This window comes from Paroedura picta, chromosome 14, assembly GCF_049243985.1.
Source record: "Paroedura picta isolate Pp20150507F chromosome 14, Ppicta_v3.0, whole genome shotgun sequence".
Lineage (NCBI taxonomy): Eukaryota > Metazoa > Chordata > Lepidosauria > Squamata > Gekkonidae > Paroedura > Paroedura picta.
The window spans coordinates 27,124,214-27,268,392 of record NC_135382.1 but is presented as its reverse complement, the minus strand read 5'-3'; the positions used below and the strand labels follow the sequence as shown (position 1 = coordinate 27,268,392).

The window sequence follows — 144,179 nt, the reverse complement described above, 5'->3', positions numbered from 1 at the left end:
TACCAGAGTCAAATAGCGAGCGGGAAATCCAAGGTTTTTGCTTGGCCATGGAGCGATGGGGGCAAGGTAGAGCTTGGTCTCATCACTCCTATATCCACCCACTGAAGTGAGTTCAAATCAATCTGAATTCAGCAGGATCTGCAACAGAATAGAAGAAGAAGAAGAAGAAGAAGAAGAAGAAGAAGAAGAAGAAGAAGAAGAAGAAGAAGAAGAAGAAGAAGAAGAAGAAGAAGAAGAAGAAGAAGAAGAAGAAGAAGAAGAAGAAGAAGAGTTGGTTCTTATATGCCGCTTTTCCCTACCCGAAGGAGGCTCAAAGCGGCTTACAGTCGCCTTCCCATTCCTCTCCCCACAACAGAGACCCTGTGGGGTGGGTGAGGCTGAGAGAGCGCTGATATCACTGCTCAGTCAGAACAGTTTTATCAGTGCCGTGGCGAGCCCAAGGTCACCCAGTTGGCTGCATGTGGGGGAGCGCAGAATCGAACCCGGCATGCCAGATTAGAAGTCCGCACTCCTAACCACTACACCAAACTGGCTCTCCAAATAAACAAAGTCAGTGCAGAATCAGCCCAGGACAGTGAAATTTTGTTTCTGTGCTTTTACATAAACTCTTCCTTGAGAAGTTCCACAACAAAGGCATAACACTGGAATAGGAAAAGGGGGAGGCCGTTCAAGTCTCCACTTGTCCCCCTGTGTGATTCAATTTGTCACGTGAAAGCCCCAGGAACACTCTCCTCAGCTCCTAAAGGAAAACGTTTTTAATTGGGCAGTTCGTATTCATTCGTCTATACAACGCAGCGATTATTTTGACACAAAGTCCTAGATGCGGGTGTCTGACGAGACGCAGAAAAACAGCAGCAACGACAAACTCGCGTATGAATCAAGCCAGGAAAACATTAATTTTCCATTTCTAATTAAAGATGACATTGAAAGCTCAGGACAGAGAACATATGGGAAGCAGTGCATTTTCCCCTGCACAGAGTAAACCCAGAATTACATGAAGCAGGGCGGGGTGGTGCACACACAACACTTTCCAAGATTTTTTTTGAAGAAATAATTTGGACTGCTTTTGCTTCCGATACGCCAGGACAGGGAATCCGAACTGATTTCAGTGGAAGACAGAGGGATGCAGCCGCATCTTCTCACGGCAAAAAACAGAGTAAGACGTGAGACAACTCAAGCTGTTCGGAACAACTGGGGATTTACTGGAAGTCACCCACGACACAATTGTTTCTACCATCGGAGATGGCGAGGCAGATGGCGTGAATATGTTTAAATCCAGGGACAAACCTGATGTGACACTCCAGTTACTTTATTAAAACTAACAACTTATTCCCAGGAAGAAGAAGAAAAAGTTGAACTAAACTAGTTGGAGAAAAGTGGATCTCTCTGTAAAGCTATCAGCTTCCCAAATGCTCCAGGAAGAGCTTGGAATAACAAAGTAAGAGCCCCGCTGGTGTCTTTGTCCCAGTGGCAATGGACTGGATCCAGCAATGCAGGAACAGAACCACAAATTCAATGCTGTCCCATCTTTGCAAGCAAAAATACTGGATGTACTGTGATACAGACTGTGAGCATCCCTCTTCTGGGACTTTATCCTCCTCCTCTTCCCTGATCTCTGCACTAGTTCCTCTCAGCTCTCAGAGCTGATGGTTGGCAGGCTGCTGGCAGTGTACCACAGACCCTTCCTCTCCTCCCCTGGAGCAGCACTCAGCTTTGCTGCCTGGAATTGTGCTGCCTCCCTTTATTTCTCCTTTCTGGCTTTATCCTGCCTCCTCCACCCTCCACAAGCCAATCAGCCAACCTTTGCCGTTAACCCAATGGCAGCTGCTCCTGGGCCTGGCCTGGCTTGTTTCATTTGGCTAGATGACCTTTAATTAACTGCTGGCCAACTCCCAGAGATATTCTAAGACAGGGGTAGTCAACCTGTGGTCCTCCAGATGTCCATGGTCTACAATTCCCACGAACCCCTGCCAGCAAATGGACCAAGCAGACTTCATCCGTATCTTTGGAAATGGAAATACTCATAGGATTGAACCTCATGACTCATTTTTCCCAGAACAAAACTTCATCTTCCAGATCAAAACTGATCACTGATTAGAAGGGAGTCCTAAGATCTAACCCAAAGTTGTCCAGTCATCTAGCACAGGAGTAGTCAACCTGTGGTCCTCCAGATGTCAATGGACTACAATTCCCATGGGCCCCTGACAGCTAATGCTGGCAGGGGCTCATGGGAATTGTAGTCCATGGACATCTGGAGGACCACAGGTTGACTACCCCTGTTCTAGGCTACCTTTAGTAATCAGCTTATTTTTGCAGCCCTGGAGATTCCCTGGAATTAAAACTACAGAAAACAGTTCCCCTGGAGAAAATGGCTCCTTCCTCAAATCTCCAGGAGTTTTCCACCTACAGCTGGCAGCTCTCACTGGTGGTCATGGGGGGACCTGTGAACCCTATCATATCAGCAGCCAGGGTCAGAGAAAAAGCTTCCTTTAGCTGCTGCCTCAATGGATCTTCTTTTCATCATTCCAACAGCTGTGGACCAGGTAAATTTCCCAGCTCTGAGCCTTGGTGAGATTTCGCATGTAGTAAGGTTTAGCCTCATTAAGTCAGTCCAACATCTTCCCTGTTCCTTTGCACAATCTACAGACCCAGGGTTTCCCATCAGGTCTACTAACAACTTTTAACATCCCTCCCCTCATTTTGTTTTACCTAAGCCAGAAAAACAGTTCCGGTGAACATGCTTATAGCTTTGTGTTGTTTTGCTTGCTCTTAAGATATTACCCAAGCTTTGTTAATGGATTAGTCCTCAAATCACGGTCCACCTAAGCTATCTTCAAGACACTTCTCAATCAGATACTTCTGGACCAATCACAAGCAGATTAAAAAAAAATCTGCTATTCCCAGTGACTTGGTTCTGGTTTGGTTCTAGCACCCAGTTACTAGAAGGCAACATATATACAATATACTAGAAATCTACTCTATCAAAACATGGGGATTTCATTTTGAGGTGACATTTTAGTAGGCTTTCTCCTATGCTGGTACCCTCCCTGGATTCAGGAGGTATCTAAGGGACAGTCAGAATGGTGAAAACAGACTAGAACAATTGGCACAAGGCTGTGACTCAGTGACAGAGATCAATCAATCAAACTTTATCACAGTCGTTCAGACCAAGTTATATGAAGTCATTACATAAGAGACCAAGAGAATATGGTCATTTAATGTAATACAATTCAACACAGATCATAAAATAGGACTTAAAACTATGCTACTTTAGAGCAGTGGTCCCCAACCCCCGGTTCGGAGACTGGTACCAGTCTGTGGATCAGTCAGTACCAGGCCGCAGCTCCTTCTCGCCCTCCTCCCCAGCTGCTGCCTCGGGGGCTGCCCTGCTACTCTGCCGCCGGCTGACCTTTGGTGCTCTCCAGCGGCCACCATGGCTGGGGCTCCTTCTCGGCATGGCACTGGGTAGCTGCTGCTGGTAGCACTCCCAAGTGGGTGGCGGGAAGTCAGATTGGGGGGGGAAGCAAGCAGAGCAGGGGCTCATGCGGCGGCGGGGATGTCCCTCGGCAAAAGACTACCACCCCCACCCCCGGGCCTCAGTAAAATTGTCAAGCGTTGACTGGTCCCCGGTGATAAAAAGTTTGGGGACCACTGCTTTAGAGCATTGGATTTTTATGGTGGCGGCCCAAAACATAGCCAGCTGAGTTGTCACCTGGGATGACAGTGTCTTGGAGATAATGGAGGATGGATTCCCTGGCAATGAGTATCCCATTGAGGTCCCTGTCCTCCCCAGGCACCACCATCAAATCTCCATGAGTTCCCCATCTTGACCTGGCAAGCTTACCCACCTCCCACCGGTGGTTAGGGAGGCCCTGGCAACCCCATCTCAGGGTCCTTGTAAGAATAAAAGGGAATAGATCTCCATTCATGCTGGGATTTAAAAAATTTAAATAGTTCTGTGAAACCCATATTACAGCGAAGAAACTTTTCTTGGCATGTAAAATGACAAGGTCACAGATGCCTTCAGCAGGCCCGGTCTGTTATGTCTCGCTGAAAGGGTCTTAATAGCCTGGCATGCCAGCGAAAGCATTAGCAGCTTACGTCTCACTTTCTGGCTCAAGTTTTCAGCAATCCCAGGGTCATCTTTATGCAATCTGATGGGTGAATAAGCATCTGCAAATGAGCTTGACGTGTGTCATTTTCAGCCCGGCTGAAATCAATCTCCGTCAAGTCCCCTCGGCCAGCGTGAGCCGAAATTATTCGCTGAATCCAAACCCTGCTTTTTCTCTCTCTCTCTCTCTCTCTCACGAATGGGCTTCAAGGAATAAGAAGTGGGTATTTCTTTCCCCCCCCCTTCAAATTAAGGAAGGGAAAATGTGGTGAAAAGTAGCTGTGATTGCCCTGGAATTCAGAACTGCAAAAGCCTGATGGTGTCAGGTGTTCCTGTAAAGTGGCAGGTCTCTCAAAGTCTTCAGGTTAAAGCTTTGAAGATTTCAGAAGGCAAAAGAGAAGTCACTCCCTTCATAATGCGAAAGGGGGGGGTTAAACTAACCAGATGGATTCCAGATGAAGTCCCTGGATGCACATCAGCATGTTAATGTAATTACGACTCTAGAGGCATATGCAGGGGAAGTGTCAGATGTATTCGAAATCACCAGGAGAAAGGGAGAAGGGGTGCTGTTAACATTGCATTCTCCTTGTCTACATTACAGAACCGACAGGACAGGGTTTCATAGCTGGAGAAGTGCATGCTGACATCATTCTTCACGGTGTGTCCGGCACTGAGACAGACAGCATTGAACAAACATCAGGGGAGAAAAATACACAAACATCTTGCTGGAACCTGCTTATAAGTAAATATTTGACTTCCGAGTACTGTGGAAGACATGCAGATTGAAAGCATGATGCTTCTGCTGCTCTCTGCCCACCCCCACCCCCCAAAAAAATCAGGATATTAATCTTTCAATCATAGAATATGGAGGCTGCCTTACATGTTGCCAGTCCTTGGTCCTTCGAGGTTAGTATTTTCTACTCTGGCTGGCAGCAGCTCTCAGGTCTTTCTCATCACCTGAACATTTTAACTGCAGGTTGAACTTGGAACCTTCTGCATGAGAGCAGATGTTCTGCTAAGCCGTGGCTTTGCATCCTAGCATGGATCTTTACACTCAAAACAAACTGACAAGGGTTGCATTCCGATGGGTACTCTGAGTGAGATCCAGCACCAAATGTCTACTTGCACAAGTAGAAACACAGGGAAAAGACAATGGTAGCCACTTGTGCTGGGTCAAGTTATTGCACCCTCACTTATGCTTCCACTTGCACAAGATGTTGTGCAAAAAAACTCTCTGGACACAATAATATACAGAGAGGAAGGCATTGTGCAAGAATCATAGAATTGGAAGGGGTCCTAAAGGCCATGTAGTTCAACCCCCTGCGCAATGGAGGATCATCCTAAAAACAGCCATTATAAATATCTGTCCAGCCACTGCTCACCACCTCCTTATATAACCAGTTCCACTGCTGAACTACTCTGACTGTGAAAATTTGATTCCTGATATCTAGCCGATACCATTCTATACATAGTTTAAAGCCTTTACTGCACGTCCTATCCTCTGCTGCCAACAGGAACCACTCCCTGCTCTCCTCTAAGTAACGACCTCTCAAATACTTTCCCCTCTCAACCTTCTCTTCTCCCGACTGAACATTCCCAAGTTCCTCAGCCTTTTCTCATAGGGCTTGGTCCCCAGGCCCCAGATCATCCTCATCACTCTCCTCTGGACCTTCTCAATTTTGTCCATGTCCTTTCTGAAGTGAGGGCTCCAGAACTGCTCACAGTACTCCAGGTACAGTTCAAACCCAGGTCTGTCTGATTATAGCCCATCTCCTACATAACACTGGATTCTCTAATGTTGAAAAGGCATGATGGTATCCTTTAAGCTGAGAAATCAGTATTTCTTTTTTCTTCACACAGTTTCCATGGGTGACGGGGCATTGCAGAATGGAATTTCCACCCAGGAGAAAAGTTGCAAGTCCCTTGACACTGGACCAAACAAGATGCACCAATATCCCCAAGTCCACACTGCTACCATTTTAAAATAATTCAAAAAAGTTGCAAGGTTGTGGCATTCTTAAATCCCCTTGAAATAATACTGCCATCCATGAGCTGGGACTGTAGACTCATCTAGTTTGGCCCACGTTCTCTGGATTTGCTATTGATACCTGTCTAGCTCATGGTAGCAGAGAAGTTGAGGAAGAGAGAATGGATAGTCAGCCAGAATGGTAATCTGGTGGGATATTAAGATAGAAGATCACAAAACAATTCAGTGCCTGAGTCAGTGTTGGAGAAGGTAATAAGGTAACATAAAAAAAAAATCCTTACCAGGAGAATGTTCCTAAACAGAACCAGTGTATATCACAATATAGTATATATACTATATGGATATAGTAATTTCCAAAATGAGCTGGAAAAAAGGACATATATTGCAGAACATTTCTTTGCCCCTCCTTCTTATGCGTGCTTTATGTAAGCTAAGGAAACCTTTGTTTCTTTATGATCTGGCTTCCTGGCCTTTCATTACTATCTATCCAGCTAGCTATTAGTTGCATGTTTCAGAGACAGTGACAGATTGTCGATGGCCACAGTGTAAAGTTTTCCTATCTGTAGACTACTTAGCAATCACTATTGACAAATGAAACCCACAAGCTCTGACTGTGATTTCTGACCGATGGGAAAATATCAGTCAACATGAGAGAGGCTGCTGAATTTTGCCCCCTGCAGAATTCAAAGTGAAAGCAGAGACCTTGCCCGTTTTGGCAAAAAAAAGCAATGGCCTTTTGAAGAAAGCTAGAAATTCATATGTGAACACGAAATCATAGCATAGAGGGGAGACAAGAAGGAGACGAGGGGTTGTACATAAAACAGAAACTATTGTGCCCCAGCATCCCCTTCATTCTAATTTTTAAGGCATTATCTATAAAATACAACGGTCCTTACTTCTGTTGGGGTACTTCTATATCCAACCAAATTTCAAATTTTATAAGCTCAATTTCACAATCACAATCCCTACATATTCAATATTATCTATTTCACCCTTTCTACATCCTCGTCGTTACTTTTACTACATCAAAGGACAAAGGAAAATCTATTATATATCTCACAATAAGGAAATAAAAGATGCCTCTGCTCCAAATCCACTTCTTTATGCCTTTGGATTCAAAACTTGTTCTCATTCTGCTTCGGCATTGCAAGAAGCTAAAAGTTCTTAACATGCAAGAGAAATTTCATGAGCTCCTAAGGCACTAAAAAGATTCTAGCTTTACAAATGCAACAGCGAGGGAAAACAATGTCCCCCTTTTCCCCCCAGTGGTTTTTACAAGCATGTTTCAAATACCCTCTTCTAGAAACTTGCCCAATGCTTATTCGACTTTTAAGTAGCGAGGCAAAATGTTTCTTGGGACTATTTTGACTGTTTTTGCAACCTGCTTCTAGCCTGCAGACCATTGCAATGGTTCGTTTAACCTGTTAAATGTTTTATGCTCTTGGTTTTTATGCTGGTTTGCCTTCTGAGTTTTTAATGATGATCTGCTAATTTAAATAAGTTTATGTTAGGGTTTTATTTTGTTTTCTACCATGAGCTGCTTCAAGCAGCACTATGTAAAGGGAATGTGTAGATTTTTTTTTAAAATAAAGAAGTAATCTTCATAGGCCTCACTAATCTTCATACTCACTGCCTGTGAATACCCCTCTTAATGTTGCAGAAGGAAGGAAGGAAGGAAGGAAGGAAGGAAGGAAGGAAGGAAGGAACGAAGGAACGAAGGAACGAAGGAAAGAAGGAACGAAGGAACGAAGGATTCAATTACCTGATTTGAAATGAAATCATTTGCTGCAATTATAATCCTCAGGAAGTACACCTAAACAGAAAGGAATGTGACCATTACTTAATTATTTTGTTCGACAAAGTCAGCCTTCACTGTAATTCACACATGAATAGCATCCATTTGCATGTAAATCGAAAGCCTACATGCTTCTGTGGAGCTAAAAGCTTCATTTCAAGGTTTCAAGGTGGAATTAGGCAGGATGCCCATCTGGACATGATGGCTCAACTTTGTAGAGACATGCTGGCTAAACTCCCAGCAAATACTCCTCTCTCTCTTTCCATCTAGGATTATTTACTGACCTTAGTAGGGGAGACCTAGGGGTGAGTGCAGATGTACTTCTTTTTGATAAGACCCTGATGACATTGATGGACAATACAAATGTGTGGCTTTTGTAATTCTTGCTTTAGGGGAAAGTGGTATGGTATAGCCCAGTCTTGGAAGCTAAGCAAGGTCAGAACTTGGAAGAGAGACTTCCAAGGAAGACAGAGCAGGAGAAGGGAAGGGCAAGCTAACTGTGTTTCTCACTTGCCATGAAAAGTTCAGCAATGGTGAGTTATTTATTTCCTCCGTTTATACCTTGAATTTCTTCCAATGGGGACCCAAAGCAGCTTACATCATTCTAATCTCCTCGATGCTATTCTCATTCCAACCCTGCAAGGTAGGCTCAGCTGGCCCAAGGCCACCCGGAAAGCTTTCATGACAGAGTAAGAATGTGAACTTGAGTCTCCCGGGTCTAGTCTGACCCTCTAAAGAAAGAGTGTAAAGGGAATAAGTCCATCCACCAATAAAGATACACATGATAATCTCTGAGAAGGAAGGAACAAGCTTGAAATGGAGCTAGGCTGACTCAGGAAGCTTGAAAAACTGAAGGCCAAACTAGACATGAGGTCATCCACGAACGCATGGACACTGATGCCATAGGGTCCTGTCTCCACAGCATGGCAGGGCCCGGTTATCTTCTGCCCCCACCAGGACTCTTTTCTAATGCCAAAACAGCCCCTGTAGACCTGTGAATGCAAACAAGACAGATCCTCAGAGCAGTCCCGGTGGGGACGGGGGACATATGCAGCCTGCCAAGTTCCTTTTAGTTTTCTTTTCCAACATGATTTGAGTGTGGAAAGAGTTCTTGTGAAATGCACGTCAAAGAGTTATGAATAAATGATCCAGAGGAAATTCTGAACAAACACGTCCCCACTCCCAAATTCCTTGAGAGAAATTTAAAAGCGAACCGGGAAGCAACGGTGAAGAAATGTGACCCAACGCAGTCTTCAGGACATTAAGCAGCACATTTCAAGATGTCTTCTCCCCCCCCCACCTCCTTGAAGAGTCTTTCACCAGCCTCAAAAGACAGATTTAAAAAGAGTGCCTTATTGTTCCTGGGTTTTATCTCCTGTTCTTTTGCAAAGCAACAAATTTCCATCTGCTGCATTTAGAAATTAAAGTGTCCCAGAAATCTAGTAAATTACAAGCGCTCCTTCTAGATCTGTCGGGGTACCTATAAAACTCTGACTTTACATGCTTTCTGGACTTACGCGTGCTGTTTTATTCCAGTTCACCTAAACCACTAAGGCCTACTTCGTACTTCATCTGCCACCAAAACTAGAAGCTGTAAAAATGATACAAACATAGTATGGGGCAACTCTCTTGTTATCGGGCGCTGACTGCCAGGGATCAAGACTAAGGGTTGGATCAAGCTAGTTTTTTCTGCTGGTGAAAAAGGGGTGCCCTTGGATGACCTTGAATGGCTGTGGTCTGAATGGTGGGACCTGCATGGATAAAAACTACGTGAAAATGGGCTACAGTAAGGAGGTAAATGAAGGCTAGCTGGATCCAGCCCTAAGCGTAATCAAATTCCTGCAAGGTTCAATTTCACTTTCTTGTTTCCCTTCCCCACCCAATACCTCAAAAATGAATCTAGCTAATAGAACATCAGTGGGTGAGAAGTAACATGCTCTATGAATCCATGAAGAATCTATATTTGAAATGTAGGCTGGTACCTCCCAATAATGTATTTCATGGCCACTTGTACAGGTTCTGCAGAACCCTACACAGACTCTAATCTGGAGAAGCAGGTTTGGTTCCCCACTCCACCACATGCAGTCTCCTGGGTGACCTTGAGCTGGTCACTGTTCTCTTAGATCTGTTCTCACAGAGCAGTTGTTTTTGAGCTCTCTCAGCTGTCCCTGCCTCACAGGGCATCTGTTATGGGGAAAGGAAAGGAAAGGTGCTTGTAAGCTGCTTTGGGGCTCCTTCAGGTTGTGAAAAGCGGGTTGTTATAAACCAAATCTTCTCTCTGTTTATCGCATTTGCCTTGTCCACCATTCATTTTGTTAGAGTGGCCTCCAATAAAGGGAAAGCAGCATTAGTAACCGGACAAGGATTACTGTGGTGGAAAATTATTTCTAAAGAAATGGTCTGCAGTTGGACAATGACGTTATGGATTCTTCGAATGCATCCATTTCTGTACTTCGGCGGATGCCAAGAAAGAGATCCAATTCAATTAGAGTCTTTTCTCTATCTCCTTCTTTTTCCACGTGGCAAATGAAACATTGGCTGCAGTACTTGCAGCATGTTTTCTTATTTCGGTCATTTCCTTTGAATCATCTGTGATTTCATCCGTACTATGCCGTTTTATATGCACTTAGGTCCTGAGACTCCTGACCTCCCCCCGCCCTTCAAAAGCTAGACTTTTCCCAGTATGACAGTTTCTGTAAAGACACGTCAAAACATATTCCATCGAGAAATTCTGCTCCGGGCCACCGCCTGCAGAAGCATCAAGGCTAGGCAAGGTTCCAAAAGAGTTAGCAACAATCAGGACCAAGGCTAGCTCACTGTAAAGGAAACTGGAGCCGTAAAAAAGGAGAGAACATAAGAACAAAGGAAGCACCTTGCTAGATCAGAACAATAGTCCATCTAGTCCAGCATCCTGTCTCACACAGTGGGCAACCAGCTCCTTTGGACCAGAGGTAGTCAAACTGTGGACCTCCAGATGTCCATGGATTACAATTCTCATGAGCCCCTGCTAGCATTTGTGGTCCATAGACATTTGGAGGGCCACAGTTTGACTACCCCTGCTTTGGACAGACAAGAGGGCAGAGAGGCCAAAGTCTCCCCCTGATGTTGCCTCCTGGCTTTGAGATTAAGAGGTTTTGGGTGTCCAGACTGTTCATCCATCCCTAACCTGAAGCTAAAGAGGAGCTTCAATATCCCTATGCAAAGGTAGGGTCAAGCTAGCCAGGGTCAATCCATTGATGCTTGGATAGAAGACCACCAAGAAAGACTACAGTTGCTTCATGGAAGTGGGCTCACATCTTGCCTTCCTGGAGACAACTGGTCCTCCTTGTGTGTGATTGGCTGTACAAAGCTGCCAACACTGTCAGTCCATTGGTCCATCTAGCTGTGCATTGTCTACTTTGACAGGCTGTGCCTCCCCAGACTCCCAAGCAGAGAAAGCTCTTCCTACCAGAGATCTTTTACTTAGAGATACCTGAGGCTGAACCTGCCATCTTCTGCACACAAACACACACACAGCATGTGCATTTCTACACAGCTAGGGCCAGTCCATTTATTAGGAAGGGTGATCCAGCAGGATTGGAAAGCCTTTTACCATTGGGGGGTTCGGCGTGACAGTGGAGGAAGACTATCCTGTCCTGAAGAAGGCTGAGCTGGCATCCCAAAGTGGTGCTGTCCTTTGAGGTAAGAAAGACTTCCCTGTCTGTTGGGACATCTTGTTCCGAGTCCACTTTAGCAACCATATGCAAGTGGATTTTGCCATTTCAAGCAGTAAAATCCAGTTGCAATCCGGGTTGAAAGTGTGTTATTCAGCGTGTGTGGAAGTGCCCATCATCTCTCCTTTTCAAAGTTCCATTCTTCATACGAGCATTTCTCTTGGCAAGTGACACCCCCTCCATAATGTCCGCATCATCTCCAGCAAGCATAACCACATGAAACTGCCTTATTGAAACAGACCATCAAATCTTTAAGGTCAGATATCGAGGCTCCCTTCTGTATAGAAAGCAGAGCCTCAACCACTGGTCCATGGCTCTTTAAAGAAGATGCCTTATACTGAGTGAAACTATTGATCTGCTGTCAGTATTCTCTACTCTGATGAGCATCAGCTCTCCAGGAACTCAAGTGGAGATCTTTCACATCAGCAGCTGCCTAACCCTTTATGTCCACAATTGAACCATGTATCTTCTGCATGCAATACAGATGCTTGAACAATCAACCATGGCACCATCCCTAAACATCTTTATGTCCACCTTTTTCTCTCTACATTTAGATATTAGAAGTAATCATAAACATGCTTGGTTCGCCCAGGCTAGCTTGATTGCATCAGATCTCGGAAGCTAGCCAGGGTCAACCCATTGATGCTTGGATGGAAGACCACCAAGAAAGACTACAGTTGCTTCATGGAATTGGGCCATGACAAACCATCTCCATTCCTCTCTTGCCTTGAAAATCTACCAGGACACCAACATCAGATCCAAATTGATGGCTCTTTCCACCACCACTGCGCATATAGAGAAGAAAGTGAAATGTAACACAGGTATCTCAGACATTGCTATCGATAGGTTGGCCAGAAACCTGAAGAACTTTATCCTTGATTCTTCTGATGTCTATTTTCTACCTAAATGAAGGATTCTGACTTCTGGATGAGCAGCCGGTGAAACTAATTCTGTTTGGCTGTCCTCCTGGCAGTTCTTTGGAAACCAGGGGTGGGAGGTGGGAGAAACCCTTATTAACAGGTCTCTTGACAGGGAGCTACTGAGTTTCAGCATTAACAAAATCTCTGCACATACATCTATTGATGCAGCCTTTCAGGATCTCCCTGGCAGTCAACCTTCAAGGCCTCCCTTTCGTTTAAAACACATCACGCTATTGGGAAGCCTATTTTAACAATGCGAAGGGTTATGTCTTTATAGCAAATGTTACTAAAGAGGATTATAGATATGCTTTTGACTTCAGCCTGTAGCTGTTACTTTACAGGTTTCTGTTGCGGTTTCATTTTTTTTCCCCCTCCCCTTTGCTTTTAAACTCTTACGAGCAAAGACCTTCAATCACTTTGCTAAGAGCAAATCTTAATTCCTAGCCCTCTAAACAGACTCGAAAGGTCAGGGATGCATAAAAATATTGCCTTGATTTAAAATGCATTTCTTCTTCTTTCCAGAGAGTTCTCTTTGTATTCCCTCTCTCTGCCTCTTTTTGTTTTTTTTTTAAAGAAGGTATTTAAAATGTGAAACAAGCATCACAAAGATTAAAATGGTGTTCAAGAAACAGCAAACAGTGTGGGACAGTGTTGAGCCTGACAAGGAACTAGTTTTGCCCCCTTCTATAACCAGAAGATCTGGGGTGGGGGGGACACATACACTACCTGACCTAGCTCCTCCTGTGTATTTCTATAAGAAGAGCGACTGGCTATTGGTGCACAAAGCAATTAGCATCTCGCTGGATCAGAGCACTGCAGAAATGCCGTAAAGCTACCTGGGATTGAACCTAGGTCCTTCAGGGCATGTGCTCTGCCACTGAGCCATGGTTTCCTCTTCAGGTTGTAGTTGGTCACTGGTTGATCAGTTCATATTCAGAGCCATGCTGTTCGTCATCCAGCACTAGCAGCACAGGGAGGTGATGCTTGGCCAATACCAAGCTTGGTCTGTTTAGCCTGGAGAGAGGAGACAACTGAGAGGGGATCTGATAACCATCTTCAAGTATCTAAAAGGGTGCCATGTAGAGGTTGGAGCAGAGTTGTTCTCTCTTGCCCCAGAGGGACGGATCCGAACCAATGGGATGAAATTGATTCAAAAGAAATTCCGTCTAAACATCCGGAAGAAGTTCCTGACAGAGCAGTTCCTCAGAAGAACAGGCTTCCTCGGGAGGTGGTGGGTTCTCCATCTTTGGCAATTTTTAAACAGAGCCTGAATAGCCATCTGACGGAGAGGCGGATTCTGTGAAATCTCAAGTGGGTGGCAGGTGACAGTGGATGAGCAATAGGATTGTGAGTGTCCTGCATAGTGCAGGGGGTTGGACTAGATGACCCATGAGGTCCCTTCCAACTCTATGATTCTATGATTCTAAGTTTGTGTTCATGAGAGCCAGTGTGGTATAGTGGTTAAGAGAGTATGGGGGAGTCTTGGCTTCAAATCCTCATCCATGCATTGGAAGCTTGCGGGGTAACCTTGAGCCCGTCTCACTCTCTCAGAGTTGTTGTGAGAAGGAGTGGGTTAAGGATTTGCAGGGCCGGTAGCACTAGAGCCAGTTTAAGGATTTGCGAGGCCCTAGCAGAGTATGGTTGTGGCAGGAACAGTCAGACTGGGGGTAGAGGGGCTCCCCGCAGAGAGAAGGGGTGTCACCCCCAGTCTCCTTAAAGAGGGGGAAGGGGGAAGGAGAGAGACTACAGCCCTGATCCATTGGGGGGGGGGAGGCAGAATGTGAGAGCTCTGGAAGCTGACCCGTAGCAAATGCTGCATGTACTACATGGATAAACCAGCCCTGGCTGTGAGGTTTAATAGGAGGAAGGGAAACTGGTGTTAGTCACTTTGGGTCCCCATTAGGGAGGAAGGCAAGACTCAAAAGGTTGGATGGATGGCTATGTCTTCCTAAGGTGATTTATCTATACCTCTTTCTCCTAAGGATGTTGGGGAAACAGAGAGAGAAGGAGACTAGCCCCCATAACTGCATTTCCAGGCGGAAAACTCATTTATGCTTCTCTTCCATGAAAGGATCTCAGGAAGGTCAAGTTTCTGCCAGAGCTTGTATTAATAAGTCTTCCTGAATTGAGTGCCCCCCATAACTCTGTTTGCGTAAAGCTTCACACTGATTGTTTGGTAGCCATTAAGTGTCAAACGATTGTGTGCACTTAGTTTCCTTAATGTGTCGAGCAAGTGAAAAACAGCCTTGAGAAAAACCTATTAGCCCAGCCAACTATAAAAATGTAAATAAATAAAATATACAACAAGGTGGCAGGTAATACCGTTTTAATGGAGCCAACCAGGAACGCATGAAATAGAAAATCTGCCTCGTTAGTTAATGTACATGAAACACATAGGCCAAGGGCAATTATACACACACGCACAAAGACACACAGCATACACAAGAGCCAGTTTGGTGTAGTGGTTAGGAGTGTGGACTTCTAATTTGTTCTATTCTGAACTCCCCCACATGCAGCCAGCTGGGTGACCTTAGGCTCATCACAGCACTGATAAAGCTGTTCTGACCGAGCAGTGATATCAGGGCTCTCTCAGCCTCCCCTCCCTCACAGGGTGTCTGTTGTGGGGAGAGGAAAGGGAAGGTGACTGTAAGCTGCTTTGAGCCTCCTTCGGGTAGAGAAAAGCGGCATATAAATCTTCTTCTTCTTCTTCTACTACTACTACTACTATTACTACTACTACTACTACTGAATATTTGTATGCACTTACAATTTAATGTGAATTAAATTAAAAAGGAGCTTGAAACAATGAAAACTAAATTAGAAGAATAGTAGGTTTTAATATCTTGCTTTTTCTATGTTTAGGAGTCTCAAAGTGATTTACAATTGCCTATCCTTCCTCTCCCCACAACAGATACCCTCTGAAGTGGGGGGGGGGGGATGAGAAACCTCTGAGAGACCTGTGGATAGCCCAAGGTCACCCAGCAGGCTGCATGTAGAGGAGGAGTGGGGAATCAAACCCAGTTCTCCAGGCTGGAGTCCACGACTCTTAACAGCTGCACCATGCTTGCTCTCTGCCTCCAGACGAAAAGTGATTATTCTGGGTAATCTCAAAATCCCTTCCAGCTGCATAAAATGCCACCCAGGACTGGACAGGCTGCAGTCACCTTTCAGTACCCAGACTTTATCTGCTTTGTATGATGATGTTAGGGAGAGCACTTGTCCCTTACAATTAGAAAAAAAATGGAGTTAATTTGCCTATTAAGTGATTAATTTAATGGGGGAGGGAGTGTAGTCACTCATATTAGCTGATCAGGTGATTCCCATTAAATTGTCAGATAGGTAAACTGAAATGAGAAGCTGGAATGGAAATTAAAATGAAAGCAAACATTAGAAAGTGAGAAACAGCCAAGAAAAGAGTTTCATTGCATAGATGGGTTGGGAGAGCCCTCTAGTGGTTCTACAAACTTTCACTAGCAGCCAGGTTGCTGGTATAATAAATGGTGAATGATGCTAAGGGCTGGGTTTTAAATCAATGGTGGTTCGATACTTGCTTGTGTAGATCAGATCTGTGTGTAAAGATGTGTGAGAATGTCATGCTGCATATTTTAAATTTATAATCCTTAATGTATTATGGAAGCCGAGTTGTATGAACCCTTAGAGGGAGAGAAGGAAAATATTAGGCCATCCACTACCTAGTGCACAAAGCAAAAATAAAGATACTTACTATATAGAAGAAGAAGAGTTGGTTCTTATATGCCGCTTTTCTCTACCCGAAGGAGGCTCAAAGTGGCTTACAGTCGCCTTCCCTTTCCTCTCCTCACAACAGACACCCTGTGAGGGAGGAGAGGCTGAGAGAGCCCTGATATTACTGAAGATGAAGAAGAGTTGGTTCTTATATGCCGCTTTTCTCTATCCGAAGGAGTCTCAAAGCTGCTTCCAATCGCCTTCCCTTTCCTTTCCCCACAACAGACACCCTGTGAGGTGGGTGAGGCTGAGAGAGCCCTGCTATCACTGCTCGGTCAGAACAGTTTTATCAGTGCTATGGTGAGCCCAAGGTCACCCAGCTGGCTGCATGTGGGGGAGTGTGGAATTGAACCTGGCTCACCAGATTAAAAGTCTGCACTCCTAACCACTACACCAAAGTGACTCTTGAAGTCACACTACTTAATACATCACGGTTGAGTTCATCAACTGACCTATATAGGCTGCTAAAGAAAGATCCCCTTTTCAGAGAGGTTCTGTCCCTGTGCTTCTGACCATCTAGAAACAAACACCTTTTGCTACACTGTCCCATCTAGTCATAAGAACTCATCTCATCCAGTCAACTTCAGACCAATATCAGGGTCTCCTTTCGAAGGATAAAGAAACTTCCCATTGACGAAAAGCATCAAATAACTTTACACGCTGCAAAATTATGTGCTGCTGCCATGAAATTTCATGGTATTTATAAAAGCCATAAAGTTTCCTCTTTAATGGAATAACATATTAACTCAAAATTTAGCCAATGCTCTTTTGATGATGAGCTCTAACCCCAACATGTTTTATATTTTTTTTATTTTAAACACACACACCCCTTGTATTCAAATATCTGTTTTTGTATTCATTTGATATTTTAACGGTGCGTTTGAACTTTGATCCGAATGACCGTAAAAACATGTTGTTGTTGTTACTGAAACTGACCTATAACATAGCCATCAATGCCACCAGCGTGAATCTTTCATTCATTCACATTACTTAGAATTTCAGACTACTACCTGTGAGTCCCAGGTTCAAATCTCTACTCTGCCATGTTGCTCTCTGGAAGACACTCTCAGCTCAGCCTACCTTGCAGAATGGTCGTGAAGATAAAATGGAAGAGAAAACTTTGGAGTCCTCATTGGGAAGAAAGGTGAGATCTCCTGCATAGTGCAGGGGGGTCAGACTAAATAACTCATGATGTCCCTTCCAACTCTATGATTCTATGATTCTGTCTCTGTCTCTCTGTCTGTCTCTCTCTCTCTTTCTCATTGGATTCCAACAAAGCCCCAGCTATGGTTCTTATGTAAGGTTCCCAGCCCACGGTTGGGAAATACCTGCAGATCTGGGGGGTGGAGACTGAGGAGGGCAAGGTTTAGGAAAGGGAGAGACTTCAGTGGGGTATAATGTCATAGAGTCCACCGTCCAAAATGGCCATTTTCTCCAGGAAATTGATATCTGCTGCTGGGAGATCATTTGTAATCCCAGGAGATCTCCAGCCACCACCTGGAAGCTGGCCACTCTGTTCTTACAATCACATTGGGAGGATATTTGGAGTTCCAAAGCAAATAATTCAACCTTTGATAGCCTAGTGAGTTGACTCTGTAGGTGGCTTAACTTTACTGCATGACCCCAACAGTAATAGGAGGGACATTATGATGAGCCCTTGGGCGGGGGGAGTTTAGAGTGCAAAACAGCAACAAAATGCGAATGAAAAAGTGATTGATTGGCTAGTCTTCATGCCTTTCCTATTACCATTGGGGCAATGCAGTAAAGTTAATGAAGACACGAAGCTGCCCCATACCGAGTCAGCTCATGGGTCTCTCAAGGGTGGAAGTGTGTTCTCTGACTGGCCGCAGCTCTCGTTACTTTCTCGTTACTTCCTAGCTGATCATTTTAACTGGAGATGCAAAGAATCGAACCTGGGAATTTCCGTATGCAAAAAAGGTTACTGAGTCACAGCCCTCCCCGCTCATTAGGCATCATGTAAAGAAGTATTTAAGAGCCTCTTGTGGCACAGAGGCAGCCGTCTGAAAGCTTTGCCCATGAGGCTGGGAGTTCGATCCCAGCAGCCGGGTCAAGGTTGACTCAGCCTTCCATCCTTCCGAGGTCGGTAAAATGAGGAGCCAGCTTGCTGGGGGGTAAACGGTAATGACTGGGGAAGACACTGGCAAACCACCCCGTATTGAGTCTGCCATGAAAACGCTAGAGGGCGTCACCCCAAGGGTCAGACGTGACCCGGTGCTTGCACAGGGGATACCTTTACCTTTAAAGAAGTATTTAATTGCCTCTGTCTTACACCAGTTTCTCTGGGATCCAGTCAAACTTCAGTGGGATCAGGACAGACACTGGAGAAGCATCAGGAATAAAAGGTCTCTGAGAAAGCAACCACTAGGTAAACAGGAAGGCCAAGAACACACTGAATTCTTCTGGCTTCACCATTGCCTCCTCCTCTGACTGTGTATCTGTAATCCAGAGAGAAAGTGCATCTATGCTTCTGTCAGTATTGTTCAATCCAGGGAGAAGAGATCTGGCAACAGAACCCAAACTATGGGGTAGTTGAGTTCCGGGACTCTGTCAACATACTCCAGGTAACTGGATTCAGCAGAAGTATAGTCAGACTTAATCCTCAAGCTGTCTGGCCACTTTCCTCTCTGACGTACATTTTCTGATCTTTACGCCTATTGCTGTTAGAGCTGAGAGAAGAACAGTAAGAAATGTTACAATTGTTGGAAGGAGCTTTCCTCATAGGGTACTCTTGTGAGGTAACAATGCCACCTACAGCCCACCCGTGAAATAACTGCAGAAGAAGCCAACGCAGGTTCCTCCACTAGCCTCAATCAACAAAATCACAGGAATGTGATATTAGGACCCATTCAAATGGGTAGCCGTGTTGGCCTGAAGTAGCACAATAAAATCAGAGTCCAGTAGCACTTTTAGTCTGAGGGAGAGTGCTGTCACTCGAAAGCTCATGCCCTGAATAAATCTTTGTTGGTCTTAAAGGTGCTGCTGGACTCTGATCTTATATTAGGACCAAGCAAACTAAGCAAGTACAGGTATTCATATTGTATCAGAGATTCCTGGTATATAGCAGAAAAAAGACAGATGCTTCCTCTGTGGAATTATTTATGCAGACTAGAATCATAGAATCACAGAATCATAGAGTTGGAAGGGGCCATACAGGTCATCTAGTCCAACCCCCTGTTCAATGCAGGATCAGCCCTAAGCATCCTAAAGCATCCAAGAAAAGTGTACATCCAACCTTTGCTTGAAGACTGCCAGTGAGGGGGAGCTCACCACCTCCTTAGGCAGCCTATTCCACTGCTGAACTACTCTGACTGTGATTTTTTTCCCCTGATATCTAGCCTATATCGTTGTACTTGAAGTTTAAACCCATTACTGTGTGTCCTTTCCTCTGCAGCCAACGGGAACAGCATCCTGCCCTCCTCCAAGTGAGAACCTTTCAAATACTTAAAGAGGGCTATCATGTCCCCTCTCAACCTCCTTTTCTCCAGGCTGATGTAGTTCAGAACATACAAGTTTCTCACGAGGCAGGCATTAGAGGGAAGAGACAAGAATCCTCATATCCTCCACTCATATCAGCAAAGAGAATGACAACATTACACTAAGCTACAATTCAAGCTTTCTGTTACTGTTTGCAAACCAGGCAGGTAAAATGAAGAGACATTTTGAATCCACAGGTAGTAAGAGCTGGGGGTTTTAATGCCGAAGATGCAGGAGGAGACAATGCTGAGTTTGTTTGGACCCAATGAGCTTTTATAGAAGACAGTTTTCTATAGCGTTGGTTCTGAGAATCCATAATTAGCAACAGAATCAAACTGCCTTTCAAAGCTTTGAAAAACAAATATTCTGATGCGGAAGAGGCCCTCAGGCATTTGCACTGACAGGAAGAGGTTGTGCCACATGGGGACTTCACCGCAAAGCAGTCGTTCCCAAACCATGCAGTGGGCTGTAGCCTCAAAACCTTTCCAAGGACTTTGCTGAAGCCCCGAAAGACAAAGAAAGCACGCCAAGTTTGCTTTCGACGTCTAGATCAACTTCTGCTTAATAAATCGCGAGGCTCTGTGTCGAAACGCTGAACTCTGTGCTTTGGCTCCCTCATAATAAAGAAGCATTTGGGGGTCTTGAAAGATGTTGTTGTCTTCCAGTAATGAGATGCGTGCAGTTTCACGACCCTCCTGAGGTCCTCTTTGAGGACTCCTTGGAAACAGCTGCCGCTTTCTCACAGAGGAACTTGAAGCGTAACCCCACCAATTTCCTGAATTATTCATTAGATATGAGGAATAAATAAGAGTCTGGAAGTGAGCATATGAGAGAGAGAGAGAGAGAGAGAGAGAGAGAGAGAGAGAGAGAGAGAGAGAGAGAGAGAGAGAGAGAGAGAGAGAGAGAGAGAGAGAGAGAGAGTCTGTGTTTTCTTCTTGATAGGTTTACTTGTCCTCACATTTTCGTCCGGAGGGCTGATGCAATTTCCCTGTTTCTGCAACTCCCACTCGCAAAGGAAAGATGACTACAGTGGGTACTTCCCCAGAAAATGTTCTGTTCTTCTAAAATTGCATTTCAACATGACGTAAAACATGCCTTTGACAAGATACACGGAGTAAATAAAGATCAGGGAGAGAGAGAGAATAGAAATTATTTGCGTACCGGGGGAAAGAATGGCTGTGGGCGATGCTTCCACACATTGCTGCCCAAGTCAGGACTGTGATATGACAGTTCTAACTCTCCTGCCGACTGCCTTATAGACTCTAATGCATTACTTACTTCTTGTAAAAATAGCATTCCATTACGCCGCCTTCTTCTCCCGACGCTTCTTCTGAGTTCAAGGAGGAAAGATGCTGCTTGCCTTTGATTCCAGGCTTCCAGCTAGCTAATACTATGCTGTAGAGTAGTTATTAAGGAGGCTGTTACGTTGTCCTTATTTCATGCCTCATGCTATGTTTTAGAAAAGGCTGTATGTCTCCAGCTCTTGGGCTTCTGCTGTGTCCAAAAGCCATTATGATGTGTCTCCAAACTGACACATATGGCCTGTCTAATCTTGGGTTGAAATCAGGTTCCCAAGGGCAGTCTGGAGCACACAAACCAGAACATGAAAAGAGTCAACTTGGAAAAGACCACCTGCTCCACATTCCTGTTTCCCAAAGAGGTCAAACAAGTGCCCCAAAAGGACCATAGAAGGAATACAGGAGTCAATATAGTTGCTTCCCCTCTGGTGTTCAGTGTTAAAAAGGCTCTGAACATCAAATGCCTCATTTAGCTATCATGGCTAATAGCCATAGGTGGACTTGTCTTTTTCCTTAGATGATTTTAATCTAATTATCTATTAACCTTCATTGCATCCCATAGTAAGTGTTGCCTATTAATTATAATAGGGCTCCCAGTTCTGAGTTGGGAAATTCATGGAGATTTGGAGGATGGAGGATGGGGAGGAAAGGGTTTAGAGAGTGGATGGTCCTCAATGGGACATAATGACATACAGTCCAAAGCTGCTATTTTCTCCAGAGGAACCAATCTTTTTTACCTGAAGACCTGTTGGAATTCTGGGAGAACTCCAGCCACTACCTGGGGGGCAGCAACCCTGACTGGGTGGACACATTATTTAGATTGACAAAAAGGACAGTACATCTGATGACAATCCATAGCCCAAGTGACAACTAACAACAGGAGCTGTTTTTTTTTTTCTCAGTGAGACCTGTTTCTGGGCCATACCAATTCAGGCTGGAGAAAGGGGCTCACATGTCTGAATGTTTTCCATATAAAAGGATTCCCTTAACCTCAAGAACTAACAAGTGATGGAGAATTTGCAGGTGAAACCTTTCAACAGATCTCCCCTCATCCCCGGTTTCCCACAGTCAAAATCCTTCTACGATTTTGGAAATTGGAAAAAGTATCATAGCAACTTCATCCAATAGATGACACAAGGCCTTATTGTGTAGTTATTGTGGAAGTTCCGCAGTCTGGTATGAAGTGTGCTATTGGGGTGACTAGCAGTGATTTAATAAAGCTTGGGTCCTTAAGCAAATATCATATTACATTTCTGAAAGTCTTAGCCTCCAAGCTCAAACACAAGGAGATACAGTTCATTTCACTCTTTCTCGGGGCAAACTCTAATGACTTCATTATGGTTTGATGAATGGAAGTGTCATCTCATAGACTGCGTCTAAGTCACATCGCTATCACAGAAATAAGTTTGGTATGCATTCAGGAAGTTCCCAGCAATTTTTTAAAAAACTTATCCAGCAGTATAGCTATAACTGGGTGCCACTGAATGTCGCAGCCCGCTTGCTATTTTGACTAAACATTCCTTGTTTTATTTTTAGTTCTCCCTTGTGCAGATTGACCCTGTTTCTATTTGTGCATGACTTGCTGTTTTCTTCTGCTAAATTTTCCCCATTACATTTGCATATAATTTAAGAGTTATAGTTAGTCTTACCCCAGTATTACAAAGAAGCACATAACAAGAACAAATATCAAGAATGCAGGCATTCCTCTTATATATGGTTGGGCAGGGGTAGTCAAACTGCGGCCCTCCAGATGTCCATGGACTACAATTCCCAGGAGCCCCTGCCAGCATTTGCTGGCAGGGACTCCTGGGAATTGTAGTCCATGGACATCTGGAGGGCCGCAGTTTGACTACCCCTGCTGTATGGTGTTAAGCGGAACAACATGGACATTTACCGTGCATACACGGGCCTTCCCTGATGTTGGCTGACTGCACGGGTGTTTTCCCTTGCTTTCACCATGCATGTCTCTCAGGTTTTATTTTTCATTCTGCATTGATTTTCCTCCCTTCAGTGCACTTTCCAAGTCTCTATTTCCCCGAGTTTTCTGAGAGTGGTTTTGTGCTAATTTCCCCCTTTGTTTTGCTTCCAAGCTAAAGGTAATTCAAAAGGATACAGATTCACTTCGATCCTCCCACAATTTAATTCACGATTTCACAATTTAATCTCCCATTGAATACAGATGTACGTCTCCCATCTGTCATAATCTATTGCTTTTCAACTGCATTAAGGGCCCTAAATATAATACTATAGAGAAGAAGGAGAACAAGCTCTCTGTATCTACTTTATCTGTGGTACCAAACCCACATGGTTTTAAGGAAAGCTGTCATAGGAAAGGTGACTGATGAGACATGGATCTCAGCATGGTCCCCACTATTGCATGCATACTTGGCTCAATACTAAAATATAGTGATCTAGGATAACTGGTCATGTGACAACCAAAAAGCAAATGTATATACTCCAAATGCCAGCTGCAGCTATCACATGAATGACAGGCAATGCAAATTCAAGGCTTGAGTTTAAATAGCATGCTGAGTAGTTATAATGTCCTATAACCTGCCGATAACTTTAGTGTAATTTGCTATGTAAATGCTAACAACTGGAATCCCCTTTTATTTATTGCAAAGGCTAGCACATTCATCAACTTGCCTAATTAAAATTTACCAATTAATGAACAGGGGCGAAACACCACAACGAGGTCAGAAGCAACCTAAGCAAACCTATCATAAATGCCGAGCGCTTTAGAGTTTCTCAAAGTTCACTCTTTGCTTAATTAACAGATCTAATTATAGTCCTGGCACAACAGAATGCAGAATGCTCTCTTCAAAAGACAAGAAGCCAAAGGTTTAATAGCACAGATAACCTTCTTCTGCAGTATGCAGAGATGTAGCGGAGGATGATGGGCCGAGGGGGGAGGGGGAGGGAGTGCATTTTACCCAGCATTCTACAGAGTTAAGGCAATGGTTGTGACAGAAATTAAAGCTAAGCGATACACAGGAATCCCAAAGCAACAAAGGAATTGAGAAGGAATAAAAACTCTCATGCATCTTGGGATCTGAACTAACACCAAGTCAAGGCTTTTAATAATCTCGTTTCTTAGCAAGATGTCAGTTTTTATTCTACAGCTTTGTCCAGCTGCTTGCGAAATAATCCTTGCGCTCGACATAGAGAGCAAGTGTTGTAATTATTGACCGGAATGCAAAAATCAAAGGCGATTTCATTCTCTTTCTCTGTCTCTCTCCTTGCTGACTTGCAGGCTTTCAGGATCTCATACCAGAGGTGATTATAGAGTGCTCAGGATTTAACTGGAAAAGAGAGGTGAAAGCTGGCTGGTAACTTGAGGAATCAAGACTCTATCTTTCTACTGATAAACTATTAAATATTTCTAGGCAAAAAAACATAACCATGAACACAATGAAAAACAATGGTTACGTGCTGAGACTCATAGTCATAAGAAGCCAGGCTTACTCGGAAGCAAGTCCCATGTTACTCAAGCATACCCCCCCACCACCACCCAAAAAAACCACAAGTTGCAGCCAATTTGTGGTGACTCTGTAGGGCAGTGGTCCCCAACCCCTGTTCCGGGGACCGGGACCGGTCTGTGGATCAGTCAGTACCGAGCCGCGGCTCCTCCTCGTCCTCCTCCCCGGCTGCTGCCTCGGGGGCTGCCCTGCCACTCTGATGCTGGCTCACCTTTGGTGCTTTCAATTGGCTGCCATGGCTGGGGCTCCCCCTTGGCATGGAACTGCGCAGCTGCTGCTGGCAGTGCCCCCCAGTTTGTGGTGGGAAGTCCAGGGTGCCAGCAGGAAAGCAAGTGGAGTAGGGGCTCAGGTGGCGGTGGTGATGTCCCTCGGCAAAACCCCAACCCCCCCAGGCCTTATTAAAAGGTCCCCGGTGATAAAAAGGTTGGGGACCACTGCTGTAGGGTTTTCAAGGCAAGAGACAATCAATGGCAGTTTACCATTGCTTGCTTTTGTGTAACATTCTGGACGTCCTTGGTGGTCCCCCATCCACCCTGACCCTGCTTAGGTTCCAATATCCAGTTGAGGGCAGGACTGCCGTGCCGTCTTCAAATTGGAAAGCACCTTGTTGACCGTCCAGTCCATTCTGCCATTCAACACAGGAGATTCAAAGCTAAAGTGATGTCAACAGGTGTGATTAGCATGGTTAAGGCTTTAAAAAAAAGTCACACCAGTTGATGGATGTCATGGAATGTCTCCAAAGACACCTTGCAAATATCGGTTTAGAAGCCCAATCCAAAGTGGAATGGAATCTCTAAAGAAGTCCTTCGTGTTCTGGGGTTTCACATGCTGACATTTATCTATTTAGAGAATGCATATGCCATATCTCCAAAGACCACAAGATATAAAAACAAACCATAGAGTTTCCAAGTCAAGAAGCAACTTGCTGCTGCCTGTCTTCCTTGTTGATCTCCCATCCAAGGACTTACAAGGGCTGACTCTGCTTAGCTTCTGAGATCTGAAGACCCATTCAGGGCAGGGCTGAATCTTTATTTTCTACCTTCTAACCTAGTTGTCACCCCAAGAAGCACCAAGTGGCACACCTAGCTCTCCCTTGATCTATTTTCATCCTTCTCAATACAGTCTTATGAGCGATTAAGCTGAGAGGCAGTGACTCGCCCAAAGTCACTCATGGCAGAGTTCGAATTTGGTTCTCCCAGGTCCTAGTCCAGCTACTCCACCAAGCTGGTTGTCAAGAGGAACTTTGGGAAGGATTGGCCCCTAAACCACCAAAAAGATCCATTTTCAAGAGTTCTCTCTCAAACAGAATGGATTGCTTTGCTTTTTTGGGCAGTGAAGAGTTTTCAAGTTTCTGACACTGCCTTTCATTAATAGTAATCCCAAGGGAGCAAAGTTGTTAACTTTAACAGATAACCTCAATGCGTAGTACAAAAGGGCGATAAATCGAATTCTGGTGAAACAGAAGAATCAAACTTTTTAGAAAATCCCACATTTAGGGATCAGTCAGCGTTCGCACTTCGATTTATACATGGTGTTTGGACAATAAAGCAAAAATAAAATATTTGGCCTCTCCAAAAGCAGACTTTTATCTAAAAAAGGAAAGGGGGAACTTTCAAAAATGCTTTTGAGCCTCCTGTGTAACCTCTCTTAATTTGAATTTGCTTCAGGATTTTTTTTTCATCCCCTTTACTTTTGATTGTAAGAAAACAGCAACAACAGAGACAACAAGAAGCTGTCTCTCCCCCTCCCCCAAAAAGCCTTTGATTTCTCCCTTTGTAAAAGGACACCACATCCTTGTCACTTAGGTATCCAAGTGAGATTTAAAAGGACTCAAGGATTTCATACACGCACCTGTTTGGTCCTCTCTTTTGTACAATAAAACAAAATCCCTCCGTCTTCATAAGACCCTTCACGCGTTCTTATGTATTCATTAGCTGAAGGCACGCATCGGTGTCACGACTATCTTAGTAAATCTCATCCCTTATTTCTCCCTAGTGTTAACTAAAAATGCAAGCAACGAAGGCCTGCAATAAAGCACTCGGAGAAAGAGCATTCGGTAGGGACAGCCTTTGCAGTTTGGGTGGTGCCGAAGAGAGGCTTAATCCATATTATCAACAAATCACCAGATCCCTTTATCACAGGTTGTGGGCACTCTGGCTTTAAAACAAAGCGCAAACAATGCTTTTACTTCTCTGAAGGGCAATGAATTCATCGCAAACAGAATTCAGCCTTCGGTAGGTAACCTGGAGAGGTCTCGATGAGCCACAGTGATTCTAGACAGAGAGTCCTTTAAAAATTAGACATAGCTGTTTCTTTGTTGATTTCATTTATGCTACATCTTTCTCCCCGTTGCGGACCCTAAGCCCCCCACCTTTGTTCACCTTTCCTCTGTGGTATCCTCACAACAACCCTGTGAGGGAGCAGTAGAAGAGAGCAAGATTCCAAGAGCACCTGATAGACCAGCCTGTCTCAATTTTGTTTTACTATTAAGGCTTCAAGAAAGCCTAGGAGTGACACAATCATGTAGAATATGGTTGGGAAGCAGAGCTGTATACATGCCCAACCAGGGCCCCTCCCTTTCCCATCCCCTCCAGGCCCATCAGTGACTGTTTTTGGAGGGAGGGTGGGTCAACATGTCCATAATTTGTCATAGTAAAGGTAAAGGTATCCCCTGTGCAAGCATCGAGTCATGCCTGACCCTTGGGGTGATGCCCTCTAGCATTTTCATGGCAGACTCAATACGGGGTGGTTTGCCAGTGCCTTCCCCAATAATTTGTCATATCACCTGATAAATGTTTAACTAATTTAAAAAATTAATTAATTAACTCCCACCCATTCAGGAAACCAGTGCCATGAAGAAACGCCAGGGTTTCACAAAACCCTGGTTGAGAAAGCCTGTTATAGACTAACAAAACTTGTGGTGCAATAGGAGCTGTCATGAGCCACTTCTTCAGAAATGAGCAATGATTCATGAAAGCTCCTACCCTTCCAGAAATTGTGTTAGTCTGCAAGGTGCTATTGGACCCTTGCTCTTTGCCAGTTTGGTGGAGTGGTTAGGAGTGCGGACTTCTAATCTGGCATGCCAGCTTCGATTCTGCGCTCCCCCACCTGCAACCAGCTGGGTGACCTTGGGCTCGCCACGGTGCTGATAAAGCTGTTCTGACCGAGCAGTGATATCAGGGCTCTCTCAGCCTCACCCACCCCACAGGGTGTCTGTTGTGGGGAGAGGAAAGGGAAGGCAACTGTAAGCTGCTCTGAGCCTCCTTCGGGTAGGGAGAAGCGGCATATAAGAACCCTTATTATTCTTCTACTGCTAAAGACAGCCCAGTTCAGCTGCCTGTCTTGATCTATCTCCTGTGAGGTAGGTTAGGCTGGGAGTGTGTGACTGACCCACCTAAGCCCCCCCCCCCCCCAGCAAGTTTCCTTAGCAGAGCAGGCATTTGAAGCTGGGCATCCAAATCCTAGCCCTACACATTGGCTTGCTAATATTCACAGCTTGGGTTGAACATAGAGAAGCTTCCAAGGGAAGACGAAGCTGCTGGATGATGCAAGGTGAAAGTCCATGCGGACTTCCAGTGGGTATTATGAATCACTTGGCAATGTTGAATCATGTCCCACACAGCAGTGGCAAGTCAGAGTGATGGCTTTGCAGAGGCAGCTCGTAATAGATTCCTTTGGGAGTATTGTCACGTACCCATTGGGGGGGGGGCATGCAATGTAACATGCTTATCATTGCTTTCATATATTGGGCTGGATGTTTTTATGACTGTTTCTGCTCCTGGAATCTGTCTTTGACTACACTCTAGAGCCCTAGTGCAGAATATAAATCTCCTAGATGAGTCATGAATGAAAGCAAATCAGACTCTGACAACAGGCAGATTAAAACAGGGACTGGTTGTAAGCAGTCCAGTTGGTACCCCATGGGTCACGCCCAATCCTCCTGAAGCTTCTACATTGCCAACTACGGGCTGCATTCATTCATAGAATCATAGAATCATAGAGTTGGAAGGGGCCATACAGGCCATCTAGTCCAACCCCCTGCTCAATGCAGGATCAGCCCTAAGCATCCTAAAGCATCCAAGAAAAGTGTGTATCCAACCTTTGCTTGAAGACTGCCAGTGATTCACTTTTCAATAACTGTCAATATACCACTATCTCAAGTGTTATGACTTCTTAGACTTTACTTCCCCTTGGGTTAGGGTTTAAGAGCAGCAGATTCTAATCTGGTGAGCCGGATTTGATTTCCAACTCTTTCACATGCATCCAGCTGGGTGATCTTGGGCTAGTCACAGTCCTGATGCAGGAACTCACAACTACCTGCCCACCCACAGTGACCCCAATTTCATGTCCAAGTGATCCCTCCACCAAAAATCTCCAGAATCCAACCTGGCCTGGAGGAAATTCTCATACCATTCCACAGCGGCAGTTAGCAATTCCCCGTGTACGAAAGGAATGGCCATAAGAGACAAATACTGTATTGCCACTGTTGCCCTTCCTCCTGAAGGCGGCCACACTTGGCCACCAGCCACTCCAGCAGTGCCTCCAGCTCAGCGCAGTCTCCCGCCAGGCACTCCAGGTGGCAGCACAGCTCAGTGGGACAAGAGAGAGAACTGAACTAAGAAACCCCCAAAAGAAAACAATTTCTATACAATCACGAACAATGGGTCTTCATGCCATTGGTCGGTTTCGGTTTAATTTCTATGAAAGAACCCTTTTTTTAGCTGGGGGTCATCACAACATGAGGAACTGCATTAAAGGGTCACGGCATTAGGAAGGTTGAGAACCACTGCTCTAGAGATAAAGTCATATTAATCTATCATAGCAAACCAAAAAAGAAGTCCAATGGCAACTGAAAGACCAACAGGGTTTATTCCAGCATGAGTTTTCGTGAGTCTGAGCTCATTTCTCCAAAGGGCCCTGCCTCCATCCCTCTAATCTATCCTCTGTCACCAGCCAACATTCCAGATCTCGAAATATCCGTGACAACACTCCCTTATCACTGGTAGGGTTGAATATTTGACAGCCCCAAAGCTAAAATGTCACACACAAAAGCAAGACGAAATGACAAAAGCAACGGAAGCTCAAAACTTATTCATTGCATTCACGCATCTCACAGGCTGGGCCAGACACCGTGACAGCAAGCCTTCAGCACATCAAGGTTAGCCTGGGCCGTAAAGACTGCCCTTGTGGTCCTTAGAGAACAATGCCACAAGCTCTGGGACGATTTATAACCTATGGCATATCCTCGGCGCCAATGTGGCTGCCCATGTTATCTCACACAGCCATAAGCCTAAACAATGTTGTTTTCAATGGGTCAGAAATCTCAGCATCGGTCATTTTAATGTTGGTTTGATGTTCCAGATTTTTCCCTCCCTGGGAAGCTGCCACAGGCTATGAATACGGTCTGCGCTTTGCAAAAATAAACCAGATTTACTTCCTACTTGCTCAAGTTGTGGCAAAGAGGTTTATTGTCACTGTTAACACAGGCTTTTAAAGAACGGCTGGTGGTGTAAAGAGGCGACATGGTGTCATATGGATTACGTGCAGTAACTTCTTGCTCTGGACCACAGAGTTTGCTCCCACTCTTACTTGGAATATTTCCAGCTTCCTCTCCTGACAGGAATTCTCCCTGAAACAGGAAATGATGATCTAGATCAGCCATACCACAAAACACCAATTGCACATATATTCCTTTTATTCGCTTGAGGTCAGCGTGAACAAAAGGAACGCAAAGCAGTTTACAAAATATCCCTTGGGAACCGTAGACAGACAAGCAACACAAGCACATAAGGCACAACCACAATTCTTGCACTGATCCTGCATCCACTGTGCTGTCTCACTCAGGGCCACTTCAAACCGGAAGGCTTTGACTTGCATCAAAAAGTCTGTTCCTCTGGCCCTGCCCAGGCTAAGGACTTGCCTTGGAAAAGGACAGATGCTTCAAGAGTGATGGCAGGAAGGGTTGCCAAGTCGCAGCTGATTTGTGAAAACCCCATAAGGTTCTCAAAGCATGGGAGATTGTGAGGTGGTTTCCCACTGCCTGACTCTATGTAGCACCCCACTTCCGGGGTGGGGTGGGGGTCTCCCTATCAAAGACTAACCAGGGCCAACCCAGTTTAGCTTCAGAGACCTGACAAGATTGGGCTAGCCTGAGCCATCCAGGTCAAGGATGGACTAGAAGATCTGAAATTCATTTTGCATTTGGAGGATGTATAATTTGCCACCCGTATGAGTTCTTTTTCAGTTCACACACACACAAAGTACAAGTGGATTAAATGCTGTAAAAAAAAGGCAACCTTGATCCAATTGCAGTGCATTTGTTTAAAACACTTCGCTCTCATTTTTCTCAGCATATGTTTACATATATCAATGTCCTTTTGGTGTGACATTTTATCACTGTTCACATGTGTTCCTGCATATCTGCAAAACACAGATGTCCCTATAGACAGTTTTAAAAATAGGGTTAGACAAATTAGTGGAGGAGAGGTCAATCAGTGGCTACTTGCCATGGTGACTAAAGGGAACCTCAGCATTCAGAAACCATAAACCTCTGAATACCAGTGCCAGGACAGCCTCATCCTCTATGCCCTAATGTTGGACTTCCAGAGTAACTGGTCGGCCACTGTGTGAGGTAGTCTTGATGGACCACTGGACTGATCCAACAGGGTTCTCTTTATCACAGAAAGCAAGTGGCTTTCGAGGCAAGTGTGAACCAACTCCTCTTCTTCAAATGAGAAGCAAAGATGGTTTTCCATTGTCTTCCTCTGCAGGGACATCCTTGGCGGGTCTCTCTTCCAAGTACTGGCCCTGCTTAGATTCTGAGAGCTGATGGGACTGAACTATCCCATGCCACCCTCCCTTTCTCCTAATCTTGATGTTACTCTACAAACATACATGAACATCCCCAGTATTTATATCTAGGGGCACACGGGATGAAGCAGGCTCTTGTGCTTTTCGTAACTTCCATTACAGATGCAACATGAAAGGAGATTCTCAACTATTTGCATGCTACTATGTGATTGGTCAGCAGAAAACTGTAGAAGCCGATATTGTTCTTTTTTGGATCGGAAGTAGACATGGGAAATGGGGAGGCTCGCAAGAGCTGTGGCACACACTAGCATCCAATCAGTTAAAGTTGTGCAGATGTTGTGCTGCTTTGCGTTGTTGCTGGAGGGGTTACAAGGGCGAGGGGATCAAAGGGAGGAGGGAGGAGGGCTTACAAAGCTCCCCTTGTGCTTGCTTTCATCTGCCTCCCCACAGGTAGCCTAGCTGTTGTTCTTGGTCCCCTTGAGGAGCAGAATCAAAGGAGCTGGACGAAGAAATACATCAGGAAAGAAATCACCTTAAGGACTTCCTGGAATGAAACAACTTCGCCATCCAATAAAATCCTAAAACTGAAAAAAAGAAGAAAAACGCTTAAAAAAAAAAAAACTTTAGAAACTGATTTGCAGTGCCGAAATTTTTGATTTTTAAAAAGCAAAATAAAGCTGGACCACAAAAAGCTTCTTCCCCTTTGCCCCCTCATTTTCAAAGTAGGACTTAGGCGTATTGTGCAAAAGGGACAGGGGCAGGATAAGATGCAGGGAGGGCTTTGGGCTTTGCATCCCAGCAAATTCACACATTGCTCCAATCCATCTGTCTATTAACAGGATTTTTTTTATTATTATTATATCTGTTGCCCCGCTAAGTGCTGCCGTTAAATGTCAGAGAATCTACATAGTGTTTTGCTTGCGTGCCCTTATTCTGTTCTGACATTTTCAAAGGAAAGGAGCATTGGGATCTGAAGCCCCATTCTCAAGCATTTACTTCTCCCTGCAACTGTAGAGCTTTTAACCACGTACTCCAGATAAAGGGCATTTCCCCCCTCTCCTGTCAGTTGAACTGGGCACTGCAACATATTCCGAAATATGTGTCTGTCTCCATACTATATATATATATATAGAAAACAATGGGTAATAGCTCAAATGCCCCTAAGTTCCCAATTCAACAGTGTTCCAGGAACCAAGAAACAATAAAAGCAGTAATAAGAATAACAAGAATAGAGTTTCCAATACCAGATTGGGGGAACGTGGGGGGGCAGTTTGGGGAGGGGAAGGAGATTGGCAGAGATGTGATGTCATGCTGTTCACCTTCTGAAGCAGCCATTTTCTCCAGAGGAACTGACCTCTGTAGTCTGAAGATCAGTTGGAATTCTGGGAGAGCCCCAAGTGACCCCCTATTGGTTGGGAACCCTTATAATAATTGCCTTATGTGCCCCAATGGAACCAGGGCATCTGAAGCCCTTTTATCTGGGCATGCTACAGCCCTGACTTAGACTGGGCTCCACATGGAGGGGATTTGCAAGTCACATCTGACCGAAAGACAGAGTAACATGTGAATCAGCCCTATCAGTAACCCATCTAGACTAGTGACCATCAGCTTACCTGGTGGCGAACTACATTTTCTTGGTGTTGTATCCAACTGGGGTTTAAGTAACAAACGGAGAGCACCTCTTCAGAATGGAGAAATCTGAGGGGGAATCAGCTAATGTGTCTGCCAGACTCAAAGCAGCCCATTGTATTTATTTTCTACCTGTTTATCCCACTCTTTGTGAAGTCCTGCCTGCTCATCCTGTGACGAGTGGTGTCCTGCCTTCTTGTCATCAAGTCACAGCAGATGGAGGGAAATTCCATGGGTTTTCAAGCCAAGATGTGGTTTCCCATTGCCTGTCTCTGCATCACCACCCCAGGCTTCATTTGTGGTCACCCATCCAAATACTAATCATGGCTGACCCTGCTTAGCTTCTGAGATCTGACAAGATCCAGCTAATGCGGGCTATTTTACCAAGTGCTGGAGAATGCCATCAAGTCACAGCTGATTTATGGCAACTCCGTAGAGTTGAGATATTCAGAGGTGGTTTTGTCATTGCCTGTCTCCACATTACAAACCTAGTATTCCTTGGAGGTATTCACTTTGATAACAGCCTGAATAGCCCTGGCTAGTCTGATCTCATCAGAGCTGGGAAGCTAAGCAGCGTCAGCCACAGGACTTGGATGGGAGACCACCAAGGAAGTCCTAAGATGCTATGCAGAGGAAGACAATGGCAAAACTCCTCTGCACATCACTTGCCTCGAAAACCCCTCGGCCCTGAGGTTGCCATGAGTGGATTGCAACTCGATGGCACACAATTATTATGATTCGCTTTTAGGTAACCATTAGAAGGTAAAGGTATCCCCTGTGCAAGCACCGGGTCATGTCTGACCCTTGGGGTGATGCCCTCCAGCGTTTTCATGGCAGACTCAATACGGGGTGGTTTGCCAGTGCCTTCTCCAGTCATTACCGTTTACCCCCAGCAAGCTGGGTACTCATTTTACCAACCTGGGAAGGATGGAAGGCTGAGTCAACCTTGAGCCGGCTGCTGGGATTGAACTCCCAGCCTCATGGACAGAGCTTCAGACTGCATGTCTGCTGCCTTACCGCTCTGCACCACAAGAGGCTCTCTAGGTAGCCAATATACTGTGCTAATTCCCAAATCCTGAACAAAAAACAAGGAGCATGGAAGATTGGACCTTTGTCTCTAACTGGTCCTGGCAGATTGGCTTTGTTCAAACTCCCTTCCCTCTCCTTCTTCCTAGTCTTTTTGGTTTGCAGGAAAATGTCAGAATAATTTCAGCACTGGGATCATGGCATTTCATGTAATATAAGGACATTGTGTGGCAACCCAAGGACAGGATTGAGGAAGTTACCATTTAGCCCCAGTGTGCTGGAACAAGTGGGCACAGGTATCTACAAGGACTCAGAAACATGCATAACTGCTGAACTGGAGTTTCAGGGCATGCAGGGATACCAGAACTGTCTGTCTGTCTCTTATGAACCCAGAGAGGAAATGCCACCAGTAATCCAGATTGACTTCACATTCACTTTCCTTTAAAAACACAAAACCCTTATAAAATAGCATCTGCCACAACTTATTTGCCCCTGCCGAGCCAGAGAGAGTATGTGGCATGAATAAAGAGAACCGATGTTCCTGCAGAGTTTAGCACTTTGGGTTTGACGGATTGCATGTGAAAGGGGAGGCTGGGGTTGGCAAACAACACTCTGCAGCTTTTTTGACAAGCCAACAGCAGATATTTATTAAAAAGGAAGGCGCAAAGCAGCGATAATCTTTTTTACAGAGTGATTGTGACACAACGTCTTTTTTTTTTCCTTCTCCACACCAAGAGATGATGATTAATGCTATGGGCCGAACGTAAACGAGACATGCAGAGTTGCAAAAACATCCCCCGTTCTTGGTTTTTCAATGGCAGGAAATCAGTTCCGGGTTCAATGCTCATTACGGCGGGTCATTCCACACATAGACACACAAACACAGCTTGGGAGGAGGTTTGAGGAGAACGTGCCTCACCACTTCACAGGGAAACAGCCAAGAAGACCACCTGATGATGCCATCAAACAATGGCATACGAATGCACATCAAACACTTCAAGGGGGTGGGGGGGGATGGAAGGACAGAAACTTTGGCTTCATTCGCATATCATGTTGCCAATTTGATGTTGAGAAATACCTGGAGATTTGGGAGTGGAGACTGGGGATGGTGAGATTGGTGGAGGAGACCGAGCTCAGCAGGGTCAGAGTCCACCCTCTGAAGCTTGTGAGCACGCTGCTGTCATATCACTCTTGGGCAAGCCTCCAGCCCATCAGAATCAGCTTATTTGGCTTTTCTGTGACTTATTGAAAAAGACATTCCAAAAAGACTGAATTACCTGGGATGTTGTCAAGCCACAGAGCCAAACGTGAATTCAATGCAGCACGTCCGTGCTATTCCTTAAATGCAGAGCCACAGAGCTTTTTTGTGTTTTGCTTTTCATGGGACTTTGTTTTTGTCTCATTGATTATGGTTGTGTCCATGGTTCTGATCATATGATGTGCCTTTGATCACCACACCTGAATTTGGACTCTCTGTGTTCTTTCTGTGCTGCTGTAACCCAGCTTTTCTCAACTTGTTTTACTGTTAAGAAACCCCTGAAACATTCTTCAGGCTACAAGAAACCCCTGAAGATGCGCAGTTGTGCAGAATATTGTTGGGAAGCATAGTTGTGTATATGCCCACCTGGGCCCCTCCCCTTCTGACCCTTCCAGGGTCAACATTGGCCATTTGGGGAGGAGGGGTAGGTTGACAGGACCACATATAGTCCTGAAGAAGTCATGGTTGTTTATGGAGCCAGAATTAAGATGTTTTAATCAGCGAATTTTACTCTGTTTTAGTTTATAATATGAGCTTATTTTACCCTATTACATTTTTACTCTGCTTGGCTGTATTTGCCTCTTATTGTTTTATGTCAATAAAGATTTATTACTATTACTATTACTATTACTATTACTATTACTATTACTATTACTATTACTATTACTATTACTATTACTATTACTATTACTATTACTATTACTATTACTATTACTATTACTATTACGTCATATCACCCGATAAATGTTTAACAAATTTTAAGAAATATACAAACATTTAATTAGCTCCCTCCCAGGTCTGTTGTGAGGGCAAGAGAGGCCAGCTGTATGAGTTGTCCAGAGTTTCTTGTGGAAAGAGTCGAAAGGAAAATCTCCAAAGAAACGTTGAACGCTACAGGTGTCTAAAGCTCCATTTACTTGAACCCAATTCACGCCAAGCCAGCCCTCTGGAAATCACTCTGTAATGATCTCTTAACAAAATTATTGTCGGCTATTAACATTTCGAGGCACAAGATTCTGTAGACCCTACCTGAGCCCAGCAGGTTGCTTCTGTAATAGAGCACTTTCCCGCAAAAATAAAGGTCATTCCAAAAAAGATCAATGGCAAGAGAGGCATCTCACGAAGCACATAAAATCTGAAAGGAAATGCACCGCGCTTCTTTTTTCCTACTCAGGTAATGCTGTGGAGAGTTTTCACCTTTACGGAGTTTCCCAAAGCCGTGTGATTTCAATCTCCTCCATTTAAAAGACGTTGGTTGGCTTTTGTTTTGTTTCCCCCATCAAATGAGCGAAGCTTCTCCTAAGCTGAGACGAGGCGCGAGCAGACGCAGTGTTGAGAGCAAGGCGCAACAGACTGTGACAAAAGCAAGCATTTCCATAAAGTGTCTCACTAGAGGTGAGATCAAACAAACTCGGGATCCTCAAGGACTTGTAGGGGGCACTTCATTTCCCCCCTTTCACCCACTAGGCACACTATTTCCTCTTTCCATCTTCCACTGTGTAACAGTGGCTCTAAAGATCAAATTATGATGCCTTCTAAGGTGCAATTTTTTAAAATAAGGTATAATTAAGCAAACATAAGCAGTAAACATATACATTTATACATTTGTATACAAAAGTATAGTACAAAAGAAAAGTCCAGACAGAAATCCAACAGGCAGAGTACAACAGTTAGCTGAAATTGAAGTCTATACAAAAGTCCGGTAGTACCCTATTTCACAAGGTGGCTTCTACAGTGGACTCAACAGGAATAATGTAATATCATCAAGTTCCTCAAGAGAATAATAATATAGAGACTTAGAAGAACTCCCCAAAATGAACCAATTTGTTACATAGCTAGTAAATCTTTCAAGCTGCACAGGGCCTGCTACATGATCCAGGGGGTGGGGGTGGGTCCCCAGGGCACCTCTGGACTCCATGCGTTGTGGTGCAGCCTGCTGACTGCTAGGTCAGGCTCCCTCTCCCATGCTTTGCCAACCCTCCCATGGGGAGGAAATAATGCTGTGGCCTTGTTTATCCCAACATTGGTGTGTCGCATCTTATTCCAGCCCAAAATGCCCTCCTGCGTCAATCTTTGTCCGAGGAACTGGAGCATATGCGATGACAGCAGAGAGCTTGACTAAGGACAATGAAGTGTGTATATGGTTGGGGTGATAGCTGGAGATATGTAGGTATGTTTGCCAATCTGTCCATTTCCAGTATAATGTGGCACTTAAGGGTCCCTTGTTTGACCATACTGTGGTGTCCAGGAACTTAGGTAATGGTGGGATGGAATCTGTTAAAAACCTGGTGGAATCTTTCAAGGGCTTCTTTGCCATGACAATGAAAATGTCATCAATAATATCAAGTAAAGGAAAGGTGCCAATGGGTAGCAGTTCAGAAAACAATGTTCTAGATCCACCATGAAAATGTTGGAACCATGTGGGTGCCATAGATAGATAGATAGATAGATAGATAGATAGATAGATAGATAGATAGATAGATAGATAGATAGATTTTATTGTTATAATATATGATTTTATATTTTATTATATTATCTTGCGTTGTTACCCTCTCTGAGTGTCTAAGAAGTGTTGGGTTTTTTTTAAATTTATGTTATCATCTGCTCTGCAATTTCAACAACCAAATGGATTGGTGGAAAGTATGTCAAGCCACAGCTGACTTCTGGTGACCCATTCGTATTTCGAGGCAAGAGTTGTTTAGAGTTGGTTTGCCATTACCTGCCTCTGCATCACAACGCTGGACTTCTTTGGTGGTCTCCCATCCATGTACAAGCCAAGCTCTGCTCTGCTTAGCTTCCAGGATCTGCGAAGATTGGGGTTGCCTGAGCCATCCAGATAAGGGCTCCCTAGAGTTACACAGAGGACAAACATTTTGGTCTGCAATAGAACAGTTAGATTCTAGTCCAGTAGCACCAGATAGTCAAATAAGATAGTCAGGATATAAGCTTTTGGGAGAAGGAACCTTTGACACTCAAAATCTTATATCCTGAAACATTTGAGGGTCTCCAAGGTGGCAGAGGACTTGAATCTAGCTATCTTAAAATGTCATTCCAAACAGCTCATTAAAGATTGCAGCTTTCATTACTCAATAAGACCATACGATGGCAGTCTAGGAACACTTATTTTTTCCCCACATTATTAGGAACACACAAAAACAGTCAAAATTGGGCTTTGGTCATGCGGTAGAGGGCAGCAAACCATGAAAAACATTCTCTGGCAATACCATCCCTTGAAATCTGCAGTAATGTTAAACGTGAATAACGAAACATAAATCCATTTGGAAAATGTGTATGTTTTCAATAGTGAGTCTTGGAACGATGCAGGACCAAATTAGAAACCAGTTTTCCCTGATAAATCGCCCTCAAACTGTGAGATGTCTGTTTGACTTATGCTTGATTCCTAAGTCAAGCAGACATCGCACAGTTTGAAGGATATTTATTACGGAAAAGGGGTTTGATTCGGATACTTTCTCGTGAGAACTAATGTAGCAAAGTGACTAAAAGGCGTGAGTCTCGCTCTCATTTGAGCAACAATTCCGTGCATTTGAAGTCCACTTGAAATATAAATCCAGCCGCAGCCCTCATGCTTATGTGTGCACACCCAGCTTGGGTCTCAGCAAAATGGCAGACTATATATAAAGTTAATAAAGATAAAAAAATACAAATAGGTATGTCAGATTACAGAAAATGTGTGTTGAGTTCCAGAACACTTGAAGATTGGCAGTCTTCAAGCAAAGGTTAGATACAGACTTTTCTTGGATGCTTTAGGATGCGTTGGGCTGATCCTGCGTTGAGCAGGGGGTTGGACTAGATGGCCTGTATGGCCCCTACCAGCTCTATGATTCTATGATTCTATGATTCTATGATTCTATGAATCAGCATGCAAATATTAAACGTTGTGTGTTCCTCATAAAGGTTGGATATTGACAGATTTCCCCTGACCAGGAGGGCCTGGGCTAGCCTGACTGGGTCAGATCTCAGAAGCTAAGTAGAGTCAACTCTGGTTTTACTTGGATGGGAGTCCATCAAGGGAATCCAATGAGTTGCTAGTGGCAAACCACACCTACTCCTTGAAACCCCTACAAGGTCACCGTAAGTCAGCTGTGACTTGATGATACCACCTCCATCCCGTTGATACGTTTGCGTTGGTGCTCAAGTGATGGCATTTCATTTGTTCCAAGTTGTCCCCATTTTTTTATTCTCTTAACCAGGTCTCTTAACCGAGACTACCAAAATGTCTTGTTCTGAACAACCTTGCTCGTCTTTTGTAAACTGACTGGTGGATTCCTTGACTGAGTCAAATCCATCTCATGCTGGGTCTTTCTAATTACTTGCTATAATGTATGTACAGCTCCTAAAATGGAGCAGATAGCTCTCCCTGGGGCTGTTTTGGCTCAGGAAAATGGTATGGGAGAAGGCAAGAACCCCTTGGTGTACTCCTGAGCCAAATTAAGCCCTCACAGGCTTTGAAAGTAACATTTCCCAGTGCTGCTCTGTGGCTGCAGGAAAAGCGAGTTGGGTTTAGGAAAGCCCAGACCTGACTCATTACAAAAATGCATTGTGTAGTTTGGCCGTAAACCTACTCCTGAATGAATTCCTACCAGAGATAATCATAATAGCAGGCAATGCTGACCTGAACTGAATTGGAAGACTGAGGGGAAAACTTTGGGCTGAACCAGTAGCTATAGAAGCAGCCCTAGGATCAAGCAGAATTTTTGCCGGCAATAAACTATTCAGAATTAGACTGTGATCCTTTAACTGAACTATCAGGTTAGCCTCCCAAATGTACGGGGAATGTTGTAGTTGCGTGCGTGATTTGTCTCCTCTAAGTGAATTTATCTTTGGACACACCCACCCTACTGAACATCACATAAACAGGGGGCCATGCTAATGAAAACCACTGTTTTTGGCTTGAACATTTCCAGGATTAATATGAAAAATTAAATCTTGATATTGGAGTCGATTGCACTTTTAAAATTGCCACCTGAGGGGAGGGATAATGGAATATGTTCTCGGTCCCCGCACCCACCCCACCCCACCCTTCTTCATTGTAGATCACGGCAAAGATTTAAATGGAAAACAAGCCCCTGAAATAGATTTGAGCCCAGATGGGAGTGGTGGAATTGTTGCTTGAAAGGCATACGTTTCAATCAGTAGAGTATTCTTGTCAAAGTGGATTACTGCAGGATACTTTGGCTGAGAACAGTTCTCCAGAAAGAGTTTCATGGAGAAAATAAGGCAGAGAGAAGGGGAGAATTTAATTTTAAAAGTCTCTTCTCTTGACACTTAAATACCTAAATACCCAAGAAATCCATAATGGGTCAGTTGAAGCTTATTGAAAGCTTCGAGTGACCAGGTAAAATAACTCTTGGTAGCATGTGTGTTTTGCCTGAGAAAATACTCATTTCAGGGAAACTTTCTTTTTCTTTTCTTTTTTTGTCAATTTGAGAAAACTGGCATGGCTCCAATAGGCAAGTGGTTTGCGAAATGTCATGATAAAATCAAGAAGAGACACGCATGAAAGCAAGCCCCAAGAATAACAAACTTCCAAGAAGCTCTCCGACTTCAACCTGGACAAAGAGAAGTTATATCATCTCAAAAATAGGGGAGGGACTGCTTAGAGTAGGCATTTTCAGAAGAAAAAACACATTATATTATCAACTCGAGACAGAGCATGACATCTCCCGTTTTAGACATGAATCAGAGACGCTCGCAAAATTCCCTACTCCTGAATTCCTCGACCAAATTTGATCTGCACGCTCAATGGCACAACACATCAAAGTGGACCGGACTGTGCTTTGTCATCCCGATATATTTGGGAGGCAGAAAATAAACATCCCCCGCTCATTCATCTTCCAACTGGCCTAATATGGTTTACATAATCTCTCTTTCCTTATATCCTGCCATCAACCCTGTGAATTAGACTCGTCTGAAAAATTGTGACTGGTCCCACTGTGAACTCTTCAGCTGTGCGGCTGCTTCTTGTAACTATTCTGATAATGCAGGGGAGGGGCTGTGACTCCATGGTAGAGCCTCTGCTTGGCATGCAGAAGGTCTCAGGTTCAGTTCCCAGGATCTCCAGGTAGAAGGACCAGGCAGTCGGTCATGTGATAGACCAGGGGTAGTCAGCCTGTGGTCCTCCAGATGTTAATGGACTACAATCCCCATGGCTCATGGGAATTGTCATCCATTAACATCTGGAGTACCACAGGTTGACTACCCCTGTGATAGACCACAGCCTGAAAACCTGGAAAGATGCTACCAGTCTGAGTAGATAATACTGACTTTGATGGAACAAGGTCTGAGGAAGTAAAAGGCAGCTTTGTGTACATACATATGCATATTTGCAAGGTATGTTTCATTCTGCTGGTCTATGCCCATAATAAGTGATTGAATTTTGTGGTAGGAGAGGGGTTGAACATGGGTCTCTCCACTCCGCATCCAACAGTAGCAAGGATGCCATCTTATCTTGGGGGCGAGGGGGAATTATTGTCCCTGGAACTTTAAAAGTCATGTAGAAGTAGTAATGTTTTGGTGGTGGGAAATGGCATCAAGCCACCAACGAGTTATGGTGACCTTGTGGAGTTTTCAAGGCAAGAGAAGAGCAGAAGTAGTTTGCCATGGACTGTCTCTGCACAGCAACCATGGACATGCTTGATGGTCTCCTATCCAAGTATTCACCTAGTCTGACCCTGCTTAGGTTCTGATGAGATCAGGCTAACCTGGGCCATCTAGGGCAGGGCAGGGCAGGGCAGGAATACTTGTACATAAGTTCCTGTGGAAATTTCCAGTGGCTTCAAGCCAGCAAATGGCAAGATCTAAGCACAAGGCTTGGCCAGGTCCAAAGAGGACTCCCCATGGTTAGAGATAACCAGAGGAAGAAAGGGAGGATAAACAGCCACCTCATCTCTGGAACAGAGGGCATTAGGTGCCTTAGAGTTGGAATTAATTCAAAAAAATATTTTGGCTAAACATCTGAAAGAAGTTCTTGACAGATAGAACAGTTCCTCAGAGGAACAGGTTTCCTCGTGAGGTGGTAGGTTATCCTTCTTTGGAAGTTTTTAAGCGGAGGCTGGATAGCCATTTGACACAAATGCACATTCTGTGAACTTAGCCAGATTGTAAGTGGGTGGACAGAAAGGATTGTGTTGGTGCTTGGCTCTTTCTTATATGCCCAGGGAAACACTGATCATCACTTTGGGATTGGGAAGCAAATTTCTTCCAGACCAGATTGGCTAGGGATTATGGAGGGTTCCTTTGGAGGGGGGGAGCTTCATCTGGACATAGAATTGGGGTCACTGTGGGTGCGCAGATAGTTGTAAATTTCCTGCATTCTGTAGGAGTGGAACTAGATGACCCTGGAGGTCCCTTCCAACTCTATGATTCTAGGGGCCAAAAATGAACAATAATTGCTGTTTTTTATCCTACCATCAAGATCACAAAGCTCTATTAAAATGATACTAGAATTGCCAGATTTCCCATGGCAACCAGTGTGTGTGTGGGGAGGTACAAGTTAGAAGTGGCAGATACAAGTTAGAAAACTCCTGGAGACTGGGAGATGGAGCCTAGGATGACAGGGACCCTAATGGGGTACAATTTCATTGAGTCCTCCCTCCAAAGCATCCATTTTCTCCAGTGGAACTGATCTCTGTATTCTGAAGATGAGCTGGGATCCCCAAGTCCCACAAGTCCCATCCGCCATTAATAAGGATGCCAAAATGGAGGTAAATCTCAGAGTCTCCCTTCTGAAGCAGAAACAGTCATGGAATTAATGATCCAGCTGTATCTGTGGATCTTTGGAAATGTTAAAAATAGCTAGCCACATTGGTGGGTGTGTCATTTTTGGTCTGAAAACTAGCATTTTAGGAACGGATGGGAAAGGCCAAGTACGACAAAGTGGTGAGAGGAACACTTTGAGCACGACTATGTTTATGAAATCTGAGATTGCCAGGCTCCATTTGGTGTGTACCCACGGCCCTTCCACTAAACACTGGTGGGCATCCATAATAACAGTGGTCAAACGAGGAGAAAAGTAGCCTGACAATTTGTTTTTAAAAATATCTGTCCATGGCCCTTCACATGTGCATGATGCTAGCTGTTCCAAACAATTATATAACATTGATGGGAACAATGCTGCTCGATTCCATACACTAAGGCTTTGAATTCACAGAATTCCAGTTCATGAATGCAAAAGGAAGGAGAGAGAGAAAAAGGTGGGCTGCAAGCTGTAAGAGAAGATCTGATTCCTTAAGTGCTTATTAAAACATTTCCCAAGGGTTCAAGGCCGTGTACAATACAAAACAGACCAGTAACAATAAAAACCTTGTTCACCCCTAACTTAATAAATTGCCTACCACTTACTCCCCTTTAAAATTGTTTGGCAAATCTAATCAAGAGAACAATCCCTCCTGAAAGTCTCCAAAGACAGCAGTCTACCTCACCTCCTCACCCATCTTGCTCGACAAAGTGGAAGCAACCACCAAGAAATCATGAGTACTTTTTGATGACAATTGGGCACCTTTAGTGACGGAACACCAAGATGGTGGCAAGCGGAGGTCCAGGAACATATGGGAAGAGCCATTATGGCATAGTGGGCTAAGATCTGTGAGGTCCATGTTCAAATCCCCGTGTTGCCACGGAAACTTGTTGGGTGACCTTGGATCAATCACACATTCAGCCTATGTCACTTCACGGGATTGCGAGGATAAAACAGAGGGGAGAAGAATAATGTAAGCTGTCTTGGGTTCCTATTGTGGAGAGAGGTGGGAGATAAATGAAATAAACCAGCGCAGCAAGGAAAATTTGATTCCCTCCCCCCTGAGCGTTAAGCAGCAGCTATGTGTCATATGTGGCTCTTTTTCCACTTCCTCGATTAAATATCACTGTGGGGGGGGGGGTGGATTGGAGGTTGGGTTACACCACCGTGTTTCTTGGGATTTGTGATTTCTTGTTTTATGATTTTTATGTTGTGTGTTTTAACAGGGTTTTATTGGGGTTTTATTATGGACAATTGTACCCTGCCATGAGCCAGTTCTGGGAATGGTGGGAAAAAATAATTAAATAAATAAATAAATAAATAAATAACTGATGATGATGATGATGATGATGATGATGATGATGATGATGATGATGATGATGATTATGACGACGACGACGTACTGTAATGGAAACACTTCACAGAGTGATATTGTCCTCTTTCTGGTCCTAGGTTATGTAGAATAATTAGTGATGGCTTTGGGATTACTGGTGAGAGTTCTGTATAGGAAGTCAAGAGTCTTCCACTCCAAACCTATCATAAGCCAAGCTCAAAATCTGTTGACGTTCGGGTCCACTTCAGAAAGATATCATTCGTTGCCATTGATCCTAGCATTTTCAGCTGCTTTGTTCTCTTCCCTTCACAATGACCATATAACGATGGTCGCTACTGTGGCTTCTCAGGAGAATTCTAGGAATGCCCGCAGCCCAGAAATCTTGGGACATAGAGTTGTTCCGTTCACCTGTGCTCACCCTAACCTGGATAGCCAACTTAATCCAGTCTTGTCAGATCTCAGAAGCCAAGCAGGGTTGGCTCTGGTTAGTATTTGGATAGGTGACCACCACGGAAGTCCATGATGCAGAGGCAGCCAATGGCAAATTACCTTTCAAGGCCTCTTGCTTAAAAACCCTATGCGGTTTTCATAAGTCGCTGTGACTTGACATCACTTTCCACCAACACTGCCAAGGAAGTGCTCAGTGGAAATATGAAGAAGACAAACATGGAAGTCTGTAGGACTGTGCCTTGAACTTCCTGGTCCTCCCTGTAAGAAAATGAACCCAACCTTCCTCCAGCCTAAAGAGGCTTCCTCCAACTTAAATAGCTCTTTCTCCAATGGAAGAGACACAATTTAGCGGAAGTCTCCTTAGGCTGGAGACAGCCTTCAAGCCTGAGCCAAAAGGAAAAATGGAGCATGAACACTTTAATAAATCAACTTTGCTCAGTGGAGTTGTGGGATGGGGACGGGATCCACCCCCACTATCTTATCTGGCAACCGTTCACAGCTCATGATATTTTTGCTAATACACAGAAGCACAAAGTTGCTGCCAAAAGAACAACTGTGTCAGACCATACATAATTATGGGAAGATTGTGGAACATTATCACAGCAGAAGAAAATGAGTGGACCTTCTGAAGTACTCGGTCCTTTAAAGGATGCACAAGAGCAAGTCTTACAGCCTGGTGAGTGAAGAAGATCTATTTTAAAATGTTGGTGCCACTCACTGGCATTCATACTGGAGGATGGATCCAAACACTCAGTCATTTAAATTAGCTGGCTGTGGGGCTGGAACATTGAATTAGAGCCGGAGTATCTGCTACTGAATACTTGGTGTGCAAAAAGAAAGAAAGAAAGAAAGAAAGAAAGCTATGGAGAAGCTCATAGAAGCTGACGAGAGGGAAATGCCTTTTCTCCTCGCAAGTTTGAAGTAGAGGTATTTCTGCAATGTTCCTCATTTGGAGCTCTCTCTACATTTTGCATCTTTGATTCTTGTGCATAACCAAGGTCCAGAAATTGCTTTTCATTCCTATTCTTGTTATTGAGCACCATGCTTCAGTTCAGAATGAGGTGGCTGGATGGAGTCACTGAAGCAGTCGGTGCGAGCTTAAATGGACTCCGAGGAATGGTTGAGGAAAGGAAGGCCTGGAGGATCTTTGCCCATGGGGTCGCAATGGGTCGGACACAACTTCCCAGCAAACGACAACAACATGGTTCAGTTTCTCCAGCTTTCATTCTCCCCTTGCCCCAAATTACTGATATGGGTTTTCCCAGTGATGAAAGATTACACAAAATAAATCATTCTGCCAAATGGTTTTATTAATCAGCACCCAAGAGAGTCTCTTCCTTGTGCCAAGGAGTTTTATCATCTCTGTTTGCCCCTCTGGCAGGGTAAGGCAGGGCAGAACAAAGACGCTTTCCCGTATAATTCCAGGAAAAGATTCTCTAGGGTTTTCTACCTCCAAAATCCTGTTCTCTTTAATGTGACCTTTCCAGTTGGGGAGGGGGGATATTAATCACCCCATTGTCTCCCACTAGACCTATTTTTATTTCTAAAGAATGGCTGAAGTGAGGATGGGAAGGAATTGATTTCCCTCCCCACCCCATCTATTCTCTGCCAAGAGGTGGGGAGGGGGGACCTTTTTACAGCTAAGGGTGAAGGTTTTGCTTGGTCCAAACCTCCAAAGAAAAATTCATTTCTGCATACCATTATAATTAATCTCTACTCCAAATACCCTGTTGTCTGACTGGCAGAGTATCATTATCAATAAAGCACTGGGTTTTTACATTCTCTTTAACAATAAAAGAGAAACCCTAAATAATGGTTTAAAAAGCTCGACATTCAGAAAAGAGAATTATGTTGTCTCTTTCAGTGAGAGAAAACTATCTGAAAGAAAAGGAGCTCTTTAATCGTTGATTCAAGTCCTTGCTGAATAATTCACAGGTTGATCTTCTGTCTTCATCCAGGCAAGTTAGAACCAAAGTAGATGTGACAGGAGATCCATGACCAGAATTTCCTGTCATTTGTTTTCAGGTCAAATCAGTCATGGGATGAAGGTGGAGTCAGATGGGAGAAACAGTAAGCTGAATGTGAATATTCCAGTGTGTTTCCACATAGGACAGGGGTGGCCAAACTGTCCAGATGTCCATGGACTGCAATTATAATGGTAATTGTAGTCCAGGGACATCTGGAAAGCCACAGTATGGTCACCCTTGCCAGAGGGCAAGCAGAAGCAGGTGTGGCATAGTGGTTAAAGGACCAGACTAGGATCCAGGAGACTTAGTTTCAAATTCCCAGCAAGCCTTGGGAGCTTGCTGGGTTCCCCTGAGCTAGTCACATTCTCTCAGCCTAACCGACCTCACAGAGTTGATATGAAGGCAAAAGAGAAAAGAGGAGACCAATGTATCCTGCCCTGACTTCCTTAAAAGAAGGGCAGCATTTAAAAAATGTACTTACTGGGGTGATACAAACTGGGAAAGTGGCCTTGTGAAATGAACATTTCCTTCTGGAATAATTTCCTTGACCTAACGGTACCCCTCTCCCCAATACAATGACTGATATAATTATATCCCCAATGGCTGATATAATTTAAAGTAAACCAAAGGGTTAAGGAATGAGATAGCCAAAATGAGAAACAGTTGCAAGGATTAAAACATAGAGGTGACCAAATATTGTCCATGTCATTTCTTTTGAGTATTTGTTTATATTTTCGCTGTGGTTTTGGTTCCTTGTTTTACACTCTTGGTATTTGTAGAGCCATTTGTATGGTTAATGCATATCACATGGTTTCTATAGGCAATTTATATAGCATTTATGTATACAATACACTCAATTACTACGCAGAATAGGATTATTTCAGTATATACAAGTAGTATTTTTAAAACACATTTATTATATAGAGAACATTTTTTCCCATAACTGTTGAGTCCTGGGATGCCAAATCTAGGAGTTCTTATAGCATTCCTGCTGGATTTTTGGAACAAACCAACGTGTCCCCCAAAAGCATGATGATAAGGCCTTTGGTATGAACTAGCACATCAACCATTACAAAAGATCTAATAAGTTACCACAATAAGTGGTACAATCTGTTAAACACTCATAGATCAAATACTCATTGATTCCCAGCAATGCAATGCATGGATCATGGCCACTTCCTTTCACGTAGAGTCATTGTTTCATAAATGTGTCCTTTGCATTATACATTCTACTTGAGCCAAGGACTCTTTGCCTCCCTTTGCTGTTCTTCCATTAATTTCCATGTGGCCCTATTGTTCCTTCTATGGGATATGTTTCTCCTTGACTATGATTTGTGTTTGGGTTTTTTTGTGGTTCTGAGGAATTACATAATTTCCATGTAAGAAATCTGCTACACATTTTGTTTTCAGACTTCTCTTCATTGGAAATATCACCATCCTGGGAAAGAAGAAATTAGGGTCACACAGTAAAAATGAAATAAAGATGGATTCTCTAATAATAGTAATGCTAATGTGGTAGTGTGGCGAGACTGGAATGATGTAGGTTCATATACCCAGATGTCTATATAGGTCACTGGGTGACTCTCCAACAGCCTCCCCTACCTTGGTGTAGTGGTTAGGAATGTGGACTTCTAATCTGGTGAGCCAGGTTTGATTCCTCGCTCCCCCACATACAGCCAGCTGGGTCACCTTGGGCTCACCACAGGACTGATAAAGCTTTTTTGACTGAGCAGTAGGGCTCTCTCAGCCTCACCTACCTCACAGAGTGTCTGTTGTTGAGAGAGGAAAGGGAAGGTGAATGTAAGCTGCTTTGAGACTCCTTCAGGTAGAGAAAAGCAGTATATAAGAACTAACTCTTCTTCTTCTTGCAGAATGGTGGTGAGAATAAAATGGAGAACCACCTCTGATGCTGCTCACAATCATTCTGGCAATGCCATAGAAGTGCAGATGATGACTCAGATTAAATTTATAAGGAATTACTGTATATGGAACTCTTGGGAGGGAAGGCTGCAGGGTGTGACCTGGTATCATCAGCTCTTAAATGCTAAGTAGAATCAGTACTTGGATGGAGGATCACCAGGAAAGACGCTGCAGAAGAAGGCTACGGCAAACATCTTCTGCTCCTCAACAACTTGAAAGCCTTTTGCTGGATCACCATATATCAGTTCTGACTTCATGGCACATGTAGTTATATGGAACTGTTGATTGTATCAGATTTCAGAATGCCTGACATTTTCTCAACCCTCTGCTGGAACAAAGTAACCATCTATGTATCATGCAGGCATTAAAAGAAATCATTTACTGACAGCTAATGGAAGAAACAGAATTTCAACTGCAGTCTGATAGGAGATGGGTTTGTAATTTCATATACCTCCCTTTCTGTCTCATTTTTTTAGGACTTTGCCTGTCCAAAAAAGATGAATGATAAAGAGTCTCTTCTCATTGTCCATTCATTCTGAAAAGCTGCTCCTCTTTTTTAATCTCACACAGTGAAAAGGGAAAGATGCCTTCAAATTTAATATATGTGCGCTCTGGTGTATTTTAGTAAAATTTGACCTTTGGCCTTATTTGTGAAAGCTATTCAGGCCTCCTATTAGTCTTTACTCTTTTATCATGTAATGGATTTTAATTGAGTATTTGATCTGGCAAAAAAATTGCTAAATTATTAAATGTGGGCAACAAAATACATTCTAACTCACAGTGATCGTTTTAAGCAGGGGGGAAAATGTGGTGTGCAGAGTACTGACTTGAATACATAATAGTCCTCCACCGCACTGGGTGACTGAACATCAACAAGCGTTGTCACATTCAGGGAATCCCACAAGCCATAAAGAACTAGGCGAATCAACATGATGACAATAGTAACTAATTTTAAAACATTTATATTGCTCCAGAAAAGTAGAGGACCATTAAACATTAGGAGTCCTGCCTTGGGGAATGGCATCAGACCTTCGACATCAAAACTTCTTACCAGAGCCAAAGATTTAATGTTTACTGTTCTTATGCTGGAAACAGGACAGATGCTTCATGAATCCATAGTATTGTCTAATTTCTGGACATCTTACACACATGCACAATATGTAGCAATTTTCAGATCTGAACCATTTTCCGCCCCTTGATTTTACCAATGGGAAGCCAGCAGTTGACCACACAATTGCATTAAGATCTTTTTTTTTTTGGAGGGGGGGCATGTTTTATCAAGTCACATGGCTTACTTAAAAGGGAGAAAAGATAAAATGAAATGCATAAACTGGAAGCTGAAGTAAAGCTTCAATTCTGGACAAGTTGGGCTTATCATACGCAGTCAGAGGGCAGGAGCTAAGCAGGATCAGCCATGGTTGATACTTGGATGGAAGACAACCAAGGTAGGTGTTGGCTGCTACACAGAGGAAGGGAATGGCACAGCACCTCTGCTAAGCTTTTGCCTGGAAAACTTCAAGAGGGTTTGTCCTCATGAGTTGGCAGCGATTTGATGGCACTTCATTGTTATGATTATCCTAATTCCAGAATTAATTTTTCTACTTTTCCTACTTAAACTGGAATTAAGGATGAATTTTTCAGTTCCAACAAAACAACTGTTTATGTCTTGCCCACGAACAAATTTTGTGTTTTCAATTAGTCCTCATAAATGAGACATTTATTAATCATATAACAGAATCTCTGGGGAAAATCTGGAGCATTTCAAAAATAGGTGGGAAGGATCTTCAGTGACTCTTGGTGAGATGGTAATCCTTGGAATTTAGCTAAGAGCCAGCTGAAAACAAATTTTATTTATGTTAATATTAATGTCAAGTACAGTTTACCTAACAAAGCATAATTTTACAAGCTGGAATACTCCAAATAGTATAGGAATTTGGAGGAAAGTTAAATTACTTTAAATAAAGTTAAGTATACACATCTTAACCTTGCCAACAAATTCTCCCTTAAGTATAATTTAATGCATATTTGAAGTTTCCTGGCCAGTGAAAATTCCTCAGAGCTTTGGTGAGACCAAAAAGTCTAGTACAAATTGTCATGTACAACACTATGTTGGGAATGACTGGCATAATGGCTGTCATGTTCCATGGAAATTCTCCCAACACGGCAAAACTCAAGAGTCCTGGCTAGAAACACAGTAGTTTATTTGAGGAGACTACAAATGGCTACATTGTATATTTTGTTGCTAAAGCTAGAGACAAACAAAACTTTGAAATAGGTATAGAGCCAGGACCCTAACCCCACCCCTGTGTTCTTTGTTCCCACAGGTATGTACTTACAGGTATGTACTACCTTATCATCCAATGTATGCACAGTTTACAGCTTGACACCTAGAGGCAGAAAAAGGGCAGCCATAACAGAGTACAATAGGAGGCCAGACAAACCCGAAAGCCTGAGAAACAAGGAAGCGGGGCTCATGGGAGGAAGACCACTGGCTGCTCCAAGAGGATCTTGGAACTTTGGTCAAGGCGACCAAGGCATGAGCCACATAACTATTTCAATAATTGTTGGCAAAGTGATACAAAACATCTAAGTATATAGTATGAAAATGCACAAGGCAGGGAACCCCAAAGATCATGAAATAATAGAAAAAATGACTGACCACAACTCTCAGTATACATAGAGCCTCCATATTTTATTCAAAACTTGTACGGGTATCAAACATATTGTAACCGAGTATTTTATTATAAAACTTATAAAATAATTAAATAGTACACTTTATACGTTGCGCTTTTTTTTATACACCATAATCCATACCTTTATGTCACTTTTCTCTTCTGAATTTACTGCCACTTACTTAGGAAGCAAGTGATGAAATAAAAAGGCTATGCAGTAATAAATTAATATTTTTACATCAAATAATAAAAAAATGACACAATTATAGAACAAAACTTGACATTTCGGGGGGAAGGAAAATATCCCCTTGATGATATTGTTTCAAAATGTTCAATGTTCGAGACACAAGCATCCATGAGACATGGTTCTAATAATAATTCCGTAAACAAATTCAGAACATGCACATTGTTTCCATTTAAACTGTTGCAAATCCAGCTGCTAATTTTAACTGACCACTGTCTGCCATTACTGCCGATGTGGCTAATTTTAGTTTGAAATGGTACTTTAGGAAGCAATAAAGCTCAGCTCCATTCATCAAACGAAGCTGTGGAAAGGGGTGGAAGTGGCAAAGGGGAAAAATGGCATTTTTAGCCACTCCCCAGAAAATTATAGCAGGACACAACTCTGCCTTAGCCATATGGGTTTTGGCAATGAAATAAATACTTTACTTCTTCTTCCCTGGTTTTCAGTTTCGCCTTCGAAATATGTTGCGTCCTGATTCTTCTCAAATCTGGGTCCAAAAATGCCAGCACCACTGAAAAATGGTCAAATGAACATAGATATATCAACAAGCTACAGTCAGCTGCAATACAGGCAAACCATCTGATTGATAGCTAGGTGATTCTCAAAGAATGGCATCTTTCTCCATAGGTTAAATATGCACACAAAAGAAGTTTTGCCACATTCTGTTGAGCTGGAATCTTGAATTGTACCTGTCACATTAACCATGATTACATTAGGCTTCTTGAAGTCTCAATCACTTTTTTCCTGCTCAGTCAAGCAAAGCTGAATGGGAATCTCAGTTTTCTCCCCATAAAAGTCCAGCAATGTTTGCCTTTCCATAATTATTGGAAGTCAGTAGCAAGCAGCCATTTCCTTTCACCCTCCACATTTCCTTGTGTTCTGCAGCCTAATTAATTACTTCCTTGAGAACATTGATAGGTATTCTTGAACTGTTAGTTCTTAGTGTGTGTGTATGTGGAGGGGGTTATATGTTGTTTTCCCCTTAGCAGCCAAAGCCATTGCTATCTATTCAATCTGAGCAATATCAAGAGTAAAAATTAAAGGATCTGGGATACTAAAAATGAGCACTCGCTATGGCTGCAAAGCTTCATCACATAAAAATGATCTGTTAATGAACAATTGATTCAAGAACGCCACAGCCAGGAACAAGAAGACAGGAACCAATTAAGCAAAAGGTAGAAGGAAAGGAGAATGGTATAAAGATACTGGTGTGCTGAAAGAGCACTTTGATTGTCTACATGACATAGGGTGGGAACATTTAGTTTTTTTAAAAAATCACCTTGAATCAGAAAAAAAAAAGACAGACAACAGTGAAAATGAAGGAATGCAACAGGTTGCTAGTGAAATCATCTGAATTCTTTTTTCTTTAAAAAAACAAGTGAACAGATCATGTCAATGCCAGACTAAAGGGATACCATGGAAACAACCTTATGAATTAAAGCAGAAAAGGGCATTAAAAACAACAACAACAATCTATTCTAATGCCATACTTGCTTTCCCAGCAGCAAGTACAACACAATAAAGCACCTTTTATTCTGAGAGTGCGACACATGTGCTCATGGTTGATAATCACACACCCGCATGATGTACAACAATGCATTGTATCATCAGTCACCAATTCAGTTTCTCAAACCTATAGGTCACCCTGTTTTGGTTGGATGTGCTATTGGCAGTCAAAAACCGGCTGATTGAACTCTGGATCATGCTGTTACACTGCTCTGTTGGAAGTCGAGTGCGCCGTACAAGTTAGGAGCACCATGTGCCAGTCCATTTTAAAGACCTGCTTTGACCACTAAACAGAAGGCTTTTGCTCATAACAGAGGGAAATGGAAATGGTGAAATCAGAAGAAGGCTAAAAATTGCCCTAGCCTTCTAAAGTTTAATAATACCCTGTGCATTTTGGTCAAAACCCAATCTTTGCGCATCGATGGTTCATCAAGCATTGTACCACAGCAAATATTGCTCTATTGAATCCAAGTCTCTTCCATTGGAAACGTACATGATACAAAGGACAGGAAGGCCTCATGGGAAACTCCGTTTTGCCAGTAACTTAAAGGAGGTGCTTGTCATCCAAAGCTCAGAGGAAATCACCTTTTTTATAAGTTCTTCCGTGTGCATGATTTGCAGCACTGTTTGCCATAGAATTTGTGGTTGCAAACTCCATGCTGAGGAACCAGGTGGCACCAAGTAAAGAAGTCCACGCAAGAAGGATCATCTGTAATGATAAAAAAACATACCAAGCACATGCATTTAGTTTACATGGAAGATGACAGTGTAAAGTTCAGAGCTGATTCAAGAGCTGACCAGTTCAGGCTTGATTTGGGCAGCCCATGGTACCCCTAAAACTCCAATAACACATTTCAAATGGATCAACTATCTTCTATACCTTCCACGTAAAAGGTAAAGAGATACTGCTTGATATCTGGGGAAAAGTGGATTTTTATCTATGAAAACTTATGCCAGAAATCAAATTTGGTTAGTCTTCAGGGTCCTGTTTATTAAGTAGATGCCCGGTGAGTGGAAAGAGTTCAGTGACTGAAAGATGTTTGGATTAAACAATGTGTCCCTTAACAAGTCTGTAGTGCTGGGTAGCTGTGCTGAATTTTGCCCTGCCAAGGACATGGGAGCACCCTACAGCAGGGGTAGTCAACCTGTGGTCCTCCAAATGTTCATGGACTACAATTCCCATGAACTGCTGCCAGCATTTGGTGGCAAGGGCTCATGGGAATTGTAGTCCATGAACATCTGGAAGACCACAGGTTGACTACCCCTGCCCTACAGGATTGCATGCTGGCAACTCAAATAATCACCCCCAGGACCTTTCTCGGATTCTTCCTATTCCTTTTCCCCACAACAGACACCATGTGAGGTGGGGGAGGCTGAGGGATCTCTGGCTTTACTGCTCTGCAGGAACAGCACTATCAGGGCTGGGATGAATCCAAGGTCAACCAGCTGGCTGCATGTGGAGGAGCGGGGAATTAAACCCAGCTTGCCAGATCAGAAGCTACTGCTCTTAACCACTACACTGTGTGGGCATCAGACAAAAGGCCATACCAGAAGTCTTTCTTATAAGGTGCATTTAGCATTAGAAAACAGCAATTGCAGCAAATCTCACGTGCTCCTATTTCACAAGCAATCCGTACAACTGCCCTAGTTAAAGCAATTCCAGAAGAGCTGCAAAGCAGGACCGAATGGTCCCCAGGGAGCAGTGGAGGACTGGAACAGGGGAAATCCCATCATCGCTAGACTCCTGCCCTGGCTTGTTTCATGACATTGCTTTGTCTTCAGAGGAACAGCCTTCAGACCTGAAGCCTGTTCCTATATTTTGAGGGGGGGGGGAAAGGGGAATCAGTCATTGTATGCATGACTCTCCTTTAAATGATATTTATTTTCTGTTCCAAGCTGACTTACAGCCTCTGCTTTACGGTGCCTAGCAGACGGATGTAAATGAGGAAAACTGAGCAGAGGAGCTGACCCAGCCTGTCTAGGGAAGCACGCTAACTTTCCCTGAAAGACTCATTTCTTTCCCCTCAATCTCTCCCCAATGACTCACCGAGCTGGAACTATGCGGTGGGTAATTGAGAGTGATTGGCCTCCAAACCGTTCCAGCGCAGCTGGCCACGTTCGCTGGTGGAGACAGAGACTTAGAAAGCGGCGAAGAGATAATTGATCTCCAGAGCCTGAAGACCTACTTACAATAAAGTCAAAAAGGACTTCTACAGCTGCAAGCAGGGGGGAAGGGAGAAGGCTGGGATGAAATGAGTAACAGACGTTGGGTAAGAAATCCAGCGAGAAGACCAGAAGGCGAAAGGGGGGTGCAGATATGTACTCACCCAGGACAGAAAGTGGGTATCATTATTAGCCAACTGGAAGAATTCAAATATATAATCCACCCCAGCCCCACTGCCAAATGTCAGGAGGTATTTCAGATGGAATTTGGTAGGAACTCTATTTAGAAGTAAATTTCTTACGTAGGAAGCTGTTCGCAATTAACCAGTAGCCTATTTCAAGCTATTCCTCCACTCTGTATGGACAGTCAAGATTCCATGGATTTCTGCTGACTCTAACATAGACGCTCATCACTTGATGACTTTAGCATTGCCATCAAGTGATGACTTGCCAACAGGAACAAGTAGCCCGGGATCCAATGGTACACTCGAAGTCACCACAAATTCCTTGTGGTTCAGCAAGGTCCGCCAATGCATTCAGGTGGCTGATGCCAAGGGACGGGACATGAAATTATGTGTACGCATGTGTGAAACATCTCATTAGAGATAATAGTTGCAGGATTTCCAACATCACCACCGTGGCATCCGTGTTTTGCCTTCCCTCGGTCTCTCTTCCAGTAGTTCTGCCTTGCCTGATTCATTGATCACAAGCTTATCCATGCTACTTAGGGGGATCTTTTTGAGAGCTGTTCGGACACATGTTTGCTAATACAAGTGGCGCTCTTACCTCTCTTCTCAGGAGCGAGGCAGAAATTAGTATTGCAAGCCCTTGATATTGCTGGCTTTTGATGGGCCAGACAGCCTGCCGATGGCTGACCCTGCCGAAGGCACTGCACAGTCCGTGTCTGCACACCTCCGCCGCATGTCACGGTGCACTGCCAGAAGGGAAAAACAAGAGGTTGCATTTCAGTTACAAGAACCTACCTATCCCCCAAAAGAGCATCCTATTCCTCATGTCCTACAAATTCCATTCCCCACACAAAGCCCCTCCGTTTGAAGGTCGGACAGCACAGCAGGTGCCAAGGTAGCCTCTGTGCTGCACAGCTTCCTCCCAGGAGAATTCTTGTACATTTATTCATCAACTAATGGCTTATTTGAGCCAGGGTTAGTTGGCAAAACTAAGACAATAATTGAATCCTGGCTTGCCTTAGCAAATCTTAGCCCCAGCATTATCGCTTTTCGCCCTGCCTCTGCATCAGCTGTCCCAGCCTGCCTTGCAGCAGCCACACTGGTTCTTAAGCAGTTCCTGTTTTGCGTTGTACTTGCCAAGTGACTCTGCAGGCACGGCAGACACAGACTGTCAATGGGAAAACAGATACATCCCAGACAACCTACATTAGCATTGCCTGTGGTTTAAAAAGACGGTTCATATCCTGGTTTGAGGCACCTGCAGTAGCCCCAGTTAACGTGGTGGGTTCCATACATTTCATTAAACCGTAGTTTTGCATCAAATCTGAACTGAGCCATTGTGGTAGCTGATAACAGTTTTATTCCCATTATTTGTTACGCTCTCTTTCAGTGAGCTCTCCCCTGGGAAGATAAGGCATAACTTTAATGAGGTTCAGTGCAACCCAAAGCAGAGTTCCATCTGTCTAAATGCATCGCCGTCAATGAATAAAACGATAAAGTGGTGACATCATATGTCCACCGCCCAGATGTGGAAGAATGCTGGAAAGGGGATGAAAGCACCGTCAAGTTGCAGCTGACTGATGGTGACCCCGTGGGATGTTCAAAGCAAGAGACATAGAGTCATTACTTATCTCTACATAGCACCCCTGGACTTCCAGCTAGGTGACCTTGGGCTTGCCATGGCGCTGATAAAACTGTTCTGACCAAGCAGTGATATCAGGGCTCTCTCAGCCTCACCCACCTCACGGGGTGTCTGTTGTGGGGAGAGGAAAGGGAAGGTGACCATCAGCTGCTTTGAGACTCCTTCGAGTAGAGAAAAGTGGCATATAAGAACCAACTCTTCTTCTTCTTCTTCTTCTTCTTCTTCTTCTTCTTCTTCTTCTTCTTCTTCTTCTTCTTCTTCTTCTTCTTCTTCTTCTTCTTCTTCTTCTTCTTCTTCTTCTTCTTCTTCTTGGTGGTCTTCTATCCAAGTACAACCCTGCTTATCTTCCAAAATCAGGTGAGATCATGATAGCTTGGGTTACCCAGTTCAGAACAGAAGGATAATTAGGACCTTGAAAACTGAATGACAGAAGCGAGCACCACAAGGTGATATTCAGATTCTCTAGTCTCAGTTTGGCTTGGAACCACAGAACAAACTCCCTGCAAAGGCTTGGACAGTGAAAGGCCAATCTATCATCAGCATTCACAAATCTATTTCCCTCTCGATGCATCAACTGCTTAAAGAACTTATCCTAGGCATACTGAAGTGTGGTTCAAATATTCCTCAAGAGGCGATCCTTTGCACAAAAACTGCACATGCGTGCCCCACATACATCTGACAAGAAAAATGTCAACTGACAAGAGATTAAAATTGAAAACATTTGCTGACTTGGTTTCAAAATTTACAGCCTGCTGCTACCTCCAGGTGGCAAAGCCATGATTAGAAATTGTCTGCTGTTCCGTGTACCAAAAAAGCAATCATTGTGTCATGATATGCATGGGAGAGATGGTCATTTCCAAGGAAACCCCTGTAATGTTATCAAATACGTGGATCTATCTATCTATCTATCTATCTATCTATCTATCTATCTATCTATCTATCTATCTATCTATCTATCTATCTATCTATCTATCTATCTATCTATCTATCTATCTATCTATCTATGAGCCTCATGTCTAAGATGAAACGTGATCTCTTTCAGCTGATTATGAATGAAGGTTAGGCAGTGGTTGGTGTCAGCTATTGAAGATCATGTGACTCATACAGTGAGATGCGTTCCAAAATACAGAAGCTTGTTTGCAAGACAGTGGAAACAAACAGACTGATGCAGTAATCAATCATGCTATTTAAGAAATTCCAGACAGTCTCTGCAGATCCCTAAGGACAGCGCACATAAAGATTTGTAATGGTTCAACCACAGGGCAGCTCTCAGGAGAAAGACAGAGAAAAAGGTTCATGGAATGTAGCATACAGGATTAGTGAAAGGTGGCTGAGAATTGCACAGAGGAAAATTAGCAGAATGGATTTTGCAGGATGTGGGGTTTAAGTACGGATGACAAAATCGGGGAGGCTCAGACTACCCACTTAGCTGTAGCACCCATTTGGCGACCTCGGATAAGCCACTCACTTTCAGCCTAATCTCACTCTCAGAGATGTTGAGAAGACAAAAAGGAGGAAAAGAGAATTATATAGGCCATCCTGAGCTCCTTGGAGGAAGGGCATGATCAAAATTGGATGGGTGGACGGGTGGGGAAACCGGCAGGCACATGGATGGACAGGTGGGTGGACAGTCAGGAATAACTGGAATGAACCCTTAGCAGATGACCTAAGGTCTGGTTCAAATGTGTAGAAGCAGCAACTGTTTCTGTCCTCCTTAGACACAATGACTTTTCATGTTGGAGGGGAAGAAATAAGTTATTGGATGTTCTCCCCAGAATCACAGAATCATAGAGTTGGAAGGGGCCATACAGTCCATCTAGTCCAACCCCCTGCTCAACGCAGGAACAGCCCAAAGCATCCTAAAGCATCCCAGAAAAGTGTGTATCCTACCTTTGCTTGAAGACTGCATTTTTTAAAACTAGCCTTCTCAATTTTGCAGACTTAGGAAATGAGTTTTCCAGTACCCTAGATCCCACTCTAATACACCACGGCAGATGTGAGAACTCATGTGGTATCGTGACTAGAGTGTTGGAGAGAGATTTGAGTTCAAATCCTAACCCTACCCTGATGTCTTTGTGTCAGCTTGGACCAGACATTCTCTCTCTCTTGCCACCTCTACTCACAGAGTTGTGGGGATAAAATGAGATGAGAGTTATGTGTGCTGTCCTCAACTCCTAGGAGGGAGCCACTGGAAGGAAGGATAGAATATATAAGATGATCTACCCCGTGCCCAATCTACATTGATGACAAAATAGGTGGGATATAAATACCAGAAGCATTGGACAGCATTGTCCTTGACTGCTACATGAACAGCCCAATCCTGAACAGAGTCACACCCTCCAAAGTTAATGGTTAAGGGTGTACCTCTGCTAAGGACTGCACTCTGGGAGACATCTCAAAAAATGACTGATTTAGTCATCTCTCTTACTTGCTGCCAAGGTGAAGAATACCATCCTGACACCCTGTTGTACACATGGTGCAATGGACACACTCCTCGGTTGCACACTTCTTCCAGCTCAACATGTGGCTTCTTCAGGTTCCGACATCGCCGTTGGGGGAAGGTGATCAGTTTGCCTCCGATGTTCTTCTCACTGCACTGCATCTCTCGCTTCCTTACACCTGGGCCACAGGTGGCAGAACACTGCAGAGGACAAAGCACACAAACATTTGGGTGGGGGCAGAAGGTTTCAGTCGATGTTTCTGGTTTGAAGATTACTTCTCCCCAGTGAGGTGGCTGTAGCCCTGGCTGTGGAGATTATTCCATTGGGGAGGCGATTCTCTTCACATAACAATGGGCAACTACACAGACATTGTCCTAACCAACCTTGTGAGAGACTCCAAAGCAACGTTGAGGCCTTATTCTTCTAGGTCATTTTAACATCTATGCCAAGGCTAGCTCTACAAACCACCTTTGGACCTCATGGTCTCCATAGTAATGAAGCATCCTTCCCAAGGAACTAGACTCATCTGTTTCTCACTGCCTTAGAAATGGGTGAATGGGTTATTAGAATTCAGTATTGAGAGGACACCATTCTTTTCTGTGCATTAGCAGTAAAACTTGGCACTCTGAATGTAAAATAGCCAGATATGTGAATAACCAGCCTCCGAACCTCAGGTTGCATGCCTTGTATTTACCTCACTCCAAGCCGAAATAACCCATTGGAGACGTTCATTTTTAGGACAGCGTCCCAACACACACATCTGTTGCATTTCGGGCTTTGGTGCACCATTGCACATGCTCTCTGGCAGGATTTTCATCACGGAGGATCCCACACTTTTGCAAAAAATGTCACGTTTCGCAATGCCTCGTCCACATGTTTTAGAACACTTTAGGAGAGGGAGAGAAGATTTAAGGTCAGATGTGAATCAATTTAATTTGGCACTTCTCTTTCACTGTGAAACAATGGACCAAGCAGACTTCATCCGTATCTTTGGAAATGGAAATACTCATAGGATTGAATCTCATGACTCATTTTTCCCAGAACAAAACTTCATCTTCCAGATCAAAACTCATCACTGATTAGAAGGGAGTCCTAAGATCTAACCCAAAGTGGTCCAGTCATCTAGGCCAGGGGTAGTCAACCTGTGGTCCTCCAGATGTCCATGGACTACAATTCCCATGAGCCCCTGCCAGCTAATGCTGACAGGGGCTCATGGGAATTGTAGTCCATGGACATCTGGAGGACCACAGGTTGACTACCTCTGATCTAGGCATCTTTTTAATGTACCTGATCTTAATTCTCAGCTTGTGTCAACATATGTATGTCTTGATAACGGTTTCACAGGTTACTTCACCAAATAAAGCAGGCTGCTGATTATGAAAATGTGGGGAGCAGCAAACTGGAAAAAAGCCTGAATCAAATATGGTAAAATTAGCGATGGCTGACTTTAGCTCATCAAGCTGCTACCTAATTCTAAGCAGGTGGGTGAAACCAAAACTCGTTATTATTCTATTAATATACGGACAATGTTATTCCCTCTCCATTTAAGTCCATAATAGGGGTAGGGGGAGGTTTGCACAGGCGGATCACACAATAGGCAATATGATCAGAAAAATAATAATGACTTGGGGAGGGGCCATGGTTCAGTGGTAGAACATCTCCTTTGCATGCAGAAGGTCCCAGGTTCAATCCCGGGCATCTCCAGTTAAAAGGTCCAGGCAGCAGGATCTTGACCTCAGACCTTGAAGAGCTGCTGCCTGTCAGAGGAGACAATGGTGACCTTGATGGACCAGTGGTTCAGCATAAGGCAGCTTCATGTGTCCTTGTGCATTCAGAAAATCATGAATGGAGCTTGTATCACAAAGCTTTCACATCTCCCCTTTCCTCCTATTGGCCCATGCAGCCCTTGAAAAGCCTTTCCCAGTGTTTGGAGCAGCCTTTGACAATGGCATAGGATGAGGCATGGGAGGGCTGCAGCAGGAAGCAAGGTTTTCAGCTGAGTCCAGCCCCAACATTTTCAATGTCCATCATGGCCATTCAGCAAAGACTTTTTTTTCCCTTGCCCAATTTCAGAGCAAGCGCTACACTACCCTGAAAGGCTTTGCAGGGGCTTATCCACTCCAATTACAACCCTGCAATAACACCTGCCTTGGCAGCTTTACAAAATGGCAAACGTGCATTTCACGTAGATCGTGAACGCCGTCCAGATTTCCTGTGTCTTTCTGAAACCGAGGCGTGTGTCTCTCGGAATTTGCTCAAGGCCCCAGGCTACCATCTATGCTTCTAAGCACGGTGTTTTCTGTGCCAGGATGGATATCAAGTTGCTTAGATTTGTACTATCGAAAGGAAGAGCTCACACATTAATATTATTACGGCGTTGCTAATGTGACTCCGACATGAAACGCCTACTTTGGGGGAAACATCTGCATGATGGTGAGGTTGGAATACCTTTCCCTGCCTGGCATGATGCCGTATCCTTATCCAGTCTACTAATACCAAATGCTTAGGCTGCAGTTCATTACAGAGGGTTGGATCCAGTGCAAGGACCTTGTCAGGTCTGTGCAGGGATCCCCGACCTTTCCATTCCCCCTCCCGCCCCTGGCCATTTCTGACCCCCGGAAACTTGGTTTCCTGGGTTGTAGGACCTGCATGGAGTAACAGCCATGTGGGCTGGGAGGATGCAATAAGAGAAGGTGAGAGGCAAATGGTTCCCTTTCACATCAGCCACCAGCAGTTCTGTCCTCACACGACAGGCAAGAAAGAACTATTTTGCTCTCTTTTTCCCTCCCTCCTTCAGTCTCCAGATAAGGATGGCTTAGTGGCTGGGCATTGTGTAACACCACTGGAAACATGGATCATGCCAGTTATTTCTCTTAATTACCTGAGACCAGGGGCCAGGACTCCATTCTGGTGGGCAGTCTTGGATGTTGCAGGCCTGTATTTGTGCTGGAGTGCTCACAGGGCAGAGAGCATGGGCCACGATTTCCTCCTTCTGAAAGTTCTTTCTCTGGATGCACTGTATCTGACGGCTTTGTTCTCCTCCGCCGCAGGTCTGGCTGCAAACACTCCATTCACCTGCCAACCAGCTTCAGGAAAGAACAGATTCATTGGGTTTGGATCCCTGGTATAGATCCCAACGTGATCATGGAAGAACTTTTTTTTTTTTTGGGTGGAGTCGCAATTTAAGATCCAATCCTATGGCTAGAACCCAAATTCTTAATTCAATGCAATGCAATAGGTCCTAGGGAGATACTTATATCTGAGAGGTCATTTAAAAATAAATAAACAGCAGGGGCATAGGAAATGAACCATAAAATGTTAAGCAAGTTGCCACTGGTTTACATTTTCTGTGCATACACAAACTCTTCACATTCTTCAGATTAGAAGGGTATTATTCAAGGTTTTCATCTAGAACGAAGAGAGCGACAGTCCACATCTGCCATCTGTATCTTCCCTTGCCATTTCCTTTGAAGAAGAAAGCCAATTCAACTCTATACTTATGACATTTTTACCCTGCCCCTCCCTGCTTCCAAAGGACAGTGTACATGGTCATCCCATTCTTTCCATCCCATAGCAACTCTGTGAAGCAGATTGGGTGACTCGCCAAATCTTGCCCACTGGATATCACATTCACAAGAATGTGAAGCTGGTTGTTGCCCAAACTATACCCAGTGCTCTAATCACTATACCACACCGACTTTCCCCAAGCTGTATTAAGCTTTAGCATGAAGGAAGGAAGAACTTTCTTAGTTCAGCAGCCCTATAATTAGAGTTTGGCCAACTTAGAAGCTGTTCTCTGGCAGATGATTGAAATCTATCTATATATATAAAGAAAGAGGTGAAATTAATCAACTGACCACTGACAGACAAATATATCTCCAGGGCATGCCAAAGGCTTCACAGAATTGGCAAAGGAAAAAATCCCAAGGAGATATGATAATTAAAATGGGGAATAAAATGAGCAGATGTACAAGCATTGGACTGGACTTTGGTTAAAGGGCCAGTTCTGCTAGGAAGCAAAATTTGTGACTGCGATTCAGGCATTTTCACCTTATCCTACTTCACAGTTCTGTTGTGAGAAAAAATGTTGGGGAGAACTCAGAACCCTGAGTTCCTTTCAGGAAGGGTGGAGTAAAAGTGTAATAGGGACCTTTCTGAACTGCAAAATGAGAAGGTAGATTGACTTCTCTAAAGTATCTGAAGTTGAGGAAAAGGGCGCCAAAGACACTTCCCTGGAGAACCGTCTAGGTTAGGCCTGATTAAACTTATCATACAGTTCATCAACCTCCATGAGGTCTAAAAGTGGGATGTTAATGGAGACTGTGCACCACTTAATCCCCATATTGTCAGCTTGGTTTTTTCTCTTCCTGCTCTTGAGATTCTGTTGATGGGCCCTTGTTGCTTGGATTGCACTAAAAGTATAAATGCCACAAATCTACAATAGGAGCTAACATTACATGCCCTCTAAGAGTTTAAACAATAGAATTTCAGAAAGTGACAGAAAGTAAAGTAGCAATCAAATTTACTTCCTGCATTGCGACTTAGCTTGTGATTTGATGGGTTTTTTAATATAGAAATTGTAACTTTTACTCATATTTGAATCTATAGGAATTTTGTGTGTGTGGTTTCAGCTGCTGTTTTAACCTACGCTTTTGAATTCAACCTGTTGAGCTATCTGAGCAAATTCGGTGCACCATAAAACCTTCAAACTTATGGATGTTAGTTGGTTTTATGCATTACTACAATGGTCCACAGCAACATCAGGGCATTGTTTTACTATATTACAGTCACCTGTTAATGTAAACCAACAAGACCCAAAAAAGACTACAACAATTACTGAGAGATCCCTAAAAGAAGCTGAATATCCAAAAAAAAAATGATTGTTCCACTTTCCAGGTCCCCCCCATTCTTAGCATGTCTATTCTGACCTTGATCCAAGAAGTTCATGATAGTACCCATGATTCCCCTCCTTTTATTTGCACAGCATCACTATGGGTTAGGTGATTTTCCTTTTGTAATCCACCTTTCTCACTGGTACGCAAGGTGGCTCACAAATACAATAGAACTCTTCAGTCAATTGGCAAGCTGACTACAAAATATGGCAACAATCAAATGATAAAATGTGAAACTAATAGCAAACTACTTTTATTAGTACAGTGTTTCTTTCTGGAAAGCTACAGAGGGTTTCAGAGTGAGCATCTCTTGACTGGACATTTAAGACCTACACACCCACCTTCAAAATGTACTCAGGCTTTCCAATAATGGCAAGGGAATACGATGGGAGCAACTTGTGTGGCTTTTCTCTTGATTACAATAAATGCTATGTTTCAGAAGCTGCCAACCACAATTAGAAGGCAAAGGAAAACAATCCCAAAGAAAGCCAAGGGAAACGTAATAGAAGGCTTTTCTGTCTACAAGACGCTAAGCCCATTGGTCCAAAAATAACGCTTGGCAGAAGATTAATCGCATGCAAATAGATTATTTGGCAAGTGAGATTACTTAAAATTAGTGTTCAGACAGTGACGTGGCTCAAGGCAATGAAATCGCTGAAGCTGTCACATGATACGTTACCCCAATTAAACCTTATCTCTGCCTTCTTGTGGTTCTGCTACAATTTCCTTTTGGATATTATATCCTATACTCCTTTTCCCCTTTAGCTTTCTCAGAAAATTAGACGGCATTGGTTAAATATGGCTGAACGCATAAAATGCATTACGGACTCTGTATTTCATTAAACAAAGGTTGTTCGTACAGTAGGTTGGATCCAAACAATGGTACTGGATCATTATGGAAGGAGTGCTTTTGAGACCAAAGAATCACTTGTCTGAGCAGAAAGGATGCCTTCCAAGAGAGGAAGGATTCTCTTGATCCAACCCTATGTTTTGAATCCAACCATTTATAAATGAACTGATTTATTGCTATTCCTAAAATATTTATATGCCACCTTTCCCTTGTGATTCCAGATTGTTTACAATTCTGATTCAAAACATAACAAAACATAATAGAATCCCATTAACTCCCCCAACATATATCTGCCATTAAACACCATCAAAAGCTTTGCAAAGATGATGCCTCCTGACTAAACTAACCAGGCCTCCCGTTGGCACATTCAGTCACCCCCTGGAGAAAAAAACAGTGATGCTGCTGATCCTCCTAAGTAATTTCTCAGTACAACCTTGGAAAGTGACAAAGGGTGGGTCTAGGAACTGACAAAAATTATGTGGTTAAACCACAGTGTTTCTGCTGAGTCTTACAGCTACCCTTTGCTACTTGGAGGTTGTACCTGGAAGTGAATCAGTGATCTCATACCCACTACCATGTCCTGGCCTCCAGCCCCCTCATGGGTTGCCAAGCTTGCTGACAACCTACTCCTGACATCCCCAGGGTGCCTTCTCCACAAGTTAGAAGCCATTAAAGAGAAGGAAGTTCTAGTAGATTACAAGCAGGCCATCTGGTGGATTTTCATTCATTCATTCATTCATTGACATAAAATTACAGCATATCGATTAGAGAACATACAGCAAAAATCCACTATGCCCCCCCCCATAAACCTCATCCAAGAGGGAAATGGCAAGAGGGGAGCCATAACCCCCAGCATAGTTGCCCCTGGCATACCAACTGCTTAGCACCAAGGAATAACTAAAAGGAGCTCTTTTGCCATTTATTCTAACTTCATTTTGTCTGCTCCTCTTGCTTGTACTACTTCCTACCCCAGATGCAGCCTTCTTGTGTTGCTGACATTCACAATAAAGCCTAGTAGGAAGGCCTATCCGAGGGATAAAGAAGCACTCAGCATTCTCTTCATTCAGTGGGATAAAAATGCAATGAGCAAAGTATCCAAAAAGAAACAGGTTGGTTTGAGAAATCTGTGGATGCCGGATGCATGCAAAAACTTAGAAAAAAAATTGGATGCCTGGTCGGACTTACTAGGCTGGGCATGGATTTGTGTTGCAGATCTTTGTCTCTGTTAAGGGCTTTGTCCTTGGGCCACAGAAAGAGGAGTTGACTCGGGTGCGGTGATCTTGTAAACAGACAGCTTTTGCTATTAAGTGCCCTGGGGAGATAAAAATACATGCAAAATGAGATCCAGCACAATTTTAGAAGAAGAGTTGGCTTTAATGCTCCATTTTTTCACAACCCAAGGGAGTCTCAAAGTGGCTTACGATTGCCTTGCCTTCCTTTCCCCACAACAGACACCCGGTGAGGGAGGTGAGGATGAGAGAGCTCTGACAGGAGTGCTCTGTAAGAACAGTACTATCAGGACTGTGATGAGCCCAAAGTCACCCAGCTGGCTGCAGGTGGAGGAGCAGGGAATCAAACCCAGCTCACCACTACACCAAGGGAATCGAACCCATCCTTAACCACTACACCAAGCTGGCTCTCAAAAACCAGATACAGGGATTTTCCGTCGGGAAACTAAATGAGGGCAGGGACTCCCATGTTCTTTTCTATGCAAATTGGCTGCATTCTCCTCTATGAGATCATGCTCAGCATACAACACAAGGAACCCTATGAGTTTATGGGACTTTTATTTTAAAAAGACAAGACTGTCATATTTCCCTGCAGTTGCTTGTGGCTGAATGTTCCATGGCTACTGAATTGTATCCTTATAATTGCTTTGCCTTATAACGGTTACAACTTTTGCTGGAAGAAGGGGTGTAGCAATATCGCAAGACGTGTCTCCCACAGGGATGCAGAAAGCAGCGGACCAGCTCCACCACTGAAATGTGTCCCCCATGCCGCTGCTGCTGTGGAATCCTCCTAACTGCCCCTTGCAAATTCTCTTCCATTGTTTTGTGTTAGTCCTGTTCTCCCCCAACACACATGCACACATTTCTCCTTGAAAGAATGACTTTATTAGGTGTTTTTGACCAGCCCTGTGGGTTGGATCCTATCAGATTTCCTCTTGGCCTAGCTGATAGAAGTGGCATATTCTGACCACCAAAAATGGCTAAGTTTTTCGACCAGCCTTTCTCAACTTTGTTACAATTGAGAAACCCCTGAAACATTCTCCAGGCTTCAAGAAACTCCAGAAGTGGTGCAATCATGCAGAACATGGTTGGGAAGGATAGCTGACCTGGGGCCCTCTCCTTCCCACCCCCTCCAGGCCCATCATTGGCCATTTTGGGAGGGAGGGCAGGTCAACATGACCATATATGGTCATAATACCCAATAAAAAATTAATGAACCCCCCCCATCCATTCAGGAAACCTTTTCAGGGCCATCAAGAAACCCCAGGGTTCCACAAAACCTTAGTGGAGAAGGCCTGCTATCGACTGTGAGTCCCAGTTGGACCAAAGCCCCTTGAGACAGGAGCTTTAGTGAGAAGGGGAGTACAGTGAGCATGAACAGGAAAGTTGGTAAGATCCATTCCCATATATTTTAGCACCAATTCTCCTACCTACAAATTGAGTATTCAGCCAGAAGCAAATAAGCCATAGGATACACAATTGTGTGATAATTTGGAATGTAACAGTACTATTAAAAAGTCACCATAAAAAGCTTTTGGGAATTTGGCTTAAGTCATGGTAAATTTAGTCCTTCTTCAGAGATCTTAAAAGGTTCTGTCCTTCCCAAGTGCACAATCTTTAACAGTTCAACTTTTAAAAAATATTAAATCACATTACTTGGGAAGGATTACAGAAACGTTACTGTAAAACACTGTAGGTTACTCACCCCCACCACACGAAGCAGAGCAATCTGACTGTACTGTCACCCACTGGTAGCTATGTCCTTTGGTGAATATCTTGTTCTCATTGATGGCCTTTGAGAATGTGTATTGCCAGGCAATGCCAGGATTTTTGCCTTGTAGCAAGATCTAGATATGAGACAGAGTTAGGATATAGATTATGAACAGGCAATTAAAGAGACCAGATTCTACAGTTCTGAAGGTGTCACAGAATCACATCAGTCCAGAATCTAATGTATTTGTGCTGTGATGTCTACATGAAGAACAACTTGTAGGAGCTCCCCATGCACTTTACAGGAGAGTTCAGGCCACCCTATGTGTATGCCTCATGTTTTACCTCCCATAGAAGTGAATGGGAAACCTCGGTACTTGATGGCACTAGATTGTTTTTGTGCTTCTTACTACGTGAATTTTCCTTTCCTTCACAGAAAGACGGTAAATTGTGTATTTTTCTAATCAGCTGAATATTCTTTGACACCATAATGCCTGCATCAACCTTGCCTCAAGAAGTATTTTACTGATTTCTAAAGAGAAAATATCTAATGGGAGATTCTTTACAGTGTTCTCTCAAATGTTTCAACTTTTAGGAAAAAACTGAGAGATTTATATTTTTAAAACCCAGAACCCCCCATTTTCCTTTTGTTTTTCTTGTTAAACACAGGGGCTCCCATCTCTAGCTTCACCACCAGAAGTGTAATGGAGACAATTTAGGGATCCTAGGTCTCCCGCTACGGTGATAAACCTGGCAAACATCTACTCTATTGCCCACTGGCACTTCAGGGGTGGCAGAGAGAAATTGAGGAGAGGGATAGGAGTGAGTTTGAGTGTATTCCTAGAACATTACCCCCAACTTCTTGACATCACCTTCTTCCTTACCAGAAATTACACTGCAGGCCAGTCTCATGCCAGTGTGCCCTGAATCCTCTTGGGGATACCATGGGGCAGCCTGGCATCCCTAATATGATTCCTTATCCCTGGAGCAAAATGGCCATTTTCCCTCAGTTTTTCATCAGGTTCTAACCTCGAGCTTTCTTCAGTGTTCTCATTCCTCTTTCTCTGTTTACTAATCCTCCTTCATAGGGTCCCATGGCTTAGCCCTGTGGTCCCTAACCTTTTTATCACCGAGGACCAGTCAATGCTTGACAATTTTACTGAGGCCCGGGGGGGGTAGTCTTTTGCTGAGGGACGTTGCCGCTGCCTGAGCCCCTGCTTAGCTTGCTTTCCCACAGGCACCCCTGACTTCCTGTCACCCACTGGGGGGGCGCTGCCAGCAGCAGCTGCACAGTGCCACGCCAAGGGGGAGCCCCAGCCATGGCAACCGCCAGAAAGCATAAAAGGTGAGCCAGCGGCAGAGTGGCAGGGCAGCCCCTGAGGCAGTAGCCGGGGAAGAGGACAAGGAGGAGCCGAGCCCAGTACCGACTGACCCACGGACCGGTACCACTCTACGGACCGGGGGTTGGGGACAGTTGGCTTAGCCAATGCAGCCAGATACCCTGCTACATGCTGGAAGACCAAGCATCACATCAATGCAAAAATTAGGAGCCTGACCTTACTTTCATCTGCATCCAAAATATTGAATAATATTTATGTCCCATTAAGAAACTGTTGTCAAATAACAAGAACCCTCAGAAGGCATATTTCTCTCCTCCTATAACCATGTCTTGCTTTTTTCTTTTTTTAAATGGTTTCCCTTAGCAGTCAAACATCTACGGTCAGTGCACGCTGCCATATTATTATAACTACAAATTTGGAAAAGACCTCCAGTGCTTCAGTCTACTTAACTGGACATATTCCAGAGACTTCCCAGCCAACTGGCGTTTGCTCCCAAATTTACAGCTGGCAAACAAGCTCTTAAACATTTCCAGGTCCTTCCACAGAACTGTTTAACATCTACCTTTAACACACCAACCACCTGGCTTCAGACACAACACTCAGCAGCTTTGACCGCAGGGTGCAGTGTTATAAAATTTACAACTTCTTACATTCACAAACCACAGGTTCTATGGCTACGATCTTCCAGATCAAGCCTGAAGAACAAGACATTTGCTGAGAGCTTCAGAAAGCTAGCAACGGGCACAATGAACCCTCTTAAGTAAACGGCCGGTTTCTTTCCCTGATAATTTAGATTTTAGACTTAAAACAATAAATATTCTAAACCAGCTGTGTATCTCTCTCTCTCTCTCTCTCTCTCTCTCTCTCTCTCTCTCTCTCTCTCTCTCTCTCTTTGTTCCCCCTTTGCATTCCTTGGCCTTTACAAGTATATTAAATGGATAAGAACATTTGTGGGTTAGTATAGCAGTTTCTTTTAAATGTATGTCAACGCTCTCTTTGAATTGTCCTGGGGATTTTCGCCTGCAATGTGGTCATGACAGATCAACTAAATTAATTACACCAAATAATTAAAGACATTCTAGCTATGGCTTAAAATAGCAAATATGAAATGAGGGTTGCCATCCTCCCGCTACTGCAATTGATTTCTAAGCAACCAAGATCAGTTTCCCTGGAGCACATGGATGATTTGGAGGGTGGATCCTATGGCATTATACTTTGCCATGGTCCCCTATAAAGTAAGTCACCAGAATCAGCAACAGAAGACTGCCTCTTCCACTATGGCCCTTCAAGAAGTTTAAGACTGAGCATACAGAATTCGCTCAAGATCCCCACCCCTGGCTCCGGCATGATGGAATGCTCTTCCAAGTGAGACCATGGCCCTGTGGAATATTAAACAATTCTACAGGGCCTATAAGACAGAGTTGTTCCACTCTGATTAAGACCTGAAATTGTTTCTGACTATCTGGCCTCCCTACTGAATGCATTTAACAACTCTAGATTACTATCAGAACATCCACCACTTTTAATAACAGAAATAGGCTGCCTAAGGAGGTGGTGAGCTTCCCCTCACTGGCAGTCTTCAAGCAAAGGATGGATACACACTTTTCTTGGATGCTTTAGGATGCTTTGGGCTGAACCTGCGTTGAGCAGGGGGTTGGACTAGATGGTCTGTATGGCCCCTTCCAACTCTATGATTCTATGATTCTAAATCCTAACATCAAGAATGCTTTATGTCCCCCCCCCCCCGCTCCCACCAGAGAGACTTTGATACAGTTCTTAACTTAAATTAAGTGAACTGGAATGAAAGTGAAATTAATTGAATGAATTATTATATGTATGTATCTTACAGAAGGTTGTGAGTCAACCTGTGCCTTAGGGGAAGGGTGGCATACAAATGAATTGCCCTAAATGGGGCTCTGGAAAGCTCTGAAAGTAAAAATTGCAAATATTTGTTACATTAAATGCACTAGTTAAATTTTTTTAAGAACATCTGTAAATCCCATAGTCATTATAATTTAGAAACATCACAATTCTAACTATGCATAGAATAGACCAATTTGGAATAGACCAAACGTGTTTCACCCCCAAGGGGTCTTCCTCAGTGGTTTAATTGTTATGAGAAATGCACTCATGCATAATATCAAAGGGCTTGCTGGGTGGCAAAGAAAAATCTGTTTGATGCTGCTCCGACTAATCTCTCTAATATACAAATATCTGATTTGGAGCCCACCATTTAAAATATACTTCCAGAGGCCACCACTCTCTGCTTTTGCCCAGCTCTCAATCACCAGTGCATTCCCACGTGTCAGAAAATGCTATGGGAATCAATTTTTGTTGTGCTACTTCAGACCCACCCAGCTACCCACTCGAATCTCTCTCCTGACAGTACGCTAAGATCTACAGTTGGGCTGTCCCTTGGGCTGTCCCTAGAGAGCTATAAAGAAGAGATAAAAACATGGACATCTCATGCCAAAGCAGTCACATTACTTATTTTATTGTAATGACTATGCACAGGAGGGATAAAGCAGGGTGGCACTCACATGGCAATGGGGCAAATGCCCACTGACACACGGCATCACCATCAACCCAGCCTCCTCCCAACCCTGGCCCGTTTTAGGGTCTCAGATGCCCCGTAATAAGGGAATGCTGATTTCGGCCATCGTCAGCACCTATGCCAGGCCCTCTACCTACGGTGCCCCAGCAGGGACACAAAATGCCCCATTCAACTTCACAGAGCTGTGTGGCACCACAGAGCCAAACGGGGTGTCATTCCCCCCTCATGGTGGGATAGCAGCGTGCCACTATTCCACCATCATGCAAGGAAAGCCCCTGCCCCCCCCCCCCCAATACTATGGTAAGATGCAGCTGAACTTTTCTGCCCTGAAGTTGTGCGTCTGGGGCAGACCATGTGCACCAGGGGAATTCTTCCCCTGTTAGTACACAGGAAGTGGTAGGGCAAACCAGCGGCGGCCTAGCCTGGCCGCTGCCATGTATAATCAGTCAATATGACTTTCAGGTATCTCATTAAAAGCATAACTCCGATTGTTTTCCTGTATACATTTCCAGGGTTATTTATTCACCAATATATCATCATGATATCATCATGGTTATACATATAAATCCATATGTATTACTGTACAAATTAAGTACAAACCCTGTGCAATGCACAGATGCAATGCAAATCCATTGAGAAATCCCACATCCAAAGGAAGAGAATTGAATCTGTTGACACAAAGAAAGAAAAACCCCAACCTCTTCCTCGCCCGTATCCAAGGCAAAGGGTTGACATGGCTTATTTTCTCCGAAGTTACTTTAAATCCAACCTTCAAAATGACACGAAAAGCCCAGAGTTCATACACCCTCACCAAAGATGATGACAATTAAAGGGATCCTTGAAAGGTCTCTCTATGATCTCATTTCTTCTTCAGCTGGTTTGCATTTGCCATTCTATGTATTCCTCACACTCTCTTTAGGAAATGTCATGTGCTAAATTCGCTGGTTGAAGGGATACAGCCCGTCTAATCTTTTTCACTTAAGCGGAACTCTTTTATCCCTTACACTGAGTTTACATCTGTATCTCATAAGTGTGGCTTTGCTCTGTCCAACACATACTCTCTTTAGGGGAAATCAGAGCTAATTTATCATGCAGTAGCTAATAATAAAAGGGCGGCTTTCGAACTGCACCCTGGCCCTCGCCCAGTGGCTGCTAAATTATCAGCAAAGTCCTTCCACCTGGTTTCCTTCCTCAACTTTCCCCATCGACAAAGGATAGCGGAAATGATTTATCGGTTTTAATTAGACAACTTTACCTCCTTTGAAGATTTGTTCCTTTTTCTTTATTTCCTTTGCTTCGAGTGAATGATTGGGATTTGGTTAAGTGCCCCATCCATCCGTTGTACTGGAGATAAACTCATCTCGTTTCATGGACGGAGGGAGAGTTTTATTCCTTTAGCTTAATGTTTGACGGTTTTGCTGAATGTTTCATTAAATCTGTGCCAAGTTATAATCCTGAAAAACCTTTCCAACTGCTTTGGGCTCATGGTAGCAACATTTCAAATATGATTTAGGCAATGCTGTTACTTCTTATAATTTATTATTTCCAGAGCACCTATATCAACTCGGCAGTGTGCATAAAGCAAAAGTCCTCCAAAAATTCATCTCTGGCTTGCACTGGGATTCAAGCTGACGTACCTCCCTTATTGAGACCTTGGAAGCTTCAGTAGCAAGACTATGGGAAATTGACTATTGACTATGGGAAATGTAGTTTTCTTAGAGTGCTCTGGGAGCCTGGCCCACAGAACGCAGATGCCTTAAGAAAAAAATCCTACATTTCACAGGTATTTGGAGTGATAACACTGAACAGACTTGGGGGCTTGCAAGGATGGGTGGTGATTGCACTGGGCACACATTTCTAACTTCAGACCTGAGGAAGGGGGAAATAGCTGTTTTCAGATGCTTTTAAAATCCATTTGCTGAACCTAATTTCAAATCACTCCAAGAAGAGTTAGGACATCACCAGGAATAACATCTACAGTTACTGCACGTTTTATCTACTTAGCGGTCTTTCAAAATCCATCTTTGTCTTTGATAATATGACTGCTACCTTTGAACTGAGCTGTTATTTCCTTTCCAAGGCTCAGATTGTGCCAGAGATGTAGATGTGCCAAAAATCTTGGCCTTTTATATTCCCAAAAGTGACATACATATTGCATTTACTGCTTAGTTCCTGGAGGAACTGTTGTAGCCTCGGTCCTTTGAGCAAAACCAAGCCATTTGTTTGACAATGTGTTATTTAATAATCAAATGCGCTATCACTCTACTGTATATTCCCTTACCATGAAAATTTTTCAACACTAGAATTCAAAATCCACATATATCGATAAGTGACATCAGTCAGGGAGCAGACAGGGATCACAAATGTTCACAAATGTTAGAATTCACATATACTTTGTTCATGTACTATGTCAATGCATTGTTTGCTACTGCATGAATGAGTATAAGGTTGCCAGGTCATTGCTGCCAAACCCCAAGAGCTTATGATAAGCAGAGCCTTGGGGAAATGGTGTTACCCATGCCATTACATCACTTCCTGGAGAAAACCTGGAAGTGATGTCACACCAGCCTGGGCACTGAAGCTAAAGCCTTCCTCTGTTGCCTTCTGGTATGTGGTACTTGGTGGTACACAACCACTGCTCTGAGGCTCCATCATGGTAAGCCACCAAGAAAATTTTTATTTTAAAACCACTTAGTGGTTCATCAAATTTTGCAAATTGAATTTGACAACAGCATGTTGTCTAAGGAACTTTCCTCTCCTACTCCTCTTCCTTGGCCAGCTAATGGAAACCATTTATTTTTGGTGGTAAACCTTTCTTGCTACTATGGCTAGTGCATTAGTCTACAAATAGAATACTGCCTGCTTATATCGGGCAAGCTCCTACTGACCTCCCCATGCCCAATGGGGTGGGGGTGGGGAAAAATAAAACTGTATACATTGCCTCACTACAGCAAAATTGCTATAAATGACTTTTTAAAAAAGGTCTTAATGGCTGGGGGGAAATGGCAGCCGTGGAAGGCTGAGGCACAGAGGGTGTGGGGAATGCTGTTGTGTAAATGCTGTTGCCTCTGAGGATGCCCTCTGCATTTGCTGCAGCTCCAGAAACGACATGGGGAATTGATTCTGTGACAGCAGTCAGTGTAAGCAATGATAAAGCCACAATCAGTTCTTCCTTATCCAACAGCTTTAAAAAACAACAACAACACTCAATTCTTTGAACAAGTTCTATAAATTGAAACCAGATTACCTCAAATTACCTGTGCCGGAATCTCAACAAAACGTTTTAGTGTTAAGCACTTAACTGGATTAGAAGCTTTAAAAAAAAAATCAGCATGCCTCCACTTAAGATGACACAGCTACATTACTCAAACCATATGCTAAAAGCCGGTATGAATTCATGAAGCCAGATGATCTTTGGACTATCATATATCTTCCCTATTGTTGGGCTCTTTCTTCCCCTCCAGCTAAAACCTGCCTCTTGTATGGTGGGGTGGGTTCAAAATCCACTGGAGTTTTGTGTTGTATCCGTTTGCATCGGCTTCTGTAAACTCCCCATCTGGAAGCTATGAGTAAGGCATGTATTTTTCTGTGGCTTCAAGAATTATTGACAAATACAAAGAAGGAGTTCTCCAGGATCTCAGGCAAAGAAGGATCTTAGTGTCTGCAAGAACTGTGGAGTTTGGGGCACCTCCTAGAATGTTGCCCTGATGGACAATGCTACTTCTGGTTTCATGCCTGAAATGACGTTGCCCCCTAGGGTAGCATTGAACAGCTTGTCTCTTTCCTCTCTATGGTTTTTCTACAATATAGCACCTCTACAGGCCATTCAGCCCCTGCTCCTTGTTCTTCTCTAGCCTCCTTTCACGGATAATCTCTGGCCATGCGAGTCTTGCCTGCTCTGCTCAGCACAACTTGTCCTTTTTGGTCTGCAGTCAGAGCACACTCAGACAATTTCTTTGACCTATTCTTTCCTTCCTCTGTCCTCTGTGTGGCAGGCAGACATCATAAGCAAAGCTGAGCAGGATGACTGTTCTAAATCCAAAAAAGTGAAAAGCCAAATGTTAAGTACTTGGAAAGAAGTACCATTGAGGGACAGCATGGTGTCATGGTTAAGAGTGGTGGGTTTGATCCCCCATTCCTCCACATGCAGCCAACTGGGCAACCTTGGGCTCGTCACAGTCCTGATAGTTCTGTTCTGACCGAGCAGTTCTGTCTGAGCTCTCTCAGCTCCATCTACCTCACAAGGTGTCTGCTGTGGGGAGAGGAGATGGAAGATGATTGTAAGCCGCTTTGAGGCTCCTTCGGGTAGAGAAAAGCAGCAAATAAGACCCAACTCTTCTTCTTCCTCCTCTATGAATCTCCTGCCCACTGGAAGTTGAAGCTGAATCTCCCTAGTATTAGTTCAGTGCAATAACCAACATACCACACTGTCATTTTAATTCATTTTTTTCTCGTTTATATTCCCCCTTTTCCCTTCAATGCAGACCCAAAGTATCTTGCAACTTTCTCCCATCCTCCATTATATCCTGAAAAATTTGGATGCCACGAACAAACTGCAACATGTTCGGGATGAGAGGCAGGGTCTCACTGAGCGATTCCAACCAACCGTGCCTTGTTTCTTGCCTACAAACCGAGATTCTGAACTAAGGAGGAACAAGGTATGAGGACCTGTTCTCAGGCTACGTGAAGCATGGTTTGTTTGGTTGTTTAAATGCAGCCTTGATCTTTATCGCGTAGTTTCAAACGCTTTTCGCCTGACTACGCAAACCATCTTGACGAACTCTGCAGCTGGCTTTCCTTCTGCACACCCCTTTAATTTGTCGGAGAAAAAACATGGAGCTCTAGCTGTCACTGGTAATTGTCTGACATCAAGGACAAAAGGAACAGGAAGAAACCTACTTCAAAGACAAGCGTCTCGTTAGTTGGCCCAATGGCTGAAAGTCTCTCTGGAAGGCTGAACGAACGCTGATAATCAAAGATGGTCCCACCAAAATGGAATTTCCCTGGCCAGTCGATCGTCCAGTCCCTTGTTAGGTAATATTTCTTGTTCAGGTTGCGGACAGCTAGGTAGCTGCTGGACAGCTGTAACTCCTGGATTTCGATACTGCGAGCTCCTGCTGGAATCGTAACGACTGGGTAATAATCTAAAATAGAAAATATACATATGTGTTTCCAGAGAAAAAGTTATTTCCAGACGAAACCCACAGTGAGTTCTCTGTAACTAGCATGACTTACAAAAGCAATGCTTCTGATCTGAGCATTAAGGGAGCATTGCAGATATCCTTTTCGGTAGGATTCATATGCCTTTTAAGATGGCATTTTTGTGACTGTCTGCTTCCTGAATTCTCCTGTGCAGAGAGGCAAATCCAGGCACTAACCTGACATTGGATTCCTAAACAGAGTCACCCCACTTCTAAGTCCCTTAAAATTGCTGGGAGAAAGGGGAAAGCCACTCAAAATGGTACTGTGAACACAACAAGGCAATGTCCAACTATATGTGGCTCTAGCTTTGCTTGTTCCTCATAATTACAGCTGCTCGCTCTGGGTTTGGAAATATCTGGAGACTGGAGAATGGAGCCTGGGATGGAGGTCTGTCACGCTAATCATTTTCACGTTTATACTTGCATCAGTTGAATTAAGGAAGAACTTTGCTGAAGGAAATATTGAATTTCAAAACTGAAATTGTATTTGTTTTTTCTACATTGAATATTGTAAGCCGTGACTTCTTCGGGTAGTAATGGGTGAAGTTTAGGGAGGGGCAGGACCTTGCTAGGGTATAATGCCAAACAATCCACCTTCCAAGGCAGCTATTTTCTCCATGAGAAGTGGAATAAATGTTTTAAATGAATAAATAAGTTATCTGTGGACTGACTTGCAGGAGGGCATTATGTGCTGGAATAAGGCGCAACGCACACCAGTGTTGGGTATAAATAAGTTTTATTACCTCTCCAGAGCCTCTTGTGGCGCAGAGTGGTAAGGCAGCAGACATGCAGTCTGAAAGCTCTGCCCATGGGGCTGGGAGTTCGATCCCAGCAGTCGACTCAGCCTTCCATCCTTCCGAGGTTGGTAAAATGAGCACCCAGCTTGCTGGGGGGTAAACGGTAATGACTGGGGAAGGCACTGGCAAGCCACCCCATATTGAGTCTGCCATGAAAACACTAGAGGGTCAGACATGACCCGGTGCTTGCACAGGGGATACCTTTACCTTTACCTTTTATTACCTCTCCATGGGAGGGTTGGCCCAGCATGGGAGAAAGAACTTGACCTAGCAGTCAGTGGACTGCACTGAAACCCGCAGACTCCAGAGGCACCTTGGGGATATGCACCATTCCCCACTAGGAGAGCAGATTTCCTTGCTGACCCTACTGGGTTGGCTACACTTGTTTACATAAGGAAGCCCCGAACCCCAGGGAGTCTGATCACACCCTGGACTCCCCTGCCAACAGGCTCCATCCCATGCAAACCCACAGCTGTGACGAATCATTAACCATGAAACATCCACCTCAGACACTCACTTCTGGTTTCCCATCCAAATTCTAACCATAGCCAACCCTGTTTAGCTTTCTAGAGCTAACAAGACTGGGCCATCCAGGTGAGAACCCTTTTCCCCTAGTGAGATGATATTAATAAAAAAAGAAAGGAAGGGATAGTTTAGATCAGGAAGGCAGGGCCAGAGGAAATAGTTAACTTCTCCTTTCACCAGCACTGTCAGCCTAATCTAGACTCCCAAGGCTTGAATTACATTTCAGTTGTGGAATCCCCAAAGTAGCAAAAAAAAAAAAAAACTGGCCCTAATCATCCCAAAGAACAGCTTTCCTTACCATTGGTTTTGGGCTGGGTCAAGTAATGGCCAGAAAAGAATTTGCATGTTGAATTGTCTCCTTTGCAAACTCCGCAAGCATCCAAAATGGCTTTGGATCCAAGCCGACGATCACACCCTACTTGCTACAACAACAACAACAACAACATCAACAAAGACGTGAGTGAAAGACTAAAGGGGAATACAAAGGTCCCCCATCCCACCCCACCCCCCCAAAAAAAACCCAGATTGGTTACCTATCTCATTAAAACGAACTCATTAAGCTTTCTTGTATTGAGTTACTCCATAGTCCAACTTGAGCAGTAATGCCTTATCTTTTTTAGCCCTGATGTCTGAAAAAGTCTTCTCAAGCCCCACTACTTTACAGTCTGTTTAACTAAAAAAGGCTCAATATTGAGTTTTGAGATTTTTGCATGCAAAGCATGCACTTCAGGTATACACCACTGAGCAATATCCAAGGCACTGTGATAGAGGGGGAGAAAAACAGGCCAAGCTTACTTCACAAATGCCATCAATGCACACGTCGTCTCTGTAGAGGGAGCAGGGCGTCCCATCTTTCACTTTGCTGGACATTGCAAAGAAAAAGTCAAAGTCTTCGGCTGTGCAGTAGAGTTTGCAGCGGTCTTCCTCTGGAAGGACAGAAGACAGCAGATCTTCCCCATTACTGCTCCTAATTTACCAAGGCCAAAATGCCTTCCCTCAAGCTGAAAATTAATGCTTATATACACAATTATGGTACTCCATTTCTAGGACTTTCTTGTGCAAGTGACAAGGCAGATTTCTTTCAGTTATGATGTCTCTCTGTAAAAATTTGTTAACAGACTCTTTCCATATATCTCAGAACATATCTCTGTAGCTGGCTTCCCTCCAAATTCACATTTGTAAATGCCAGATCTAATCGAGATGATCTTTCCGCATCTATTTTAGTATTATCTCTTCCAGTTAAAAACACGAGCCCCCAAACTCACTTGGCATCTAGGCACCTTGGAACTTGTAATGTGATCGATGTTGATAAAGAAGGTTTTCTTAGGGCAAATGTAGGTTTGATGAGGAGTTCTTGGATTAGATTGCTTTACATTTTATTTCATACATTTCATTTTAAAACCTCTTGAAAACAACCAGGGATCAGGGTTGTCTACTATGTAGAGTAATATGCCAGAGTCCGAAAGAGACTGACTTGTTTAACCCATATTGTGAAAGCTGGGTTGTAGCAGTAGAGGAGTTGAAACCAACTGGTTTGTCTAACACCAACAATCCACTTGTGAACTATATGCAAGCAACTATTAGAACCATACCACAGTCCTGTTCATCATCCTAAAAATAAAATGTCTTGAGGGAAGAGAATGGAGTCATGGTCAGTGTCCCCAGCCCCACAGTCATGGACCTCTCTGCCCACACCCTATGCACATATACATTAAAAGAATGGAGAAAGCGGCTAGAGGGAAGTTCTTTTATCTCTTGCATAATATTAGAACACAAAGTACACATGGAAGAAGTCAACAGGGTCAAGATAGATGAAAGAAAATACTATTCTAGACAACAAAAAATTACATGGTGGAATTCACTGCCTGGATGCAATGGTGGCCACCATTGGACAGATTCAAGGAGGACGGATCCATCAATGCATAGTCATGGTCAGAAAAGGGAACTTCCATAAAGAGAGGCAGTAAATCTCTGAACACCAGTGCTAGCGGGCAACATCAGAGAGGGCCTTGGAATCTGTGCTCTTTCTCTTGGCCCTCCAGGTCAACTGGTTGACCACGGTGTCAAACACAACAGTGGACTCGATTGGCTACTGATTTGATCCAGCAGCGCTCTTTTTATAGTCTTATAATCCATAATAAAGGCTGATTTACACATTGTTCATACAGTCATTTCTGAGTATTAGAACGTATGCATGCAGAGGTGGCCCTGGACACAGTTCAGAATAACTTGTCTCATGTGTTTGATTTGACATGAGCACGGATTTCCCAGATGGCACTCAAGTCATGGATTGTCTCAACAAATGCTGTCTTTTAACACTTTTTTTGCCCACTTCCCTTGCAGAGATCCAACTAATATTTCAGTCTACATAGTAGCTATGGTGGAGCCAGGAACATGCCAAGTTTGCCAGGATGCCTTTTAACATTCATAGCTTAAACAAAACCATCGTTTAAAGTAACCATGGTTAATAAACCCATTCCAAACCATGGTTGCAGAAACTTGTTTCTCCTTCCAATCCAAACCATAGTGAGTTGATGCGCCCACATTCGTATGCTCATACTAACCCTGGTTAGTTTAAATTGTATGTGACCTCTGAGTTGGGCCATAACTTTATGCACATCAGGGCCTTGAACATATGAAGATCAAGAGTGGAAGTAGCAAGGGAAATCCCTTTGTCTTCTGCATGTCACATCAATGGATATGTGAACAGGGCTTATGTGATATCTCAATCCATATTCATAACACAAAGCTATACAAGAGTGAGAAACGACACCAACTGGTACTGGATTACCTTCAACTTTTGTGTAGGGCTTCCATTTGTAGTACCATCCACGGAAAGGCTTGCTGTTATACTCGGCACACTGCTGGGCACGGAAGTCAGGGCTACTAGACGCACATGGCTGAATATTGCACAGTTGATAAATACGACTCGAGCCGTGGCAGAACTTTCCACCATACTGAGGCCTAGGAAGAAAAGACAACCTTTGGCAGGTGATAATCCACTAAATTATTAGCATAGTGGCTGTTTCCACCATAAAAATCTGGCCATGGTATTCCATGCTTGTGTCATGTTCTGGCTAGATTATTTCAGTATATTTTAAACAGAACTGGGTGACCTTGGCCCAGAAATTCAGCCTAACCTACCTCGCAGTTTTATTAAGATAAAATGGTAAAACTGAGTGCTTCTCTGAGTTTCTTTGGAGCATTAAAAAACACATACAAAGTAGATAAATTGAGACTTCCCTTGAACTCCTCCCCAACTCATCCGAACCTGGAAAATTATAGCAACATACTGACATCACCCAGAAGTAACATCAGCAAATCAGGGTCATCAGGGATGTGATGCTCTGGTTTTTGGGCAAAACTCTATGGTTTGAAGCAAATTCTACCATAGAGTTTTGCCCCAAAACCAGAGTGTTGCTCCTCTGCAACATCTCCAGCATCACTTCCTGTCCATCCCCCTCTGGCAGCTTTGAAGGACCTGGCAACACCAGGTACGTTGACCAAGGAACATTGAAAAAAATAAACACATTTTTGCAGGCCAAATTTGGCACTAGAAAACAGAAAAGTGCATGAAAATGAATAATCATTCCAAAAAGGAAGAGCAACAGAAAATGGGAATGTTGGGGTTGAATTGGGGAAATCTCCTCAGACATCTGGAGGCTGAGAAATTACGGGAAGTTGATCAGTGGCATGAGGAGTTTACATGCACCTCTCAACCTTACAGCATTTCAGATAGCAAGACTGACTAGATGTGGTGCATTTTCCAGAGATCAGGCTTAGAGCATCCAAAACAGAAGAAAACAGAAGAATACAATGGTCAGTTAAAACATTCTGGCTAAGCAAGAGAACAAAGAAAAGGTAAAAAAAACATGCTGTCCCCTTTCTCTACACCTGGCACTTTCCCTAAACAATGTTTAAATAGGACAGACTCCTGTTACTTGAAGCTGTGTTCAGTTCATGAGAATCCTAGATCTTATGGTTGGGACTTCCCTCCATTTTATGTTACTGCAAGGGACAGATGGAGTCCACAGTGCAGTCTTTAATGGATTGTGGACGTTCGAGATGAACAGCAAGATAGAAGAGAGCTTCTGCTCTGTGTCCTAGAATTTATAATCTAATTTGAGGAATCTGTCCCACCTCTGAATTATTTTGATCAAGAGAATGTATTCTAGCACTGTGGTCAATTCCCTCTCTGTTTCTTTGGATGTCTCATTCTAGTAGGTGTAAAACTGCCCTGAGCCTCAAGGGAGGGTGGTATATAAATAATGAATGAATAAATGAATAAATAAATGATCCAGCTTCAGCCAGAGTCATTAACACAGCCAAGAGTTTGAAAGCTCTTTGAGCTTGATGGCTCCTTCCCCCAATCCCAATTTTGCCTGCTACAAGTTTGCAGCTGGGTTCCTAAGCACACACAGAGTACAATCACAATGACTGAAATGCTGGGGTGAGTCTTTGGGTGAAAGGCATTTCACCGCAGATCCTATAAACATTGTAAGAATGAGGAGCTGGGATGGATACTTCTACTTGCCAAAAGATAACTGGGCTTTAACTGGCCATTGTCCTTTTTAGTCACATGAGTGGTCCTTGACTTCAAGACAGGGTCTCTTGGAGCTGATTATGTGATGCGCTCATTCTTCAAACAAACTGAGCAGGTGGTGGGTTTTGTTCCAGATTTCTGAGCCAATGTCATCATCCACCCAAGCATGTCTCCTAAATACACATGTCATGAAGACAGCCTTGGGCTGATCTATCTTGGACCGATCTGGACCTCTTACGTGGTGTATGAAGTCACTCAGAGACATTAGGAGATGTATTTTCAGATTAACATGCTATATTTACCCAATAATAATGTCTAAATCCATATATAGTGAGCTCTCAATAGATACTAAATCCATAACCAAAAAACCCTCTCAAAAAACTCACTATCATGTCCTAATACACCCCGCTGCTGAATCCATCATGGAAAGATCTTGTTAACATATGTAAGACAGAATCCAGGTGCAATTTACAATCAGATTGTGATACTCTCTGCTCAGATGTGATACTCTAATCCTCTCTCTCTCTCTCACACACACACATACACACGCAAAACAAGCCAGAACGTGCTTCAGCAGTTTATATGCCTCGAAAACTGTAATGCAGATTCAAAAGCTGACTTTTCCAAAAGCTTTTCCAGAATACGGAATGCTCTCTGTCATTCTGTTCTAATACGGGCAACAGCACAGCTGTGAAACAATAGTTGTGATACCATCTGTAACTGTACAACTAAGGAACAGTGCATTAACAATATATACAGATGTAATAATATTTAGTCGTTATATCCCATGCTTGAAGTGCTTTGTTAAACTGTATCATTCATCCTTACAACAGCCTAGTAAAACAGCCTAGTATTTCCGCCTCTCCATTTCAGATAGTTGAGGCTGAAAAGGAAAGCAGTTTTCTCAAGGTAAGGCCAACATTTCTAGTTGCATTCAGTGCCTCCGCAACATGTTTATCAATTAGACACCCTTTTCTTATTTGGAAGGTTATCTGTCCTAATCTGTAGTATCAGAAAGTAATGGGGCGCATGAAATCATTCAATGAAACCATTTAGTGATAGGTCAAGGCTCAATCCATATGGCGATGCTCCTCTGTGTTGCTTTCACTACCAATGGTGGATTCAGCATACGCACCTGAAGTGGATCAACTGAGTCCTGGATTCTCACCTCACCCCAGGCATCTTGCAGCTTCCTCTCCATTTCTAGACTATCTGGATGAACAATGCCTGCACCTTTCCAACTATAATTCCGCAACAAAAAGGATTTACTTTTTCACAATGAAAGTGGGGAATTCACAGGGGTAGTCAACCTGTGGTCCTCCAGATGTCCATGGACTACAATTCCCATGAGCCCCTGCCAGTGTTTGCTGGCAGGTGCTCATGGGAATTGTAGTCCATGGACATCTGGAGGACCACAGGTTGACTAACCCTGGACTAGCAGACTGCAGAACGTAATATTACTGTTAAAAAACTTTCAGTGGTGTGGCAAAGGAAATGGTAGACACAAGTGGCCGACAGAAAGAAAACGGCAGGTGAAGTGACCTGAAAATTTGAAAATACACCCTTTGCTATCCAGACAGCATGCAATTGTTGGATTTTCAAAGCAGGTCTTAGCAAAGCAGGTCTAGGGAAGAGAGCAGCAAAGCAAGGGAAGGTAGATAATTAGACAATTGCAGATGCTTAAAAAAGAAGGTGGGGAAACAGCAGTGCAAAAGATCTCAGTAAAAGCACCTGAATATGAAGTTCTTGTTGCACTGGCAAAACATTTTATGAACCTGAGGCTGCAGTTCTGAGAGTTGCACTGAACCGTAAAGCCTAACTGATTTATTGTGGCATAAATTTTCATGGACTAGTGCCCATTTTCTCAGATCCAAATGGAGTCCAGTGCTTTACGATGTCTTAGATTGCAATCCATCTATTAACCTTTAAAGTGCCACAAGACTGTGTTGTTTTATTAAACAACAGACCACCTTTGGAATTTACAGACTTGCTTTATTTGGAACGTCCTCTGAAATTCTAGGGTGTTTCCCCTCCCCAACCCCCCTGCAAGCATGATAGGACCAGGCTGTCGGAAGTCTGCCTTTACTATATAAAGGAAGCAGCTCAGAGAATTTTATTCTTGGACAGTCCCTCCAGAACCAGAAGAGCATGACAACAAATTCCTTCAAGTACATATGTTGAAGCCATTGTTTCTCTTTGCTATTTTTTTAAATACATGAGAGTCTAAAATTGCATTTTAATATTTGAGTGAACAATGTGCTATTATAAAGCAGGTAAGTCTGAATCCCACAGATATGAGTTAGTATGAGCTTACGTCTCATGGGCATACTGCCTGTTCTTTACAGCCAAGCTATTAAATTATGCAACCTATTGCATTCTCAGGGAAAATATCTTGACTGTAAAATGTTGTGATGTATGAAAACCAGATCTCAGGAATTTACGCTGCAGCGACTTTATGCAAACATAATGATTTTAGCAAATCTGCATAGAGTGGTTGTACTGCGGATGACCTCCGAAGGTGCTGGGAGACCGTAAGGGCATTCTGAATGCAGACAGATGTTCAGGATCCCATTGCCAATTTTCTTACCTGGACAAGGCATACCATTGGTATTGTAGATGCTTAATATTTACAATGGCTGCTCGTCCCAAGAGAACAGCTGGAACTTGGAATCATTTGGCAAAAGAAGGGGAGGAGAAATAAGGGGTGCAGATAACACTTCATCCAGCAGCTTGTTACCTTTGAAGTCACTGTGCGGTGGGAACTGAGCTGTTGTCATAGAACCAAGGTGGAGTCCAGAGACAACAGTTGCAGGACAAGTCTGAACCACCAGCGAGGAATGGTTTGGGAAGATTTCATTCCTGCCCTTTCAACCTGGACAGTCTCCCTTTCCGTTTTTGTGAAATGTCATTACATTATTCTTTGGCTTTGCACCATTTTTAAATTGTGGTCTTTTATGCATTTTTTTTTTATCCCTAGAATTATTATGGCATCCTCTCGTAAAGCAAAAGTCATCATATTCTGGGTTTTGGCAACAGTTCTGCTTAAAAGTGACTGGGTTGGATCCAGCTCAGCCAGTCTTACCCATAGAGTTGTCATCTCTGGGTTGGGGAATAGGTGGAGATTTTGGGAGTGGAGCTTGAGGAGATCGGGGGTTGGAGAGAAGAGGAACTTCAACAGGGAACTTCAACAGTCCATCTTTGAAAGTGCCCATTTTCTCCTGGTGAAATGACCTCTGTTGTAATCCCAAGAGATCTTCAGCCACCACCTGGAGGTTGGCAACCCTACTTACCCATTTCCCTCCCTCTATCCCACATGGTTATTGTCCATGTAACCCCATCATCCCCATGTGGGGTGTCAATGGAGATGTTTCCTTCCCTTTTCACCAGCCGATAAACTGATTGGCTACAATCTACTGATCCAGAACATCAGTGTTTTATTTGAGTTCATATTTTGCACCTTAGCCTGGTAACATTTTTCAAGAGAACTTTGCTAGGTTAATCATTTGACATTTATCAGGAAAATGAGACTCCTATTATCTGTCTATTGCATTTCCTTCACACCTCTCCTTCAAGAGCCCCAAGGTGGCATACATGGTTCTCTCCTTCCTATTTTATGTTCATAACAGTCTTGTGAAGCTGTTTAAAGGTGAACAGGCATGACTGGCCAAAAATAGATGAGAAACTGTTCTCCTGGGTCTAGTCTGATGGTACACCCTACTAGCCCAGAAGATTATCTAAGGTGGTAGGGAAATGTATCAATTCCCAAAGGAAATCTATTCTGCCCTCTATCTTGCTAGATACCAAAAAGTCATTAAAATAATGCCTAATGATATCAATGTCTTACTTTGGATTATTGCAGTGTCTCTCCTGGTATGTTATGCCACCTCCACAGGTCCGAGAACATTGAGACCATTCAGACCACATGGACCACTGGCCGTTAACAGGTTTGGGACCGTGGTCTCCGTACCGTACGCACTGACCTCTTCGGCACCACTGTAGGAGGGAATGTAGAAAGTCAATGCTTAATCACCTGCTCACTTGTTTTGGAAGTGTAAAAATCGGAATATCTTTCAAAACAACCTAGATAATCGGATCGTGACCTCACAGAGGGAAACCAACTGGGAAAAAATAATTTATGTCAGCCAATGAACCTGATCCTTTCCTATGTATTTGTTTCTTCCAATTCATCAGTACTAAAATGGGGAACTGGTGGGATCTTTGGCCATAGTAGATTAAATAGATTAATAGCCTTAAATAGATTATGTGTGTATGATGGACAGCAGCTGAAAAACCAGATTCTGAGTGCTGTAACAACGGTAACAGATAAACGCCAGGGTTACAAACAGTCTCTGAGCCCTCTGATCAGCTAGCCACAGCTAAGTGGGAGTTCATATACTGGCTGTGGGCTGGAAGGAGTCCAGTTCAGTCAGAGTGGAGTCTGAGACTGGTCAGAGAGAGGTCCGTAGCTGAAACACTCCTCTGAGGAAAAACTCTCGTGAGGGTACTGGGTTTTTGATAGAGAGTTAATCCAAACAGTATCTGAACTAAAGCAGTTGTTTCACAGAGAGAATCTGGGGGATCAGGTGAATACTCCTAATTTAGGCCAAAGTGTGAGGTGAAGACTACTAGGGAAGAGAAAGTGGAACCCTGCTTAGTTGTAATGGGTAATCAGGGGTGAATGAGGCAGACCTCTATTCACCTCAGGAAGGGAGGGAGATGTGGCACAAGCTCAGTGTGGCCATTTTATAGGAACCAGTGAGAATTCAGAGGAACTGTAGAGTAGATAAACATCTAAGAAAGACAATGGTGTTTTAGGGAAAACACAATTAAGAAACCTCTGTTAAAAGAAGAAATCTAACATAACCAAATAGGAACTGAATTGTATAAAAAAGCTCGATTCCAACTACCCTTCCCTCTTTGTAAATACAATCTTTCTTTTGTTGGCTTATAAAAATGCCTCAGTGCCATTTTGACTAAAGGGTTTACGTGAAAAGAGGGCTCTACTCCTTCCCAGACACTCCCAGGGCTGAATAAAGCCACAAGAGATCAGACACTGACTGGGTTGGACATTTAGCTTTGTTTTGGAGGGGAATTTTACCTCAGTGCGGGGAAGGGTGTAGAGAGGTATCTGTCACAGTGGGAAAGCAAATATTGAAAAATTAATGGCAATAAAACACAGGGGTCTTAAAGTGATTTTTTTTTACCTGCCTTCCTCTTACAAAAGGACACGAGGACTGGATAGCTTTTCCCCCATTCTCTCCCTACCCACCCACACACCCATGCACCCTCTCAATGTACAACCTAGCCACTGTGCTAGTGCACTGATCTCACATTTCCCATCTAACCAAAGACTAACTTACCATGTTTATCCCACAAGGCGTCCCTTCGGCCGCTGGCATAAATTTTGTCTCACATCGATGACCTACTCTGTGGCACCAAAGTGATTTGCAAATATCCTGAAAGTTTAAAAACCTATCATTAATTTAATTCCTTAATGATTTTAGATTATTATCAATTAGATTTATTGGCTGCCCCTCCCTGACTAGAACTATGCAATGTATTACATGGACTCAAACTGAGCTGCATACTTCTGTAAAGATTTATATAGATAGATAGATACATTATTTATATTCCACTCCCTCTCCCCTGAATGGGACTCAAGGCAGCTAACAACTTATAAAACACATCCAATAAAACAGCATAATAAATTAAAAATCTAGCGACTAACAATCTAGCCACCATCTCCTCATGGACCTCAAAATCCAGACAGATTTGCCCAAAACTCAAAAGACCCTGTGATGGACTATGTATTTGTGTATAACTGAGCTGAATTGATACCCCAAATTAGCTGTTTAAGGTTGGGTCAAAAATATTGAAATGACCTCAAATGCTCATAAAATTCTGAGCATAATGAAAACTGATATCCCAGAATTTCAGATCATAACTGGGATTTCAGATAGATGCAGAGTACAAAGGAAAAGAGAAGAAGCCATCCCAGGAATCAGCTGTTGGGTGATGTCACTGTACCTTCCGAAACAGAAATGCTGACTGACTGCTGATGGTTATTTCAACCCAGCCTCCACCAATGGCCCTTTAAACGTTAATAGAGAAGCGACGGAATTGGCCCCAGATTTACCATGGTACCATCACTCCCCTGGAGGCTTTTCCCTACCAGCATTGTCAGAGGGAGGATACCCCACCCCTCGGTCACAAAATGGTGAACAAGCAGGAGGATTCCAAGACTCCCATGAGGCTTGGCTGTCACAGTAGCCATTTCCTCTCCTGGCATAGGGATTTTTAAAAAGGCAACTGAATAGAGTTATAACTATATAGCACTATAGCAATATATGTACCAGATCCTCTGTCATTTCCAGCTTTCATTTTTAAGAAGATTAGCACCTTCCTTTGCAGAGATATCCCTTTCTATGTTCATTTTTTAAAATGAAAGGTGGGAATTCATAGAAAAACTACACAAATTTTATATTGCTATAAGTGTTCAATTGCTGGTTTTTTAAAGAAGAATAGCTCCCCCCCCCCCCATTCACACCCTGTGGCAGGGGAGCAAATGATTACTGTAATAGCCAAGACTCACAGGAGTTCAGGAACCCACCCACCATTTTCCAGATGTTTTATAGGCTCTGCTACCTCTGATGCTGGCAGGGAGAAGCCTCCACTGGGGACAATCCCAGCATGACAAATTTGGGACTGGCTTCCTCTTTTCCCCTACCTCCCACCTGCTCCTGTTCCTTCTTGGGGAGAAGCCAAATAGCCCCAAATTATCAGGACCTGAAAAAAATATATATCCCTTCCCAATTCCAAACTGGCAACAACCCTTCTGAAAAATCAAGAAAATGAAAGCAGTGCCAAACTGGTTCTTCCCATTTTTTCCAATATTACTTGATTAAAAAAAAAAAATCTGCAGGAAATGCCATGAATGGTGTGGCCCAGTTCACATAAAGGTATGAGAGTGACTTTCCCATGACATGAGTTTGCACCACTTGGATGGGTAGGTGAATCATACAACCCTATGAGCACGGTCAATCTTATGGTACTTCCCTGCTCAACTGTCCCTTCCTACCAATTGGTGATGAAGTGAGAATAACCCAAAGAGCTGGCTTCTGCCACATGGTGGCATCATCTACATGCATACAGGAACACTCTCCCATGGAGTAAATCACATTCCAGGGGATTCAGTCCCCACACCATGGTATTTGCACGTGACTGGGGCTAAGAGTCTTTGAATTGACCCAATTTGTGCTCAAGTTTGACCTTTCTGGCAATAGGCAGATGACTGTCTTCCGTGTTGGAAACATCTCTAAAGGTTCCCCTTGATACATTAGAAACCGAAAATATTCAACCACAACTGTAGCTCTCCTTATATCTTTATCACCATCTGACTGACTTCACAGACAAATAGCCTCCAAGTTATTTCTGATTCCACACCCTGTTCTTGCCCACCCTGCCCCCCAAGAATACAAGCTCCTGCAAAACCTTCTGCTTCTGCCTCTTTGACAGTAACAAGATCCACCCATGTCTCTCCATTTTGGCTGCCAGCACTCAATTCATACTCCTGTTCTGTCTTGCCTCGAATATGGAAAGCACCTTTCTCATAACTGTCTCTTGATCTAAGAGCAATGGCTTGTTGGTAGAAGGTTTCAGGCATGCAGAAGGTTCAGTCCCTAGTATCTCCAATTAAATGGCTCCACTAGAAAGTAATATGGAAGAGCTCTACCTATGATTTTGGAGAACTGCTGTCAACTGGAGTACACAATCCTGACCTTAATAACACAACGTGACTCAATATAAGGCAGCATCTGGGGTAATCTATCTGAAAACCTAATATGGTTCAACTTTCCCCCTGGATTGACCATGCTCTTCAGTTGCTTCCATGATTTCTCTTCCTCCTTGATATCCACATTTCACTTATCCCTCCCTCTTTCCATTGCCCTAGTTTCTAATCTCTCATGAATACATAACAATGAATTGGAAAATCAGTCTTACAAGGTCAGTATTGGCATCTCAGGCTGCTCTCTAGGACCATCTTTCTCAACTTTTTTCCTATTGAGAAACCCCTGAAACATTCTTCAGTCTTCAAGAAACCCCAGAAGTGATGCAATCGCACCCCTTCCAGACCCATCATTGGCTATTTTTTAGTGGGGGGGGGTACATGACCATATATGGTCATATCACCCAATAAACATGAAACCAATTTTTAAAATATTTTAAAATTAGCTGACTTCCACTCACTTCCAGGGCCATCAAAAAAAAAAAAAAAACACCAGGGTTTCGTGAAACTCTAGTTGAGAAAGTCTGTTCTAGGGTCTCAGGCAAAGGTCTTTCATGCCACCTACCACATGATGGTTTTAGCTGGAAATGCTGGAGATTGAAGCTAAGACCTGCTGCATGCAAAGCAGGTGTTCTGCCACTGAGCTATGGCCATTTCCCTCCTCTCTTGCCACATCCTAAAATCTTCACTTCCTAACCTTCAGATCTATCTTCCCTACTCAATCTGTTGTCCCATCAATAGTTTGCTTCCTACTCATACAAACCTAACATAAAAAGCTCTGCTATTTAGAGCCAGAGTGGTACAGTGGACAGCATGTCAGACTATGGCTCCTATGGGAAATCCCATACAGCCTTGAGCCAGTGAGTCTTTCTCAGCCTTAACCTACTTCACAGGTTGTTCATGAGAATAAAATGCAGAAGAAAGGAACCATGCATACCACCCTGAGCTTCTCAGAGGAAAGGCAGGTTAAAAGAAACAGTTAATATATTTGCAGTTTATGAGTTAAACTCCTACAGTTATTCTGCTTGAGAGGGAGGAGCAGCCCATTTTGGCTACTGAAAATGCTATGCTGAGGATCACGGGACCCACATACACATGGGCTATAGCAAGGAGGGTTGGGGCAAGAACGCATGGAAAGATGGTAGGACCTAACTCCATGTGTCTTTCTGCTATCTCCAGCCTGATCTTGTATCCAACAATGGACTGCAAGCTCCTTGATGCCTTCTCTTCCATTATGGACTAGCTAGCAATATGAATAATAGAATCATAGAATCATAGAGTTGGAAGGGGCCATACAGGCCATCTAGTCCAATGCCCTGCTCAACGCAGGATCAGCCCAAAGCATCCTAAAGCCTAATATGATTGCCATGAAGATGTCTGTGGGTAAGTGCATGTAGAATAAGGGCCAGTATATTCCAAGGGAACTTTACAGTGGCTTTATTCACACAAAAACACACTGTGATCACCCACCCATACCCTGTTGAGATCCCTGGATGGACCATTCAGTGTTAGGACTAATAGGCTGTGTTGGCCCTCATCACATGTGAATCACTATATAGTGCTTTTCCTTTCCCCCCGCAGGTATGAATGAAAGTTGGTGCTCAGGACTTCCATTGAGATAGGAGCTAAGTCTGCTTCCTGCCACTGATGAGCCCAGTTTTTGAGGACTCAAACCTACTGCTACATACATAACTCTTCACATGAATGCACATGGTCTCATCACACATTCTATTTCTTGGTCACGTACAAGGGTGACCGAATTTCTGTAACTTTGATGCATACAGAGCACCAGTGTAAACATTATGGTTTGTACATATTGAAATCAAACCATTCAAAGCATCAGGATTTTCTGCTGTTACACTTGAGGACACAACTGATCGCAAAATTTTAGGACTCCATCATGCCATGCAGTCCGTGAATATACACATCTGTGGATATACACAGTTTGTGGATATATGCATTCTTGCACATTCTGTGACCTAGTAACAAATCTGGGCTGCTGGTCATTCCATCACAGCACAATGAAAAAGGAAGTTCCTTAATGGAAAACCCAACTTAGGCATCCCCCTCCCATTCACTCATCAATGTTAATTACAATTTTATTCTACATCCTTGTAGGCACAGTTTTGTCCTGCAGCAATGCTGGCCCACCTTGACTTCCATCCAAGGCAACACCTTAAAAGCAAGGAAAGAAGCATGCCAAATCATTGAAGATTTAGAAACAGTGTAGACCCTGGAGCTCCTTGGAACCCCTCCACTCATTCATAAAGTCCCCCATTTACATCTCGTTGTTAGTTCTTAGTGCAAGTTCTAACTTTGTTCGAAAGATACTTAGACATGTACCTTCACAAAACTCAGGTTGCAGAGTTTGGCTTTCCCTCCAAACTGCCATTTGCATTGTGTGTCAGCATCGTAGATTTGCCCAGGGAGTTTATCGGGATATTCATATTGCCCAGTTTGTCTGGGCTCATCGATCAGGCAAGCAGCTTGAGCTGTACTGTAAGAAAGAGATGCATCTCTGAAAGAACCATTTTATCTTCATATGACAACGATGATAGGTAGCTCAGATTATTGCCTAATCAAAGCCGGACAGGGTCTAAAAGCAATTGAGAGGTTGATCCTGATTACACCATTAATCATATACCACTCAGTTGCTTGTAGCTTACTGACGGCAAACAAAAAACTTTGTGGGATGGTTCGCATACAATCAGCTTCAGTGCAAACAGGTTAGGTCCAGGATTCTCACCCTGTATCCTGAGTAAAAATTGAACAAGTTCATCTATTCCCACATGTATGATGACCAGTAAAAAGAGAGAGAGAGAGAGACAGAGAGAGAGAGAGAGAGAAGAAGAAGAAGCTGCATTATGAGATGGACTGACTCAATAAAGGATACCATGACCTTCAGTTTGCAAGATTTGATGAAAGCTGTTAATAATAGGTCAGAGTGTGCCAGTTAGGAGGTCCTTACTTCATAGCTTGGCATAAGTTGGAAGCACCTTGACAGCACCGCACCTAAAGTGTACACCATAACCAATTCAAATCATGACTAAGCCACATGGGAAGAAGGGTATGTTTCCCGAACAGTCCAAACAGTCAAGCTCCCCAGGAACATTTCAGGCCAAGAAAGCTGACTGGAGGGAAACCTGAAGCCCCTTGTCTACATGTGACACACTTGAGAATTGAGGACTCTGCATGTGACTCTGGACCACTGTAGTCTGTAATGTGAATTCAGTCCCCAGAATCACCCAGTAGACAGTACTTGTATGCAGGTGGTACGCTGTCACTCCAAACTGCTGAAACAATTAGCCAACTGAAAACAAAATCACTTCAGCTACATAGACAGGATCATAGAGATGCTCTCAATCTCACAAATTCCAGAGGGGTAGCAATGTGGCAAATCAGCATTTCAAACAAACCATAACATAACATGGGCATTGAAAACAGACATGAAATGGTGCATTTTTTTTTTTTACTCCCTGCAGTTTTCTGTACAAGAAATTCTAGACAAAGGCCAAACAAAATGATATGTGGGAGACACATGAATACCCTCATAATTTTTTTTCTAAATGAAAAGAAGCCAAGGATGTTCTCGGTTTTAAGAAAGGAACAGCAGCATATGCTGAATGCCTTCGTCCGGTTTGTTCTCTCAAAAGTGTCAAGTGAAAACTGTTTTCCAAACTATGAGGGAAAAGATCAAGAGATCCTGGATTTTTTTTCCCAGGGAGCTGGGACATTAGTTCATGGCAGTGGATGGGGGAATTTGGAACAAAAAATGGGAAGAGAGAAAAAGGTAATTCTTCCATGCCCTCACCTGGACAGCCCAGGCTAGTCTGTTCTCAACAGGTCGCAGAAGCTAAGCAGGATCAGCCCTGGTTAATATTTGGATGGGAGATCTACAAGGAATACCAGGATCATGACATGGAGACAGGTGCTGGCAAACTACCTCTTAACGTCTCCTGCTTTGGAAACCCTTGGGGATCATCGTAAGTCAGCTGTGATTTGATGGCAGTTCCTAGTACCAGCATCCCCCTGCAATTCGACTATTCTCACTGTATGACACTGCTTCCAGATATGGCTTCCTATCTTTGGTCCAAAGGAAATGACTTGTCAGAGTTCATACCCTATTTTTCTCCTGAATGGGGACCCAGAATGGTTCACGACACCATCCTTTTATCTTCCAATTTCTCCCCACAACAACAACAAGCCAGTTTAGGTAGGTCAGGCAAAGAGAGAACAACTGGCTTTGGGTCACCTGAAGAGCTTCCATGGCCCAGTAGAGGTTTCAAAATTGGGTCTCCAAGATCCTAATCCAACCCCCTAACCACCCCAACATACAAGCTAACTTCCACCTTCCCAAAACATATTGGTTTGCTCAATATTCTGTAGGCACCCAATGGCAGACATCTGGTTCAGTCTCAAGATTTCAGCAACTGGCCTCTTGCTTCAAACATACCTGAGAAATTTGTTAAGGTACTGCCGACTGCACACTGACCACGAAAACACTCCGTTGTTGCCTGTGAGAGTGGGAGACATAATGTTACCTTCGGCTTTTCTGCAAGGATTCCCTTCTCCATCATGGATCATGCCAAAGCTAGGGACAGAAGCAAAAAAAGAAAATATAAGACCTCACTAACATGCTAGGAGATTCTCCTTTTTGTTGTTGTTGTTGAAAGAAATGGAAAGACAGTTGGAATAATTAGGTTTGTTTGTTTCTTTAACCCAGGGGTAGTCAACCTGTCATGGCAGCTGCTGTCAAAGCAACATTTAAAAAAAATCTGCACAGCCAATCAAATTTTCAATAGTCGATCAGAAGCACCGCTAGGCAAAATGCCTACCTGTTCTTGTCCACTTCCTAAAAAATACTTGGTGAGGGTCAGAAATGGTTATCAGTGGGTGGCATGGTTCCCTTGGGGCCATGGGACCCCTTGGTCTAGATCTGCCCTTTCCAGAGCCCCAATCCTGAAGACCAATGGTCCTCCTAGCATCGAACAGAATGGGTGCATGCTCCTCCCCACCATCATACATATAACTGTCCACATGTGCACAATGGCTCTATAGTTGCAGTTGTAATATCTTAAAATAGGTATATTTATTTCATCCAGCCTCTTTCTAGGGTTTCCCAGATATTTGTAGAAGTCAAACTTCCAATTGCATAGGAAGAAGGGGATTATGCCCATTGTTTTTAGAACTTTTAGTTACCACATTGAAAGTGTCACCCTGGGCTCCCTTGCTGAAATATTGACTCTCAGACGATCAGAGTAGAGATACCTTCATGGAGGGCAGGTTTCTCAGGGTCTCCCAGCCATGACATTTAAAGGGAAATACTATCTCCAAAGATACCAAACCTCTCTATTCCAGTTAGCAGGAGGCAACGTCAAGGGAAGGGACTTGGCCTCTGTGTCCTGTTTCTTGAGCCTCCAAGGCAACCGGTTGGCTACAGCATGAGATGGGATGCTAGACAAGATGGACCACTGTTGGGATCCACCAGAATTCTTATTTGGTTCTCAATGCAGGAGAAGGAATGAAGAGTTGACTTTGAAAAGCAAAGGAGCCATTCGTGTGAGGAATGTTGAAAATCCTCCACCCTGCAGCTTCCAACCTCTCAGGCTCTCTCTCAAGGTACTTTCCCCGTGTCTGAGGAATAACGGCAATAACACTGAGAGACAAGCCCTTGGAGGAAGAGACTTCAAGGGGATAATAAAGAGGATAGTTTAGCTCCCTTCACCTGTGTTCCCCTTTTGCTTTTAAAAATCAAACCTGCCCATCCCTTCTGGGCCACTTCCAAACACACGGAACTATCTCTGCTATATCTAGTCCAGGCCCAAATTTTATCACTTTAAAACTTCTGTTTTTCATAATTAAACTTGCAGCACATTGACAGCATTTATCAATTCATAGGGAAGGAAGTTCTATGAAGCCTGGAGTGATTTATTTGCCCCCCAAAATCCTATAATTGTTTCAAACTTTCCCTCCCATCTCTAATTACTATCCAACTGCTAATAGACTTATTAGGCACCGCTTCTAAGGACCGTCTGCCTCCAGGCATCTTTAGGTCACTGCTGCCAATTTCCCATATTATACAGCTGAAAAGGCACCAGTTTGGCCAAGTGACAATTTCTCGCAGCCCTTGCCAAATGAAAGAACTGCTGTCTTTCCAAAATACATTTTTCTGGAAGGCAATTCATAAATCCTTCCTGTCCGGATATCGAACTGTATGTGCCAGGCTGAAAAGCGAACAGAGGAAACCTGAAGAAAGAACAGCAAGCTGAAGTAGGCATTGTTGAAAAGCAAAACGGAGAAGATGGGGCTGAGATGCCAACAGTAGATCCTAAACAGATTCTAGAAGAAGAAGAGTTGGTTTCTATATGCCGCTTTTCCCTGCCCAAAGGAGGCTCAAAGTGGCTTACAGTCGCCTTCCCTTTCCTCTCCCCATAACAGACACCCTGTGAGTGGGTGAGGCTGGGAGAGCCCTGATATTCCTGCTCAGTCAGAACAGTTTTATCAGTGCTGTGGCGAGCCCAAGGTCACCCAGCTGGCTACATGTGGGGGAGCGCGGAATCGAACCCGGCTCGCCAGACTAGAAGTCTGCACTCCTAACCACTACACCAAACTGGCTCTTCCTAAGACCAAACTGACTCTTCCTACGACCATTGAGGTCAATGGCTACAGAAGAGGAGATTTCTGATTGTACTGCAGCTTACATGTTCATGATGTGACTACCCAGGTTTCACCATTGGTGCAAATCTTAAACTGACCTTCACAAGTTAATGATCAGTCAGCAGCAGTAGTTCACGAAGAACCACTGCATCCAGAACAATCCCTGTGGCCTGCTCTGTTTGGGGAAGAGGGACAGTACAACCTGGGATGGTTCTACTGAGGCCATGGCACCAGAAAACGCAGCATCGGTGAGAACATTGAAATTCCCCAAATTATCCATTTGCAGAAAATCAAGACCCCCTCTGGCACCACCTCAGCCAGCTTCAGCAGGGAATCAGTTACCAAGCTAAGCAGACAGTAAACTAGCATAAATCCTACCCTCTTCCTGGCACCCCACATCATGCCTAAACATTCAGTGCCAGCATGGGCAATCTTTAGGGAGCAGCTGAACAGATACTTATCCTGGATGCTTGAGGCTGATGCTGCATTGAGGAAGGGGTTGGATTAGATGCCCTGTATGGCCCCTTCCAATTTTTTGGTTCGCTGATTATAAGAAAGAATCCTGGATGAGAACAACCACCCTCCTCTGTCTTCCTGTTTGTGGTTGACGAGGAACTGAGTATCCTGGGGGAGCCAGATTAGAAGTCGGCACTTCTAACCACTACACCAAGCTACATGACTGATCCAAGCCAAGCAATGGACCTCCACCCTACTCAACCTTGTAATTGATACAAGTTTTCTCCTGGCCACCCAACACTTGTATTTCAGGATTAGACATCCACATCCTTCACAGATTAGATTTTCTTGAGACAAGCCAAGGTGAGGGACAGCCCATCAGCCAGATATAACCACTCTCCTTGAGAAGTCTCATGCCACAACTAGAAATCTACTCCAATGGCAGCAACCATCACTCCCAAAAATTTGAGGAGGGACATCCAGAGGTAATTAAAAATAGGAAGTGAGTGCAACATCTAGGACATTCCCTTATGCCAGGGGGAGACAACCTGTGGTCCTCCAGATGTTCATGGACTACAGTTCCCATGAGTCCCTGCCAGCAAACACTGGGAGGGGCTCATGGGAATTGTAGTCCATGAGAATCTGGAGGACCACAGGTCGACTACCCCTACCTCATATAACCACATGAAGCCTTATACTCAATCAGACCATTTGTCTATCAAAGTCAGTCCTGTCTAGTTTGACTGGCAGGGGTCTCAGGTCGAGATATTTAACATCTTCCACTACCTCACCCTTTTAATTGGAAACACTGGGGACTGATGTAAACTGGCGACAACCCTTATTGTACTGTTCTCTACTGCCCCAGTTTTGGTTACCGTTCTCTCTCACTCAAAGGCCTCATGGGGTTACCACTGGGATCAGGATTAATCCTTAATTCCTTGTTTCCTTTCAGATGAACAGCAACCTGCAAAGGGGCCACTCATGTAGACGTGAGGTCACAGCCAAGGCCAAGCACAGTATTGACACAAAGAGGACTGAATAACTCCGAGCAGTCATGCAGAATCAGGGATTCGTGTAGCAAGTGAAAGGAACGGCAGCAGTGTGGCCATTGACAAAAGGGGACAAGCTGAATGGAACTGTCAGCCAACAAAGAGGAGCTTCTGTGCGGGATGTATTTTCATAGAGATTCCCAAACAAAAGAAACCCCGGATTTAAATCCTGCCTTCGTGCTAAAAGTCACGGTTAGCCTGCCACCAATGCCTTGGCAACACAATGTCACCACACATGGATTTATGGAAATAATCGCCCACCCTGACTTAGAAGTTCAGGAGGAGAATGGCATTATTTTTTAAAGACCTAATTAAAACCGAACTGTAATTGGTCATCTCTGCTTTTGACCTTCACTCCTAAACCTCCACTAACTTTAACCATAAAAAAAATTGTCATGGTGCTACCTCAGTTCTTTCAAGAGGGGCTGTAGGTCAGTGGTAGAAGGCCTCATTTGCAAGGAGAAGGTTCTAAGTTCAATATCCAACATTTCCAGTTACAAGGATCAGGGAGGAGCTGATGTGCAGAATTAGACACCTGAGACCAGGCTTTCTCACCCAGGAGAAAGGGGTCTTCTGTGATACTTCTCATCCCAGGATGGTGGAGATGGGGTTAGACCAGTGTTCCTTGGAATCTCTGGCATGGTGACTACTAGGGATGTGATCTCCCTTTTTGTCTCTGCTCTGGGAAAATAGATTCTCACACCTCCTCATCCACCTCTGACATTATGTTCCCTCCCTGTTTCCTCACACTCACCATTCTGATCCCCAGCAAGATTTGACCTTTCCCCTCAAAAAAGTTAGCTAGTTGGTATACTATAGTAATACAGCTACTCGTGATTATTTTAAAAGCCAGCAAAAATCTTTCCAACAGTATTGGGAGGTGGTTGGTAGGCACAAGGGGTTAAGAGGAAAAAATCAAGAATCACCCAGTACAGATGCTCCATCTGTTGCAGCAATGAATCCACAATGGGAAACATCTCCATGTGGAAGCAGCCCTGGCAGGGCACATAAAAGGAGACATGCATCAGCTTCTCCTGCGTTCCCGAGATGATGCCAGAAAAGTTCCACATAAAAGTCCAAGCTTGAGCATTATTGTCTGTTTCATTTAGCTTTTAGGGAGAAAGGACTCACGAGAAATTGCTTACTTGTGTCCGGATTCATGAGCAATAGTAAATGCCAAGCCAAGTCCAGTGTCTTCATTGATGGTACAACTGCGGTATTTGCTACACATTCCACTGATGGGAGCGAAACCTGCCAGGGAGGGGTTGAAAACAGGAAAAGTGGCGGAAGAAAGGGATGAAATTATGTTCTGTTGCACAACTTCACAGAGATTCATCACATATTTTAGCCGCGTGCCTGGGGAAGATTCAGCATAATTTCAGTTTTGGCATGTAGAAGGAATATATAAGGCAAAGGCATACACACACGGCTATGTTGCAGCCAATCCAAGAAAAAATGCATTCTGTCTGCAGCAGCTTACAAAAGTAACACAGGCTCATGTTCTTTGCTGACTCAACACCGGGCCAGTCAGCTGGGAAAGTGATTTTCAAAAGGGGGCTCCAGCTCTTTTCGGAAGGTCAGCCAGAGAGAACAAGAATGCTGTTGGCCAGTGGCCGTTTCAAAATCTAAAACAACAGTACTCCCCAAGCTCCAGAAGCCATCCAAAATAAGGTTCCCTCAGAAGACTTCTTCATTTGGCCTTCCCCTGAAAAGTCCAAAATCTGTTAAAGGCTGAGTTCAGCTTGCTACTTTCTAAAGAACTTTTTCACCTCTACATTGGGCTGCTTAAAGACAAAGGAGATAAGAACACAAGAAAATAAGAAGAACCTGCTAGATCAGACCCATGGTTCATCTAGTGGATCAGACCCATCATCCATCTAGTGCAGGCTTTCTCAACTGAGGTTTCATGAAACCCTCGGGTTTCTTAAAGGCCTGGAAGGGTTTCCTGAATGGGTGGTTGACCTTGGGCTCACCACAGCCCCAATAAAGCTGCTGTGACTGAGCAGTAATATCAGGGCTCTCTCAGCCACACTTACCTCACAGGATGTCTGTTGTGGGGAGAGGAAAGGGAAGGCAAATATAAGCCACTTTGAGACTCCTGGTACAGAAAAGTGGCATATAAGAACCAACTCTTCATCTTCTTCGAAATTTGTTAAACATTTATCTGGTGATATGACTATATATAATCATGTTGTCCTGCCCCCCCTTTCCACAATGACCAATGATGGGCCTGCGGGGGATGGGAAGGAGAGGGGCCCTGATATGCTTCCCAGTTATATTCTGCCTGATAATGCCACTTCTGGGGTTTCTGGAAGCCTAACAAAATGTTTCAGGGGTTTCTCAACAGTAAAAAAAATGTCGAAGAAAGGCTGATCTAATGTATAAACACACAGATGATTCTTCAGATGGCTTTTTCTTTTCAACCATCAATATATTCAGCGGCTGGCCCTGTTTCCTGGATGCAGGACCACCAAGCGGCAAGTGATGACAGAACACCTGTATTCATCTCTAGCTTTGAACAACCTACTGGGTCATTATAAATTGGCTGAGACTTGACAGCTTTTTCCAGCGCTGATAATTAAGACCCCACTGGACTCTTGCTTCAAATCCAAGTAAGATCCGTAGGGTTAGATCCACTGGATCTCACCGAAATCCCGTCTTCACTACAATCTGCAACCCACCCGGTATTTGTCCATGTACCTCCCATGATCCCAAACCTCTCAAAGGAATCCTTCCTTTTTCCCCAGCAGAAAAACTGGTCCATTGCGACCCATTATTTACATGATGTGTCTTTCAGCATTTTGCCCTACCTAAAGTGTCACACGGTTCATTCTTCCAGGAGCAGATATCAAATCCCGTAAGCAAGATGGCGTGGTCGTGACGCTTCCCGTTCTTTCCAACTAGAGCAGACTGCCACTGACAGAAGCTGTTTAGTGACTGGTCAGCATGATGGTTGATCAGTAATCCACCCTAAAGAATAATTTGCCAACAAGGAGGGGGAAAAAACAATTCTGTGATCGACAACCAAATCAAAGGCAAAAAGTAAAATATATATATATACTTGGGGAGAACCTTAACCCCATCCAAAGGCAGGTTTACAGCTTCCGCTCAAGTTTTTTCTCCCGGGTAAGAAGAAGGAAGCTGCATTTCAAGTTTGCATAACACTTCCAACATAAAATATTTGTCCCAGCTTAAAAGGGTGGTGCACATCACTTACGGGTTCTTGTTCTAAAAGAAGAAGGCTCACAACCACAATGTTGATATCACTTCCAATCGTACCATCCTTAAAAAGACTAGAGACCTGTGGGGAGGAGGACATGAACACAATGGTAAGAAAAAGAACAGTTTGAGAAAAAAATATATCCCCTTGAGAGCTGCTCTGTACAACTGAGAATCCCTTCAACGTGCATTGATGTATTTCTTATACTCTCAAAGCAATCATAAAAAAAACAGTACAAATGAAGATTAAAACACTGTAGACAAAGCTCCAGGGAGAAAGGATGCTCTGTCTTGGTCTATGCACGAAGTGGAACAAGACTGAAGACTTTTGAGGAGGCAGAATGGGATGGGAAAAGGGAGAAAGGGTCAAATGCTTAAGGCTCTGGGCTCACATCATCAGTGAATAAACCGCTGACAAACAGAAAGCTTCAGTCACGTTCCTGCACAACACCCATTCTTACCATGTTCATCACTGTTAAGATGTACGTGGTGACGTTCTCCTTACTGTGTTTTTCCAACATTTTCCTGTCAGCCACGACTAGAGTCTCCACATTCAAACTTCCGCCCTTCTGGCTTTTAATGGGGGATCTTTTCAACCTTGCTGAGCTCCCGTATTCATCAGAAAGGATGAATGTGTCCTCTGTGGGTGGCTTAGGTGTGTCTAAAAGGAAACAGAGACAAGATTTGGAAAATATTCAGAACTCCTTTTTTAATGAGCGGCTCGGTTCAGACTTAAAGCGCCGAGGGAGTTGAACCCTGAACGAATTCGACGATACGGCGGCTGGTGCCAAACCCTGATTAAAATGGGCTGTCGGACGCAGAGCCCTTTTAAAGACATTATTAATTAAGTCCTGATCCATCCTCCTTTGGAAAGAAACAAACAAAAATAAAGATGTTTAATAAAATAAGTCGCGGAGAGGAAAACAGACATCTTGCAAACAAAAAAAAAATGAGTTTCACATGCTTAGGCGGGAGAGGCTTCAGATTTCTGTCAAATTATTTTCTGTCTGCTCATGAAACACACATTCATACTTATCCCCCTTCCCCCCCCCCATATCCCGCCATCCCTGTAATGGCTAGGGACCAATCCAGCTAGCTATTCTGTGTGTGGCCAAACGTTTTTGTTTTAATCCTGACTGGGTTGCACCAATTTTCTAAGGAGTAGGATGCCCCTAAGCAAAAGCACAAGGTGGAACCATGTTCAGGCTAAAGCAACGGGTCATACTTTTGAAGGTAGTTGCAAGAAAACGGTTCACCAGCGGAAGGACTTAACTTCCTGAGGAAGTTGCTGATGGACTGCTGTTAGGTTTGCCAGTTCCAGATAGGGAGATGCCTGGAGATGCTGGGGGTCGAGTCTGGGAAAGACAGGGCAGGGGAGGGGAGGGACCTCAGTCAAGGATAACGCCAAATAGCCCACCCTCCAAAGCAGCCATTTTCTCCAGGGGAAATGAATATTGTCCTATATTGTAATAGCAGGAGAACTCTAGGTGCTATCTGTTCATTGGTGACCCTAGAAGCTGCCCGAGACGTGAAAACACTATTGGGGTAAAAAAGCTAAAACATTTTGGGGGGGTAGAACTCTGAAAAAAGTGGCTATTGAACCTTTTCCTCTTAAGACATTTTCCCCTGAACAATACTGAACAATGTCTCCTCTTTCATTTCCTGTTCCATAAATATGATCTGCAAGGTAGCCCTTTACTTTGCCTCACTTGGGTCCATGACACAGTAGTACGGAGGTTAGATTACTGCAAGGCACTTTACACGGATCTGCTCTTGAAATCAGACCTTTAAATCAGGGTTTAAGTTGGGTTTATGGAAAGCATGAAAAACAGCTGAGTTTAAAGGGACTACACAAGAAAGCACAAAACAGCTCAGCAGCAGGGAACACTCTCTCCAATGCTCTCCAACCCTCCAGTGTTCTCCAATGCTCAGCTGTTTTATTATTGGTTTGTACCATATCAGCATCATGGGCCATCAGCCTCTGATGGCCATTTTGCTACAGTCTCAATGGAAAAAGCCACCATGGAGAGAAGATTACTGCATTTCTTAGTCAAACCAGGTCTGCTTTGCACATAACTACAACAGAACCAATGAAGGGAAGCTTTCCTACCCAAGCATAACATCTAGATGGAAGCAAGGGCAATGATTGGGTAAGAAAGACTCACCACATGGCGCACCCACCTGGCATTCAGCCATAAAGCCTGGCAGGATCACAACACAGTAGGGTTGACAAATCTGGGTTGGGAAATTCCTGAAGATCTGGGAGGCAAGCCTGGGAAAGGCAAGGCTTGGAGAGGAAAGGAATATAATGTCATAGACTCCACCTTTCAAGACAGCTGTTTTCTCCATGGGGATGGATCTCTGTGGTTTGGAGATTCATTTTAATTCTGGGAGCTCACCAGGTTCCACCTGGAGGTTGGCAACTCTACAACGCATTGGGCATTCTACAATGCTTATTTTAACTCAGTGCTTTCCCAACCACTTCCAGCATGACTCCTTCCATGAGCAGGAGGACATCTTTGTTTAATAATTGGGATACAGATGCCAAACAGGATTAGGGGAACATATGCTGATCTGGCTGGAACAGTTATTGGGTCAATGAATGCCGTCATCTTCCTTTTGATGTTATTTTTAATTCTTGTATAAGTGGGGGTTTTATGGGTTTTTATACTGTATTTTACTGGGTTTTATGTGTAAATCACCCTGAGACGATTTGTCATGAGGGGCAGTATAAAAGTATGAACATAAATAAATAGATAAATAGATAGATAAATAAATAAATTTAAAAATGTCAACACACTCAATAACCCATGTTATTTATGGCAGTCCAGTTGTTCTAAACATCTGAGTTTCAGATAGGGTTGCCAAGTCCAGGTTGAGAAATTCCAGGAGGCTTGAGAAGAGCAGAATTTGGGCAGGGGGAGGGAGCTCATCTTTATGTGATGGTGTAAAATCCACTTTCTGAAATGACTGATCTCTGTAGTCTGGAGATCAGTTGTAATTCTGGGGAAATGCCAGGACTTACCAGGAGGTTGGCAACCTGGACTTCAGAGCCAGGACGAGTATATTTACTTATACCAACTGTTAATATTCACTCCAAAGGGAAAACAAAGAAATTTTAACCTGGAAAGCTTCTTTTGCAAGCAAAAGACCCACAAAGCAAACGGCTTGTTCTCATTGTGCGGAATAAAATATTTGTTTAGCTGGGAATCTAAGATCATACATTCTCCCTGAAATATACAGCTCAATCACATGGAGGGAGCTTTTCTCAGCCATCTTGGCCTTGAGATTAGTCTTGTCTTTGCTGCTGTTAAGAAAAGAGTTATTAAGAAGAAACAGCGTTACTCAACCTTGACTTGCTAAATATGAGCTGACTGGCATGCCCGCTCTGTAATTATGTACCTTGGGATGACCGGCTTTCAAAAGATTGCTGACTAATGCCCATTCCATAAAAGCTGCATGTTGAGTTAAATCATTACAGAGAAGAAAGAAGGGAGGAAACTGAGCCCTCTGTTCTAAATGTGGCATAATGCTAATTCCCCCCTTCCATTTTGTTGTGTGTGTTCCAAATATGAGTTAAATGAAGCTTGTATTAAAGAAAATAAAAAGTAGAGCAAGGTCCTGTTTCAAACCTGATCAAAGAGCTAAACTTAAAAAAAAGGCCTATTTTGAGAAATACTAACATCGAGAAAGAAAAGACGGAACTCTACGCTTAATTGATTATTGGTTTGTTTGTTTACTTCATTGATACTCCACCATTCTCTCCAATCAAAACCCAAAAAAGCCACCCTAGTTCTCCTTGCTTTCTTTCTATCCTCCCAACAACAGCCCTGTGAGGTCAGCCAGATTTTCTTCTGATGTAACCCACCACAAGCCAATTTTGACTAGGCTATTCTTACGTGCAGATGGAACCCACAGTTATTCGTTGTTGCACGATTTTTCTATTTCTGTATCTCATTTTTTCCCCCTGCATGACATATGCCTTCTCCAGTGTTATTTTTGGGACGACAAAAAAGAATTATATATTATATGTACACTATGCATATACATACAAATGACATATACTGTATGTATACAAATATATTGTGTGTGCAAATTTGAGCACACAGATGCAACCTAATCTAGGAGACTAGAGTAAAAAGTTCAGAGCCAAAATTGTTTATATAAATATGAAGTTAAATAAAAACAAATCCCAAGAGGGAACATTTGCTTATCATGAACATTCCTGTGCTCATCCTATCCCCTATGCTCTGGTATCAGCCCTGAGAGAAATTTTAAAAATTGTCCTTTTCAGCCAGGAATTTCCACAACATGCGGTCATCACCAATGCAGTGACTGCAACCCAAGGCAACCCAAGGCAACAGCAAGCATCTAGTAAACTAAGAGCTGCTAGGTAAAAAAAAAAAGAAATGAGAGAGAGAAAGTTTCCTTACATACATTTCTTGCGACGTCCACAAAAATGCTGCTTTTGAAACCTTCCATGATGGTAATCGTTCGCTTGAATGTGAGCCTTGTGGGCAGGGTGATTTCTGCCATGGCCAGGGGGAAAGTGATGGGGGTCTGAATCTACTTTGTACCGGTGAACCTTCTCCTCGGCTGTCCGTTTATACAATACGTGAGGATGGTGTCCAGCGGGTGCCGTGTAGTTGTGTTCCTGTGCTAGGTGTTGAGGTAATGGAGATATGAGGAAGTCATTCTCCCGTGTCCTTATCAAACCTGACTAAAGAAATAAAGACAAAATAAAGAGAGAGAGAGAGAAAGTTATAATATGTTTGCTAGACTGGAGGTAAGACTAGGGCCATAGTGCAAAAGGAGGGTAATGAAATGCTTTCCTCTGTCCCACTTTCCTAATGAAAACTGTTCATCTCCTCGGTACTATTTAACTCTGTAGGACAAATAGCAACAGCAGAATTGTGATGGGATTTCAGTTGTGAGAACAGCATGCCCTGATTTGACCTAAGTCCCCCTCTTGCAAGTTTTTTTTTTTGCCGTTACAATAAAAGTGATTCTCGCGATGTATTTCTATATCCTTCAAAATCTGGCCCCTGTAGAGGGGCGACATTATTGCAAGGGCTGACATGATCCTGATTGGGGTGAGCCCTATCCCAAATAATTTCTAACCAGATGTCGGCCTCTGTGGCTTATGTTCAACTGAATCATCAGAAGCAGCTGTATCAAGAGGTTTGGGTACCCCAACGCAAATTGCTCAGTTGCGAGAGTCCCTCCTTCCCATAAAACCATGCCTGTCAACAGTGTTATAGGAAGTGCTTCATTCCCAAGCAAAGACACCGTCCTGGGGCAACCAAAGGAACCCTCTTGCATTACAGCAGCTGAACTCTACAAAAAGGACTGCTGACAAGAGTCTGTTGATAGTATCTTCCCGTTGTTCAAAGTAACAGCTTTGAATGAAAACAGGGGTAGTCAAACTACGGCCCTCCAAGGACTACAATTCCCATGAGACCCTGCCAGCAAACACTGGCAGGGGCTCATGGGAATTGTAGTCCATGGATATCTGGAGGGCCGCAGTTTGACTACCCCTGTTGTAGAATTTACTAGTTGGATCTTTGAAGCACAGGATCCAGGCTGACACGCTCGAAAGCACCCATCAGTTCATAAGACTCCCAGCAGGATTGTCCTCCCAACCTCCCAGCTGAGCCGAAGCACTGCAGTCGCCATAGCAACAGCTGCAACCTGAATGGCTGCAGTGGGATGCCCGGACGCCTCATGTGAGGAGCCTTGAGAAACTCAGGGCAAGATGAGATCACGTCAATTTAGCTTGTCGCAAACAATATCGTGTAGTCCAGCTGCACAAGGTGGACCTGAAACGACTTCCTCTGAAACGACTTCCTCATCACATGAGCGAAGAACATAACGTTTCTTCTCATTTCAAAAGGAATTAACAAAGTCCAGCCCGGTCCCATCAGTCCAGATTCTTGCTGTCAGTGAACAAACAAGGACTTGAAACCTGCTGATCTTTGGAAATAACTTCATTCACTTGCTTGCCCTTGTTCAGTGAACAGCTAAGCTTCAAACCGGCCAATCGCGTAAGAAGCACGAGCAAAAGGAATCTCCCTGACGGGGTCAAAGTGATATTTTAATCCTTATGATTCATGTCAGCAGATATTTAGAAACAACGCCATTCATGCGCAGTTAGGAGTCAAGAAAGTAACCGGGTATCTGCAGACGGATTGTACTCCTATTGGGAAAATATAGAAAGAAAACGAAGCGCAGTCAATCTGGTTTTTATTTTGCCATTTTAAAGGTTTCCAACATCTGAAATTATTCCTACAGGATTCATTACATAAGTGATTTGAACCATATGGAACGGAATCGTCCATATTTTCTTTTTGAGATCCTGCCTGCGATGCAGAACTTGCCTCACTGTCATCCCAAACATGTCCAGGATGCCCCGCCATTTGAAGAATTCCAGAAATGTATCAGGAGCTTCTGATTAGGGCTGTGAACTGATGAAAGAATTCTTAGCAGATAAATTGCCATTTCTTCTCATTGATCATAAATGTGCACATCACCAAACGCTCAATAGAGATGCCCTATTGAAATACTGGAGGAAGCATAATTTACATGAAATGCCGCTGAGAGGGATTCCTTTCACTGAAGTGGACTTCCTCTGTAGGTGTCCTGAGTTTATGTTTGAATGTAGGAATGATTGAGGGCCAAGAAACTGAAACTCACTCCAGATAAGAATAAAATTCTGTTGGCTGATCAGATAACCTGTGCCTTTTTCTTCAGCTTGCAGGTTGCAAGTGCTACTAGATTCAGGTCTTTAAACAGAGCTGTATGTCATCTCTAAAGAGAGCTCTGCATGGGGTTTCATCATCCCTATGGGAAAAGCCTGTGCAGGTCTGCTCAGAAGTAAGTCCCATGTTACTGAATGGGGCTTACTCCTGAGAAAATGTTCCCAGGATTGCTGCCTTTGCCAGCTAGTCAGCTCTGGCCCTAGAGTGCTGTTTAAAGCGGTCTATTCGTTTTCTTTCTATATTTTGATTGATTGATTGATTGATTGATTGATTGATTGATTGATTGATTGATTGATTGATTGATTGATTGATTGATTGATTGATTGATTGATTGATTGATTGATTGATTGATTGATTGATTGATTGATTGTATAACGCTGCTCTTCACATGGATTAGTGGCAGTTCTTTCTGAAAAGAGGATTAAGAATGTGCACCTGAAAAAAAAATGACATTTTTTTCAGATTTGTAGAAGTAGCAGCACTCTTGTTATTTGAGTTCCTTCATACCATTTTGGGATTTGTATTTAGGTTTTTTTTTTCAGAATTTTAATGGGGGAATCATTCTGGGAGGGTTAGGGGGGGGGGGAAGTAACTGTTTTTCAAGCATATAATGCCAAAATTGCAAGGATCCTAGCCCTGCCTGTTGGCTAAAGGCCCACCAGGTTTTAAGTACATCAGATTATGGAATCCAATACCACATGCCCCTGAACAAGTTGCCCACAGATATTCTGTTTGTCTCCATAGTTTGCTTGGGGGGGGGACTATGCTTTCTCCAGGGCAAAGAAGCCAATAGCCAAAGGCCAAAACCACAAATAGCCAAAGGCCTCCAAATGCAAACAGAACCAACAAGACCAAGAGAACCAACATCTAACCAGAGAATCCCAGTAGAACACAGGGTCATTGTGATTGCAAGCTCAACAGAACCAGTCAAAAAGAGAATCCCACTAGAACCAACAAGCAAGTGACACTGTTGCAAACCAAGTAGATCCGGTGTCAAATCATGGAAGCCAAACAGAGCCTATGTCTAGCAGAACTAATGAAGTAAGGGACAGTGTTGAAAACCCAACACAACCAACTGAAGAAAACCATGGGGCCTTAAAATACCAGCCCCAAATACCAGCCCCTTGGCTATTCCTGAGTATTTCTAGCACTTTTTACAAATAGATATTCAGAATGTCAAAGAATCTCAAATATTACCAAGATAACCAAATGTACCTGAAAAACACTAATAAATTATATTCCAGCAGCATTTTCACCCATGTGCTTGCTTTAAATTGGAAAACTACGGCATGCAGTAGCTTCTGAAATTTCCATCAACTAATTTTCTCCCTGTTTCACAGTTCTGGATTACTTGGTTTTGTTTTAGAAAGTGGAACAGGTGCAGGTTTCATGGTTCTATTTCTTTTCCGTTTAGAAATGCTGCCCCTACAGAAATTATCATAGTTTTCTCTCAGTCGTTTTGCATCACTCACCCATTAAAGATCCATGCCCACTGGTCAAGCAATGATGAAATCACACAAATTACTATATCAAGGCTCTTCCGTATTATATGCATGTTAATTATCAGCTGAACACTGGGGAAAAAAAACAATCTTGATGTCTATACAGGATCGCAAGTAGATTGTTTCTCGGGGAATGTTTTCTTTTCTTTTAATTTTGTTTATACAACAGAGTACATATAGCCAAACAAAGGAATGAAAACAATGAACAAACTAGCTGAAATACCACCGCAATGTATGTAATGTATGTAAACCAATAAAGTTATTGCACAATAAAGAGCAACTGTCCAATTATAGCACTCTCATTAGACAACCAATTATCTCTTTACATATGCCTTTCCATCTTTGAAATCACAACATCCCATTGTCTAGTTATCCTTTGCACATCTTGAATCTTTTTGTAATAAAGTCAATTGATGCAATCCTTTTACTTTTATCAACCAATATTCCACTACTGGTCTCTTGGGGAATGTTTTCGTAATCTGCACATGTGCATCAATGACACTATAAAAAGATACTGAAAGAGCTGGAAAATAATGTGGCCAACTGCTCATGACTCAGTTCTGGACTTAATTATACAAAGTCAGGAGGAATGGAGCATAGGATGATATACTGAAGTATAGAATGGAAAGAAAATCACCAACTGAATACATATATGAAGGGATCGTAACAATGAGAGAAGCATGCTTTGCACTGACTTACATGGAAACCTGAAAACTTAACCACCGCTTACCTTGCCATGGCCTACAGAATAACAAGCAGGCCACTCAATCTTGTGGCATCTGTACCCATGCCACTGGGCCATTTTCTCATAGAGCTGCTCTTCTCTAGTTGAGTCTGGAGTTCTCCCGGATTTACCGCTTATCTCCAGATTGCAGAGATAATTTCCCTTGTAAAAAATGGCAGCGTTGGAAGGAGGACCCTATGCTATCACATCTCAGCTGCATTCCCTCCCTTCCCTAAAAGTTGACCTTCCCCATGAACAGGGAATTGGCAACCCTATTTTCAGAGTCAGATGATGCACCCCCAAAGTTCTTCAGCACAGTTAACCTGCACAGGTTGCCGTCTTGTCCATGTTGCATGCAAACGGGCCATGAATCAGGTAGAAAGCTCTTCCCCCCCTCCAAATGCAGCAAGCCAATGCATTTCACAGCTGCATAAAGCCACGTTCATGACGTGTTAATCAAATTACAAGCAACAGCTCATCAATATGCATTTAAAAGGTACCAGAAATTCAGAATCCAGATACACGTAATGAGGTATGAATGGCAACGGCATGAAATCCGAACCTTCGGCCATAAGAGGGCAATCTGACCAACAAGCTACACTTCATGTTAAATGAATCAAGTTAAGTAGTGCAAGGTTTCAGACAGTAAATCTTCTCTCTGGGCGATGACATAAGTGGCTTTGGATGGACCAGTAGATCTGGTCAAAGATGTCTTGAGCTTCATTAAATAATATACCAAGCCAAAGATCCCAATACTAAGATCAGCAAAGGAAAAACTATGGCAAGAAAAGCACACTGTTGACCACAATACACATCTGGACTTCCCTAAATCCATTTACATTTTTTTGTCTTTCTCTCCTTCCTCCCAGGTCAGCTTCTCAGGCCAGCCATTCTTCCCTTCTCCCTCTTCCATGAATGAAGCTACAGCAGTGGTCACAGTTGCTTCCTTTTCATAACATCCTTCGTTGCCAACATATGGCTACTAGGAAGGAATGAAGAGGGAAGGAAGATAACCATGATGCCGTCTTGTATTGAATCAGCCCTTTGGTCCATCACATTTGTCAACTCAGACTGGCAGTGGCTCTCCAGGGTTTTAGGCAGAGGTCCTTCCCATCATCTAACACCGGATCCTTTTAACTAGAGATGTCAGGGATTAAACCAGAGATAGACCTTCTATGTGTCAAGAAGATGCTCTACTCCTGAGCTATGGTTTCTCCCCAGCCAAGTCTTGGACTGTCTATTGTCTTCTCCTCCTCGTGCTAACACTGTCCTGTTTTGGAGAGAAGCAGTGCTGGCATGGGATGGCTGCCCTTGGTAAGCTCTACTCATATGACCCTAGGCTTCTCCTATTACCCAAAAGGCTTGGACCCTGTTAGAGTAGCTTCCATTTTAAGGAAATGGTGTCAGAAGAGGTCTTCGGTGCCACACTTTCAACAGACCTGATTGGGCAGAGACTTCAGAAAAGTCTGGTAAGGAATATAAGTTGACCAAGATAAAATCAGGAGTGGATTTGGCGGAGGGAGGGGAGCAAAATCAACAACATTTCATCGATAGGCACAGCTGTCTTGCAGCAACTCCTTTTTTCCCCTTGCAAAAACTGACAAATGATTTAAAATTCCTGGCTCGGAAAAGGATAGGGAAGGGTTGTATTTTGTTTTGTTTTAAATGCATAATGATACACTTTTCATGCAGACTATATATTTGTAAACTTACAATGCTAAACTGGCTTGTACAACATAGCATTTTGGTTCTCCCGCAAATTAAAGGCGCTTCAGGGAGACAACGCTTCAAACAACCATTTTGTTCTCCAGCTACAAGACCACTCGGCTCATGTTAGCGCCACAAGAATGAGTTCTATTTCTGAACGTTCGGCAATGGTTAAAGCAAGGTAACAAGGCGGGGTCTTCCTTTTAATTATTCAGATAGGAACGGAGGCGAGCGTGTGCTGAATGGTGTCTTTGTACTTTGGCAGTTGACCGAATCTTTTAAAAACATCTCCGTACCATCCTGTTTCCATCGTTATGTAGCAATGATGCAGCATTTTAATCCATTTCCTGGACTCGGTCAATTATACTTGCTTCCGTATTTTAAGATCGTACATAGAGCGGCTTTGCTGTTACGTGCTCACGACTAACCATATCCTAAGGGGGATTTTTCCCCCTCTTTGCATTACAGAGAGAAAGAGAGAGAGAGAGAGAAAGAGAGAGAGAGCAGGAACTCAAAGTACTAGACTTTCTTGCTTCTTCTTACTTACACACTTAGGATAGCTAGGTCCAGGGGTTCAGCAGGAGCAAACTCTGGGGAGAAAACATCATCCTAGTGATCCTGGAAGTGACTATGCTGGGGGAATGCTCCAGGATTTAACTGAAACTATGAGTCCACCCAAATCTAGCGTTTCAGGTGAATCCTAGAGTGTTGTCCCAATACTGTGACGTCACTTCTCGTCTTGTGCAAGAAGCGTTACAGTGGCTTCAGCACAGTGTGGTTCCCACTCCATTTTGGCTCCTGCCAGGTGGCTCAGGTGGCAACCCTAACCCTGCCGAACATCTTAAACAGAGTCTTCTTGACACCTGCCTTGGAGCCAAAAGGTGCCCAGTTTCTTTGTACCAGTCCACAGGGCCTCATGCAAGACTTGCTCTCAATGTGTCTTGCACTGCATGTGTCTCAAAGTACTGCGTGTTTCTCAAAGATAACTGATCCAGCAAACATAGATGGGCACACACAAGGGCATGAGTTAAAAGGCTCTTGTGTTTTTGGCTCTTGAGTCATAGCCAAGATCTAGTAACAAAGAGAAGGAGATTCAGAAAGCTTTCCCTCTCCTTTTGAGATCATAACTCTCAATGGGACATTATGTTTGTTTTGTAAACCTTTTCGATTCCCCATGGGGGAAGGGGAAACCAGGACATAAATTTAAAAATTAATTTGAACTTGGGGGAAATAGAATGGCAGAAAAGAGTAAATTTCTCAGCCATACACAGCAGCCCCCACCTCAATTAGTGCTCCTTCCCATTGCTATTGAACAAGTAACATGAATGCGGGTTAGAAATCCATGCATGGATTTTCCAGTGTCTCCTCTAGCTTGAACCCAAGATTGATTTGATAGTTGGGTGCTGAGTGTGTGTTGAAATCAGGCTCTGTGAATGCAGGAGTGGGGGAGTCTCACTATTTTATTAGCAATGACAGTTCCAAAACTGTCCCACAAAGCAAACAGGAAGCAGTGGGATTATTGCATGAGTTCTCTAATGCTTTACTTGTTCCGCTGAGGGGAGAGAGTGTGCGGAATCGCTTGCGTGTTTGAACTGTCGCTCATGCACCGACAAGAACCGATGAGGAAATCTGAAAATAGAGGTGAGTGATACCGAACGGCTTGTCAAAGAGGACGGCGATAAACCCCATCAATATAGCCACTGTTGGAAAGGGAGTCGACTGAGCTGCAAAACAAATGCGGTGTTTAAGGCAAATACTTTAATCTTGGGTGATCTCGGGGTCAAACGAGACGTGACGGAGATCGCAGATCTCTTGCCAGCTTTGCAATGGCACGTTACAGGTGTGCACAGACCCAGTTCGGAACAGAACAAGTTAGGGAAGGAAGGATGGATTTAACTCTTTCGTCCTTTGGAGTTTTCTTTGCTGAAATTTCCATTCCCTGGGCTTTTAAGTGGGGGTGGAGGGGGACATAGGAACCAATCTAATTTCTTTACAGGTTTTCTGTAAGGGGAAGAAAAACTGAAACCTGCTGTCATCCACTGCATGTTCCCAATCACAATCAAGACCTTATACAGCTGTGCTTAATCCTGGAAAGGCAGTTAGGCTATCAGGTCATGAGGTTGGATCGAACCAGCATTTCTATTGGTGAAAAGGGGAGGAAGGACTATCCCCTTTGATCTCCTAAAGGGCTAGATTATGGGTTCTGCATGAACAAAAGTCATGGGGAGAGGCACTGGTTTTCAACAACCATTTCTCATGCCTATGTTGTTAACCAGAGGCACACGCTCCTACAAACAGAGTTGCAAATCTGTTGTCATGGCATCATCCCCCCCCCCTCTCTCTCTCTGCTCCGTTCCAATGTTTTTTTTCCCTGCAAATGAAGGAAACCCAACTTGCAATTAAGCACTTTCAGATCTCTAAAGGCATCTATGGAACTATGCATTCCACAAGACTGAGAAACGTGCTCTTCACAGGGCTCCAGCTACAGGAGATACCACAAGTGAGATACTATAATAAGATCCTATAAGACAGATACCAAAAGCCTGTGCCACATAGGTGTCCAAATTCATTGGGCCCCTGGCATTTTTGTTTTGGAACATTGAGAACCAATATTGGATGATAACACAAAAAATAACTGCCATGGAGGTAGGGCCAATCCCAAAATGTGAGCTTCCACAGAAGGTTGCGATGTTCCAGGCCAGCCAACCTCATACAATGGAGGCATCTGTGTCTAAATGAATGTTCCATATAGACACAAAGATCATCATCTCCTGGGCTCTTCCGAAGCACATCCTGCTCCAATTAACTATTTGCTTGGGGTTGCCAGCTCTGGATTGGGAAGTGCCTGGAGATTTGGAGGGTGGATCCTAAGGAGTGTGGGATTTGGGGAGGGGAGGGACTGTCATAGCATTCTCTTTCCAAAGCAGCCATTTTCTCCAGGTGAACTGTTCTCTATCACTTGAGATCAGTTGTAATCTGAGATCTCCAGGTTGGCAACCTGAGCTTTGAGGGAAGAGATGCTTTCAGGGGGAAAAAGCAAGTGGGCACCACAGCACCCTCAGGTACAAGACCAGATATCAGCACTGCTATTTTGGTGCAAGTTGTCCACATGAGTAAATGCCACAGAAGCAACCAACTCATTACTCATCTACATGAGAATGGGAAAGAGGTGAGCTATGGTTGCCCTTTGGCCTTAACCAGACACAAGCAGGTTTCATGTACCCAGTGCCTTCTGGTCTTAACGGTTCCTCTTTGGCTATGAAAAACCTCGGAATATCTGTTTTTTCAGCTTTCTCTCCTTTAACATGTAGCTTCTCACCCATGCTCACTTCCTGCCTCCTTTTACCTGGTTCCTGAGTATGTACCCCCACCCACGCACACACACACACACACAAGCGCAGGTTTTTCAGTAGGCTATTGTTCCTGAAGAGGCCTCCAAGCCAAGGAAAGGAACTGGCTGCCAGTCCTGACTTGGCTGTCTTCCCTATCCTTTTCCTCTGTCTCTAGGGGCATTGAAAAGCTGTGGGTACCCCCTCGAATCCCTACAGTTTGTAAATGCCACACTTATTGTAAAGCCACCCCCCATCTTCCACACTCATTTCTATCCTAAGCAAATCATATTCCAGCCAGTTATTTGGAAGTGGGGACCATGGAACACATAAACAGAAATTCCCTTAGGCCCATGCCTTCTTTTTTTTCTCAACTTGCAAAATCACTGAAATTATACATTTTTACCAATGTGTTTCTTTGTCTTTTCTATTTTCTTCCCCGCCATTCTGGATAAAATGCAATCCCTTCTTATTTTGGACGCATTCTTTCAGGGTTCGCTGACCTGACTGTGAAGCAGTAAGTCACACAGCACATTACTGGGAAATCATTTTCCAACTTTTCCCTTTTCTTCTTTCGCTGTAAAGTCACAGCTGACTTATGGTGAACCCGTTCAGAGGGGGTTTGACATTGGCTGTCTCTGCAGAGCAACCCTGGGATTCCAACGGTTGTGTCAGCGGTTCTGCCGAGGACCAAGTTGAGGTCCGAGGCAGGATCGAAGAAGGCAATGCAATGCGCTGCTAGATCCAGTCTGCAGGATCCAGTCAATTTAAACCGAAATTGACCAATAGCTCTCACTGGCAGGAAGATCCATTGTTCATGTTTGTATACAAGTTGGAGGTTTTCAGGGGTTCTTAATTCAGTTTTGCCACTTATATCACGATGCTGAGACCCTAACAAAGAATTGAATGAACTCCCGGTGGTCCAAGCTTCCTTGGACCCATAGATTTAACACCAGCCATGTAGGACTCTAATTCAGACTGGTCCCCTGGTGCAACATGGAGCTTTCAGTGTTAGGAATGAAGCCCACCAACACACACATGACTCCTAATAAGGTAAATACCACTTTCTGGGGACTTTTGGGGTTGGGGAAATAGAGCAAGATGCAGGAAGACTGAAACCTCTTCTCCCCCTACCCCACAGTCCCAATCAACTGGGAACCTTACAGTTTTAGGATCGGGAAATAAGTCCCCAGCACTATGTCGTGTAAATGTCTCCTGCAAAGTCAGGTCGGTGAGCCCAGCATAGCAAGTCAAAAATTGATTTGTTTTTTTTATGAATTTTGGGATTCATATCCTGGTCCTCTTTGAAAACATTTTGTGCTTTGATTGCCCTCCCCAAGAATTTATGCTATTGAAGCAGGGGAGGAGTTGGGAGGAGGGGATCGGAGAAGGGTTCTGAGGAGTCACACTACAATTTTCACAAATTAAAAAAAAAAAACTTGCATGGGTGCTTAGTCCCTGTTTTAAGTAGAGAAAACATTCTTGGCACATCTGAATCCCATTCTGATATTAAACGGTGATGAAGCAGTCAATTTCATTCTTCCTTTGATAGCAGTCAAACCGTCTTAAATCTAAATTCCAGACTAGCAGCTGTCTGTTAAAGATCAACAGGTTTAAAGTCCCATCCCTTCCGGGGTTCCCCCCCCCCCCCGCAGGGTTTCTCGGCAGTACTGGGAAGCCTGAAGAACAACTGTAACGTTTAGATATGTAGTGAACCACATAAACATCCAGGTCTTAATCGCAAACAGATCCCCAGGCACAAAGCATGCCTGTGAAACTACAACCGAATAATCATAATGTTGTCTGTTTTTAAAAATGACACATTCTTGAGCCAAACCCCATAAAAACCCGCCTTTATGGTGTTAGGCTAAGAGACGGATATCAGCCGTCAGCCGTAGAAACACAAGACTCATGAAACTACCATGACAGCAATGATACCCTGGGAAATAAATTCACCTTCCTACCGGGGGCTAATATGTACCCACCATAAATGATCGTAGGAAGCTGCCTTATACTGAGTCCAACAATAGAGCTCCTTTTGTGGTTCTCCAAAGACTCCGATCCCTGTGCCTTTACCATTGTAGGTAAGTAGAACTTAAATTGGAAAGAGTCATGGAGGAAGAGGAAGGATGAATACCTAGTCCCGCACCATCATGGTCCCAAGGCAAACCAGTCATCGCCACCCACCTGCCATTTGTATATTCGTTCTGGTGAGGGAGATCTGGTTGACAATTGCTCATTACCATACCTAGTTGACCCCAAGCTATCTACATCAGCGGGACAACGGGCTGCTAACCCCAATAGTATGACCGACAGTATCCTTTGGGGTGACCAACGGATCTTCCCCCCCCTCCCCTGATGTTATGCTCTCAGTAGAGTCAGACTAAGAGCATATGACTGCCATGAGGTCACACCATGAACTTGATGATTTCTAATGAAACATACCAACTCGTGTCTCATCTAGTCTGATCCTCAGTGGCAAGGGACATTCTCTTTACACCAAGTCAGATGTCCGTCATATGGTTTCCAGGAATGTGAATCAAATAATAATTGAATGGAGGGATAGGCAAGCTCCAACAAGTGTGCCATGAGCACTATACCAGATCATTTTGCTTGGCATCAAGGGCCAAAGTAACCAGGACGTAATAGCAGGACTACCCTTGGCCCTGATTGAGAAATTATAGCTGATACAACATGCAGCAGTATGGGTCCTCATGGCGACCCCATGCAGGGCTCATATTCAATCTGCTCTCCAACAGCTACATTGGTTGCCTGTGGTGGTCTGGATCAGATTCAAGGTTCTGGTACCGACCTTTAAGGTCATATGTGATCTGGGACCTGTGTATCTGAAGGACTGTCTCTCCCAATAAGTCACCAGAGGGCATTATGTTCTGCACATCAGCCTGATGGTGATCCCTAGCCCTAAGGACATGCACGTAGCCTCAATCAGAGCCGCAGTCTCAATACAGAAATCATCATCATCATCATCATCATCATCATCATCATCATCATTATTATTACTACCTGCATTGAAACTCCTGCAGGGTCACCATTAGTCAATTGTGATTTGATGGTACAGTCTACCACCATTGGAAAGAGATGCTTGGCTCAAGTTCCAGTTGATTCTTGCCAAAAATTAAGCATCGTCATCATTCTACTCTAACCTGTTTGAGCACTGCAATATAAGCACTGGCAGCATTTGAATACACAGAGAGAGTGCAGCACCAAGATGCTTAAATACTTTTTTTTTCCCCAGAAGAGAAGCAACCTAAGAGAGAGACCTAACAAATGGTTAGCTGTTGCCCGCAGTCATTCTTCCATTGCACTACTGCTGTTTTGGAGGCAAGCAGGGGGAAGTGTGCTGAAAAGGCAAGCATTTTCTTGTTGAGCCAAGCAGGGGGAGATAATGAGAAAATAACCAGGAAGTCCCTATCCTATCTATGCTAAATATATGTCTCCTCCAATACCCCCTGCAGGACACCCTTTATATTCTGTTCAGTTATGCACACTGATTACTATCGAAAGGAATCACAAAGCTGGAAAAAGAGCAGATTGTAATGGGTGGGATCAGGATTCTGCACAAACCTCATCGACCTCCCAGTGATGCTGTAAGTGTATAATGGGAAAGGGGAGAATGTTATAAACCACTTTGGGTCCCCATCAGGAAGGAATTCACTTTATGCTTGCATGTTCCATACCATCCTCTGCCCCATTTAAATGAGTTTCATGCCATGACTCTGCAAACACGTGTGCTGGTTTTACGATGCTAGTCGTGCAAAGTGCACAATCCACTGGGTGGGAGCACTTGTTGGCTTTCCTTTCATACATAATTGAGATCAGTGTTCTGCAGAAATCCAAGAGAGAGAGGAAATGATGAAATGGGAGAAGCGAATGTGGAGCTTACAAGTGGTCCTGCTTCCCTTTCCGTCCCCACCCCCAGTTGTTGGTTTTATATGTTTATAAACAAGTCGATGGATGGGCTGCAACCAAAGGAAGGAGATGTGAGCATTTAACTTTTTCTCCCCACTCCCACATGGCAGACATGTATTCGATTATTTTGTTTCATGCTCGTGAATACCATGTCTTGATGAAAACCTTCGCTGAGGGGAAGGTTTCCAAAACGTACTGCCTGGAACGGAATGTTCTCAAAGCATGGTCTTCGAGACCACCAGTGAACCAAAGGGTTCTTTGGTTACCGTCGAAAGGAATCACAAAGCTGGGAAAAGAGCACATTGTAACGGGTGGGTTTAGGATTCTGCACAAACCTCATCGACCTCCCAGTGATGCTGTAAGTATGAAATGGGAAAAAGGAAAATGTTATGAGCCACTTTGGGTCCCCATCAGGAAGAAAAGTGAAGGAATCAATGAAGAAACTCAATAAATGTCTACAACATTTTTGAATTCACAGCTATTTTGTGTTCTGCAGGGGGTTAGACTAGATGACCCTGGAGGGTAGGCAGCTAGCTGTGAGTTCCTGCATTGTGCAGGGATTTGGACTAGATGACCCTGGAGGTCCCTTCCAACTCTACGGTTCTATGATTCTGCAAACCAGGAGGTCCTTTCCAACTCTAGGGTTCAATGGTTCCATGTTGAATCATTACAAATCAACCCTGAAAGGTTGCTTATTTCATCCTTATTATAGTTGAGGTGGCTGAAAGAGATGGGCCTTGCCTTAAGATCAGTTCTACACTGTGGACTGGGAACATCAACATCGGCCATTCACGCCCTATTTGGCTCAGGGAGGGGCTGAGGGCTTTCGGTTTGCGTAAAATCTCCAGTCTTAGCAAGGACCACATGATGATCAAATAGTTTTCTCTTCAATAAAGTGCTTTCTTTTCCTAAATGAAGCCTGATTATTGTGAGAGATCGGAGATTCTCACAGATTGCTAAGACTGGCAATCACAGGGTGTCTGCTGTGGGGAGAGGAAGGGAAGGCGTTTGTAAGCTGCTAGGAGACTCCTCTGGGTTGTGAAAACTGGCATAAAAAAACAACTCTTCTTCTTATGTCAGTATTCTAAATTCCATTGACTGAGAGGAAGCAAATTCTGGAACATGACCCATTAGACTAAGACAGCAGAGCTCTACTTATGGTCTTCTAGATGTGGAGGACTTCCCTGAAGAATTCTGATATTGAATTTGCATCAGAATTGCTCAGGAACTTCTAAATTTACCTCATCAAACGTGTTGGCATGCTCAGCCATATGAGGCTGAACTGGGCAGCTGTGCACTCCTTAATTTGACAACGGATTTCCCCTTTGCCAGGCTTCTGCTTGCCCTGCAACAGTTACCAGAGTAGGATCCAGCCACACCTTACAAAAAAACCAACTCTCTCCTCACCTGTCAATTGTACCTGGGCATGTTTCAGATCTACATTCCAACATGATGCAAAGATGAGATGGATTTCAAACAGCTCCAATTCATCTCCCAGACACTTCAAGGTACACCTTGGAGTACATAGGTATTTTTCAACTTCACACTGCCTACGTGATTTATTTCTGGCAGTATAAAGTATGATAGGCTATATTTAACTGTGTCATAATTTAATCTTGCTTGTTTGGCAGAAATTATATGGGGGTGTGCGTGTATGGATGTGTGTGTTAAAGGAGAGTGAATTTCCCCTATTCCTTTACACAGCCAGAATTTAACTCTTCCTGATTTTCACTCCTAAAATTAATTCTAAAGCATGGGCAGCTTTGTTATGGGGTTCGATATATTCTGTTTTTTTCCCAAACTGGGTTAACAATGCAGGCATGTGCATTGATACAATATCGGAGAAATATTATTGCATGACTGTCCATGGATGAAGATTCTTTTTTTTTTTGTAATGTTTTACCAAAGGGCAAATTCATGCCCTGGTTTAGCAAGCTCTTCCATGGGAAGCTGTGCCCCCCCCCCACACACACACACACATATACACACAACTCTGCAACCTGTTTACCTCCATATCATCATTTTCCTTCATGTTTTTGGTCTTCTAAAAATAAGGCATCAAGGGCCAGGCATACTTATATGGGCATTTCCAAAGTCCTCTGCTTCATGATGTGCCTAGGGCCACCACATGTACCCAGATCAAGATTCTCTGCTTCCCCACCTGTCAAAAGACCACACTCAATCCAGATATCATATGATATTTGCATGATTTACTTGGGTTAAGAGTGGCGTGATTTATTTGGGTTCATTGGCCCTTAGCATAACCAGCCTCCCTGGAATTATATCACCCTACCCTGCCCCAAAGAGCCTCTTGTGGCGCAGAGTGGTAAGGCAGCCGTCTGAAAGCTTTGCCCATGAGGCTGGGAGTTCAATCCCAGCAGCCGGCTCAAGGTTGACTCAGCCTTCCATCCTTCCGAGGTCGGTAAAATGAGTACCCAGCTTGCTGGTGGGTAAACAGTAATGACTGGGGAAGGCACTGGCAAACCACCCCGTGTTGAGTCTGCCATGAAAACGCTGGAGGGCGTCACCCCAAGGGTCAGACATGACTCGGTGCTTGCACAGGGGATACCTTTACCTTTACCTTTTTACCCTGCCCCATCTCTTTAACTACTAACCGCTTAAATAAGGAGGTAAAAGCAACACGCAGTTCATCCTAACTGAAAAAAATACCATACTGGTATTTTCTCAGTCGTTCTAAGCTGAATACAGATTCTCTAATCTGCTTCGGCTACCAGTATAGCTGACTGATTCAAATCATTTTTTTCAAATTATTCCCGCATATTTTGCAGCTATACCACTGCAATGGCCATCAGCTCTTTAAACTTAACAGCTCGACCAGGTCGCTGAACAGTTGTTAAGTTTAAATGGCCAACAGCCATTTAAACCCACCCTTTCACTCCCCCCCCCCACCTTCAAATGCAATTCCAGTGATCCTTTTAGCTTCCCACCCTTTGGAAGGGGATAAAGTAAAATGGAACGACAGAAACGACTGCCAATCATTTAAACTTTACAGTTCAAATGGTCGAAACCTTCCCTTTCACTTCTCCCCGCTTCTTGCAGAATATAGTTGGGAAGCATAGCTGTGTACACGCCTACCACTGCCCCTCACCTTTTCACCCCCTCCAAGCCCATGACTGGCCATTGGGGGGGCAGGGCAAGTTGACATATGATCCTATCACCCAATCAACATTTGATACATTTTTTAAAGTATAAAAAAAATAATTAACTTTACCCATTCAGGATACCCTTCCAGGGCCATCAAGAAACCCTGGTTGAGAAAGCCTTATAAAGATCAATTCCCCAGGAGCTAATGGCAGCTTTAAATACCTGGGAACCCAAAAAAATCGGTATTGGGATTTGGTGCTGGGATTCAGGAATATAGGGGAAGTTGCATATCCCTAGTTGGATGCAGCTGGCTTTTCTGTTGATAACAAAGGGAGAAAGGGTTTCCTTTGCCCACCCCCCAAAAGCAATGCTGGGGTCAGAGGACGGATATACAAAAGCTGCATGGATTAAGAGCTACAGTAATAAGGAGAATTGGGTGAGACTGAATGAGAAATGTGATTGTATCCAGACCAAGTTAAGGCAGGCCAGGAGTTCTGGGGCCACCTCTTATAGCTCCATATAAAAAGAGTCACTTTCATGACTTCCAAACTGTTTTTGTGTAAACAAGGTCAGGGTTTAAAGTTAGAGATTTATCAGGATCGCTACCCAAAGTCAGAGTACAACCTTGATCCTCGAACACATTTAATATCATTTCCTCCTACCATTACCCTAATTCCATGTCCACAATCAGATGATAAATGAATACACAAAGGTTATTCTGATCACCCTGTCTCATGTTCTTTATTCTTTTGCTCTGTTTTCCTTATACAAAACCAGTAAACGATCATCGTCAGCATATTTAGGATATCCCATGTGTTTGGCTGAATGTATTGGCTTGCAATTAAACCACATAATGAATGATCTACAAGACTGCAGACCACACAGATAGTATTGTAAGAAAAAAAGAAATCCGTTAAGGGTACATTGACAAAATCATTTTCCCCCCAAATGCAAGGTGATTTTTTAAAAATTAAAAAAAAAACCCTCATCATTTTCATCTGTTCTTTCTGATCTGCTGGCCTACAATTATACATATGTTGAACTATTCACAAGTCTGGAGACCACATGGATGTTATGATTAAAAAAAAAACATGCCAATATTTTTCATGATGAGGTTTATTATTCTGATTATGCAAACCATGTGGTCTCCAGTCTTGTGGATTTTTCAATGTACATTTGTAGGCGAATGCAACCAAACCATCAACAAGATTTAGGCTATCTGCTGAGCTTTAAAAGTCCTTACACCATACCAGGGATTATGGTTGTCTGAATGTACCCTTATTTGACATGTTCTGCTGTTTTCAGATGTTAATTTTCTGGGCCAGCATATTCAAACGATGAGAAGACACATGTTGATATTCTCATTAAAAAAAAAAAAACAACCCTAAAAATTGTTGTGATGGGAGGAAAGTAATGTCACGAGACTCTTCTCAAAAGAGTTCTTTTTCTTAGAAATACAGGAACATGGATTCCAGATGTAAGGATGAGGCTTAACTGTAAGCCGATCTATCACAAAGAATTGATCCGCAAGCTGTCTTTTAAAATTAAACAAACAAACAAAAATCCCTGTCCTTTAGAGTTGAAGGTTGGTTCATTGGAGCATTTTTCATGTGAACAGTTGACAAACAGAGGAACAGTTCTGTTGGATCAAGTCAAGGGTGCCCACAGGGGTGCCCACAGTGGACAACCGGATGACTTGAGAAAGCTGCAAGTATTCCATGAAAGCAAAAGCGTATCCCCTGTGCTGTCTGCCAGGAACCAACATTGAGGGGCGCGGTGACCTTGAGCATGGCAGTGTCCTTGAACCATCTTGGTTTATAGCCGCTGGTGGAACTATCGTCCACAACGTTGCCTAGTCCTCTTACAAAGGGCTTAGCCACACACCATAGCTTCCTCCCTGTATATTTTGAACAATGCTCTTTTCATTTGCAAATACAGCTGCGGAGATTGTCTTGGCAGGAGGAGGGAGGCTTTAACCCTTTCCCTCCCAGCTGGGAAAAGGCACTCCCAAGCCATTTTAGTTTTGCTGAGCAACACGCACCCCACAGCAGTTTGGCAGCAGATTTCCATTTTAAAAAATGGGTGGGGGAAGATCAACCTCCATTTTCCTCCTTGACAAGGCAATCCCTGCCTCTGCATGTGAACATGAGGGAGTGGTTATGGAACATGCTGTCCAGCCATAGCTAACTTGTGGAGGACCATTGGCTTTTCAGGGCAAGAAATGAGCAGAGGTGGTTTGCCATTGCCTGCCTGTACATAGCAACCCAGGACGTCTTTTGTGGTCTTCCATCCAATTTCTAACCAGGGCCAACCCCTGCTTAGCTTCTGAAATCTGGTGAGATGATTAGCCTGGAAGGTTTGTTGAAGAAGCAGAAGCAGAAGCAGAAGAAGAGTTAGTTCTTATATGCTGCTTTTCACTACCCAAAGGAGTCTCAAAGCGGCTTGCAATCGCCTTCCCTTTCCTCTTCCCACAACAGCCACCCTGTGAGGTGGGTGAGGCTGAGAGACACCCTGATATCACTGCTCAGTCAGAGCAGTTTTCTCAGTGCTGTAGCAAGCCCAAGGTCACCCAGCCGGCTGCATGTGGGAGAGCACAGAATCAAACCCAGCTCACCAGATTAGAAGTCCACACTCCTAACCACTACACCAAGCTGGCTCTCAATGTACATGAAGAAGCCATCCCCTGTGGATGAGCTGTAAAATGGTTTTGAGTGAAGAAGTGCTTTGGATTGTCAACTCAGAACCTGCTGCCCATCAACCTTATGGGGTGACAACAAGTTCTAGGATAAAGGGCAAGGGAGAAAGCATTCCCTCTCTCCACTTTCTCCACACCATGTGTAGTCCTGTAGACCCTTACCATCTCGCCCTTAGATGTCTTCTTTGTAAACCATCTGTTAGGATGTAAGCCGAATGGAAAGCCAACTTTCCAATCCTATCACAAGAAACAGATGCGCACAGATACTTTTAAAAACCAAGGCACAACTCCTTGCAACGAGGGAACGAACAGATAGACCCATGCTCCCAAGTTATCCAATGAGGCAAGCTTTCGAGGGAAGGCCGTTGGGATCAGGATGCAAGTGACACCACTTTTGGACGAATATCAAAGCTTCAGTATGGACATTTCCTTTGCAGCACATTATCCGCGCCTGCAAATGAGCAGCTACAGCCATCCCATGCCTCCCCACCCCCTCCCCGCCGCCCAGGAAAGCCCTCTTAGCAAAACAGGTGCGATGCTTCAGAACTTGCTTTCCTAAGTTAGAAAATTTCCCAGCGTTCTCATCTGTCACAATTCCATACTGCTAGCAGCTTTTCTTCATTGTGACTTAAAAAAAATTACCTACAAGAAACATTTCAATTACAATATTAACTTTAAACATTTCCTGCGGTTTGGACTAGACTAATTTAAAGCATATGGAATTGATACTAACAGCCAACATCTCACCCCCCCCCCCTTCTGAAAAGGAAAGAATCAGAGCAGAATTAGGAATGCGGTGCAGAAATGTTAACTTGTTCTCGAAACAGAGAGAATTCCCATATCACTATCTGCAGCGACTGGAGGGGGGGGAGGGGAGTTGTTCTGATCTTCATGTCATACGATGGTTGATCTATTTATAATTCCGACAGACAAATGGATCCTAAGTAACCGTTTACTGTTGGTTTACCACTGGCAGTATAGCTGGAGACGGTCCAGCAGTTATTCTAAGATTCCCAGGAGAAAGCAGCAATTATGGCCCAGCATATATGCGAAGCTTCCAATCGCTTTGCCATAGTTATGGGATTAACAGGGCAATCCTGCGGAGAGTTACTTCAGTCTAAACCAACTGAAATCAATGGACTCAGGAGAAGACGACAAGAATGTGAATGCATCCCCAGGCAGGACCCAGAGACCTAGATGACATTTTAGTACCCAAAAGGGCAATTTAGAAATGGTGTGAAGGCTCAATTCTGACTCGGAACACCCGAGGGGAAATGAATACGGGACTTGTTTTTGGTTTTACCTGAGCATATTTCGATTTTTTAAACTGTTTTGACCTAGGAGGAGGAGGAAGAGGAGGAGGAGGAGGAGGAGGAGGAGAAGGAGAAGAAGAAGAAGAAGAAGAAGAAGAAGAAGAAGAAGAAGAAGAAGAAGAAGAAGAAGAAGAAGAAGAAGAAGAAGAGTTGGTTCTTTTCTCTACCAGAAATCTCAAAGAGGCTTACAATCGCCTTCCCTTTCCTCTCCCCACAACAGACACCCTGTGAGGGAGGTGAGGCTGAGAGAGCCCTGATATCACTGCTCAGTCAGAACAACTCTATCAAGACTGTGACTAGCCCAAGGTCCCCCGGCTGGCTGCATGTGGAGGTGTAGGGAATCAAAACCGGCTCGCCAGATTAGAAGCCACTACACCAAGCTGAAGAGGCAGGGTATAAATGTTTTAATAAGCAAATAAATATAATGCAGACTTTAGATGACCAATGGTAGGGTTGTAAAATTCAGTTGTGTACCTCCACTCAGATAACCTGTACTTCAGTGCCAGTTTCTCACACTAGGTCAGCAGCAAGCATCAGATCCTCATCCCAGTTCTTCTAGCTACATTACATACAGATCTCTTCCTCTGCTCTGTAATTCTCTATGCCAGCAAAACCAACAGGCAGGCAACTGAATTCTCTAGGTCATTTACCCACCCCCACCCCCACCCCAAAAGTGAATGAGATCAAAGAGTCCCTGTAGTCTGTCGAAATACAATTGCTTCCAATTCCCACTGTGGAGTTCCAGGCTTGGATGAATGGGTCACTGCGGTTTTATTGTGGTGACGCTACTGCTAATGAAAGGAACAATGGGAAGATTAGTGCTCCCAACCATGTAGTAGCAACACCACTTTGGGTTTAATTGTGGCCAACAAAGCAAATAAGAAAGAAGGGCAACCAAGTGACAAACGCGGTTAGGAAAGGGAGGATGTGGATGGCGTTACTACATAAGATCCTTCCAGTCATGGCCGTGCATTGAGGCAAAGTAGACAACTACAGAATCCAGACCAGCCTTTCTCAGCTTATTACCATTGAGAGCCTCCTGAAACATTCTCCAGGCTTTGAGAAGCTCCAGAACTGGTGCGATTGTGCAGAATATGGTTGGGAAGCAGAGCTGTGACTGTGCCCACCCGGGACTCCTCCCCTTCTCACCCATCCAGGCCCATCATTGGCCATTTGGGACAGGGGGAAGAGTCAACATGACCAAACATTGTCCTATCGCCTGATAAATGTTGAGTAAACTTAACAAATCTATAAAAATAATTAACTCCCATCCATTCAGGAAACCCTTCAATAGCAAGGAACACCAATGAAACATTATTGAGTATTGGTTAATTTTTACATTCCTGGATGTGTATTTTCTAGATATGGACATGGTAGTATGGATCCAACCATAGATAGGAGGAATGGTTCAAACTTTTTTTGAGCAGAGTGAGATGACAGTGGAAGGATCCATACCAACACATTTGGACCACAATCCCTCACTTCACACAAATAACTATTTGCACATAGGATCAGCCTCATAGCTACTTACTTCAGAAATCACTGATCTATCCATCAAAGACATTTTAATACCATATTTCCTTTTTGAATACCATCCAGCTTGGTATACTGGTTATGAGCTGGCTTCAGGGGCCATCCAGATGACTTGGGCTTCATTAATTTTGTTCCTCTACACCCCCCCCCCATCTCAGGGGCCCATTGACAATTCAAGAACCATGGGGCAGATCCTAAGAAGAGTGCCTGAAATGTCTCCATAGAAAAATACCCACAAAGCAATTATTTGGCCATGTCATGTACTATGATTAGGGAGGCCTTAAGGGGTCAATACCAGGAAAAAGGAAGATTCTTTCCTATAAATTCTATCCTAGGCACTGGAGCAGAAGACTCCCTCCCAATTCTTGTGTCAAAGAGCTTTTATTCCCTCAGCTACAGAGAAACACACTGGAAGAATCCTCCCACTTCAAAGCTAAGGCTGAGGAGAAATAAGCTGATGCAAGTTATAGAACAGATTATCATGGCCTTGTGGTTGACAGGGCTAACTTCCTGGAACTGGATCCATCTGAGGTGGCCAAAAAGATGGTTCTGGAGTCCACTCTGGGCTTCTCTGGTTGTGCTTGCTCCAAATATGGATACAAAATTTAATTGATTTCAGCCTTTCCCAAATTCCAGGACTTTTTGACAGACCACAACAGACCACAGCTCCACCTTACAAATGACTAACCTACTAAAATGCAGCAGAGTTGAACAAATGTCTTTACTTGAGAAAAAAAAAGATACTGGATATTTTTGTGATGGTCTTTCATTGTTGTGTCACAAACAGACAAAGACAAATACAGCAAAAAGACCCAGAGCAATCCAAAACTACACCATAATATAGAGCAGGGGTAGTTATCCTGTGGTCCTCCAGATGTTCATGGACTACAATTCCCATGAGCCCCTGCCAGTGTTTGGGCTGATCCTGCGTAGAGCAGGGGGTTGGACTAGATGGCCTGTATGGCCCCTTCCAACTCTATGATTCTATGATTCTATGATTCTATGAACATCTGGAGGACCACAGGTTGACTACACCATAATATAGAGGTCAGTGGATCTAAACGTCTTTCAATTTAGCATTATCCTTATTTTGAAACTACAACTCTGACCCTAAACTATTAACACAGGCTTCTGTCGGGGTTGATCTTTTGAAATATGTACTGAGTCATTGTCAATAGGATTCTATATGTTTTCGAATCCGTTTCTAAGAAGTTCAGGGCACAATCTGAAAGATCTTGATGACCCCACACCCAAATGCTTCAAAAAACTATATGTGCACCATGGATAATATCATTTAATCAAAATAGGGTGTAACACATGCAGATGCCACCTAATTGTCACCATTGATGTGGAATGTTCTGTCATCCCTCCCCCCCCCATGGTATAGGACAGGGGTAGTCAAACTGCGGCCCTCCAGATGTCCATGGACTACAATTCCCAGGAGCCCCCTGCCAGCTGGCAGGGGGCTCCTGGGAATTGTAGTCCATGGACATCTGGAGGGCCGCAGTTTGACTACCCCTGGTATAGGAGAAGTGAGGGCCCAGGAAAAATTCAGGAGGGGGGGGGAACCCCCTACAAAATATTTTGTGTTTTTGAATGAGAAAAACTTTGTCTTACAAAGCATTTCATTCATTCCAAATATACAAATGAAAGATACCCCAGCAATGGTTAGCAACTGAGATTGCAATTTGCAACTCTTTCTTTGAATACTGGGTACAGCTATATTTTTAATGAAAAATAATATTTATCCATTTAAATTCCCTAAGTATGCCAAATGCCACATTTGTATATACCAAGTTATAAATGATGTAATTTATAGTGTTCAATTCATAAAAGGAGTTTAGATTTGGTGGGAAGGTAAGTATTGCACAAAATTGCTTTTTTTGGGGGGGGGGGGTTTCCAGGGAAATGTCGAGTTTTTTTCCCAGTGGCCTCAAGATGTTAGGAAATTTTCCATCTCTACCCTTGAATGTGGAGAACTCCATAAGCACAGTGAAATACCTGCATATACTTTGCCAGTATGGAATTGTAGAAGAGAGAGTCACCTGAGAAGATCCATATAGCCTTGTTGGATGGGGCTAACAAGAAGTCATTTTTAATCACTTCTCTTCACAACTGGGAAAGTGTCTGCCATTAATCACTAACTTTACATTTAGATTGCCCCAATGTTTTTGTGAACCACAGCTGAAACCATAGTACTGATTGGCTTTTCTAGCAAAGAATTATCATACTGCATATTTGGACTCATGATGCTGTTTACTAATTTGCCACTAATTTACTTTCTCCTTATATCTGTACTATTATGATCCCTGTTCCATTGTCTGAGGAAATGCGTATGCACATGAGAGCTCACTCCGTGAATAAATCTTGGTTGATCTTCAACGTGCCATTAGACTCAAAATAATTTTATCACTGTTCATCAGCTTTGCACCAACACCTAGCCCACAGCTGCTCTGCCCTTTAATGCAGATGTTCATTAAATAAAAAGAATGGATCACCATGGATTTTTAAAGCAAGAGCTAAGAACAATAAAGTTGAGCTGCAAAACGGACAAAAAAGGTAAAGAGATTTCCAAATAATGGTAAAATAACCCCCCTGCACGAAATTTAACCCATATCACAGCTTTGAGACTATTTTCAAAGATCTAAGGTTCCAAATTCAGAAGCTACTGAGAGAATAGAAAGAGCAAGAGAGAAATGCAAATGTCAGCGGCCAAAACCGAGACATGCCTTACACAGAGCCCTGAAACCACTTCCCAGTTCAACACCCTTTTCCCATATAGCTTACAGTTGCCATCGTTCCCCCCTCTAAACCCTGGAGGATGAGAAACTTTATTTCTCTAAATGCAACTTGGAATTAAAGTATGTCAAATTTTGCTCCAGAGACCAAACTCCCTTCCCACCCTGTGAAATCCCAAGCACAGAAGACAGGTAAGGCTATAACCACGGAATGGAGTCGTCACAGGCAGGGGTAGTCAACCTGTGATCCTCCAGATGTTCATGGACTACAATTCCCATGAATGGGAATTGTAGTCCATGAACATCTGGAAGACCACAGGTTGACTACCCCTGGTCACAGGTACACTGCTTGATCAAACCCACAGTGAACCTTGGGTGTTATGGATCGTAAAACTCCGTATAATTGCCCAGTACTGCAAACATGCTGCACGTGAGCAAGCAGTGGGGTAACAGTGGAAGTGAGAATAATAGCTATTCATGCATCCAGGAAGGATCTGGAACCATTAAGACGAAGCTGCTTGTATCGACCGTGAAGACTTGATGCGGAAAGGAAATTCCCATGGATTAACTGTGCACATCTGCCTCCAGAATTATTTTCATTAGACCTGTCTTCAAGAACCATCGCCTCGAGACTACCACTGGCTTGGCAAACAACAGTGTAACTTAAAACTCCCTTGTTCAAGAAGATTACATTGGCGAGCTGAGCAATGGGAGGAGGAGGAGGGAAGAAGGAAGCTGATGGGTCAAATGGGACTGAACCGTTGCGGGAGCCAGATAACTGTGTCAAAGCGGGACGTCCTGCCAAAGCCTAGGCCCTCATGCATTCCTTTAAAGAAGACACTTACCAAGCCTATACACGTCGATATGGCTACTGAAGAGGAGCTATAGTTCCGTATAAATCCCTGATAGAAACACGGTTCAACGTGGTGGTCTTTCAGATCTGCAATGCCGTCCTTCCCAAGCACCTGGACAGTAAAGCTGTAGCTAAAAAGGTCAGAAGGTTTGAGCTCCAAGTGCATTTCTCGTCCAAAGGCGGAAAAACGGTAGTGCAAGGAACCCTTCGAGCTCGGGGACGATCGCTTTCTCCTAGCGCTGTGCAAAATGTCATGTGAGATGTACGATCCGCTGGAGTCCACCTCCACGGGCGTGACAAAGATGTAATCTGAAAGGATAAAGCGTGGTTAGCTGTAAACCTTCATCGCCCAAGCACAAGACGGTTTGCAACAATTAATCTCTTTGAGGGATGTTTAAAAAAAACACACACACACACAAGATGATTCTGCAAGCTTCCTAAGAGCAGTAGTGGGAGCCTGACAATTACAGCCAACCACAGATGAATAGATCTAAGGCCATTTCAGGCAGCGCTATGTAAATCACAATGGTTATAAAACAGAGCTTGTTTCCTCTCTGCCCTCTGATGGTTCCAAGACAGACTGAGTTTCCCACAGTCTCTCTGGTGGACACATTTCTCATCCTCTGGAATGCTCCTGTTTTTCCTGCCTCCCTTCTGTTAAATGAGGACCGAAGGAACAGTGGGTTTTCCACCTTCCTTATTTCTCCTCGGCTCCTGAAATCAGGTGGGGGGGGGGGACAGAGTGGGGATGAAATCGACTTGGACCAGAAGTCCTCACCTCGACTTCCAGTCATCCTGCTTGCTAACACAACATGGGTTGGAGAACGCATCACACTGCTGTAGCTTGCTGTCGGGCACTTCTAAATAGAGTTATCCCCTTCTAAGTCCAATGACTTAGAAAAGCGTAGCTCAGTTTAGGATGGCTGTGTGCAAGCTCGATCTGATCGCTGCCTGGATCAGGGATCTCCTGGGGATCCCACCCTAAGCAGCCTTGAGGTCCGCGAAGGGAGCATGTGTATAGGCCGGTGCATTTAAGGGCAACAGTAAACACATGCCACACTTGCGTTCGTTGGAAGTTTTACCCCCAGGACACATCATGTGCAAGTCAAGCCAGAGGGACTAATTGGAACATTGTTTCTCTCCACAGGCATCTTTAAGGCACACGCGCAGAGGAAACAATCTGAGATATGAATCTTTCCAACCAGGCAGCCGTCTCAACATACATGTGGAGCTGAAGAGCAGCACTGAAATCCTGTGTCAGCGATCCAAGGAAACTTCTCACACAGCAAAACTGACTCTGTTGCGTCATATTGCCCAGATGGGGAAAGGGAACTCTAGGTTAGCTCAAGCCCGGCTTGCTGCTCATGAGCAAGAGAAGGGGGATCCCCTCTGACCTCCCCAAAAGGCTGTGATGAAGACCGTGGGGCTTGCCTGGACCAAAGCCATATGGCTTGGGGGGTGGGCTGTCGTAAAGAGTTTTATTGATTGACTCCATTTGTACCTGACCTTTCTCCCCAGCGGGAACTCAAAGCAGCTTCTGTTCTTCTCCTCGCCTCCGTTTGAGCCTCGTAACCACCCTGTGGGGGTCGTTTGGGTCAGAGTTGGAGGAGACCAAGTGAAAAAGCTGGCATTTTCCACCACTGGGTGTTATTAAATTTCCCCATGTTCAACAAGGAAAATCATCCCGATCAAAATACGGGAAGATTTCTTATCCTTGCTACTTTCCAGAGACAGATAGACAGAAAGACACAGGGTGGTTAATCATGAAGTCTGCTAAAGCAGGGGTAGTCAACCTGTAGTCCTCCAGATGTTCATGGACTACAATTCCCATGAGCCCCTGCCAGCGTTTGCTGGCAGGGGCTCATGGGAATTGTAGTCCATGAACATCTGGAGGACCACAGCACCATCACAAGCGGAGAAGTCAAGGAAGCGTTACCATCTGGCCAGTATTAGCAATCGTATTGTACAGCTGGTGGATCTCAAGGGAACTCTGCAGAGAAGAGCTCTATCATGACTTGATGATTCATGGCTTCGAGCTGGGTGGGCAGGATTAAAGAGCAGGCTGTTAAACTGAGCTTCTGCCTGAAACCCCAGAGCCTAACTCTGAGAACTCTGCAGAACTTCACTCCCTGATGTTGCGGTCAGCTCCACCTCCTGCGGAAGCTGTTTTGTGGTTCCATCCACCACCACGTGGTGTCCAGTTTCAAAAAGTGCCTGCAGGTTCAAAAAGGCCAAGGGTCCTGATTTAGATTTCCTAATGTCCAGTTGGTGTCAGTCATGCTGCCTGCTGGAGACTCCTTTTAACATCACTTGTAAACCCAGGGTGCGGGGGGGCGGGGAGAAATGTTGTTATCCTTGCATTGGGGAATCGTGGCCAAGTTTTGGGCTGGAAGGGACACAGAAGAGAAGTTGAATATTTGCAGAATACGTGAGAACTAGAGCATTTTCTGTGCTACCTACAATTTCCAGGGGAAGAGAAGAATGGGCGGACCACAGCTAGGACTTGAATGGATGAAGAAAGCAGCAGGATCAATCAGAGCCATGCGCTTCCCGGTCCATTTGGCACAGAGTCCCCCTCTCCTTTTGTTGATGCAGAGCAGGGGCATTACAATGGTATAAACTCAGAAATGGCATTTCCCCAGAGTTACAGGCCTCTACACTGCCACCTAGAGGATAATACTGATTTGTTCCTGCTAATTTCGGCCAGCCCTGGAGAGAGTTCCTGGATATCACTTATTCTTGCGATTCACAAGTTGCATAAGTATGAAGACCCCTCTAACAATCACAGCGTGAAGGACCCCTAACTATAAGCCCCATGGGGCTGCTTGAACCTCAGGGCCCATAGCACATGCTATTAGGATAAACTGACTTGTGTTTTTCATTCACTTTTTATTATCTTGGTTTTGTCTTCTTGTTTTGGTTTTGAGCTGCCTGGAGCAGGCTTGCAGAGATGGCATACTAATTGTCTAAATAAATAACAAACAATGAGTTTGTCTTATTTTAGCGTTTATAAACTATTTTACTCCCCAAGGAGAACCAACCATGCCTTACAACATAATTCTCCTTTCCTTCTTTTTATCCTCACAACGACCTTGCGAGGTAGGCTAGGCTGAAAGAACATGATTGGCCCAAGCAGGTTGCCATGGCAGAGTGGGGATTTGAACCTGGGTCTCCCAGATCCTAGAGCAAAACTTTAGCCATCACACTGCACTGACCTATGGTTACATCTAACCAGCTTTTCTGCTAGGTGAAAAAAGGAATCCTCTTTGACCACCCAGAAATACTCTGCTGGAGATCACGGGACCTGTTCAGATCATAGCCAGATGGAAGGAGGGATCTGGTAGGATTGAGAGAAAAAGCCGGCTGGATCTAACCCAATACTCCCACTGTGCTCATAACATTAAAAAATAATATTACTATCAGCCCTGTGGCCTATGCACATGTGGAATCTTTCTACCCTCTCTGAGCAATAGTTATGTTATGTTTACAGTGCATACAATGGTATTGTGGACATCAGCAGCAAGACACTGAGCATGCTCCTGGCAGGCCGTGCTGAGCATTGAGCTCCTGGTTATCTTAGTGATTAAACTATACGCCTGTCTGGGGAAAAGTTTCAGCTTTCAATATGACCTTTGAACACTAACAGTACTATCTCCCGGGGCAAAGTCTGACAGCAACGCGAAACCTTTCTCTCACACATGGCTGCAGAAGGGACCACCGGGCTCTGGAAGCTTCAGACGCAACAAGGAGCACCCGATACCCCTCCGAAATTTCATTTGAGTTTGGAAGATGAATAAGCAGCAGTTCTGCAAACACACGAGATGAACGACACAAACAGAATAGGCAAAAGCCATCTAATGGGAGTCCAGTCCCAGTAGTCCCCAGGAAACAGTAGTAAGAGGCTGAGACACACAGCGCTATGGACCACAGGAGCAAAGCATCTAGTGATGCATGAACAACTGACATTGTTTCTTGCGGCTGCAGCCCATGCAGAGTTAGGCAAAAAATGGATGACCGTTTTTGATTCCCCAGAAGACTGCATGCCCTAGTTCATTAATGGATGCCCCTCTTTGTCTCCATGGTGAGAACATGAAGTGGCTTCCAACGGGGGTATCCCCTTCTCTGGATTATCCTCACAACCACCACCCTGCGAGGTTAGGCCGAGGAAGAAAAAGGACTAGCCCCAGATCATCCAGCAATCTTCAATGGTAGAATGAGGATTCGCACCTGGGACACGCAGATCCTAGTCTCCCACGCTAACCACTAGCCCACATGGACTCTCACATCCTCAACTATAAAATGCCCCACCTGAACACACATGAAGCCACCTTATACTGAATCAAACTATCCGTCCATCCAGTCTGGTATGGCCTCCTCATGCTGGAGGCAGTTCTCCAGGGTCTCTGTTTGAGGTCTTTGACATCACCGCCTACCTGGTCATTTTAATTCGCGAGGCCACCAAATGTGCTCTGCCATTGAGCCACAGGCCCTCCCCAAAGTAACTGGAGTGTTTGCTCAACTTGTAGGGTTGAACTGCTAGTGTCAAATCCCCTGCTAGGCTAATAGATTTCCTACATGGGTCTGACATTCTGTCTCAACCTGCTCTCCTTCAAAGGGTATTATGAAGGTGATAGCCAGGAGGAAAGAACCACGTGGACTTCCGGAAAGTTTGAGAGCTCTATGCTTCTCAGGAATGCAGGGGTCCAACTTGGATTGGGACCACAGCACGCATGGGGAGGGGGATGAAGCTTCCCCACCTCTGCCCCTGGTAACCTTTTCTGGATCTGAGAGGTTCCCGAGGAGCACTGTTTACCCTCTTGGGGGAATTTACATGCCATATGCACATAAACACCTGCTAAGTTTCCTAAATGAGACAAACAGTGTCTCTCCAGGAATGTTTCTGGTTGGGGCAAAGGCATGGGGGGGTGTTACACTCCCTCCTTATGCATGCCTGGGGACGGAGTTGAAATCACAGGCCTCATCAGCTGACCATGTGCAGTGTCAGGCCTGGGGGGAATTGAGTAGGTAGGCCCTGACCTGGATGTTCCAGGTTGACCTGATCCTGTTAGATCTCAGAGGCTAAGCAGGGTCAGCCTGGGTTCATGCTTCAGTGGGAGACCACCAAGGAAGTGCATGTTCACTACCCAGAAGCAGGCAATGGCAGGACACATCTGAGTGTCTCTCCACTGGGGTCACCATAAGCCAGCTGTGACTTGGCAGCCCTTTCCGCCAGGCCCACGGAGTCCTTGAAGGACTTTAGATCCATCCCAGTGAAGATAATGTTACAGTGGGACAGGAGTCATGGGGGCTTCTCTCAGCTCTTTGGAGGAAGTCTGGGACCAAAATGTACCAATGACACATCCATGGCCTCTGGCAAGAAAGCCATCTAGCGCCCATTCCGCACACGTTGGATAATGCACTTTCAACGCACTTTGGACATATATTTTCCTGTTCCGCACAGGAAACTCCAGCTGCAAAAACACACTGAAAGTGCATTATCTAACGTGTGCGGAATGGAGCTTGCCCACCTTTCTGTAGATCAGCAGACGGGACCCATCCTCCTTTGACCTCCTTAGAAACGCAGCCACCCTCCTCATCGGAGAGAGCGGCATCTTCCAAATGGCTCAACGCAGCCAGCAAGACGTGGTCTTCACTGCAGCGCGGAAATAATACACTAAGCGCCTTTCACTTTCCCTCCAGTGGTGTTAATCAGCGGCAGAAGTCCCGGATGCTCAGCAGGCCAGTAGCCAAAAAACACAAGCAGCTGCAAGAGGGAGGGGATTCCCCAGCGCAGAGGCGCACCATGCACCAGGGTTTGCCTGTCCCGATCCCTGCGCACTCTGTACTTGTTTGCACTCCAAGCAACTATATAATGTCCTACAGACCCAAACACACATGCACATCCTGCGACATATTACAGAAAGGCAGAATGCAGCTACGGTAGCTGTTCATCGTCTTCAGCTCACTTCATACCGCCAAAGCATGGCCATATTTTTCCCCCGTCCGTTCTTCTGAACATTAATTCTTAGTTTTGGAATGTGCAATCTGCCTCCAATCCATTCATTCCTTCCCTGCCGTCTTTGAAATCTAGCGATCCTTGCTTGCCTGCTCACACATGTTCTTTGAGCTTGTTTCATGTCATCAGCTTTTTTCTTGGGGGGTGGGGGGTGGCTGGGAATTCTTTGAAGCCTAGAGATTCGGAGAGATGCTTCTACGTTATTTTTAAAAAGCAGCTGGGTTTGTTTTGTTTTGGGTTTTTTGTTGCGATTAATTACCCACTCTGATTTCCTCCCTTCCCCCCCCCCCCCAGCGGCAAGAGCAGATTTTGCCCGGATAGCTCCGTCTCTATCTGCAATTAGACCCCTGATATATTTACAAGGAAACAAGCCCTGATGATTTCCAGTACGAGCCTAAACAGGGTTATGCGCTTCTAAACCCACTGGCTTCAATTGACTTCTGTGCACTATTCAAGTAGCGTTTTGGAGCAGTTTCGTGCCGCAGTTGGATGCCCCTTTCCACCTGAACTTGGAAACAAATCGAGCTTGCTCCTGGGATTGGGCGGGCTAGCAGTCACTCTAATCCTAGAGAATTATTGCTTTGCCTTTAAGAAAGTCAGGGCTGTCTTGCTGAGCCAGCCCTAAGGTCTCGCGGGTTCAGCATCCTGCGCTCAACAGCCACCTGCCCACAGAACTGGGATGCTCCAAAACTGACCAGGTGGCAGATTTCAGGCACTGGCATTTTGGAAAACACCTAGATTGGAGTCCAAGAGCCTGGTAGAGACCCACAAGGTTTCCAGGAGATCAGATACATGGAACTTTGTCCCTCAAAAGCTTCGACCCCAGAAAGCCTGACAGTCTGTCAGGTGCTGCTGAACTCAATCCTGGCCGTTCCACTGCAGACCAGCTCAGCTACCTTCCGAAGGTGTCTAGTGACCGGAAGTATACTCTGAATATAAACGCTGAAGGTAAATCACCTAGTTACTAGCCACTTACTGGTTTACACCCTGCCTTTCTCTCCAGCGGGGGGGCCTAAAGCAAATGACACCATGCTCTTTTCCTCCGTTTCCCTCTCACAACGACCCTGTGAGGTTGCGCAGGCTGAGAAGGACGAGCCTGCCCCTGCTTCCCTGGCAGGGTGGAAATTCAAAGCCTGTTCTTCCAAGACACTCTGGCCACTGCCCTGCACTGCCTCTTCTTGACAGAACTGTCCATTTCCCATGAGGGTCCCTCTGCAACGTACCACCGGCTACAGCAACATCAGCCTGTTTTGCTTGCTTCAGGACAGCAGCCTGCAAGACGGTCCGCACACCGCTCACTGGAGCATTCCCACCCATTTTACAGATGCGCATAACAAGATAGCGCCTTGCTCGGAAATCTGGTCTCGGAGACCCATCTCAGCGCTCACATCCTATGACAACGTTGCCTTCTGCCAGATCCGACTACGGGTCTATCAAGATGGGTACAATTTGGCAGCTTCTTCCCACGATCTCAGGGAAAGTGCTTTGACCTCCATCGAGCCCTTTGGGGGGGGGGGCTGGGACTGAACCTGGGACCTCCACCCGGGGAGGAGAGATGGAGGCACATAGCCTTGCTCTCTCTGCCAGGGAAGCCACCCGTTTCCCACACGCCTTCCAACGAGAGACTCCCACACATACGGCAGGTGGTTGGTCTGCATGCCATTTTTCCAAAGAAAAAAAGGGGTGGGGGGGACAAAAGAGATACAAACCATGGCTGACTCCCCGGATGCCGCTGCTGTCCCCGGCGAAAGCGGAGGCAAAAGACACCCAAGAGATGCAGCACAGCTGCAGAGTCTGGAAAAGAAAAAGGACAACAAAAAGGAAGGAAGGGGAAAAGGCAGGGGGGGAGGGAGAGGTATTGGGGGGGGAATTGGCTGGAGAAACCTACCTTTGCGACGCCGCCCAGCCAGAAGAGGGTGAGCGAGGGCATGGGGGTGCCGTTGCCAATCGCCACCGGCAGAGTCCACAGGAGAAGCAGGCGCCAGTCCATGGCCCTCGCCTGGGTACATCTGGGGAGCGTGGGGGGGGCGGGGAGGGGGCGAGGGAGGGAGGGGGTTACCTGCCTCCGCCGCTGCCGCCGCCGGACACGTGCAGCGGCAGCTCCGGTCCCCGCCACATGTTCACAGCGCTCTGGGCAGCCCGGCTTGGCATCGCCGGGCTGCACCGCCCACCGCGGCCAGCGGCGCGGGGCAGCCCAGGCAGAGCGGAGACGAGCGGAGCGGAGCGGAGACGAGCGTCGCGGGGATCCCTCCTCCCTCCCTCCCTCCCTCCCCGCCTCCGCCGCAGCCAGCGCGCAGCTTTTGAAAATCCCGTCTAGGGGCGCTCCGGAGTGTCCCCCCCCCCCCATCCCGCATCGCCACCACCGCGGAGGGGAGGGAGGGGCAGAGGAGGGGCTGAGCCCAGGCAGGCAGGCGGCGCACGCGGCTCTCCCTGCGGGCGGAGGTCTCACTTCGCGCTGGGGACACTTGGCCGGGCAGCTGGGGCGCGTAGGGTGGGCGGGTGGGTGGGTGGGTGGGGGGCGCCCAGGCGAGGCAGAGTTGCAGGGGCAGACGGGCTCCGGAGGTAGAGAGCCCATTCGGCTCGCTCCTTGGCGCTGGGATGCTAAGGTGAGGGTTGCCAACCTCCCAGTGGGATCTCCCGGTCTCCTGAGCTGGATACCCTGCAGGGGGCTGCGGCTTCGGAGGGTCTCCTCCCCACCCCAATCGACAGCTGGCGAGCCGGTGTTGGTGGGAAATTTGGTCTAGTGCTTGGCTATCTTCTGTATCCCAGAGCTCAGGTCTCCCATCCAGATATTCTAGTCAGTTACAACCCTGGGCCTATTCTGCACGCAAAAGATAATGCAATTTCAATGCACTTTAGAAGTAGATTTTCCTGTTCTGCACAGGAAAATCCAGCTGCCAAAGCACATTGAAAGTGCGTTATCCAATGTGTGCAGAATGGGCCCTGCTTGGCTTCTGACAAGAGCAGGTCAATCTGGACTATCTAGGTTGTGGCAAGCCTATCTGCATTCAAGTCATTTTGCCTATACCACTCCATTCCACTCACTGGGGACCCAGAATGGGTTACATCACTTGTTTTTCATCCATTTTATTTTCACAACAACCCTGCAATGTAGGTCAAGTTCCATGTGGCCCAAGGTAGCCGAACAAGTTTTCACGGTAAAGTGGAGATTTGAACTTGGGTTTCCTAGGTTCCTGTCAAGCATTCGGAATTGCTACGCCGTACTGAATTTAATTGGAAAGAGCCCCTTGTGGTGCAGAGTGGTAAGGCAGCAGACATGCAGTTTGAAGCTCTGCCCATGAGGCTGGGAGTTCAATACCAGCAGCCAGCTCAAGGTTCACTCAGCCTTCCATCCTTCCGAGGTCGGTCAAATGAGTACCCAGCTTGCTGGGGGGTAAACGGTAATGACTGGGGAAGGCACTGGCAAACCACCCCGTATTGAGTCTGCCATGAAAACACTAGATGGTGTCACCCCAAGGGTCAGACATGACCCGGTGCTTGCACAGGGGATACCTTTACCGAATTTATTGGGTGCCCAAACCAAGTTTTGGAAGATTGTAGCCCGTCATCTGCTGCGGCAGAACGAGCAGCAAAGATAGATTGCTTCAACAGACATCCATAACCATCCTAAACATAGTTACATCCTTTTACACCATTAGGGAAATTGCATGATTTTTTATAAAGAATTTTGGACAACATTCCACCCTGGTTTTTTTTTGGGGGGGGGGTTGTTTGTTTTTTAATTGTGGCTGCATGATAAATACACCAGAAGGGAAAGAATGGTGTGTAAGGACGGCACAGAATTTGACGTCAAAATGAAAGATGCACAAGGGCAAAAGATTTATGCGATCTGAAGAGAAACCAGAGTTTCTGATGTTTTGTCCCAAAAGCTCTGGAACCATTCCATGACTGCACGATCAGCTTTGATTCAGAAGTGTTATTAAATTACTGGAGTTAACCTATTTGAAATTTTAAAAATAGAGAAATTTCACCATAATAGTATGCTCATTGTGTGTTTTTGATTACAGTAACATATGATGTTGAAAGCATAATGAAACCTAACTAACTAATGTGCATTATATGAACTCTGACTATAATTAAAGAGTTTGCTTTGGGGGAAAAAAAGATGAAAGATGTACCACTCTGAAAATCTCCAGTAAGATATGTGTGCGTAAAGGGCTTTAGCCTCTTGGTTCTCAGAACTGGGCCACACTGAGTCCAAAGGGCCTTTACTCCTGAGTCCCTCCATGCTTGTGACACAACAGTGGGATACTGTGCAGTCAACGGGGTTTTCGTGCGGACAAGACAATCTAGTTGTGCAGCAGACAGTGATGTATCTCTCTCTGTATTGATATTCATATGTTACTATAATTAGCAAGTAATAATTACTTTAACATGGATTAATATTGACACAATGATCTTTTCCATAGCCCTATAAATCCTTGAGGGTTTGAAACAATGCCATCAGCTGTGGTTTCTGGGCATTGCTCTCAAACACCTCTGGCTCAACGCCACTGCATATGCGGGAATTCAGTGCTGGAAGATTTCCCCCACTATGTTTTGGCCTGTTCCCTCTACTCAGAACCTAGAGACAAACACCTTGCCAAGATAATATCTTCGTATCTTCTTTCTGATTCTGACAAATTAACTTCTCTGTTATCAGATACTGACTCCTCTGTCTCACGTAAGATGCCCGTTTTCGCTCTGGCTGCCAGGAAGATCCGAGCTCACGCCCTTTGAATGACAGCCACCAATCTGAAACGCTGATCTTGTATATCTTACTGTGACACGTTCTGTTTTATCCCGCTGGCTTTATCTAGTATGCAGAGAAATACTCCGTTTACTCTTCTACTGTTACTGATTCTCTTTTGGTAAAGGTCTTTGGCTGTATACAGTCAATAAAATACAGTATAATGCAGGGGTAGTCAAACTGCGGCCCTCCAGATGTCCGTGGACTACAATTCCCATGAGCCCCACGAACATCTGGAGGACCACAGTTTGACTACCCCTGGATAATGTATTAAACCTATCTTGGGGGGTGGGGGTGGCAGAGGCTGAGAATGTGGGTCATCAGCCGCCACCCTCCTATAGCACAGCTCAGATATTGCAAGCACCAGTTACTGCTAGTAACATCCCCTCTCCAGGCTCCCAAAAGAACTTTTCCCAGTAACAACAAACAATGCATAACCTCTCTTTTAGAATGGTCACTGCAGGGAAAGTTTGCAAGTAAATTTTGATGGCCACCTTCCCCTTCTGTTGGGTGGTGCTCCTCATTGGTGACTCAAGGGCAGCGGTTGAGATCAAATTAGAAATGTTTCTCGTTCAAAGAGTGCTTAGTAAACGGAACCCAAATATCTTCTGGTTTAAGAAAAGAGCCAGAAAACATTTGCTGGCAACTCCAGTACCACCTGGCTGTGAAAACACATACTCTCCCCCCCCCCAAAAAAGGAGATGTCTGTTTGCCTTTTTTGCCAACAAGGTGTTTATGTGCACTTGATTTGGGGTGGGAATGGCAAGACCCATCCATGTGCATTTTCCTTCCCTGTGTTATTTCTTGACAATAACCATTAAATAACTCCCTGGCCCGGAAGCCCAATTTCCCTTCCCATCCTCTTGGAGGG

At 44.1% G+C, this 144,179-nt stretch overlaps 1 protein-coding gene across 5 annotated transcripts; it reads right to left on the bottom strand.

Annotated features, from left to right (window-relative positions):
• Positions 1-51,375: 51,375 nt before the first annotated feature.
• Positions 51,376-140,604, bottom strand: ADAMTS18 (ADAM metallopeptidase with thrombospondin type 1 motif 18). Of its 5 annotated transcripts, XM_077309769.1 has the most exons (24): positions 140,447-140,604; positions 140,268-140,352; positions 132,535-132,851; positions 106,793-107,075; positions 102,817-103,016; positions 102,354-102,437; positions 101,947-102,106; positions 100,282-100,387; positions 95,428-95,565; positions 93,318-93,471; positions 88,549-88,644; positions 87,033-87,181; positions 81,437-81,627; positions 79,441-79,571; positions 78,944-79,067; positions 77,022-77,266; positions 68,224-68,365; positions 66,475-66,601; positions 62,429-62,633; positions 60,242-60,433; positions 59,535-59,747; positions 56,063-56,210; positions 53,699-53,822; positions 51,376-52,118 (listed from the first exon to the last, which is right to left on the bottom strand). In XM_077309769.1, exons 1-23 carry the CDS (start codon positions 140,546-140,548, stop codon positions 53,704-53,706), a joined length of 3,711 nt encoding a protein of 1,236 aa, XP_077165884.1. In that variant the 5' UTR covers positions 140,549-140,604; the 3' UTR covers positions 51,376-52,118; positions 53,699-53,703. The 5 variants fall into 5 exon arrangements, with proteins under 5 accessions (XP_077165884.1, XP_077165883.1, XP_077165885.1 ...); XM_077309768.1 differs by having other exon boundaries at positions 51,376-53,822; XM_077309770.1 differs by having other exon boundaries at positions 51,376-53,822; positions 81,437-81,609.
• Between the last annotated feature and the right edge of the window lie 3,575 nt (positions 140,605-144,179).

Bases quoted from the DNA above. Each gene is read 5' to 3' on its own strand.
- ADAMTS18 (XM_077309768.1), bottom strand. From the start codon at position 140,548: ATGGACTGGCGCCTGCTTCTCCTGTGGACTCTGCCGGTGGCGATTGGC. The intron at 140,353-140,446 runs GTAGGTTTCTCC...TTTCTTTTCCAG, and splicing joins GGCTGGGCGGCGTCGCAAAG to ACTCTGCAGCTGTGCTGCAT. The intron at 103,017-106,792 runs GTATGTAAGGAA...GTTTCCTTTTAG, and splicing joins TTGTGGACGTCGCAAGAAAT to ACACACCTAAGCCACCCACA.